This window comes from Crinia signifera, chromosome 11 (assembly GCF_055691185.1).
Source record: "Crinia signifera chromosome 11, ASM5569118v1, whole genome shotgun sequence".
In the NCBI taxonomy this organism is placed as follows: Eukaryota; Metazoa; Chordata; class Amphibia; order Anura; family Myobatrachidae; genus Crinia; species Crinia signifera.
In genome coordinates, this window is record NC_139227.1 from 63,613,989 (window position 1) to 63,758,167 (window position 144,179).

Consider the following 144,179-nt stretch of genomic DNA (forward strand, 5'->3'; position numbering starts at 1 on the left):
TTATTTTTACTATCAGTGTTCTTAGCACCTACAGTGTGCATCAGTATTGTTCTTTTTTCCTGTATGGTACTAGAAGCCTTAACTTGGTAGCACCTCTTATTATATAGTATAATATGTAATAGGCATTATTATATTTAATGGGCATTATGGTATTGGCATTATGTGTAATGGGCATTACGGTGTGTGGCATTATGCTTTATGGGCATTATGTTGTTGGAATTATGTGTAATGGGCATTACGGTGTGTGGCATTATATTTAATTGGCATTGCGGTGTTGGCATTATGTGTAATGGGCATTACGACGTTGGCATTATGTGTAATGAGCATTACGGGTGTGGCATTATATTTAATTGGCATTACGGTGTGGCATTATGTTTAATGGGCATTACGATGGCATTATGTGTAATGGCCATTACAGTGTGTGACATTATATTTAATTGGTATTACGGTGTGTGACATTATGTGTAATGGGCATTACGGTGTTGGCATTATGTGTAATGGGCATTACGGTGTTGGCATTATGTGTAATGGGCATTACGGTGTTGGCATTATGTGTAATGGGCATTACGGTGTTGGCATTATGTGTAATGGGCATTACAGTGTTGGCATTATGTGTAATGGGCATTACGGTGTTGGCATTATGTGTAATGGGCATTACGGTGTGTGACATTATGTGTAATGGGCATTACAGTGTTGGCATTATGTGTGATGGGCATTACGGTGTTGGCATTATGTGTAATGGGCATTACAGTGTTGGCATTATGTGTAATGGGCATTACAGTGTTGGCATTATGTGTAATGGGCATTACGGTGTTGGCATTATGTGTAATGGGCATTACAGTGATGGCTTTATGTGTAATGGGCATTACAGTGATGGCTTTATGTGTAATGGGCATGACGGTGTGTGACATTATGTGTAATGGGCATTACAGTGATGGCTTTATTTGTAATGGGCATTACGGTGTGCAACATTATGTGCAATGGGCATTACAGTGATGGCTTTATGTGTAATGGGCATTACGGTGTGTGGTATTATGTGGAATGGGCATTACGGTGTTGGCATTATGTGGAATGGGCATTACGGTGTTGGCATTATGTGTAATGGGCATTACGGTGTTGGCGTTATGTTTGGGCAATACAGTGATGGCTCTATGTGTAATGGGCAATACAGTGATGGCTTTATGTGTAATGGGCATTACGGTGTTGGCATTATGTGTAATGGGCATTACGGTGTTGGCTTTATGTGTAATGGGCATTACGGTGTGTGACATTATGTGTAATGGGCATTACGGTGTGTGACATTATGTGTAATGGGCATTACGGTGTGGCATTATGTGTAGTGGACAATATAGTGTATATTTTTGCAATGCGCCTTCGGCGCGCACTGTCCCCATTTCTAGTGTATGTGTGTGGGGGGGAAGGATTGTGTAATCCTTGCTGCATACTAGAGGGGAGGGGATAGGGTGGTGAAACAATGGCGATGGTGATGGGCCACTTGCTTGTGTTGCCCCCCAGGCTGAAAGTTGCCAGCCAGCCCCTGGCACGTGTGCACGCCGGAATCGTGCCAACGTCAAGCGTCATCTGCGCAATCCACTACAAGCACCACCCTCACCGCTCATTGGCCGTACAAAGTGATGTCACCGTTACCAAGACAACATAACAACAATAAGTTTAAAACACATATGGAACGGAAAAATGACATAATATCACATTAATGGATGAGAATCAAAGGATATCAACTCAAAGGTCTCTCTGTCTTGCCTATATAAGATAGGCCGCATGGGCAGAGGATTTGATAGACTGTATAGCATGTATTGCAAGATAAGGTATGTCTTATAAATAACATCTGACCAGTACGGGGGTGATTGAATGTAACCCCTGGTAACATAAATTTACAAGACGTGCATGTACATCTGACACATCCTAGCTTCTTGTGTATCGGTTTAGCACTTGCAGGGGATGCATTAGATTTAACTAGCAAATTGCTTAGATTTTTAGAACGTTTGAAACTTGGTAAAAGTTTGGTATTTTGTAAACCCAGTTCACCATCGGACTGGACCATGGACCAATTATTTTTAACAATGTTGGTAATTTTGCGTATAAGTGGTAACCCACGGTAACAGAGCAGATTAATTTTGTGTCTTATCTTTAGGTGTCAAGAGTGTGGCACGGTCTAATGCCATTACTTTGGTCCTAGTGGCCAGTAGTTCTGCCAATGGGTAACCCCTCACTAAAAAACGTTCAATCATGGCCTCCATCTGAATGTCAACATCGATGGGATCAGACACTATACGACGTACGCGTAATAGTTGGGAATAAGGCAAACTTCTATTCTAAGATGTTGTTCCTATCTGTGCTCTTTTTAAATAGATTGGTGCTGATTTTACCATTATGCAAGTTGATCGACACATCAAGAAAGCTAATAGTTTGTTGACTATAAGTAAATGTAAATTTAATAGGATCCGAAGAATTATTATGAGTAGTCAGGTACTCACACAAGTCTTGAGGGGGTCCCTTCCAAAATATTAGGAGGTCATCGATATATTGATTGTAGTACATAATTCTGCTGGAGATATCTGGTTTCGAAAAGAAAAAGCTTTCTTCAAATTCAAACATAAATATATTTGCGTATGAGGGCGCCACCGCCGCCCCCATCGCAACTCCGATGTTTTGCAAAAAAAAATCGATCATTATAAAGGAAGAAATTTCTAGTCAAAACCAGACCCATCAATTCCAGGACTAATTCGATGTTCGGACCATCATATAGCGGGTTGTTGGTCAAAAAACGTTTTAAGGCTGATAGACCTGCACTGTGGGGAATAGAAGTATATAATGCAGCTACATCAATAGAGAACATACATATATCTTCTTCAAAAATCGGTAAATCAAGTAAATTACGTAGTAGTGTATTAGTATCAAGCAAATATCTGGGGTGTCCACGAATGTAAGGCTGGAATATACTATCTAAAAAGATAGACGGGGGTTGCATCAGTGAACCACGGGCAGCCACAATGGGTCTGCCCGGGGGATCACTGAGGCTTTTTTGCACTTTAGGTATGCAATAAAACAATGGTACAATTGGAAAGGCAGGCAACAAAGCACAACATAACTCGTCAGTGATCAGCTCAGCAGACAACGCCTGCTGTAAAATATTTTGTAGCTCTCTGGTAAAGACGGGCGGAGGATCGCTAGTCAAAGCGGTATAGGTGGTCTGGTCCACAAGGGTGGGACGACCAGCGCCCCACCCTTGTCCGCACCCCTAAACACCAGAGAGCTGTTTTCAGATAATTTTTTAAGGACATCACGTTCATTTTTACTAATGTACTTCAGAATTAGTAATACGAGTAAAAGTCCTTATAGACGCATTAAAGGATCAAATGATGACCTAGGCTGTATATTTTTAAGCTGAGGAGGTAAAGGATCTTTATTTCTTACCATCGGTGTATTTGGGTTAGGTTTATTAAAATGTTCTTTGAGCCGCAATTGTCTGGCCAACCTTGCACTATCAATGTCCCATTCCACTTTATTGAAAGATGTCGACGGTATGAAGGACAGTCCTTTGGATAAGATTTTACTCTCTTTATCAGAGAGATTATAAGAAGAAAGGTTGATGACTAGTTCTTCTGGGCTTTTGGAGGTTTTTTGCCACGTCCTCTTGCGGTGGTGTTGGCCCCGCCCCTCCTGGTGAACTTGCGGGTTCGGCCAGTTGACGCCGTGTTTTCACCCCTAAAGGGGCCCTTTTAGCATTGGATGTAGATTCAGCTGCATCACTACTGGATGAATGGAAATTAGTGGATGAATGATAATCACGCTGAAATCTACCCAGTTACGTCTGAAGAATGGCTTTCTAGGTGCTCCTTCTTGATGTGGTACCGTCCACTGGTACACCGTATTAAGTTCGTAGTCCATATCAACCTTACTACGTTTGTCCTTTTTGAATTTTATAAATTTGGATGCTTGCATTGAGCTTCTCATACCAATCAGTGGTTGCGTCATTAGTCAGGTTTGCCTTGTGAGTGGTTTCAAATGTGGCGATTTTTTCTTTGCACAAATTCACTTCTTTTTTGGTATGCTCAATGATGAGGAGCATCCAATCGAAGGCACACTTGTTGGCAATAGCTAGGATGTGTCAGATGTACATGCACGTCTTGTAAATTTATGTTACCAGGGGTTACATTCAATCACCCCCGTACTGGTCAGACGTTATTTATAAGACATACCTATCTTATATAGGCAAGACAGAGAGACCTTTTAAGGATCGGATGGCGGCACACCGATCCGCCATTAAGAGTGCTCTGACCACGGGGAAGAGTGATCAACCTGTGGCCAGACACTTTCTACAAGCTAGGCATAATATTTCTACCATGAGATACCGGATGATAGATCATGTCCCCGCTTCAATACGCGGGGGGAATAGAAAACTTTCTCTGTTGAAATGTGAGGCCAGGTGGATAGCCCGGTTGGGGACTCTGACCCCCAACGGGTTAAACGAGCAATCCGGGTTGTCAGCACTATTATTGTGAATTATATGTAGTATGTTACTGGCACCAGCTGGTGCAAACGTGTCTATTGTATGTATCTTTTGTATTATTTTTTGTATTTTTTTGTACTTTTCTATTGACATGTATTTAACGGAGTTGATATCCTTTGATTCTCATCCATTAATGTGATATTATGTAATTTTTCCGTTCCATATGTGTTTTAAACTTATTGTTGTTATGTTGTCTTGGTTACGGTGACATCACTTTGTACGGCCAATGAGCGGTGAGGGTGGTGCTTGCAGTGGATTGTGCAGATGACGCTTGACGTTGGCGCGATGGCGTGCACACCTGCCCCGCTGATTGCCTTCACTGGGTATTTAAGGTGAGCTTATTCATGTATGTTTTGTACCTGATGACAATATCGGTTTTCGGGGATCAACCCCGTTTTCAAGGTGTTTTCCTGCACCTTGAAAACGGGGTTGATCCCCGAAACGTCGGTATCTTTTGCACCTGTGATGCTTTGATAAACAAGTTTTTTTCACCAAGCCTACGAGTGCCGGCATTATTGTTTTTTCCTACATACTATGTATCGGAAGGCACCGCAGCACAGCATATCCATTTAGGAACTGAGTGCCGGTCCGCCCCACACGTGTATATATATATATATATATAAATTTCAATATTCCATAAGGAAGAAATGACGGCACTCAGGAGACTTGTAAATGTAAACAAAAAGAGTTGTATTCCAGGTATAAAGGGGAACGTTTCGAGGAGTGACCCCCGTCTTCAGCCCCAACCTACAGCACTGGAAGGAACATTACAAAGACAATTTATACTTACCTGGCCACAGGACACCCCAGGACGCGCTGTCAGCGTGGGTCCGACCGACGGAAGTGAACCGCTGACAACTTCCGGTGCGTGATGCGCAGCCTTGGTTGCTAGGCAATGCCTGGCTTGCGTCTCAACAGCACGAAAGCGCAGCGTTCCACCTTCCTCTCCCGGTGGACTCCGCTACAGACGTCTTCCATAGAGCGCCTGCAGCCGGTAGTACAACAAAACAAAACAGGCAAAAAGTTAACACAAGCGGGTCCAGCTCCAGTGGGCCAACCACGTGCGGCTAAGCCCTTGCAACCATCACCCAGATATCATGATCAAATGAGTGTGTCCTACCATGGCCTCCCACTCAGCAGACTCACATCAGACACTGGGAACAGTTTGCGCAGACGCATGCCGACACAGTGTCGACCCCTGGGCATCTTGATCCGTCTTGTGTATGCGCCTGGATGACATAAAGTGTTGGAGCGACCGCCCACCTAGTGGGGGAAGTCCTGACACACTCGGCGGCTGGGCGGACCTCCACGTGGTATTGTGAGTATAAATATCAGTATGTATATCTATTCATGTTTGTTTGGCCACACGCTGTCTTGAGAAAAATGCATAGCCATTGAAACGTCGACACATAGCGTTGTGTCCATTGATGTGATGCTCAAATAAATACCTTTAATCAAGTCCTTTTGGAGTGACGCCGCCTTCTATCCATTACCTATATATATATATATATATATATATATATATATATATATATATATATATAGAAACAAAAAGTCTGTGAATCAAATAGCGCTAAGTGGGTTACTTGCAGAAACCAGTGGAAAGTCCAGTAAGACAGCGCTTAATGGGACACATACACCAAAGTCCAAATTTCGGGACTGCAGCTCCTTCCTAATGAATCCCCGGACTCAAGGGGGATGGAAGAGATCTGTTCAAAAAAGAATAAAGGAGGAGCGCTCCATAGTGTAAAACAGTACAATTTATTGAGCAATAATAGCAGGATACCGGGACATATGATAAGACTCGTACCCAGAGTAAAACGGCAGTGGACTGGTTACCACATGATATGTATCAAAATAGCCTGGCAAACTCCTACCGCCGTCCGGGGCTCTGAGGTGGACACACGATCTCCCGCTGCAGACGCAGCGTGTCGGACCCACAAGCAGGAACAGACGCAGGAGGGAGTAGCACAGGTGAGCAGCGGCAGCAACGTCACCAAGGCACGCCCTAACGCGTTTCGTCAGGAGACTTCGTCAGAGGGCGTGCCTGGTGACGCAGGGCCGCTCATATAAATGGGAGAAAGCACGCTAAGATCCAGCCCCCTGGCGACCATATGTCCAATGGATCAGGTACTAACATCAACGGTTGCCAAGGCAGCATACCGCCCCAATTGCATAGCATACAAAATGAACAGGACGGGATAAATTTAGATATTACAATATAGCGAGAACACTCTGCCTAAATATAACAGAAAAATAACAGAAAAATTCCAGAAAAAATTCAGCTACATAAGTAAGATATAACCCAGGATGCATCAAGCAAATCCATATACACGAATGATACATATCAAGAAAGAGCAATAATAATAAAACCATACATAATAAAAGACATATATAAAAATATTATAAAAATATTATAAAAATATTGCACAGTAATTCATAATAAGAAAGAGAGGTTTTTATGCAAGATATATATAGAGAAATTTTATCTCTTTTAAAAAATTAACTCATAATAATTATATAAGAACTAGTATAATATAATAAAAATTAATCAAAGGAGGAAAGCAGCAATTTATCGGTTTATGAAAGGTGTAATTTCATACCCCTCATTAAGGCCAGTAGGAGTTTGTGTATTGAGGGTCAGGATCCAAAAGGTTTCCCTCCTCAGAAGGGCACGGTCTCTATCACCGCCTCTTTTGCCCACTGGTACAATTTCAATGCCAATAACTTTCAACCCAGAAGGATCACAGTTATGTACAGACTTGAAGTGTCGGGGTACACTATGATTCTGAATGCCGTGTTTAATATTTCTTATATGTTCAAGGATGCGCACTTTTAAAGTGCGTTTAGTCTTTCCAATATACCTGGAACCACACGGACAAATCAACAAGTATATAACATACATTGAATTACAATTAATAAAATGCTTGATATTAAAACTAGTATTAGTTGGTGAAGTAAATATCTGGGATTTTGAGACAAACGGACAAATTTTACAGTGGCCGCAAGAAAAACATCCTTTCAAACTCAGGAATGATGAAATAGTAGGAGGATTAGCAGCAATAGGTTCTAATTGACTTTTTGAGACCCAAGCATTAATTGTTTTAGCTCTTTTGTAGACAACCTTTGGCTGATCTCCAATGTGGGGGCCCAAAATCGGGTCACATTTAAGGATATGCCAGTGTTTAGAAAGCATACTTGCAATTTTCCTTTCACCAGTATTATACTTAGTTATAAACAGACAATCGACATTGTTTTCAGTCGGCACATCTAGTTTTTTATCCTTATATTGTAGGATAGTCTCTCTATCAGACGTTCTGGCTCTGTTAAGAGCTGAGTCGATGATTTTTAATGGATATCCCCGTTCCTTAAATCTCTCGACATAAATGTCAGACTGAGTGTCAAATGTCTCTAAATCGGTACAATTGCGGCGTAAACGTAAAAATTGCGAAAATGGAATATTATCCTTCCATGCTTTATAATGACAGCTCTCATAGCTCAAATAACTGTTGCTATCTACATTTTTAAAATAAGTACGGGTCTGAACATGGGGAACCTCAGGGAAATTCTCAACGCTAAGTATCAAATCCAGAAATTCAATTTTTCTAGAGTTAAAATTAGAAGTAAATTTCAAATTAAAAGAGTTTATATTGATATCTTGCATAAAACAGTCAAATGAACTTTCATCGCCTCTCCAAATAACGATAATATCGTCTATGTAGCGACGAAAAAATTGAATATTAGGGCGCCAGGGACCTTTCAACAAATTGGCTTCCCACTCCCCCATATAAAGATTGGCAAGACTTGGGGCACAGATCGTGCCCATCGCCGTGCCCCACACTTGCAAAAACCATTCGCCCAGGAACTCAAAATAATTGTGAGACAGTACAAACTCCAAACAGTCACAAATGAAATTTCTTGTAGTTTCTGATATAAGAGTGTCTCTAGCCAAGACTGTATTAATGGTAGAGATAGCTCCACTGTGAGGAATAGCAGTATACAGGGATTGGACGTCGATAGTGGCCCAATTGCAATCCAAATCCCATTTTATATCTTTAACCATTTGGAGCATGTGGGTGGAGTCTCGCACATGAGATTCTAATTTCGGTACATAATTTTTTATAACAGAATCCACAAGTTCAGAGACCCTAGATGTTAAAGAACCCACCCCTGCCACAATTGGGCGGCCGGGGGGGTTTATCCAAACCTTTGTGGATTTTTGGCAGGTGATAAAAGGTTGCCAAATTAGGGGATGAATTATTCAAGTATCTATATTCATCCATAGAAATGACCTTGAGGTCCAAGCCTCTTTTAAGGAGTTTTTGCAAGTTAAGTAAAAAGGGGGAAGTGGGATCACCATCTAGACGACGATAGGACACTGTGTCACCAAGGAGTCTATGAGCCTCTGTCACATAATCCTGGCAGTCCATTATGACGATCCCACCCCCCTTATCAGCATTTTTTATAACAATGTCTGTATCAACAGACACATTTTTTAATGCCTCAAACTCTCTTCTAGACAAGTTGTTTTTAGAATGATTTTTAAGTTTCAGAGTGTCTATTTCTTTCTTAGCTAATTCAGAGAAGAGATCCAGAAAGGGGCCTTTTGATTCAATAGGATAATATGTAGACTTTAATTTAAGGCTACTTAGTGATACATTCTGTGAAATACTTTGTGAACCTTCCCAATTTTTTACAAGGGCGTCAGATTTTTTGATAAAGTGACGTTTTAAGGTCAATTTACGTATATATAGATTTAAGTCAATATACAAATCAAACTTTGAGGGACCTGTTGATGGTGCAAAAGATAACCCCTTTTTAAGGACAGCACTTTCAACGGGGGAGAGGATCTTTTTTGAGAGATTAAAGATACCATGCGTATCGGATGTTACCGCAGGGATCTCATTTTTGGTTCTCTTTCGTTTGTGTCCTGCTCCTCTCTTTCCCCTCGTCTTCTTTTTTGACTGACAGGGGTATGGTCTACTCGCTGACTGGGTCGGTGACCGTGTGTGGACGGACCTTGATCTAAAAAATTATTAGTATTCCCAGAGTTAGTCTCATCGGAGACTGAGCGAAGTCTCTCAAATCTATTGTTATGGACAAAGCCTCTATTCTCTCTGGCGGGTCTTTGATTAATATGCTGATTATTTCTGCCATTTCTAGGTCTATAAGGAGTTCTATAGGGAACTTGTTTCCAATTATATTCATTCTGATTTTGCCATCCAGGACGTGTGTCAAATTGTTGTGTTTGACTATTGCTAGGGTCACGAATTTTGGGTCTAGGTTTTGAGGTTTTATTAAGATTCCAGGTCCTTACCTGATCTGTCTCATAGTCAAGTTTATCACGATGGTACTTTTTTTGTTTGGTATCAATCACCTTATTCTCAATATTAGATATTTTTATGTCAATCTCGCTTTTCCTCTTTTTAAAGTTATCATCATCTTTGATTTTATCTAGATCTATTTTTAATTCATCTAGTTGTTTCTCAATGTCTTTCAGAGTTTTTTTCTTCTCTGACACCAGAAACCGCATGAGTTGGAAAGAGCTATCATCTAATATGCGATTCCATTCTTTCATAAAGCGGTCATCATCCTGGCCAAAAGATGGTGGTTTATAGAGCCGGAGCCCACGTGGGACACGCCCACAGGCCAGATAATTATCCAGGCTTTTTATGTCCCACCAGGTTTTGGTTTCACGGATGAGGAGTTTCTCCAATGTAGCTGTTAAATTAATATTGTCAGGAGCTGGATCAGCTCTTTCCCGTGTAACAATCTTTTCATCAAAGATACGGTTGCATTCAAGTAACCACCTGTCATTCAGGTCACTACCCCTATACATGATAAACAATGATATGGGGTGTAATAATATAACAAGTTGTTAGACCAAGCAACAAGACAATAAATTAAAGTGTCCACAAAGCAGCTAGAAACACAATTGAGTCCGAGCAAATTGGATAGAAACAAAAAGTCTGTGAATCAAATAGCGCTAAGTGGGTTACTTGCAGAAACCAGTGGAAAGTCCAGTAAGACAGCGCTTAATGGGACACATACACCAAAGTCCAAATTTCGGGACTGCAGCTCCTTCCTAATGAATCCCCGGACTCAAGGGGGATGGAAGAGATCTGTTCAAAAAAGAATAAAGGAGGAGCGCTCCATAGTGTAAAACAGTACAATTTATTGAGCAATAATAGCAGGATACCGGGACATATGATAAGACTCGTACCCAGAGTAAAACGGCAGTGGACTGGTTACCACATGATATGTATCAAAATAGCCTGGCAAACTCCTACCGCCGTCCGGGGCTCTGAGGTGGACACACGATCTCCCGCTGCAGACGCAGCGTGTCGGACCCACAAGCAGGAACAGACGCAGGAGGGAGTAGCACAGGTGAGCAGCGGCAGCAACGTCACCAAGGCACGCCCTAACGCGTTTCGTCAGGAGACTTCGTCAGAGGGCGTGCCTGGTGATGCAGGGCCGCTCATATAAATGGGAGAAAGCACGCTAAGATCCAGCCCCCTGGCGACCATATGTCCAATGGATCAGGTACTAACATCAACGGTTGCCAAGGCAGCATACCGCCCCAATTGCATAGCATACAAAATGAACAGGACGGGATAAATTTAGATATTACAATATAGCGAGAACACTCTGCCTAAATATAACAGAAAAATAACAGAAAAATTCCAGAAAAAATTCAGCTACATAAGTAAGATATATATACATAAGTAAGATATATATATAGTAAGTGTACCCCCCTATCTAGGAGGAACAACAGGCGGCACTCAGCAGACTTTGTAATGAAAAAAACGTGTGTCTTTTTATTCAATAGACGTTTCAAAGCCCCATGGCTTTTTCTTCAGGATGACAACCCCGCTTTTTTCATTACAAAGTCTGCTGAGTGCCGCCTGTTGTTCCTCCTAGATAGGGGGGTACACTTACTCTATATTGGTCTGAGGAAGGCACCTGTGGCTATATGCCTTTTTGCACATTGAAGTACACATGTGACTATATACGGTATATATCTTTATTTATAAATATCTTACCATTTTTATTTGTGTTTATTAAGTAAATGTGTGGAAATGTATTACCCTATAAAAAATGTTGGTTTTAAAGTTTCCATTGTGGATCCATTGTGGATCCTTTTGCAGAGTTTCCTTAGTTTTGTTACATAAAAAAAAGTGAGTTATACTTCTTGAAATACTCACTGAAATATCACTTGAGTGATAATAATTGTGTTTCCATACACAAGGTGGCAGCAGAATTTTGTTTTTGAAACATAAAAGCACTACTGCACTTTTTATGTAACCAAAGCACTAATACAGGGGTGGCCAACCCACGGCTCTCGAGCCGCACGCGGCTCGCCCCCTGCTACAGTGCGGCTCGCCGGCTCCTGCTGGGTTACCACCCGTCCGGGATGGCGTTCCCGGACTATACATTGTAGGGAGGGTCAGGCAGCCTCGCTGCCGTCGCCGGGGATCAAGCTCCGGCGCTGCCGGTGACCCGACATCACAGAGGACTGTGTGCGTCTGACTCTGCGGCTATTTTAAATCTTGCGCCGGCTCACGCAGCTAATCGGAGTGGCGGCTCCTGATTGGCTGCCAGTGTCGGACCGTGTGAGCTGGCGCGAGATTTCAAATAGCGTGCAGACCTACTCTCCTCTGACAGCTACAGCGGCTGGGGTGGGCTGCACTGCCGCTGATAGTTCTCTGCCTGGCTGCCTGGCCTCACTGATCCCCCTGCCTGGCCTCACTGCTCCCGTGCCTGGCCTCACTGCTCCCCATGCTTGGCCTCACTGCTCCCCGTGCCTGGCCTCACGTTCCCGTGCCTGGCCTCACTGCTCCCCCTGCCTGGCCTCACTGCTCCCCTGCCTGGCCTCACTGCTCCCCCTGCCTGGCCTCACCTCTCACTCCCCTCTTTGCAATGAGCATGTAACCCCTGGCAGACCATATAACCCCTGGCATAGTGCATGTACCCCAGAGCATGCAATCCCTGACATCGAGCATGAAATAGGAAACCCTTGGCATCAAGAATTAACCCCGTAGCAACAGGCTTTAGGTAAGCAGCACTTATATGTAATTGGCTTTACGGGTGTGGTATTATATATAATGGTCATTAAAAAGTGGGGCATAATGTGTAATGGGCATCATGGTGTTTAGTGTAATGGGCATTATGGTGTTTGGTATAACGTGTAATGGGCATTACGGTGTGTGGCATAACATATAATGGGCATTATGGCATGTGGTATACTATATAATGGGTGTGTGACATGTAATCAGCATTACGGTGAATTTGGCGCGCACTGTCCATGTTATCCCTACTTAGAAATAAATTGAGTCCTGGCATAATGAATAATGGGCATCACAGTGTGTGGTATATCATGTAATGGGCATTACGGTATGTGGCATAACATGTAATGAGCATGGCATGTGGTATACTATGTAATGGTTGTGTGACGTGTAATCGGCATTATGTTGTAAAATACCCGGCACCGTGGGAGCATATGTATCTGGCACTATTGGAGGCATATGTGTATTACACCCATCCAAGGGGTCCAAATAGACCACGCCCCTTTTGTTGGCTCTTTAGCTAGAAAACAGATATTTTTCGGCTCTTTACCTCTGACCGGTTGGCCACCCCTGCACTAATAGGTCACTTTTACAAATATGCTACTGACGGCTGCACTCAAAGAAAAACAAACTCCAAGGGGAATTTGCCAACATTTCAAAGCATATATTTGTTTATTTGTCAGGACATGATAACAATGTCCTGATGAAAAAGCAAATAGATGCTTTGAAACATTGGCATGGGGCTTAACGAACTGCTTTGGGGCTCATCTACATACCTCACAATCACTCAGTGATTGTGAAAACCGCCAAAAATAGTGGGTCCCTGGGCCCCCTCACTAAAAATCTGGGTCCTACCTGATCTTTTCTTGGTCCCAATGGAATAAAGCCTCCTTTCCCTTCCCCACAGCATGGCACATACAAAAGCCTCCTCCACTCTCCGACATGGCATATACCCTGAGCCAAAGGCTGTCCCGAGCCTTGTTTTTTTTTTGGTAAGCAAACATAAATTTGGGTATCAATTGACCATCTCACATAAAGCAAGATAGACATATAATAGAAAAGAAATAACCCCGAAACAGGGACAGTGCTCTTTTCATATTTTGGGGTCGATCCTATTACACCTGAAGGTGTACTTTATGGCGAGCTGAATTCACTGAAAAGTTCTCGCACCTCCATAGGGGTGCGAACCATTTTCAGCTAATTCGGTCCTGCGATGGGTGCGAGTTATTTTCAGCGTTAAAACGGAACTCGCACCCTTCGGGGTTAATAGGATAGACCCCCTTTATATACATAAATACATCCACTGCCTACAGTGGGTTACTAATTGCCCAGGTCTGATGGTGGGGTCATTGCCCTCCCTCCGTTACTTTGAAGCAGGAGCTGCAGCAGTTGTTCTCCCCAACCCAGCACATGCTGCTGTGCAGGGCCGGTGCTAGGGGGTTCGGCGCCCTCCTGCAAACTATAAATTTGCCCCCACCCAAGCTTTACAAAGGGACAGCGCACACCAAAAGAAAAATGTGTGATCTCTCAAGGAAGGGGAATGGCCACTCAATAGTATTCCCACTCCAAATTACGCCACACAGTAGCACAATGGGCCTTATTCTGGTTGGTGTGGCCGGATCCAAATATGCGGCCAGGACCGAGCATCCTAAACCCCACCTTTCGTACGGATCGCTCACTGCGTCCGAATGCGGTAAGCCGCTGACCGCACGGAGCACGAGTGGATTTCTCAGGTATACACCTCTTCAATCTCAATTTCAATTCGATGGTCGCAGACCACTCGGGCATTTCTCCGTGCAAAAGAGCAGGGATCTGGGCGGGCAGCTGACATCCGGCAATGTCATATGTCCGCCCCCTACACGTGCGTCACGGCCGCATTACCATACGTACGCCCAGCGTTTTCATGGGAACGCCCATGAAACGCGGGGTGTACACATATGGTAATGAGTCCAAACAGCCCTTCACGCCCCTCTCCTCCCCCTGTTCGTAGTGTAAACAATTCATGCGGAATTTGGACGTATGTCCCTTTCGCACATGCGCAGATATGCCTCTGCATATGCGCAAACACAAAACATTGGGGGACCGACCGCAAGCGGACATATCCGCACCAACCAGAGTAAGGCCCAATATTATTCACCTTACACAGCTGTAACTAGCCATTTTGGTGCCATGAGTTACAAAAACAGGGAGAGTTTGCACCGTAGGAGTGCGCAAAAATTTAGGAGCGTAGCTTTATGGGGAATGGACGTTGTCACATAAAAGTACCAATTACACTGTAATCCCCATAACACATTGTGCTTCACACCTCATTGCCCATTACACATTATACCACACACAGTAATGCACATTATACATTATATCACACATCATGATGCCCCGTACACAAAATGCAGCATACCATAATGCCCATTACACATGCCACACACCGTAATTTTCCTTACAAAATATGCCATGCACCATAATGCCCATATGATATTGACAAACATTATGCTACACATAATGCTCCAAATACTCCTGGATATACCCACATTTGAAGGGCTGCTTATTCATAACGCCCACACCAGTTGCCAAAAGTAGTTGCTCTGCTTATACGTAGTGCTCACACCAGTTGCCAACATTAGTAGCACTGTGTAACCATATGACCACACCAGTTGCCGACATTAGTAGCACTGTGTAACCATATACCCACACCAGTTGCCAACAGCAGTAGTACTGCCTATACATGTGCCCACACCAGTTGCCGACATCACTAGCTCTATCTACACACATGCTCACACCAGTTACCAACATTAGTAGCGCTGACTATACATGTGCCCACACCAGTTGCTGACATTAGTAGCGCTAACTATACACGTGCCCACACCAGTTGCCGACATTAGTAGCGCTGACTATACACGTGCCCACAGCAGTTGCCGACATTAGTAGCGCTAACTATACACGTGCCCACACCAGTTGCCGACATTAGTAGCGCTGACTATACACGTGCCCACACCAGTTGCCGACATTAATAGTACTGACTATACACGTGCCCACAGCAGTTGCCGACATTAGTAGCACTGACTATACACGTGCCCACACCAGTTGCCGACATTAGTAGCGATGTCTACACACATGCTCACACCAGTTGCCGACATTAGTAGCGCTGACTATACACGTGCCCACACCAGTTGCTGACATTAGTAGCGCTAACTATACATGTGCCCACACCAGTTGCCGACATTAGTGCGCTGACTATACACGTGCCCACAGCAGTTGCCGACATTAGTAGCGCTAACTATACACGTGCCCACACCAGTTGCCGACATTAGTAGCGCTGACTAAACACGTGCCCACAGCAGTTGCCGACATTAGTAGCACTGACTATACACGTGCCCACACCAGTTGCCGACATTAATAGCACTGACTATACACGTGCCCACAGCAGTTGCCGACATTAGTAGCACTGACTATACACGTGCCCACACCAGTTGCCGACATTAGTAGCGATGTCTACACACATGCTCACACCAGTTGCCGACATTAGTAGCGCTGACTATACACGTGCCCACACCAGTTGCTGACATTAGTAGCGCTAACTATACATGTGCCCACACCAGTTGCCGACATTAGTGCGCTGACTATACACGTGCCCACACCAGTTGCCGACATTAGTAGCGCTGACTATACACATGCCCGCACCAGTTGCCGACATTAGTAGTGCTGTCTACACACATGCTCACACCAGTTGCCGACATTAGTAGCGCTGACTATACACATGCCTACATCAGTTGCCGACATTAGTAGCGCTGTCTACACACATGCTCACACCAGTTGCTGACATTACCGTGTTTCCCCGATAATAAGCCCTACCCCAGATTTTGGACGCTGGTCCAAAATAAGCCCTCCCCCGAAATTAAGCCCTACCATTTTCCCCATGTAATTGTATGTACACCATATGTGTAGCCCCCGCTCAGCCCCCGCTGACTCCCGCTGACCCCCGCTGCCCTCCGCTCACCTCCTCTCACTCACCTACAGCACCGCAGCTCCCGTTCCCAGGGATGCATTGCGGTAGGCGCGGCGTGACGTCACGCCGCGCACATCGCGCCGCGCACATCACGCGGCAGACTGGCTGGCTGCTGCTCACCACACAGCGCCATCAACGAACATCCAGTTAAAGTTAAAACAAACAGGTGGGGGCATGTAAAATGTGAAATACCGGCACATTAAATTATGGATTGCAGTGGGGCATTTCTTAAAGGCGCAGTGGGGAATTTCTTAAAGGCGCAGTGGGGCATTTTGTAAAGGCACAGTGGGGCATGTAACATGGAGCATCTATTAAAATAAGCCCTCTCCCGAAAATAAGACCTATGGTCTTTTTTGAGGAAAAAAAAAAAATAAGACAGTGTCTTATTATCGGGGAAACACGGTAGTAGCACTGACTATACACATGCCTACATCAGTTGCCGACATTAGTAGCGCTGTCTACACACATGCTCACACCAGTTGCTGACATTAGTAGCGCTGACTATACACATGCCTACATCAGTTGCCGACATTAGTAATGCTGCCTACAAACATGCTCACACCAGTTGCCGAAATTATTAATGCTGCCTACACAAATGCTCACACCAGTTGCTGACATTAGTAATGCTGCCTGCCTATACACGTGCCCACACCAGTTGCCAACATTAGTACTCTCACACTTTAGTCTGCTGTCCTGGCAGCTCAGCCTCTCCTGTGTCTCTCTGCAGTCTTGCTCCCTCATAGCCCCGCCCCTCCGGCCGTGTAGCCCCGCCCCCTCCGACCGTGTAGCCCCGCCCCTTTTAGTACGTACTGCTGCGCTGCCGTGATGTTTAGGAGCCTGGAGGGAGCTCTGTGCCCCCGGCGCTGCTGCGTGCCCTGCAGTGTGACAGGCGCAGCAGCAGCCGACAGCCTCGGAGACAGCAGGGGATGCAGAGCAGGGACAGCGGCGCCTCTCCTGCCCGGCACCTACCTGCTTTGCATCCTCTGCTGAGCGGGTTGCGCCGGCCCTGCTGCTGTGTGCTGGGGTGTAGTGTGGTAAGGGAGGCACTTAAATGTATTTTATTTTAAGGGTTCATGGCTACGCCCCCCATGACTGGGCCACACCTCTGAGAAATACATGGGCCCGGCCAAGCTTTCTACTGCCCTGATGGTTAGGTCTAAATTCAAGTGGGCTAAGGGACCTTGTCACGTGACAGGGGAGGAGAGAGCAGGCGCAAGGTCTGAACAAGGGACCTAAATGGACCATTGCAGGCTCACTCCACTCCGCTCGCCACCTGGTTACTAAAGGCAATGAGTGGTGGTGTGGATAGTGAAGGAGCAAGCCCCCAGGCCCTGCTCCTCCCCTGGGTGTGAAAGGTCTTTTAGCCCACTAGAATTTAGCAACTACTATGCCCTGATAGGGACAGTTGGGAGGTATGCATTTACATTTGGATATGTTATTTTATGACACGCCTCTCAGATGTAGCAGTGCGGTACATGTTAGTGCTTACAGGTGCCACCTTTACAGTCTCCATGAAGTGTTTTTAAAAAGTATTTTATACCTCCCAACATTGGAGAGGCAGAAAGAGGGTGTGGCCTAGCGGCAATGGGGCATGGCCTGTACCCACTATGCTCCCATGAGGCCACACCCCATTTTTGCAGCTGTGGGGGCCTGGCCAGCGGCTCTGTGAGCTGCTAGCCATGCCCCCAGCCCCTTTGGCTACAGGAATAGACGCTCTGCCCATGCGCACAGCGTCTATTCACAGAAGACAGGAGGGACTTCCAACTGCCCCCTCCGCAGGACACTGCCGGACCCGGGCGGAACGTCCCAAAAAAATGGGACATTCCCGCAAAAAGCGGGACAGTTGGGAGGAATGGTATAGTTTCTGTATAATTTATGCAAAAGTACTTGGACAATAATGCACCAATTACCTGAAACAAATCTGAAAATTGACCCTTTATTGATTGCTTAAAATAGTTCCTTTATAAGCATACTTGCCTACTTTTGAAAACTAGTTTTAGGGAGATTATAGTTGGTGGTAGAATTTTGCACAGCGCCCCACTGAGGGGGTGTGTCATGCTCCACCCAAAGGGCGTGTCTAGTTCCATATATGGAGATATTGTAAAAAGAGATTGTGAACACCTAGAAGCGTGGGTGTGTACTGCTACATCTGAGAGGAATCTTTTAAAATTACTATACAATATACTGTACAAATGTAGATGAGCCCCAAAGCAGTTATTAAGAGCTATTATACTTGGTAAAGTGCAGGGAAATGGCGCTGATGATTCAATGTATCTATCGCTCATTCCTTTTTTCCCCAAAAATATAACAGTGTAATGTGGGCTAGGTGAAATGAGGGAGATTGCTAGACTAATGAGGGAGAGAGGGAGAATGCTGCTGTTTCAGGGAGTCTCCTGCAGAATGCAGGAGGGGAGGTCATACCTCCCAACTGTCACGATGTCCCACCCGCGGCAGGCATTGTCCCGCTGCGGGGGGTGGCAGTTGGGAGACCCCCCAATCTATTCTCGTATGAAAATGAGGTTGCGGCTAATTAGCATAAGCCTCGCCCTCATTTGCGTACGCCCCACCCCCTTTTCGGGGCGCGAGTGTCCCTATTTCATTTCATCAGAAGTTGGCAGGTATGGGGGAGGTAACTATGATGTAACAGTGTAATGTGGGCTAGGTGAAATGAGGGAGATTGCTAGACTAATGAGGGAGAGAGGGAGATTGCTAGACTAATGAGGGAGAGAGGGAGATTGCTGCTGTTTCAGGGATTCTCCTGCAGAATGCAGGAGGGTAGGTAGGGTTACCACCCGTCCGGGATTACTCCGGACAGTCCGGTAATTAAGACCGGCGTCCGGAGTCCGGACGGGTGGCTTTCCCGGACTATACATAGTCCGGGAATAACCCGCCCGCCGCCGCCGCCCCCTCGTCTCCCCGCTCCCCCGCTGCCCTGCTCCCGTCCCCTCAAGTCTCCCCCGCTGTGTATGCGGGAGAGACGTGCTGCTGCGGTGCTGCATATGCTGCTGGACCGCTAGCCAATGGCCGCTCGCGGTCCAGCAGCCACCAGTTGATTGGCTGCTGGACCGCGAACGGCCATTGGCTAGCGGTCCAGCAGCGGGAGTTAGAAATGTTAAAATCATACAGCACAGCAGCACGTCTCTCCCGCGAATACAGCGGGGAGACGTGAGGGGACGGGCAGGCAGGCACAGGCACACTGACAAGCCTGTCTGCCTCCCGCTGGCGGGGGAGGGGGTTTCTATCCCCCTTGGCAACGAGCACACTGGCACAGATCAATCCCCCTCGGCAACGAGCACACTGGCACAGATCAATCCCCCTCGGCAACGAGCACACTGGCACAGATCAATCCCCCTCGGCAACGAGCACAGAGGCACAGATCAATCCCCCTCGGCAACGAGCACACTGGCACAGATCAATCCCCCTCGGCAACGAGCACACTGGCACAGATCAATCCCCCTCGGCAACGAGCACACTGGCACAGATCAATCCCCCTCGGCAACGAGCACAAAGGCACAGATCTATCCCCCTCGGCAACGAGCACAGAGGCACAGATCAATCCCCCTCGGCAACGAGCACAGAGGCACAGATCAATCCCCCTCGGCAACGAGCACACTGGCACAGATCAATCCCCCTCGGCAACGAGCACACTGGCACAGATCTATCCCCCTCGGCAACGAGCAGAGGCACAGATCTATCCCCCTCGGCAACGAGCACAGAGGCACAGATCTATCCCCCTCGGCAACGAGCAAATTCAGTCCACCTTGGCATCGGCATGAAGCCCCTGGCATTGAGCATATAGGTAAGTGGCACTTATGTGTCAAATGTGTATGGTGTGTTATACAGTATGTCATGGGCATTGCTTAGTGTTATATAGTATGACATGGGCATTGCTTAGTGTTATATAGTATGACATGGGCATTGCGGTGTTATATAGTATGACATGGGCATTGCGGTGCTATATAGTATGTCAAGGGCATTGCGTAGTGTTATATAGTATGTAATGGGCATTGCAGTGTTATATAGTATGTAATGGGCATTGCGGTGTTATATAGTATGTCATGGGCATTGCGGTGCTATATAGTATGTCAAGGGCATTGCGTAGTGTTATATAGTATGTAATGGGCATTGCAGTGTTATATAGTATGTAATGGGCATTGCGGTGTTATATAGTATATCATGGGCATTACGGTGTGTTATATAGTATGTAATGGGCATTGCAGTGTTATATAGTATGTAATGGGCATTACGGTGTGTTATATAGTATGTAATGGGCATTACGGTGTGTTATATAGTATGTCATGGGCATCATGTGTGGGCTTATGAGTAATCGGAATTACAAAGTTCATTAAAACGTGCAATGGGCATTACGGTGTGTGGCATAAAATGTAATGGCCATTATGGCATGTGGTATACTATATAATGGGTGTGCGGTGTGTCAGCATTATGACAAAAATTTTGCTGCGCGCCTTCGGCGCGCACTGTCCATGTTTTCCATCCTGTGCAAAAATTTGGTTGAGTCCTGGCATAATGTGTAATGGCCATTGCAGTACATGGAATAATACATCGTGATTGGCATCACGATGTGTGGCATAACTTGTAATGGCCATTAATGTATGTGATATAACATGTAACTGGAATTATGGTATGCAAAATCAAGAATGAAATGGAAGCAAAGGTTTAAAAAAAATCAACATAAGGCGGGTCTGGGGGCGGGTCTGGAGGTGGGGCTGGGATGGGTCAGTGGGTGTGTCAAGGGGCGGGCCAATGTCCGGGATTCTCTCAACAAAAAGGTGGTAACCCTAAGGGTAGGTAACTATGTTTATAAGGCTTCCCTTAATAAATAATCCAAAAAGCCGATGCCTTGGTCATGTTTAAATGAGTCCCACCCAGGACAACATTGCTGCCAACAGGGAATTTTTTTTTTTTTTTTGAACCAGAACTAAACACATTTCTTTACGCTTTGGATGGCATCTGTAATTGTCACGCTTTCCCTGAGGGGTTCCCTGCATGCACGTCTTTTTAAAACGCATCAGATCAGCAAGGGAATGCTGCTCACGCGCTGCTGATTGGACTTTAACTGGTTATTCAGTTTGAGTGCGACGCGCAGGCGCACTATATAGGGCGTTCCACTGTGTACGTCATTTGGGTATTTCCGCAGCGCTACAAGGGATTGTCTATCAATGTTTGTGTGTGTGTAAGGGGGCGTGTGTACAAGGAAGGAAGACTGGAGTTCGGGAAAATAAGTAACGCAGAAAAGGAAGACCGAAATTATCAGTGATAGAAGTTTTTATTTATTGTACGAGCAGTAACGAAGCTGTGCTTGGTGTGATACAGTACCTGTCGTCGATATGGACGGTAAGAGTGACTACGGAAGTCCCGAGTGTGCAGAATCCATAGTCTGGCCTAATTGTGTTTCCTGTATTAGAAGCAGGACGGTTCTGAGTTAATTTATCAGCTTTACATTGTGTCCAGCACTAAGTTGTACGTTTACTGGTTACATTCAGTTCGATTGAGTAAGACAAGCACTTATCTCTGTAAGCAACTTTTTATATGGGACTTGTTTGTGGGTTATGGATTTATATGATTGTATCTTTTATATGTTATAGTTGCATATTTCATTATGTTTGTGTTCATAAAGGTGCCCATACCCTTCTATGATAAGACTCTTTTTCACACCATTTACACCCATTGAGACAAAATAATCGTGTGTGCTTTACCTATGGATCCGATCGGATGCACGGTCCAGTATGGATCGGATCTGGAGACCACCATGGCTGCCACAAGGATTTGTCGGATCCTGTGGCAGCACATACGGTGTACCAGATGCAATACTGGGGTATCACATGTTGTTGTTTACTGATGGGAATACATATGAATTTTGTGGTTCCTAAATGTATCAGCTGTTCGATTTATTACATTGGTTCTTCTTGAATTTATGGGTAAGGGGGTGATACTGTAACGCTCTCTTTGGATCTCTGGTGGTGGGAATAGTTTTGAACATAAGTAGAAAAGGAACCAGGCCAAATACTCACCCTGCTGTTAATATCTGTCTGCTTCTTTCTCACATGGCTTCAGATGTCCTGTCTTTTATCATGGTAAGTGCCTTGGATTTGGCCAACGTAAATGAATAGAGATGTACACCTACAAACACTTTCTCAAAAGGAGTTGGTTTCTTGATGCGTCAGGTTCCTTGTGACACTTGCCTGTTTGTCGGTAGTCAGTTGTGACGCTTGCCTGTGTGTCAGTAGTATTTAACATCATATATAGAGTGAAAATACATCTTTCTCACAGGTGCACAAACACAGTAGGTAGCAGACGAGCTTTCTAAGCTTTTGCTTCGAGCGGGCTTACTAGTTGTGGATATTTACAATGCGTACCATGTAATTTCCAGTGTGCTTACTGGACCCCTCTCATTCATATTCTGACCACTGGCATCCTGTCCATCAGTCATCTGTATGCATTCCACATAGAAAAGACGGTTTCTGCATTGTTGGTATGTACTAATAGCAAAATGCAGGAGATACCACAAAAAGCTTCTGCAAATAACAAGGCTGAAGTTGGCTTCTTATTCGTCCAACTTTTTATTCACTTATTATTCAAGCTCCAGCTTCTTATTCACTTATTATTCAAGCTCCAGCTTCTTATTCAGGACAATCACTTTTACAAGGGTTAATGAGTCTTGGACCACAAATTTGACACCAGAAATCCACACGGGTGTCACTTACATATGACGCACTTGCAATTTCTTTTGACCAACAAGGATTTGGGCAGAAATCGGGCACTAAAATGGGCATAGGTCCCAGATTTCATCATTTTGAATGAGTAGCTGGTGTCCTGCAACAGTTAAACAGCGTTGGTCAAAAAATATGACCCACTTGCAATATCTTTTGACAAACAAAGATTTGGGCAGAAATTGCGCCCTAAAGTGGGTATAAGTCCCAAATGTCAACATTTTGAATAAGTAGCTGGTGTCCTGCAAGGGTTAAACAATGGTCGTCAAAAAATATTTGGTACTTGTGTATTATCATGGCGCCCACTATGCTATTTGCGTAGAGGGCTATTCACGGTAGTGAAATTGCATCGCATGCCATATTGTATGGCATGCGATGCGATTTTCCTATCTAATGTATTCACTGCTCTATGTCAGTGATTTCATTAAAAAGATAGGATGCAATAAAAAATCGCATCGCATGCTATTATGACATGCGATGCGATGAGATATCGGTTCTGATGGAACCTAGAATAATGACATTTAATTGTAAAATGACATGTCATTTATTTTGGACCCCCCCACTATCCACGTCAGAGGTACGCGTCTGACCAACCTTTTTCATACACCCACTATCCACGTCGGTGTGGATTTGATTTTAAATAGTGTGGCGAGCCACCAAGCCCGAAGCGTGGCGAGCGGACGCGTAATACATTTAACATGATACGCGTCCCCTCGCGGTGCTCGCCGCGATTCGGCTCAGTGGCTAGCAGCGCTCGCCACACTATATACAATCAACTCCACGCCGACGTGGATAGCATGGGGCTCGCTACTCTTCGGGATCATGTCGATACGGGGGGGGGGAGGCCTTAATAAATGACATTATATGTCATTTAATGCTATTGTAATTAAATGCCATTATAAGCATCAAAATCTCATCGCATGCCATACCATAACCATACGATGTGATTTCACTACGTTTGCGTACGTAGTAAAATCGGGCGAAGTGCTAATACACAAGTACCAAATATTTCACTTGAAACCCACACAGGGGGGCCACTTACATATGACCCCAAGTGCAAATTCTTTTGACAAACATGGATTTGGGCAGAAATATGGCAATGCAATGGGCATAGGTCCCAGATATCATTTTGAATAAGTAGCTGGTATCCTGCAAGGGTTAAACAGGGGATTAGAGTATCCGCACATACCACAACCCTGTGTGTTATCGTGGGCACTATACCCCATTTAAGAAATAAAGACCCTGAGATACAGTATTATTTCATTTTGGTACACCAATGTCGACCTTAGATAACCTGTAGTTTATTAAATACATCATACCAGTGCGTCTCTTTCTTCTTCTTTATAAAGTTATCTAATTTTTTGTCCAGTGGTAGCACACCTCCCGTAAAGTTGAATTGTAGGCTGACGCCATACCCAACAAATTTCAGGGGGGGTCCTAATCTCCTCAATCTGAGGGCCTTATTCTAGTTCGCTCTTTCTGACAAAATCAAAATTAGATGGACAAAACCATGTGCACTGCAGGGGGGGTAGATGTAAAATGTGCAGAGAGAAATAGATTTGGGTGAGTTATTTTGTTTCTGTGCAGGGTAAATACTGGCTGCTTTATTTTTATACTGCAATATAGATCGCACTTTGAAGTAAAACCCCACCCAAATCTAATTCTCTCTGCACAAGTAACATCTGCCCACCTGCAGTGCACATGGTTTTGTCCATCTAAGAAGGATTTTGTCAGAAAGAGTGAACCAAAATAACCCCCTGAATGAGGATCCTGTGCGAATAACCTTCTCTCCCTTTTGTGGCCCTAAACATAACTGACTGAAGGACAAAAGGAGAGCACACGTGACAATTAGCTGCACAATTGTTCGTATACTATACAGCTGAGATGCAGAGGAGCAGTCTGCATGTTACCAGGGGCAAGTTGTCAATGGTAGAAATGAACACAAGTATAGATGGTAGGTGAGTTATGGGGCCTACAAACATGCCGATATTAAGGCATTTTTTAAGTGACTTTACTTAGTTTGGCAAAGTTGCTTAGAAAATGCCCCTGCATCAGTGTGTATGTGGGGGCTATAGCGATGAGTGTCCCCATGTTTCGCTGTCTGAGATTGATGGTTGTTGCTGATCGATTCGCTAGTGTTCTCCTAATTGAGAGAGATCCTTAAACCCAATGTATGCATTATGTTTTAGATATTTACATGCGTATAAACCACTCTGTACTGCAGGTGTGATGCTGCTGGCGTTTGGAGGCAGCTGTCGAAAGCACGCAAAAAAACGGGGCTTCATTGGCTCTAGGTTCAAGATTTTTCAGATGTGTGATGGTCATGCAGGTGATCTGATGCTGTATCCTCAGGTGCATCAGCGGAGCATGGAAACCTGCAGTTTGCATCTTTCAAATGATGATGCCTCATGCAGCTTTGAATCGAGCTGGATTTTATTTGTTAGTACAATAAATCATTCCGAGCTACTTGTTCTTTATACATGCATGCATGCTGCACATCAAACCTGTTGATTTTGCTCATATCCTAACACATACTAATGAAGAATGAAACCATGTGCGTCCATGATCATTTTGTCCTTCATTACCATTGTCCCAGGGTGTACCGGCAACCCCCACTGATGGGGATTCATTCCGACATCAGAATAAATCCCCATCACTCCAGTGTGTGCCCAGTTTAACTAAAATGCCACACACCTAATCCGTATTCACACCTAGCCAAAAATATAAATCTAAACTTAAACAGAAATAATTTTGTATAATTATACATCACAAGGATCACCACCAGTGTGTGTGTGTGGCATGCCAAGCTGTACAATGTAGTAAGGCACCTGGCTATAACCGGTCCAGTATAACAATCCTACCCCCAACCTCCAGCATTTATACCCAGCATCCCTCCCCAAGCTCCATGAGGGGAGCACAGACTCAATTCGGACTCTCACCATGCTGTGGGCCATGGTGGCTTTCTCTCCTTGCTACAAGGCTCTATGGGGGTTGGGCCCCCACCCCAAATAGACCCTGGCGGTAATGTCGGCAATTCGGTGTCGCGATTTTGACCACCAGGATCCCGACTTTATGCACATGTACTGCATGGCTGTCTGTAAATAACATTCAGTAAGTGCTCACTTGGGACTCCAAAATTAGGAAACCTTGTTATTACAGGCATTTTACTGGGGGAATACCTTTTCTTCCAGCACTTTATCTGTACACTACAATAAGTTCAAATGTGTTCACCATTCAATAGTCACACCATGGCTAGATTGCCAGGTTCCGACCAGTGGTATACAGTAAAAATAATTTGGTAATCAGAAGTCTGAGTGATTGCGTCAATGAGATCTTTGTTATATGGTGTTATGTAATCCGTGCAAACAAATATCCTCTATCATTGAACTATTGTTACTATAGATATGAGAAGGGCTATTGTGTATATCTATGCTAAATAATTTTAGTTTTATTTACTTGGCTGCATTTATAAGGCCAATATAAAACTTTTGGCTATCAAACTCCTCTTCGACTGCCAGCCCGGGAATTTGCAGCGGTGGCTGTAATGTTCTTAACACCCTGGGCATGTCCACCCCTCTTCCCAGTAGTGTACATACATAAATACCCAGAATCATAATAACATTGCAGCCACTACTGTAAGTTCTCGGGCCAACCCAGAGCAGCAGGGAGGGAGGGGGGCTGGCGTCACTGCAGTTTGCACTACTCACCTTTCCAATGAGGCTGGTCTACTCCTCAAGTGCTTCAGTCTGACCAGCTCCTTGCAAGATCCCTCTCCGAAACATAATACAAGTTGTGCGTGTAAGTGGTATAACACTGTTTTTTATAAAAACATGTTAAATGATAATTGTTCAGGAGTCGGTATGAAATCCCGACCGGGTCAAAATCCCAACATGGACAAAATCCCGACATACAGAATGTACAGGTGAAACAGTTCTACATGACTTTCGGTCGACAGGTGCGAGGTTGACATGGGTTTTTTCACTGTTTTTTGACCCGAATGTCGACATGGACACAGTTGCAAGTGAACCGCAGCCCCTCGCTTCGCTCACGATGCTTCGTGCACGGTGCCTCACTGCGCTCGGCACACTATTTTATTCTCCCACCACACCGTAGTTGATGGTAGGGCATGAAATACCGCCTGTCGGCACATGTCGGTTCAAAAAACTGTGAAAAACCCACGTTGAACTCGCACCTGTCGACCGAAAGTCATGTAGACTGTTTCACCTGTACATTCTGTATGTCGGGATTTTGTCCTTGTCGGGATTTTGACCCTGTCGGGATTTTGACTGCATCCCATTGTTCATTTAGGGCCTCACTGAGATCACATCGGTCCTGCGTGCTTTCACACGCAGAACCGATGTTGCGTGTCTTCGCAGGCGGGTATCTGCGCATGTGCAGGCGTATGGTGCATGCACACACAGCGACCTTTCGGTTCACCGGGTGCACGTACCCATGGCGGCGTGGGGGGGGGTGTAGCGGAGATGGGCGGGGGCGCCGGGCTGACCCATTACCATATGGGAACTCCCAGCGTTCCCATGAGAAGGTGTGGGGGGCGGGTAGCTGACATCAACGGATGTCAGCTGCCCGCCCATGTGCATGCAAATGTATGCAACTAAAAAGTCACTTTTATAGGCGTGCACGCTAAACCTCATTCGATTCTCGGTGACCATTGAAAGATGTGGGCGGTCATTCGCCGGGGGGGGGGGGGGGGGTGTGGACTCGCAAGGCTGCGAATGAACTAGAATAACCCCCTTAGTCCCCTGGGGTTCAAAGTGTCCAGTCTGAAAATCCATTGAGCCTCAAGACGTAGTAGTTTATTGCTTCTGTTGCCCCCTCTCAGATCTGGAGGGACATGGCCGACATATTTCAAATTTTCAAGGCTATGTTTGGCCAATGCAAAATGTTTCGCAACAGGTTGGTCATTGGCTTTATTGTTTAGTGCAGCCCTGATGGCAGTGCTGTGATTGGCGATGCGCTCTTTTAAAAGTTCTAATCGTCTTACCGATGTAGCGTAAGCCACAAGGGCAAGTGATAAGGTAAACCACGTAAGAACTGGAACAAGAAAGGGCATACTTGATGGGAAACGGTTTCCCAGAGTGGGGATGTGAGAACTTTGTGGTGGTCATGGCGCTGCATGTTGTGCAACCTGCACATCGGTAGCATCCACCTGGCTTCACTTGGGTACCAGGAGTGGTGCGTGTGGAGATATCAGTTCTTACTACCCAATCTCTAATATTCCTGCCACGGGTGTAGCAGGACATGATGGGTATTCCTCAAAGTCCGAAGATCTTTATCTTTTTGAGCCACAGGCCACAATGATTTCGAAATGCACCGATATGTGTGCCATATTGTATGACCTGACCCAGCCCATGACTTCTTTATTTTGGTCACGGGTACATTTTCTCAATAGGATCACTTGGGGGTAACCTCGAGCTTTAAACTTTAACTGAATTTTATTGAGGTTCTGCTTCAGGACCACTTCTGAATTAGTGATTCTCTTCACACGGATAGTGTTCACTCTAGGAGTGGCACCGGGCGGGGCGCTGGGGGGCGGACCGGGCACGCCGACGTCATGAAGGGGGCGTGCCCGGGCCGCCGACATCATGAAGGGGGCGTGCCCGGGCCGACGCCATAATGAAAGAGGCGTGCTTGGGCCGCCATTGTTATCAAAGGGGGCGGGCCCGGCCCCTCCGAATCCACTGTGCTGCCGGAAGTGCCAGGCATCGCCGTCAACGACGACGCTGGGCTTCCCCGTGAGGCTGTTTTAGCGGGGCGCTGCGAGACGGGCAGGGCGCATTTTGCCCTTTAAAAATCGGGCCTAAAACAGCCTAGCGGGAACACTACACGGAGCAATTGAGAAAAGGGTAACCCTCTAATTAATGCAGGGGAATGGTGGCTTTGTGCAAGCAGAAGAGTGTTCCGGTCAGTCTTTTTTGAGTAGACAGCTGTATGCAAAGAGTTGTTCTTTACAGATATGCATACATCCAAATAATTCAGACTCTGTACTCATGGAGTAAGTGAATTTGATTGGACAGTCCTTGGAATTGATACCATCAATAGCTGTAACGAAAGTCTTCTCTCGCCCCTGTCCAGAACAGGAGCACATCGTTAATATATCGTGTGTAGAAAGCAATCTTCATGCCGAGGTCAGAATTGAAGAACAGATCATGTTCAAGTGCAGCCATGTAGGCATTGGCAAGTGAAGGTGCAACCGAGCCCATGGCACACCCGGAGCATTGTAGGAAGAATTGCTTGTTTAAAAAGAAAAATGTTAATTTGTAGTGGCAAGGTCAATAAAGCTATATATAGCTTTCAGCAGTAGATATTTGGTGGCTTTAATCCCTTCTGAATGTGGGATACTGGTGTATAGACTACTGATGTCTAGAGTCACCAACCGAGTGCCAACCGGTATTGGACCAAAAGCTTGCAATTTGTTCAGGAGTGAAGTGGTGTCCTTGCAGGTATGATGAGGTCTTCTGGACCGCAGGTTGGAGAAAATAATCAAGAAAGCTGGAGACGTTGCTGTACAATGAGTTCTTGGCCGAGATGATTGGCCTACCGGGAGGCATATGGAGATTCTTGTGAATCTTCGGCAAACAATATAGTAGCGAAACTCTGGGCATGTCGATGGTCAGAGTCTTTTACCGAGGTTGAGACCCTTTTTACTGAACGGTTACTAGAGTTGGAGGGTGATTTGACCACAGAGGATATATATATATATAACCATTTATTTAAGATGAAGAAGAAAGAGAGATGAGTTTCTGGTCCAAGGCGTAACTCAATCCGAGTATTTTCGGCAGAAGAAAATTCCCCGTGGGTTTCGTGTACAGAACATGCCCACAATCGGACGCTACAATAATGAGTTCTGTCGCACATGGTGCACAATACTTAACAATTGCTCATTTGACCTGATGACCCTGGTAATCCATGAATCAGTTAGGGAAAAGAATGTGATACAGAAACAGATCAGCGAATATGAGCTTATACACCTCCAGAAACTCAACGATGACACAGGACAAGATTGGGCCAATAAACTGTCTACTCCAGCTGTTCTCAAACTGTGGGTCCCGACCTTCTCAGCATGGGGTTGCGACTCCATGTTGCTGACTTATCAGGCTGATGTGATGACCTTCTGCAGTAACTTGCTGGGGTCCTGTCATTATTTTTATTGTCTGATGGGGTCCCGGAGCAAAAAAAGTTTGAGGACCCCTGGTCTACTCATCTTGACGCTTTCAAGAAGGACCTCATTGTGTTCAAAAAGATCACATTCAACCGCGTTATTCGCAATTACACCGAACATAGCATCTATAGATGGTTGGCTGGCCCTTACAGACCACAAAAGAATGATAAGAAATTTTGCCGTAGAGGTCCTTGCAATACCACTGATGCTGAGTCCTCCACTGAATCCAACTCCACTGCAAGCGAAACAGGAAAACTATCTGCGGTCTCTAAAAAGTCCAGCACCCACCTGCTGGAGTCAGGACAAGGGCCATACGAGAAAGAGAGAACAACCCCCCAGAAGAGGTGAACAAGGTCGTAGAATTGCAAATGCAAGGATGCAAGCCGAGGATTTAACCTTCAATATCTCTAACCACACATTATCTTTGTCTGAAATCAACGTCCTGAACAAAGGTCTGGCTTTCGTACCCACGAACTCATTCAATCCATTTAATTGGAAAATAGAGATGACCCGTCTAAACGGAAACCTTCGTCTCAAAGATTTTTTTTTTTTGGGCAAGCAGTCCAATCCTGTCTTACAGCATCCTCCATCTGTTTATGACCAATTCAAGAGGAAATCCAAATTTGATCCTCCCTCCAGCAACACTGCTATCCAGAGCTTTGTTAAAGTCCTGGGATCTAAAGTGCTGTTGGCACAAGAGAAGCAACAGCAGAGGAGTTTTTCTCATTTCACCAAAGACGAATGGAAGGCAGTAAAGGACCTTAGATCCTATGATGACATCATGATCCTCCCTGCTGACAGGAGGTGTTGTCATCTGGGACATCAATGACTACAAAACTGAAGTATATTCTCAACTACTTAATAATGACACCTATACTCTGTTACCCAATGACCCTACGTTATGCTATAAAAGGGAATTGGACACCATTCTGACGGAAGCTATTGCCTCCGAGTCTCTTACAACCTCGGTAAAAGACTATCTGACCATCAACATGCCCAGAGTTTCGCTGCTATATTGTTTGCCGAAGATTCACAAGATCTCAAGATGCCTCCCGGTAGGCCAATCATCTCGGCCAAGAACTCATTGTACAGCAACGTCTCCAGCTTTCTTGATTTATTTTCTCCAACCTGCGGTCCAGAAGACCTCATCATACCTGCAAGGACACCACTTCACTCCTGAACAAATTGTAAGCTTTTGGTCCAATACCTGTTGGCACTTGGTTGGTGACTCTAGACATCAGTAGTCTATACACCAGTATCCCACATTCAGAAGGGATTACATTGAAACTGATGGACTAATGTCTTTTTTCAGCCTTAATTACTATGTTACTATGTAAGCTTGTAACTGGGACTCCCTGAGGACCAGGGGAGGTAAGAAGTAGGAGATCACCTGACATAAACTCCCCTCACATCCAGTCTGCACCCCTGTCCCCTGTAATCATGCTACCATAACATACGCCAGTGTGTTCGAACTGGTGCGGTCAGGGGGACACCAGTGATGGAGCATGGTGAGGAGGTCCCTTTCCCTGGCTGCTTGGATGTAGTCTGATGAGGAGGTACCAGTGATTGGACCTTGCAGCTGGTCACTTGTGGCCAAGTGTGTGTCTCTCTCTGTCTCTGTCTCTGTCTCTCCCTCTCCCTCTCCCTCTCCCTCCCTCCCTCCATTTTTTTTTTTTATTCCAAGTCTATGCCCAATCTTTTGCCTTTTTTTCCCCTGTCTCTGTGTCTCCTGACCGTCTCCCCCTATATTCACCATTTGCCTCTGTGTAACAGCTGCAGTGAGCTTGTCGGGCAGAGTGCAGGATAATTACGGGTGTACAGTGACTGTGAGACTGAGATGTTGCAGAAGTCATGTATTCATTCCAAAACATTAATATAGCTAAAATGGCAATAAAAAATCCTCCACAAAGATTGCACAATAGGACCCCTTTAGACTTTATCTGTCTAACCTGAAATGAGAAGAATCCAGGACCATCCACAACCAATGGCATGAGTAAGTGCACAGAGAAGGTTCCCCCTCACTGCCATTGCATTTCAGATGTATAGATGTCCGTCTTCAGGGTATAATGAGAAGCAATTCTGTGTCCATATCTATACCTAATATCCTATAATGACCCCCCCCCCCCCAGCAGTAATAAATGTGGAGTAACAATAACATATACAATATAATATTCATTACATAAAATCCAAATTAGCAACTACAATAAATAGCTAAACGAACTAGCTGAAAAATTATTGGAATAATAATAGATTCTGCACACTCCAGTCCTTGTGGTATATTCAGTGCTGATCAGGTGAGCTATGCCTATTGCTCGCCATCATAGCCCGCCCTCCGTATTCAACTGAATCCCTTAACTTTCCGTTTCCACATGGCTATTTCTAAAAAGCAAGGTGGAGACTATGTTTGCGGCCGTCAAAATGTCGAGGCTCGTGGCTATATGCTGCAATAGCTGCGAACCTCATCATCCTGTGACGGCGCGGATTCCCCCCAGAACATAGAATAGGGCGAGGGGGTTAAATGGCCAGGAGGGCTTGTTTTCGGGAATCCTCACTGAAAACAAGCCATCCTCGCCATTAAAAACCCCACTCGCCGGACACATTGTTACACCCCCTTGTGTTATGTAACCTTAGATGTCCATCAATCGCATAATTCTTTAGGGCATTAATTATATAAAGATCACCAGCCCGTTTCCTGAAACTGGAAGTTGTTTATTAGTTACAGTTGTTAGAATGCAAATATGCCACTAATCACTCCCGCCCAGGTTGAAGGCAGGTCAGGGAGACCCCCTTTCTTTGTACATCTTTCAACGGAGGATCCCCCAACACCATTTTTATAAAGACCAGGGATATCAAACAGTCTGGATATGGGTGTTTTTTTTTTTTTTTTTTTTTTTTTTCATATATTAAAATAAATTAATACAAATTATTATTAAATATATATATTCAATTCAAAGCTCCTATCCTTAAGGGTATAAATAGGAAAAACTAAAAAACTCTTAATTTCAAAATCTACATTCAGCCATCTAGGCTTTATCATTCTTAATAAAATATTGGGTGACCTTAAATAGAATGCAATTTTTAGGTACTTTCCAAAATTGCACCTTATCACATTTTTTCATATCGCATTTTTGTGCCTGAATTCAACTATTTTATGAGATGGGAATTCGTGGAAAAAAAGTGCGATATGATGCAATTTTTTTTTTTTTTTCGTTATGAAAATGTGAGATTTTGTGTAAACAAACAAAAAAAAAAAAAGTGAAATCCCCCTCCAAAAAACGGTGTGGGGTCCCCCATTCTGAGCATAACCAGCCCCGGGCTCAAAGAGCCGCCCCTGGTTTCATAATCACGGGACAAACACAGTAGGGTTCCCCTGGATTTTAAAAGAACAGGACTGGTCCTGGTTCCCGAAATACGGGGGACAAAATGATTAGGGGTCCCCCGTATTTCAAGAATCAGCAAGGTAATGCCACAGCCGGGGCAGAGTTTTTATACAAGTCCCTCCGGCCAAAGCATTCACCCCCAGACCAATCGGCATGGGCAGGGATCCGGACCCCTCCTCCAGAATTTCCTGGCCTATGCTGAAGCCGGCATGGGGGTTAAATAGTGAGGTCGCTTGTTTTCGTCGATCCCCGCCGTTTAACCCCCTTGAATATGGCCCATTGTGTCTATAAACAATTTTTTTAAAGTTCTGATGTGCTCAGAGAAACATAACTTTTGCTTGCTTGTGGTTTCCCCACTTACTGTACTGTTTGCCACATGAGCACTTTAGCAAGTATATGCTCACCGTCCTTTGTAAGCGCTGATGTCCCTTCACCAGCTGTGGCTTTATTAACAGCCATTTAGCACATTTTTGAGAAGCAAACGTAATCCTGTTTTCAGCGAGAACTATGCTAAAGGAGTTTGTCACCATTTGCTAGTTCATATACAATGTTTAGGTAGACATGCGTAAGGTTGACATGAGTTTTTCAAAGTTTTTTTTTATTTTAGTGTACAGTGTTCTTCCATACTTGGGGCCCGGTCCCCTTATTCTGTGTTTGTCCACGTAGACCCCAATTGGGAAAGATAAAGCATGAAGTGCATAATTTTCCATTAATGAAAAACTTGTCGACCTGTTAACCTAGACTTTATCGGTCAGCCACCCGGAAACCGAGAGAGACTGGGTAGAGCGATTGCTTTTTTTTTTTTTATTGATGACATGATCATGTATGTAAAAGAGGATTAAAATCTACTAGTGGAAAGAGGTTGAAGGGTGAACTATGAGGGCATGGAGTGGGAAGGTAGTAGTGTAGTGGGAGTGGCATAGAGGGGGCAGAATGCGATAATCACCTTGTCCTTGGTTACTGGAGAGAATGAGAGTGGGTTGGTTGTGTCAGGTATGGCATGGTGTTCAAATTGAGAACTAATATGCTTTTCCATTGTGGGGTATGTTACAGTATTTTCTTTCTACCTGTACAGTATTTTTAGTGAAATGGTCCCAATTCCCTTTTATTACTAGAACATAATTGTATTGAAATGTACAGCTAAAATAAGGAAGTTCTAAAAATAATTGATATTGGTGCATTTTTTTTCTTCTTCTTTGTAGATCTAATAAATTCACTCATGTCAAAAGACTGGATGATGTCAAGTAAGAAATTTATGCTATCTGATGCTTTTGTGTTGTGACCCTTCACACATGTCAGACTATATAGATATATATATAGATATATCTATCTCTATCATTTTTTCAACTTTTCATTCTAAAGATTTTTTTAAGCTCTACTTTTTACTTTTATATCTTTCACCATTCCATTCACTTCCCACCTAATTTCCCTTTATAATACCTGTCAGACTTCACTTGCTCTTAATTTTTTTTTTTTTTTTTTTTTTTTATATAATGGATATTTATTGTACTACAAAAACTAATAATAGTATGTGTGTGTGAGAAAGGAAGTGGCACTCCACAGGTAGTTAAAGAAAATACTATATTGAATACGGAACATGTACAAGTAAGGGTTGACGTTTCAGGACCCAGCAGTCCTTTTTTCAAGGATTTTTTTCTTGGAATTTTATATACGTTTTTACAAGCAGAAAATGTGTAAAGGTATTGCCCTTAAATAGAGCCAGTGTGTTGTGTGGGGGGCAGGACAGGGCTGGGGCAGGATAGATGATCCGGGGCAGGATAGATGATCCGGGTCCACTGCCTATGATGTCAGCAGAAAAGCACCCATCGTCATGGAAATGGCTGACGGTCTGCAGCCTTCCCAGAACATTTCCCTATCCACAGACAAAACATTGCAACGATGTAAATAGTATCACAAAACTAAAATAAAGTGCATATTGATTTTTAAAGAGCGGTAATAAACTCTGTTAGAGATAAAAGATAAATGCACATTGTGCTGCTGCTGTCATGCATAGTGTGGGGTATATTGTGGTGTATAATTACCACTGACAGCAGGCAATTGGTTCAATGCATGCTCAAAACTAAAGATTTAAACATGAATGCTGAATATTAATAGTATTACTGGGATGTTGTGTACTTAGCACTGACTATTTAATGGGTGTCACACCGGGGTTTGGCAGTGGATCTGTCTCGGCTTGCTGTCTCCGGACCTGATGGGTTTGAGGTGCTGGAAGTTTTGCTGGTAGAATATAGGATCTAAGCATCAACTAGCAGAATGTGAGTGTTGACTAGACTCCTTGCGGTATTCACCAGGTACACCCGCAAGGAAGTTTGGATTTTGCTGCATCTAGTCAGTAGGTTGCGGCCCCATTCTAGAAGTACTCACGGTTCAGCTAGGAGTGATGGGCGAAGAAATAGCTGAGGGAAGGACTGATCTCCGAAAGACTAGAATGCTTCACCGATAACTTAGGACTGCCGACTTATCGAATAACGGAATCCAGGGATACCAGAATTAACAACAAAAAAAATTGGCTGAACGCCTTCGTAGTAGTAGTAGTAGTAGTAGTACGTTTATTTATAAGGCGCCGCAAAGTGTCAGCAGCGCCGTACATAGCAAACAAAAAACAAATTACAAGGTAACGTACAGGGTGTGTTGAAAAATACAGTATAAATAGGGGTATAGCTGGTAGAAATAAAATCAGCATCAGTTCAGAAGTAGGTCTCAAAATTGTCGAGGAGACTGAAGATGAAGTAGAGGAAGGGAAGAACAGGACAGGAGCACAGGTGAGGTAAAGAGGTAGGGTGAGTACGTGAGGAAGGAGGACCCTACTCATAAGAGTTAACATACTAAAAGGAGGTGGGTGGACGAACGAAAAACAATAGGATAAGTAGGAACGGAGGCAGGATAGGAGGATCAAAAGAGGTTAGGAGGAGGGATAGGCTAGTCGAAAAAAGTGGGTTTTGAGGGAGCGCTTGAAGGAGGTAAGGGAATCCGAAAGCCTGATCACAAAGCACACAATGGGACAGAGGACTTTGGTAATAATTGATCTTGGGCTGTGGTAACCTCGGAACCATAATAGTTAGGGACTCGATAACACAGTAAGCATGTCAGGGTGATACTTTATTCTGACATGCTAAGCAATGACCATAAGTAGGTATAGATGACCTTATAGCACAGTGATTGTAAGACTGAGTGGCACATGATGGTTTACCATTAGGATCCCGGCGTTAAATTTGTTAAAGAATTTTTTTAAGTCAGGGTTGTCAAGTTAAATTGTTCATTGAGACCAAAAGGCTGGACAGTGTTCATATGGTTTTTCCCCTGGGTTTCTGTTCTTAAAAGGCATCCGCCGCGGTCTCCTCAAAGTATCAGTGGTGGTATATGATCAATGGCCATCTGATGGAGTGCGGACAAATAATGTTCCTGTTCCAGTAAATGGCGAGTGACCGGTTGATCAGATGTCTTATTTACCAATGCCTGTTTAATGGAGGACCTATGGAGCGCCATTCACTCTTTTGCATGTACGTCTGGTCTTCCTAACGTAGTACTTATTGCATGGCCACACTATATACATGATGTGGTTTGAGAGGCAATTAAATATATGGCATATATGACTAGTCTTGTCCAGATGAGGATGTTTAAATTGGGATCCAGTTAGCATATGTGAGCTGGTCTTACACTTGGAGCATTTGTAACAGCCTGGTGTTTTTTTTGTAAAAAGGTGTGATGGATTAGGCTTAGTTAATTTGGATACATCGGTATGTCCCTTATGTTACTTGCCCTCGTGAAACATGCCATCGGTCAACTATGGCGTAGACTTATCAATACTGGGTTTGTGGCAACTATTGGCCATCATGCACGTGATGCTCTCTGCATCCGCCATGTTATCCATTCCTACACTGTTTTTGGTTTTGTTTGCTGCAATTGAGAACTTAAAATGGCTAGGACCTCTATTATTTTTTTTTTATATATAGGTTTAGAGTGATGTCTGGAACCCAGAAGCGGTGTATATGGGTCTGTAGACTTGGAGAAAAGATTAGTATGTAATGAGCCTTCAGTAATTGTGACCTGGACATCAAGGTAGTTGATGCTGGTGTTACTGATTGTATATGTCAGTTTAATATGTGATGTACATTCATTGAGCATGTTCAGATGGCTCTTGAGTCGTTCCTCACCTCCCGTCCCAAACCATGCATAAATCCTCAATATATCTACTATACAGGAAAATATATTGACATAGCTCCTGGTACTAAAAGAGTATCTCCTGTTCCTGTTGGAATAGATAGATAGATAGAGTGTGTTGGCGTAACTGGGTGCCACATTACTACACATGGCACATCCTGATAGTTGTCTGTAGCAGATGCCATTAAAGATAAAGAAGTTATTTTCCAATGTTAGTTAAAGCAATGAGATAAATAGTTCTTGGTCAATCTCAGTGATTTTATTGGTGATTAAGAATTGGTGAATGGCTAGTATTCTGTCGCGATGTGGAATTAACTTGTAGAGACTACATACATCCATGGTGCATAGTATCATATGAGGAGGTAATGATTGACGTTCCCGAAGAGCCATAAAGAAATCTGTTGTATCTTTAACAAAGTAAAGTAAGGTTGCTTCATAACATACGGTTGAATAATATGGTCTAGGAACATAAAGATATGCTGATAGAATCTCTAGCCCAGATGATGCAGTCCTTTGTGGATTGTGGTACTGGATACGGTATGGCGGCAACATGATGGCGTTGTAACAATGCCATTTTTAATTTTTTTTTTGTAATGGTATCATTAGTGATTACAAGTTCTAAAGTGGAGTCCAGTTCATATTTATAAACAGGGTGGGGTCCAATTGTTGAGCTTCATATGTGGTCTGATCATGTAATAGATGGTTAACTCCATCAATGTATTCAGTCAGGTTATGAATGACTATTGCTGCGCCTTTGTATGCAAGGAGGATAACGATATTTGATATTTGCCCAGGTCTCAGAGCTTTTTGTTCAATACTTGGATTGAACAAAAGATATAAGATTTTTATGGCACCTACTACAGACAACTTTCAGTATGTGTCATGGGTAGCGATACGGCATCCAGTTACGCTAACATATATATGTTCCAACAGGAAATTTACTTTTCTGTACCAGGAGCTGTGTCAATATATTCTCCTGTATAAGGGATATATTGATTTATTCATGGTTTGGACAGGAGGTGAGGAATGACTTGAGCCATCTGAAGATGCTCAATGAATGTACATCACCTATTAAACTGACATATACAATCATATGTAACACCAGCATCAACTACCTTGATGTCCAGGTCACAATTACTGGAGGCTCATTACATACTAATCTTTTCTCCAAGTCTACAGATCTCAATACACTGCGTCTGGGTTCCAGTCATCACCCTAAACCTATAAAAAAAAAAGTGTCTCCCTAAGTCCCATATGTACCGAGTGGCCCGCATCTACAGTAACTATCAAGACACTGCCAAATAACTGGGCACCGTTATTCCCAAATTTGGATCACGTGGTTACAATCTCAAACGGTTACAACAACAAAAACTGTAGGTCCTAGCCATTTCATCTTCTCAACTACTGCAAACAAAACCAAAAATCGCGGAGGAACAGATAACATAGCGGATGGAATACAACACAACGAGCCCTGTAGTACAGAGAGCATCACGGGCATGATGGTTTAATAGTTGCCACAAACCCAGCGTTAACAAGTCTACGCTATAGTCAACCGATGGCATGTTTCATGAGGGCAAGTAACATAAAGGACATAGTGGTACATACCGATGTATCCAAATTAACTACCGGTAAGCCTAATCCATCATACACGTTTTTACAAAAAACAGCAGGCTGTTACAATTGCCCCAAGTGTAAGACCTGCTCACATATGCTAACTGGATCCCAATTTAAACATCCTCATCTGGACAAGATTTGCCTCTCAAACCACAACATGTATATGATAATGTGCCTATGCAATATGTACTACATTGGGAAGACCACACGGACACTCAAAAGAGCGAATGGCGCTGCATAGGTCCTCCATTAAACAGGCGTTGATAAATAAGAAGACCTCTGATTGACCGGTCACCCGCCATTTATTGGAACAGGGACATTATTTGTCTGCACTCCGTCAGATGGCCATTGACCGTATACCACCACTGATACGCTGAGGAGACCGTGGCGGACGCCTTTTTAAGAACAGAAACCCAGTGCATACACGTCTGAACACTGTCCAGCCTTTTTGTCTCAATGAACAATTTAACTTGTCAACCCGGACGTAAAAAAAATCCTTTCCAGAGTTGGTCCTAATGTCCAACTCTGCTCACTGTCTTGGCGAGTACCTAACTATTATGGTTGGGTGCTTACCAACAATCAGTGTTAAGCATTTCAGAATAGTTAACCTAGGTGGCATATCTACTGCACCTTGCCCTCTTGTCGACTGCCCATTAAATAGCCAGTGCTCGATACACAATGTATTTTTACACCTGACACCTATGAGCAGCCATATACTCTGTAGGTATCCCTTATAAATTGTGCCCATGGCAACATGCCAGTAATAATATAAATATCCTGCATTCATGTTTACGTCTTTAGTTTTGAGCATGCAGTGAACCAATTGCCTGCTGTAATTTTACACCACAATATAACCAGATCATCTGTATTGCCAGATGGGGTAATCTAATGCTGCAGGCCAACTCTATGCATGACCACGACATCACAATCTATTTCACCTACATGCAGCAGGGGCCGCTGCAGTCATCACATATGGGGATAGAGTAGGTGTACTGGAGGAGTGGCACTTTAAGAAAACTTTACTGCTGCAGGCTCCTCCCTCCTCTATCCCCACCCAGACCCCAGTCTTAGAAAAAGTGCCTGGAGGAGTAGGTTCCCCGGTGCCTCTTCTCCTCAGGGAGATTAGGTCTTTCGCATTTTAATTTTTTACTTTTTTACTTCTACAAGACAGGCTGACCCCTCAGCAGGGTCTGCCTGCTCCGTTGGACCCTGGAGGGGTGCTGGTCGCCACTGCCCGCATTGTGCCTTCCATGCACCCAGCCACTGGTGCCACCGCACCGGTGACCCGTCGCAGCTCGCGTTACGGGTCCAAGGCCAGGCCACTGCTCCAGGAGGTATGGCAGAGCAGACACCGCAGCTGCAGGTAAGCGGCGCTTAGCGCCGGAAAGTGGTCGGACAGGGTGGCGCACAGTCTCCTCCTGAGCAGGACCCTGACAGCCGCTACGACAGCGTGCGGTCAGGGGGACATAGACACAGAGCGGAGGCTGTATACAGCAATCCGCTCTCTATGCTCAAAGCTTGCCGGCGGGAGAGGGTGGGGCTTTGACGACATCACATAGCTGGCGCCCTTTTCCTGTCTCCTCTCCTACGGCACCATTACAGGTCCCACGGCACTGTTATACCACCGCCTGCTTCATCCTGTGGACAGTGACAGCGCAGCATTACCGCAGACACTGCAGTCCAGTGCTCCCTCACATCCTACAGAGAGGTCTGTACGTTCTGTGTGGGGTTTGTGCACGCTGATTAGGGGGGTTTGTAGTGTTCCCCCTAGGAATTTTTTGGGGCAGGGCGCCACTGTACGGGATGGGGGCGGACCGGGCCCGCCGACGTCGTCGTTGTAGGCGGTCCCGGGCCGTCGCGTCACCAAAGAAGGCGGGCCCGGGGCCGCTGAGTCACCAAAGGAGGCTTCCTCCGTCTGGCCCCGCCACGTCCGTGAGCTGCCGCGGAAGCCTAGCGCCGCCGAGATTGCGGTGCCTGGAGCTTCCCCGGGCACAACATTAGTCAGGCAGCAGGCTCTTTTAGCGGGGCGCTGCTGGAGGGGCAGGGCGCATTTTGCCCTTTAGAAATCGGGAAGGGCGCAGCGCTCCGCTAAAACAGCCTAGCAGGAACACTAGGTTTGTAAGGCTCCCCCTCCCTATCCTAGCCCAGACTCTGCAGTCCCTGGGGTCATTAGGGGCTTACTTCAGTGTGTTTGGGTGTGAGTGTATTTCTGTGTTACTAATATCCTCTCACTAGCATTATGGTAGGCAAATCTACTTCTAAGGCTGCCCTAAAAGTGCTCACTTGCAAGACATGCAAGGAACAGTACACCCAGCATATTAAGGGTGTTTCCCTATGTTAGACTTGCTATAAGGCAGATTAGACACAGGAAGTTGTGTCTCAACCCCAGGCTTCTCAGCTGGAGGCTTCTGGGCCAATGTTCCCTCTAATTTTACGAAGGCTGTGTGCGGCAAAAGATTTTGGCTGTTCAACTTTGGAAGGAAATTTAAATTTTTGTGCGTCACTTATATATAACTGGAAAATGACATTCAGCATTTGTGTTCACTTTACTTCAAAATTATATTAAACATTTAAAACACAGCACACAATGTAGTTAATGGGTGAAACACACATTAATTGAGTCCACAACTGCAAAAAGGGACCACTGCTGCTTTGTGCGCTCTGTTGTAATGTCTGTGCGCACGGTCGGCGAGTTGTGTGCACGCGCACAGCTTAGAGGGAACACTGTTCTGGGCCCTTACTACAGAATGTACTAGCAAAGATAGAGAGCGGTTTCAGACTTATCTCTCTCTTCTAACCAATACCGAGCCAATCTGGGCAAGAACCCTCATTCAGTCAGTGGATTCCATGTCTAACACCGTAGTGAGCCCTTCACGCCCGGTTCACAAACGGGCTAGGTCACCCATTTGCCTACTACAGGGGTCTGGTGACGACACTAATGATGAGGACGATATGCCCGCTTTAAATGAGCCAGAACCCATTCAGGAGGAGGTTTTCTCTAAAGAGGACCCTCAGGGGGTGGACGGCCTTATTCAGGTGGTCCGAACCACACTTAATTTGGCAGAGGCGGATACTCCTGCTCCTATGTCCATCTTTGGTCGCACACAAAAACACCAGTTTACATTTCCTCATTACTCAACAGAGCTGGATAAACCTTTAGTGGCTGTGTGGAAAACGCCAGGCAAGAAATTCCAGTTGTCCAGGCGCATAAAATTGTTGTACCCTTTCTCAGCAGAATCTAGAGGAAAAATAGGAACCCCCCCCTCCTGCCGATGTCATGCTTGTCAAAACGCACTACTCTCCTGGTTCCGGTCACAGTGATGTTGAAGGAGGCTCCTGACCGTCGACTAGAAACCATGGTAAAGTCAATTTACATTGCCTCAGGGGTTTTACTCAGGCTGGCCTTGGCATCGGCCTGGGTCAACAAGGCCATGGAAAAATGGGAAGACAAGCTGGCACTTGGTTTACAAAGCGGCAGACCTCGTACAGAACTGCTCCAACTGGCCCTATACATGAAGGACGCAGCCATATATATTGGTGAGGCTGCAGCAGATATAGCAGAATTAGGTGCTAAGGTTTCCGCGTCGGTGGTCTTAGCCAGACGCACTACTTGGTTAGGGTCCTGGCAGGCGGAAGCTCATTTAAAGAAGGCTGTGGAGGAATTACCCTATAATGGGGATATGCTGTTTGGCCCAGAGCTTGACCAACTTATTGCGCAAGCCACGGAAGGAAAGTCTACCTTCCTTCCCTCATCGGCCCCATCCTTTCGTGCCTGTCGAGGCGGAGCAACCTTTAGTTGACGCTCCAGATGTGGATTTACGTCCTTTTGAGGACGTAGAGGCAGAGGAGCGAGAGCTGCCACTTCCAGCGCCACCTCAACCTGTAGAACAGAGCCAAAGGTTGCAGACAAACCTTTGGCATGACGGGATTCCCGCCCATTTGGGGATCACAAGGTGGGCGCCAGGTTGTCTCTCTTCAAAACTGTCTGGAAGTATCACTGCAGAGACAATTGGGTACTTCAAATTGTGGAACAGGGATACAAGCTGGAGTTTGTTCAACCTCCCCCAAACAGATTCTTCACTACAGGCCTACCCTCTTCAGCAGAGGCACAGGTAGCTGTAAATGGATCTATCCAAAAAATCCTTCAGGCAGGGGTTATTATACCAGTCCCACAAGATCAGGAAAGACTGGTACCACGAAAAGACTGGAGTAATACCCCAAAGTTGGACGGATCAGTCCGACCTATTCAATTTGAAGCATCTAAACGATTATGTAGTGTATCACAGATTCAAAATGGAATCCATAAGGTCAGTCATAGCAAGCTTAAAACCAAGGGAGTATATACTGTCGCTGGATATAAAGGATGCCTGCCTGCACGTTCCCATCTGGGAAACCCACCAGAAGTTCCTGCGATTTGCAATTCGCCACCAGCACTTTTAGTTCAGGGCACTCCCTTTCGATCTCATCAGCACCAAGGTTATGGCTTGCATGATATCAGCCCTTCGGATTCAGGGGATAACGATAGTACCCTACCTGGACGACCTTCTCCTAAAAGCTCCTTGACCCCTAAAACTCCAGGAGGATGCCCGCACTACATGCCAATTTCTTGTACAGAACGGTTGGGTTCTCCATTTCAAGAAATCCCAGTTACAACCAACGCAGTCAATCCTCTTTCCAGGTCTGCTTTTCGATACAGTGCAGGAAAAAGTCATTCTACCTCTGACGAAGGTCACAGCTCTCCAGAAGAGAGTTCGACAGGTCCTACTACCTTGCAGAGTTTCAGTGCATTTATGCACAAAGCTCTTAGGAATGATGGTGGCCTCCTTCGAGGCCCTACCTTTCGGAAGATTTAATTCCAGGACATTTCGGGGAAATCTCCTGGCACAATGGTCAGGGTCCCATCTTCACCTTCACAAGACCATTATCCTCTCCAGGGAGGCGAGACTCTCCCTTCAATGGTGGCTCAAAACCTCCAACCTCACACAGGGCCGCAGTTTCCAGACCCAAGTGTGGACGATGGTGACCACGGATGCCAGCCTTCGGGGTTGGTGAGCGGTGACTCTTGGATACACCTTCCAGGGACTTTGGACCAGTCAAGAGGCCAGGTTACCAATTAACATACTGGAATTGCGTGCGATCAGATTGGCCTTGGCTCAAGCACATGCTCTCCTGATAGGCAAGACGGTAAGAATACAGTCGGACAACATCACCGCTGTATCATACATAAATCGGCAGGGGGAACCAGGTGCAGGACAGCCATGAGGGAAGTTCACCCAATTCTGAATTGGGTGGAATCTTATGCACTCAGTTTTCCGCCATCTTTATCCCAGGTGTGGAAAATTGGGAGGCGGGTTACCTCAGCAGGCAGGATCTTCACCCAGGAGAATAGGGTCTTCACCCGGAGGTTTTTCAACAACTGATCAGCCGATGGGGGTCACCACAAATCGATCTCATGGCGTCCAGGCTAAATCACAAGCTTCCACAGTACTGTGCCAGAGCTCAGGACCCTGCAGTGGTTGCGGTGGATGCCCTGTCCATTCCTTGGGACTACCACCTGGTCTTTTCCACCTATTCCATTATTACAAAAAGTACTCAAACGGATAAAGAGGCAGGCAACGGAGGCCATTCTGATGGCCCCGGACTGGCTTCGCCGGATTTGGTACTCCAACCTCAAGGATCTTCTAGTAGACGACCCTTGGCGACTCCCGCTGCAAGAAGATCTGTTGCTACAAGGTCCATTTGTTTACCCCGACTTGCCTTGTCTGCGTTTGACGGCATGGCGGTTGAAGCCAAACTATAAAAGAGGAGAGGTATACCCAGGGCGTTTATACCTACTATGATCAAGGCCAAAAAGGATGTTGTGGCTTCCCATTACCATCGCATCTGGAAAACGTACATCCGCTGGTGTGAAGCTAGGAAGGCTCCTAAGGCAATCTTTTCCCTTGCTCACCTTCTAGAATTTCTGCAGTCTGGCCTATTGGCGGGGTTGAAGCTGGCCTCCTCTTAAGGTCCAGATTTCAGCCCTTTCCGTGTTTTTTTCACCGACGGTTAGCCTTAATTCCAGAGGTCCAAACCTTCTTAAAAGGAGTGCTTCGTCTGCAACCACCTTTCACTGCCCCCCAACAGAACCTTGGGACTTGGCAGTGGTGTTGGCTTTCCTGAAATCTGAGGTGTTCGAGTCCCTGGACTCTATGGACCTCAAGTCACTGACTTGGAAGACCGTGATGCTGCTTGCATGGTTATCTGAACTAGAGGCGCTCTCATGTAAGTATCCCTTTCTAACTTTCTACAGGTATCACGCAGAACTACGCACTAATAGAAGTTTCCTCCCGTAGGTAGTTTCGGCATTCCACTTAAATCAACCTATTGTGGTACCGGTTCTACAGTGTGAGGATTTTTCGCTGGATGTGGTCCGGGCCTTACAGACAAGTCTGATTGCCTTTTTGTGCTGTATGATGCACTGAAAAAGGGTTGGCCAGCGTCCAAGCAGACCCTAGCTCGCTGGATCTGTTGTACAATTCGAGAGGCCTATTTGTATGCACAAAAAAGGGCCCCCTCGGGTTTGACGGCCCACTCCACGAGATCTGTGAGTACTTAATGGGCTATGGCTAGAGGTGTGTCTTTAACACAGGTGTGCAAGGCGGCCACCTTGTCTGGGTCAAACACATTTGCACATTTCTATAGGTTTGATACCCTTGCCAGCTCATCTACAGCTTTTAGCAGGGCAGTATTGCAGGAGCCCCAGGGCTCTCCCGCCCGGACTTAAAAGCTTGGATATATATCTCCATATGTGATGACTGTAGTGGCCCCTGCTGCATGTAGGTGAAATAAGGAATTTGGTACTTACCGATAATTCCCTTTCATCGAATCAGCAGGGGACACTGCATGCCCACCAAGCACTGGTTCTCCTGCCATTTTGTTAGTGTTTGAATGATATGCTCATTCTGTTTGTTGCAGTAATATGCTTGTTGCATACTGTTCCTTTTTTCTGATAGGGACTATAGTTGTTGTTGTTCTATGTCCTGTGTACAGTAGTATTTTCGCCTTGTTTATGTTTTAAGCTCTTTTCCCTACCGGCTTGGCCCGGTCTCTCTCCTCCTCTCGGACACGGTTTTTCTTAGACTGGGGTCTGGGTGGGGATAGAGGAGGGAGGAGCCTGCAGCAGTAAAGTTTTCTTAAAGTGCCACCTACTCTATCCCCATATGTGATGACTGCAGTGGCCCCTGCTGATTCTGCGAAAGGGAATTATCGGTAAGTACCAAATTCCTTATTTATCTTTGATCTCTAACAACGGAGTTTGTTACTGCTTTTTAAAAATCAATATGCACTTTATTATGTTTTTTTTTTTTTTTATATACTATTTACATCGTTGCAATGTTCTGTCTATTGATAGGGACGTGGGCCGGTGAGGCTGCAGACAGTTAGCGTCAGCCGTTTCCATGACAATGGGTGTCTTTCTGCTGACATAGGCAGCGGACCCGTAAGTGACTCCCGGAACGTCTGTCCTGCCCCAGCCTCGGCCTGCGCCCCACACAAGACTGGCTCTATTTAAGGTAATACCTTTATGCTTTTTCTGCTTGCTTAAATGTATGTATTTCGAAGATGCATAGAAGGTCTTGGAAAAAGGACCGCTGGGTCCTGAAACAGCGACCCTTCCGTGTGCATGTTACGTATTCAATATAGTGTTTTCTTTACCTACCTGTGGAGTGCCGCTTCCTTCTTTACGTCTACATCAACTTACCTGCTGAAGACACCCACCAACATTTATCATTTATAATTGCTATCTGGGAGTGCACTTCTACCTACCACTTGTTTTATTTCTATAGATCAGTGGTTCTCAAAGTCGGTCCTCAGGACCCCACACATTTTACGGTTTCCAGGACACCCGATAATTGCACTCAGTACTTACATATTTTAAAAGATCCACAGGTGGAGCTAATTCTGTGAGTTTATTCTGTGTGGGGTCCTGAGGACTGACTTTGAGAACCTGTGATATAGATAGGTGTGTGTGTAATATCTATATCTCCCACATAATAAAAGCCTAACGCTGCTCCTCCCTTTCTATGTTGCACACAACCCCATCCTCCCACCCTGCTTCCTATACACCTAAAGGCCTCCATACACTAGTGCGATTTGACTAGATTCTACCTGACTCTGGATGAGTAATCATGCCAAATCGCATGTGTTTGGCATCCGCGCCGACCCGATGTGTGGTTCTGTGAGCATCAGGTCAGATGTGCTGCACATAAGATTAATAGTATAAATAATAAATAGTGCAGCAGTTAGGGGCACATCACAGGTGCTTTTTAGCACCGATGATGTATTGCATCAGAGTTTACTTGAACTCCCCCAGGAGTCATTTTACATGCGATAAATCACATGCAATTTATCACATGTAAAAAATGGCACATCTAGTGCCATATCACATGTAGCCCTCCCAGAAAGGTGTGGGATGAGATCAAGGGTAATCGGGGCTGACTTGCCCTTAAGGCAAAGTGGACTAATGTGTGTGGGCCTTTAGTATGACATAGTCCCAACAGCTTTGCCATTTTAGGGGATTGGTGACTAGTGAATAATTATATATTTATTCAATATTTTTCTTTGCTGCTGTCATTTGCGCGCTTTCTTTTTTGGCTAGGTATACGGTCACTAGGCCGGCATTCATTGGGTCAACACCCTCGTAAGGTTGACATAGGTCTATGTTGACAGGGCCGTTAGATCAACATTGGAGTTTTCCTTTTTTCTCTTTCAACTATCCTGGTGACACAACTACACCTTGGGATGTAGGAGAGTCCATCGGAGCCAGGCACCTATGCTAAACTTTCAGAGAGGCAGGCTCTTCCCTTCCGCATCCCATAATGCCCCAGTTAGTTTTAGGTGCACACAGGAGTGGGTGTTATGCTGAGCGGGCTGTTACCGAGAGTTGGCTAGGTGTTTTTTTTTTATTAATATTTACACTTAGTTAGGTAGGCACAGTGTGAGGATTCTAGGAGAATCCTCACACTGACAGCGCAGCAGGGACTGACAGAAGCGCGTCCTGTCAGCATCCTGTGTACAAAGAAACACTGTCTGGTCTCTCTGCACAGCGCTTTTAGCTTCGGTAACTGCCTTAGTACAGGTATTTAATAAACAGAGGGATGAGCTGGTTACGTCTCCTAGACCATTGTCATCCTCTCAGCAATCCACTGGCTCCATTCCTTTATCACAGATAATGCAGGATACTGCTCAAGGCATAAGCAGATTTAATACCCTTATGGAGCAGTTTTCAAAGGAGCCTGAGACTGGCTCAAGGCAGTCCTTATACTCTCCTCCTATCTTATATGAAGATTCAGAGGAGGAGGGAGAGAGCGGTGCAGAAATGTCCTGGGATCAGAGGAATGATGTGGAAAGTTCTGTCCCTGATGTTGAAGATTTAATCTTGGCTGTATAACAGGCATTAAATTTGTTTGAGGAAAATAAAACTCCAGCACAGAGCGTTTTCAAAAGACAGCATAAGGATGCAGTTACCTTTCCCTCGGTTAAGGGTTTGCAGGATCTGCTGGGAGGGGCTTGGAAAACGCCCGATAAGAGACTCCAAATGCCAAAAAGATTTTTAAGCCTATATCCCATGCCGGAGGAGCATGTAAAATTATGGGAAAAGGTTCCCTTGGTAGATGCACCAGTAGATAGGTTGTCTAAAGCTACCGTGCTGCCGGTGCAAGGCGGTGCTGCATTCAAAGACCCTGTAGACAAAAAGCTAGAGGGTTGGCTTAAAGCAATTTTTGAAGGTGTGGGTTATACCCTTAGACCAATGATTGCTTCTGCATGGGTGTCCAAAGCTATGATTGTTTGGGCAAACTCCATGTGTGCTTCATTGCAGCCTGATTCAGAGGCCTTAGCTCTGGCTGAAAAGTTGAGAGCGGTGTCCGACTACAATTTAGAGGCTGGTAAAGAGATTATGGAGGTAATGGCAACTGTCCTCAGATTGAAAGGAATAGTTGTCATTCCGTATTTGGACGATTATTGTTCAAGGCGGAGTCTGCAGAGAAATTGCAGCAAGACCTTTCAGAGGCTATTCAGTTTTTGCTAAATCACGGCTGGATGCTGAACCTGCAGAAGTCTCACCTGTGTCCCACCCCGAGAATTCAGTTCTTGGGTGTCATACTGGACACTCACTTGTTTCGGGTGTCCCTGCCGGAATCGAAGGCCAAGAACATTTGTCAACTAGTTTGGCAAATTCTGGGACCACCAGACCCCTCTGTTTGGCATTGTCTGAAGTTGTTAGGCAAGATGGTGGCAACATTCGAAAACCCTTCAATATACCAGGTTCCATTCTCAAACATTTCAGTGGAACATATTGGCATGTTGGTCAGGGAACACCAAGACCATGAAAACGGAGAAAGTGTTCTTGACGCCGGAAACGCGGTCAGCTCTACTGTGGTGGATGGATGTGGACTCTCTCCAGTGGGGCCGATCCCTCCAGTCGTGGGAGTGGCTGGTGTTCACCACCGATGCCAGTCTCAGGGGCTGGGGTGTGGTGGCTCTGGATTTTAGATTACAGGGCCTGTGGTCCAGGGAGGAGTCAGTACTTCCATTAAATGTATTTGAATTACGAGCGGTCTGGAAGACATTGTCTCAGGCAGAGGAGAGGCTAAAAGGTTCTCCTATCCGTATTATATCGGACAATGCCACGGCGGTGGGTTATTTGAACCATCAAGGGGGCACACGCAGCAAAATGGCAATGCTGGAAGTGTTTCGGATTCTTCAATGGGCAGAAATCAATGTCTCGGCTTGTTGACGGTGTTCATTCCACGAATCAAGAATGTGGAAACGTATTTCCTGAGCAGGGAGGAGCTTCTGGAAGGGGAATGGGCATAACATCCACAGGTGTTCCAGGAGATTGTGGCTCTCTGGGGCATTCGAAGTGGATTTGATTGAGTCAAGACTCAATTGTCAAGTACCCAGGTTCTGTTCCAGGACCAGGGATTCACTGGCGTGGGCGGTGGATGCAATGACGGTACCTTGGACCGTTACCCAGGTGCTGAAGAGAGTGAGATCCCAGGGAATTTGTGTCGTCATGATAGCATCGGATTGGCCAATGAGATCTTGGTACTCCCAACATTCTGAGATTATCGACAGGTTCGTGGCATCTTCATCTATGACCAGACCTGCTCAGGGTCCATTTTTTTCATCAGGACCTAGCTCGGTTGAATTTAACGGCTTGGCTATTGAAACCTCAAACTTAAAGAAGGGGTTTTCAGATGCCGTTATAACTACTATGATTTAAGGCAAGAAACCCGGTGTCATCAGCAAATTACTATAGAGTGTGGAAAACTTACATTAAGTGGTGTGAGTGACAGAGGGCTCACACTTCTAGATTTAAGATTTCAAGATTACTTGAATGTTTACAGGATGGTTTTTCTTCGGGATTGGGTCTTCAGTCTTTGAAGGTTCAGATTTCGGCCTTATCCATCTTCTTCCAAAAGAAAGTGGCCTTGGTTCCGGAGGTGCAGACCTTTCTACAGGGGGTAATGAGATTGAAACCTCCTTATAAACAGCAAGTAGCACCAAGGGAATTGTCCCTGGTGTTGGCAGTTCTTCAAAACCTCCTTTTGAACCTTTAAGGTCGGCTGACCTGAAGTTTCTCACGTGGAAATTGACCTCAGCTAGGCGTGTTTCTGAGTTAGGAGCATTATCTTGTAAGCCTCCATTTTTGATTTTCCATGAGGATAGGGCTTTGTTAAGAACAGTTCCTAAGTTTTTGCTAAAAGTGTTTTTTTCATTCCACTTAAAACCAGGAGATTGTCCTTCCGGTGTTCAGTCCTCCGGAGGAACCCAGGAAAAGGGACAGACTTAAAAATTTGGATGTGGTTCGCGCCTTTATGTGTACAGAGTGAAGGATCTCCATAAAACGGATTCTTTATTGGTATTGTACGATGTACACAACAAAGGCTGGCCTGCTTGAAACAGACCATTGCTAGGTGGTTGAGGTCGGTAATTGCTTTTGCATACACTAAAGTTGGCAGACCAGTGCCTTCCAGGATAAACGCTCATACCACCAGGTCGGTTGCTGTCTCTTGGGCTGTGCGCGATGGAGCTACAGCTGAACAAGAATGCAGGGCTGCCACTTGGTCATCTGTTCACACTTTCACCAAATTTGGTAGGTTCCATGAGTTTGCGTCGGAGGAAGCATCATTCGGGCGAGCAGTGATGAGAACTGCAAACCTGAGCGTATCCTCTCAAAGGACCGGCTCTTGAACATCCCAATGTGTAGCTGTGTCACCAGGATAGTTGAAAGAGAAAAGGGGATTATTGTAAGAACTTACCGTTCGAATCCCTTTCTCTGATACTATCCTGGTGACACAGCGATCCCTCCCTTACGCTCAGTAAGTCATACCGTTTCATGTGTTGTCCTGTTATAATGGTTATGTTTAAATGAATTGTGCACATATATTCAGGCATTGTACTGAGTTAATGTATCCTAGTGTGCTCTGGAAGTTGAACTGAGGCATGATGGGATGCGCAAGGGAGGAGCCTGCCTCTCTGAGTTTAGCATAGGTGCCTGGCTCAGATGGACTCTCCTACATCCCAATGTGTAGCTGTGTCACCAGGATAGTATCAGAGAAAGGGATTCGAACGGTAAGTTCTTATAATAATCCCTTTTATTTTTGGTTAGCCGACGGGCAGTATTTCATGCCCTACCATCCACTAAGATGTGGAGGGAGAATGAAACAGTGTGCCGAATTTAGAAAGGCACCATTCCCAGAGCATGGCGAGATGATACTGTGTCATGTCGACCTTGCCTATGTCAACCTTTTGGGGGTGTGTACCTAATGAATGTCGACCCAATGAACCCAACCCTTTGGATATATAGTTTTAGTTTTTATTTCACTAATTTTGCTGCTTAAAATAATGTTGTATTTTTTTTTAAATGCATAGATTCAGGTATGACCCCTTCCATACCCTACCTGGAGATCATTGAACAGCCGAAGCAACGTGGTATGCGATTTCGCTATAAGTGTGAAGGACGCTCTGCTGGAAGCATTCCCGGCGAGAGAAGTACAGATACAACAAAAACTCATCCCACTATTAAGGTCATTACAAAATCCCAAATGTTATTCAATTGTAAGGAGCATGCTGGGATGTGTAGATCAACAGCTGGAGGGCCAAAGGTTTCATTTACCAGCTTTATTGCAACATCAACATGTAGCTTTCATTGAGAGTTGAGGATGTTGAACAACAATGATTAAATAATAAGGTACTTATGTATTAGCCGGGCGCCCGGCTACGCTACGCTGACAGCGAAACTTAGGCTACGTTGTCAGCGTAGCCATTGCGGGGCGCCCTGCTAATTCGTTAGTTACTTGCGGAGGGGGGGAGATCGCTTCAGCAGGTGGAGGGGGGACATCCCAGCGAGTTTAAGGGCGGCTGCCGGAGCTTCAACGGCGACCGCGCGGAGGGGGGAGATCCCGGCAGGCGGGCGGCCGGTGCAGACGCGTCATGCCAGCAAGGGATGTAATTCAGTGTAATGCCGCTGGGGGAGCATCACGTGGTTTCCCTGCTCCCCCAGCGGCACTACACTAATTGCCTACATTGCGGGGACTGTCATGGCGGACGGGGAGCAGAGTGCTGGAGGACGGGAACGCTGGCACCGGGGACATCAGTGAGGTAAGTATAATGCACTACACACACACACCACCCACCACCCACTAACACAATTTGATACGGACATATCTGTGTCCCCTCGGGGGGGGCTCGCTTGTGCTCGCCACACTTTATAAAATTAACTCCACGCCCACGTGGATAATGGGTATAGGATCCATTATGTATTCGCACAGCTCCACTTACGTAGTTTTCAGAATTTGCGTAAATTTCCGTAGTTTACGTAGCCAGCATAGTGGTGTATTGGTATTCTCAATACACCACTACGTAATGGGCGCCCTGCTAATACAGAAGTACCAATAATCATTTATAAAGTCACGTTTAGTAAATGTCCTAGTAAATTTATGGAATGGCCTTGCTTGTAAATGACTGATGCACGGTAGGTGTAGGTCTTTAAATTGCTTTATATAGCAGAAGGCCATCTTTCCTGGCTGTTGCAGTCCATAATAGCAAGAACAACTTAACATAGCAAAGATAAACCTGTCCATCAATACATTAAAAGAAGTTCATTCATATTGGAACAAGTTTGAAAGTTTTGCTAATCTCATTGTAGAAACCCATGTTACAGTCCTATTACTCTACCGGCTCAGTAAACCTATCACTGAGACTAAATAGCAATAAAGACCTCTCAACATCAGATGTTCAGTGGAGACTGCGTGACTTTGTGGTATAATGGCTGTAAAGACACCACTGATGGAGAAACCTAATAATAAATTGCACCATGTGTACACACCTATAGACTGCAAACAAGTCAATAAAAAAAAAAAAAAATCATAACTGAAGATAGTCAAGATTATCGTTCTGTGCTCTGGGAAGTTAAAGGGGAATCACACAGTCAAAATTGCACAGTCTATCTTTACTTGCAATACTGACCATGTGGGGCAGTGCATCGGTATCACACGCAGAGTTAACACTTTAGAGTTAGCAATTTTGGCTAACTTACTAGTCGATTTAACAGTATAAGGAACTTTCAGGTGGCAAAATAATGTCCTATGTAATCTTTACTTGGCTCAAAGTAAAATAAGGGGAAAAAATCCCAGTTTGGGAGACGGAAGCATCGAACAGGTTATTTTAAAGTAAAATAAAAAAGTTTGGACTTTATGACGTACATCTTTATTCAACATTACTTATTGTTTTACTGAAATCGTAAGCCAAAATTGCACAGTCTGTACACAGCTTTAGGTTGCAGTGGCAGTGCTATTTTATCATGTCAGATGAACTTATTGTGACCGCTATACACTTAACCCCTTCACGACATATGACGTATATATACGTCATATGTCGGTTGCGGGGGAATCAAGCCAGCTCACGGAGTGAGCTGGCTTGAAAGAGAGCAGGTAATGGCTGTATATTACAGCCAGGTCCCTGCTCTCACGGCCACGAGCGGCGAGTTCGCCGATCGTGGCCGTTTAACCCTTTAAGCACCGCGGGCAAAGCGCCCGCAGTGCTTAAATAGCTGATCGGAGGGGGGGCGCCCCCCTCCGGCGCCGATCGGGGCCCCCCGCAGCGAGATCGGAGGGTGCCGATCGGTTGCCATGGTAGCCAGGGGTCTAATGTAGACCCCTGTGCTGGCCGTGTATGCATACCTATTACATCCTGCCTCAGGCAGGATGTAATAGGAAGTGCATAAAATCACTACGTTCAGCCATAGAGCTCTATGGCTGAACCTAGTACAGGCGATCGCGCCCCCTAGTGGTCAAGTACACTAGGGGGCCTTGTAGTAAAAGTAAAAAAAAAAAAAAAAAAAAGTTTAAAAATAAAAAATAAATAAAAAAATATTAAAAGTTCAAATCACCCCCCTTTCCCCATTTCCCAAATAAAAATAAATAAAAAATAAAAAAAATAAACATATTTGGTATCGCCGCGTTCCTAAAAGTCCGATCTATTAAAATATAACATTAGTTATCCCGCACGGTTAAAGGCGTAAACGGAAAATAATCCCCAACGCCAAAACTACGTTTTTTGGTTGCATCGCCTACCCAAAAAAAAATAGCTAAAAGAGATCAGAAAGTCGCCCATATCCCATAATGGTATTAATTAAAAAGTACACTTCAGCCCGCAAAAAATGAGCCCCCACCCAGGTCCGTAGGTGGAAAAATAAAAAAGTTATAAGCCGCAGAACATGGCGACGCGACGCAAATTCGAAAAACCGTAACATATTCTATTTTTTTTTTTAGTCGTAAAACGTAACGAAAACTATATAAGTTTGGTATCACCGGAATCGTAACGACCCATAGAATAAAGATAACCCATCATTTTAAACGAACTATGAACTCCAAAAAAACCGGAACCAGCGCAAAATTGTGGAATTGCGTTTTTTTTTCTTTTTACCCCACATTGAATTATTTCCTGATTCCCCAGAATATTATACGGTATAGTAAATGGTACCATTAAAAAGTACAACTTGTCCCGCAAAAAAAAAGCCCTCATGTGTCTATATAGCCGGAAAATTAAAAAAGTTACGCTTATTTGAACGCAAGGAGGAAAAAAAAAAAAAAATTACCTTAAAAGGCAATGTCGTGAAGGGGTTAAAGTAATCTGCATAAAATGTGGGGATCGATTCCCACATCTTATCAAATGGACTATACAATCTATTGAATTTTTTTTATTTCCTATATCTCAACTGACCTTTTCTGGGCTGACAAACCTGTTTTCTTATTTGTCTGATATAATTGGCAAGTGCTGGTTGTATACATTTCTTTCTATATAGTCTGTAATTGTTTTCACAATGGTGGGCATACACTTGTATGATTTGGCCCTTTTTCTTCACACTATTTCAATTCATTATCGAGACATTAACATTCCGAACTGAAATATGTATCTGAAGATTATCCCCACTGCACCAAGGATACATCTTATCCTGGGGCTGTGAAGTGTGAAGTGGATCGTGTGCAGGTCATTTCAGGAGATAAAGCATGCAAAATTTATTTGCGATACATTGCCTTAGTGTATGAGGGCCTTAAGTCGACTTGTGTGTTTAATCATAACTATTGTAACCGTTATTTAACTTCTGATTTTCTTAATCTGAAGAAGGTGTACCAATAGCCGAAGCTAATAGTAAACAGGCGCTTAATAGGGTGGTTTGTCAAGCAGCTCCTCTAGGGGGTGTCAGGCCCCTGTATAATGGAAAAATGGAAAAGCAAGGTGTGGAGCCCTAAAAAATGGTTTGGATCAATATCACTGGAGGAAGGGTATCGCTGGAGGAAGGGTATTGACCCACTGGAATTGTGGGTATCCTCGACGAGATGCGCCTCTGCGATCCTTCGTATGCAGGTGGTGGTGTCCCCAAAAAATAGATGGTATCAGTGGTAGAAAAGTCCAACAGACAGTCCAGTATTGTCGTACCAGTGCATTCCTCTAAGGCTCAAAATATCCTATTTGCCAGTAACCCAAATAGAATCAGCAGCATAAAATCAGCAGGTGCTCCCTGACGTGTTTCGCTGTCTTTGAAAAAGCTGTCACTTAGACAGCGAAACATGTCAGGGAGCACCTGCTGATTTTATTTGAGTTTGATTTGTAAACTGGGTACACGGTTATATACCTGTTTAGTGGACCCATTCCACTTCTTACCATGCAATAAATAGATTGTTAATTTTATAGGTACATGTGAGTTATCCGGGCTGCCGATTTGGTCCTTAAGTTTGGTTAACTTAAGGACACCCAACCGACGCGATGCCCACGATTTAGCTCCAAATCGGGGGCATCGCGTCGGTCGTGGCCGTTATAAGGGGCCGCGACGCGATGCCCCCGATTTCCCATAGACAGTAATGTTAAAAGACACGATATCGGGGGCATCGCGTCGGTCGTGGCCGTTATAAGGGGCCGCGACGCGATGCCCACGATTTCCCATAGACAGTAATGTTAAAAGACGCGATGGACCCGATTTCCCATAGACAGCAATGTTAAAATAAAATTACAATGTGAAATTGGCCAATATGTTTTTAAAATAAATGTTTCATGGCCCCCCACCACCGTTAACGCCACCCCGCTATTGACGCCAACCCGAAGCGTGGCGAGCGCAGCGAGCCCGCGAGGGGCGGCGGTACGCGTCCTCCGACCTTTTCATGCCCTACTATCCACTAGGGCGTGGAGTGAGAATAGAATAGTGTGGCGAGCGCAGCGAGCCACCGAGCCCGAAGCGTGGCGAGCGCAGCGAGGGGACGCGGACACCTGTGAAGCCCGCAAGGGCACGCGGAGACCTGTGAAGGTGTCCGCGTCCCCTCGCGGGGCTCGCTGCGCTCGCCACGCTTCGGGCTCGGTGGCTCGCTGCGCTCGCCACACTATTCTATTCTCACTCCACGCCCTAGTGGATAGTAGGGCATGAAAAGGTCGGAGGACGCGTACCGCCGCCCCTCGCGGGCTCGCTGCGCTCGCCACGCTTCGGGTTGGCGTCAATAGCGGGGTGGCGTTAACGGTGGTGGGGGGCCATGAAACATTTATTTTAAAAACATATTGGCCAATTTCACATTGTAATTTTATTTTAACATTGCTGTCTATGGGAAATCGGGTCCATCGCGTCTTTTAACATTACTGTCTATGGGAAATCGTGTCGGAAATCGGGTCCATCGCGTCTTTTAACATTACTGTCTATGGGAAATCGTGGGCATCGCGTCGCGGCTCCTTATAACGGCCACGACCGACGCGATGCCCCCGATTTCGGGCGCGATGAAAAAATCGGCAGCCCGGATAACTCACAAGTACCGTTTTATACTACCATATTGATCCAAACCATTTTTTAGCGCTCCACACCTTGCTTTTCTGATTTTCTTAATCTTACTCATAGCTATCCTATAAATTTGATGGGAATATGGTAATACTTCTTTTTTTTTTTTTTTTTTTTTGTAACTTGTTACAATAGCTAGTGGCAACAATATGTGTGACACAAATAGGAGTGGGCAAAGTTCTTCAGAGAATAGAAGGTCTGAAGACCTGTGGCTGAAACAACTCAGTGATTGCAAATACGCACGTGATTTACTCCAAATTGTGCACACAGGGCTTAGTTTTTAAATCTAAGTGGTTCCCTGGGGACATGCTCTGCTGCAGCTGGTGTAGAGAGATTTAAGTTTTCTCCTTCATCAACTAGGTGCCACTGGAGTTACACTGGGGGATAGAAGGCGACCACAGGGAGCATCGGCACTTTAAATATAAATTAGTGTGACCAACTCCTCCCCTTCTACTTCCCCTCCCAGGCAGTCTTAGATTTTGCCCGAAAAGGAGAAGGAGATGTGACTCCTCTCCAGGGCTTTTTTGTAATTAGGGCATAAAGCAGCAAGAATTGCCATTGAGGACCGGCAGATAGTTGCTGCTACTATCTGCCTGCGACACGGGAGCCTGCCAGAGGGAGCCGGCTGCTGCCATGGTTTGCACCCGGCTCCCTGGCTGACAGAGACCACCGTCTCTGGAGATACAACGGGCACCGCTCATGAGGCACGCACCCGATCCTCCCCCAGCCCCACCGCCGACTGCGTGCCGCAGCAACTGTGAGTATTACCCTGCCTCCCTGTTAGAGGGAGGTCAGTGACACAAACAGCAGTGCAGCAGAGGGTTTATTTAAACCTGGCGCCATTATAGGAGATGGAGCTGCCGGGTGGGGGCTGGAGTTACCGCGCGGCTCCCAGCAAGCCCTGGCATACTCCGGCGTTTCCTGCATGTCACGGCGGCCATTTTCTGTACATTGGTGCCGCTGAACACGCTGCTGGAGGCTTCTTTATTGCGCTGTATATCCCTGCCTAAGACTACAGTTGGCGATTCCTGGTGACCGTCCTGCTGAAAGCTCTACCCCATGGGTCTTCAACCTGTGGCCCTCCAGATGTTGTGCAACTACATGTTCCAACATGCATTGCCACATATTTTTCCTATAAGAGCATGCCAAAACTGTCAGGGCATGCTGGGACATGTAGTTCCAGAACATCTGGAGGGCCACAGGTTGAAGACATGTGCTCTACCCGGTCTGTGAGTTACAGTGGGGTTTAGAGCGGAGTGAAGACAGTTTGGGCTGTGTTTCAAACAGGGCCATAGCGCTCCTGTATTATATACCATAATGCCGTTTAGGCTCTGTGACCGCTCCCTTTTCTTTTACTGTCTCTCCCTTCTGGTACTTCTGGCTGGCTATCCTATACCTACTCTCTGTTTAAGTGTGGTAGTGTGTGGGGATTACTTGGTTCTTGTTACAATGGCAGGGGGTAACTCCAAGAGGGTTATTTGCAAGAAGTGTAATGCAAAAGTTACACCTTCTAAAGAGGGAGTCTCACTGTGATAAATGCACTGTTAACCCCCCTTTACCGCAGTATCCTGTGCAGACCCCTGTCTGGGCATCACAACTTGCTGATGTCATGTCTCAGTTGTCTACTGAGCTCTCAGCAGCTCAAAGAGATAGACTGCCAGAAGCCAGCATGCCTCTTTGGCTTCTGCTGTACAGGGCTTAACAAAAGCTCTGGTCCCTGCCCCTGTCACCTATATCAACAAACAGGGCAGCACTTGAAGCCAGGCGGCCATGAAGGAGGTGAGCAGGATCATCCTGTGGACTCAGGCCCATGCTCAGGCTTTGTCAGCAGTCTTCATACCCGGTGTAGACAATTGGGAGGCAGACTTCCTAAGTCGGCAGGATGTCCACCAAGGAGAATGGTGTCTCAACCCAGGGGTGTTTCAGACCTTAGTGCATTGTTGGGACCGCCCGCAGGTGGATCTGATGGCATCCCGTCACAATTTCCAGCTTCCAAGGTACTTTGCGTGGACTCGAGACCCACAGGCCATGGGGTTGGACGCTCTGGTCGCTCCATGGCCGTTCCAGTTTGTCTACCTGTTTCCTCCATTCCCGTTGATACCTCGGGTATTACAACGCATACGGAGGGAGGGAGTAACGGCCCTTCTGTTAGCGCCGGATTGGCCTTGGCACTCTTGGTACACTAACCTGACGGCTCTTCTGCAGTGGCCTCTACCTCTTCAAGAAGACCTCCTCAGTCAGGGACCCTTCATCTTTCCAGATTTAGGAAGTCTTAATTTGATGGCGTGGCTGCTGAAAGGTCCATCTTAAGGCAAGCAGGTATTCCAAGAGCAGTTATACCTACCATGATGAGTGCCAGAAAGGAAGTCACTTCGAGACACTACCACAGGATTTGGAGATCTTACGTGGCTTGGTGCGAGGGGCGTGAGGTATCCACTACCCTGTTCGAGAAGGCTAGACTTCTCCGGTTTCTGCAGGCGGGTTTGAATTTTGGGTTAAGGCTGAATTCCTTGAAAGTTTAGGTTTCGGCCCGCTCCATATTTTTCCAAAAACGGTTAGCCTTCATCCCAGAAGTACCGACCTTCTTCCAAGGGGTTCTGAGGCTACAGCCTCCTATTCGTCCGCCTACGGTACCCTGGGACCTGGATTTGGTTCTCAGATACTTACAATCGTCAGTAATTGAGCCTTTAGAAGATGTGGATCTTCGTTCGCTTACTTGGCAGGTGGTTCTTCTGTTAGCTCTGGCTTCAACCAGAAGAGTCTCGGTATTGGGAGCACTTTCTTTTCGTCTCGGTTCCTTCAGTTTCATCCGGGCAGAGCTCCGTACCAGTCTATCTTTACTACCAAAGGATATTTCAGTGTTCCACGTGACCCAACCCTTTGTGGTCCCGGCCTTCTCGGAGGCTTAGCCAGAGGAAAGGTCCTTGGATGAGGTTAGGGCCCTGCGTATCTATATCTCTTGCACGGCCTCTTTTCGCAAGTTGGATGTCTTGTTTGTCACCTATGGCCCTGTACGTCATGGGTGGCCAACTACCAAACAGATGCTGGCCAGGTGGATCCGTCTGACAATACGTCAGGTGTACATTGCTGGATCTCGGACGCCTCCTTCTACCATAGGGGCGCACTCCACTAGATCCGTGGGTCCGTCATGGGCGGTTGCCCGTGGGGTTTCCCTCCAACAACTATGCCGAGCTGCTACGTGGTCAGGTCGTCAAACCTTTGTTCGTCAAACCTTTGTTCGCTTCTATAGGTTTGATACCATTTGCAGCGCCAGCTTCTCAGTTTGGCCACTCTGTCTTGAGGGGTTCTCATCGCTCACCCACCTGGGTTGAAAGCTCTGGGACGTCCCCATTGTAACTCCAGTGACACCTAGTGGATGAAGGAGAAACAGGGATTTTGTACTTACGGTAAATCCTTTTCTCCGAGTCCACAGGTGTCACTGGACGCCCGCCTCAGTGCTGTTCTCCACCATTATATGTTCATGGTTAGGTTTCTCTCAGGTAACCTTTTGGAGTTTTCCCTTGTCAGGGTTTCTACTGTATACGGTTATTTGACCTAATGTTAACTCTGTGGTGTGTGTGTGTGTGTGTGAGATGTTTTTTCGCGGTTTTTCTTTTTCTACTAAACGTATTGAATGATGTTCTGTTGTGATAAACCTCCTCTTTGGAAGTGTGTTATATCTTCCTGATCCTTCCGGGCACAATCTTTGACTGCCTGGGAGGGGAAGTAGATGGGGAGGAGTTGGTCACACTAATTTATATTTAAAGTGCCCATGCTCCCTGTGGTCGCCTTCTATTCCCCAGTGTAACTCCAGTGACACCTGTGGACTCGGAGAAAAGGATTTACGGTAAGTACAAAATCCCCGTTTCCCTCGTGTCCTCAGTGGCCGGGCAGAGGTTGTCAGCAGCAGCTGCTGTCCATGAGCCATCTGCGTGAACTGCAGCATGGCTGAGCCAGACACCCTGCTGCCACAGAGAACAGAGAGAAGCCCAGGGCTCTGTGCTGCTTGGATGCATGTAGACTGGTGGGGAGCCGCTATTTGAAGATCTGGACACGGGCCTTCTGCCGCTGGTGCTCTTACAGGAGAGCACGGGTGACCAGCGCTGTTAAACAGGAGAGTGACATGGAGCAGGACAGCACACGGCTTTGTAACATAGATTCAATGCTGGAAGGAGACCTGCCGCCGATCACCTTGCCTGCAGTCGGCTCAACAACTGTCATCCGCCATCTCGCCCTCAGTCCGATCACCCCTCTCGCAACCCGTTATCTCACCCTCTTTCACCTCAGCCCCATCTCTCCCTGACACGCTCGCAACCCTCCCTCTCTTGCTCTTCCCTCTTTGTCTGACACCCTCGCACACCTCCCTCTTTCTCTCGTTCCCTCTTTTATCCATGAAGCCCTCTTTCTCGCTCGCTTTTTTTTCCGTGCTCCTCTCTTTTATGCTGTCTCTTTCCCTGACACCCTCATTTCTTCTCACTCCACTCATTCTTGCTTCTGCCCTTGTAAGAGGCATAGTGACAGTAGTGGGGCTCAAAAGCATAATATCTGGTGGGACCCAGAAACAGTGGATTAGGACCCCAACTGTATAAAGTGAGGGGTCCCCGTGACCCACATTTTTTCACTAAGCATAATAACTGCAACATTTTTAGATTACTCCTAGACATTGGTTTAGGCACAGGAAATTAATATGCTAGCCTATAGGAGCCAGCTCTGTCACTGGTCATGGTCTTTTTTTAGTCATCGTGTGCATAACCAATAATTTTTACTAGTTGACTTCTATGTGCACAGTAAAGAAAATACTTTCTCCGTTTGCAATCCACTTTAACTCCTTTATACTATTACATTTTCAGATAAACAATTACCAAGGACCAGCCCGTGTAAGAATATCTCTGGTCACAAAGGACTCCCCCTATAAACCACATCCACATGAATTGGTTGGAAAGGATTGCAAGGATGGCTATTATGAGGCTGATCTATCGCCTGATCGCAATATTCACAGGTAAGTAAGTCCAAGTTAGTCTGGGTTATCGTCTAAAGTTGACCACACACAGAATGAATTTGGCATGGATCAGATCTGGTTAACAAAATTCTTTGGACTCCTGAACACTCCCAGTCAAATTATATTGTGCATACACACATACAAATTGTACAGAGTCAAGGTTCTAGATGGGTCATTCACTAATGCTTTGTACCAAAAAAAAAACATCACAATTCATCATAAAGACATGGGGAACATGGAGAAAGGGAGTGGGCAGGCAAAGTGTCCCCAAATTGTTCATTGTCCATGACCTTGTTCATTGTGTCACGAAACAATGTGTGTGAAATTGGATTAGTGTATTTAAACTTTTCACCCTTTGGCACAGCTGCTATATCTACTCGACACCTATTGGAGCAGTGGTTCTCAACCTCGGGCCTCAGGGTCCCCCAACAGTTCATGTTTTCTAGGTCACCACACAGAATCACAAGTGAAGTAATTAGCCCTACCTGTGGATCTTTTAAAATGTGTTGGTGAATAAGGAGTGCACCTGCAGGGTGACCTGTTGGGGGGCCCTGAGGATGAGGTTGAGAACCACTGTATTAGAGGATCACCCCTCTCTTACAATCACAAAATAATATAGGTGGAATGTGTGTGTGTGTGTGTGTGTGTGTGTATGTATATGTGTGTGTGTATGTATGTAGATAGATAGATAGATAGATAGATAGATAGATATCTATATATATATATATACATTGTAGGGGCTCTGCACACACTAAATTAACTGATAATAAATAGTGGAGATTTGGTTCATGAATTGATCAATGCATTTAAGCCTGCAGCCCCCTTCAAGGGACCCCACTGTTCTGCAGGTCCTACCACTATCGCTGAAAATGGCTACAATACACATAGCTATCACATCAATGTTTGATTCCAGGCATGCTATCTGGTCTGAAGCTCACAGCACACTTTGCTTTTATAGGTGAGCAGCTACCACCACACCTGTCACTAATCATCTATTGAAATGGTTAACATAAGCTATGGAATCTTAGTTAAAACATGGTGCATGAGAGAATGTGACCACAATAAGACTAATTTAAAAAATTAATCTAATAAACAATATATACACTTAACATCGGCACTCACCTTTTACATTGATGTGATAGCTATGTGTATTGTAGCCATTTTCAGCGATAGTGGTAGGACCTGCAGAACAGTGGGGTCCCTTGAAGGGGGCTGCAGGCTTAAATGCATTGATCAATTCATTTATTATTTATTTATTAACAGTTTCTTATATAGCGCATACATATTACGCAGCGCTTTACAGAGAATATTTGAACATTCACATCAGTCCCTGCCCCAGTGGAGCTTACAATCTATATTCCCTACCATATGTACATGCACACACAGACATTCTAGGGTTAATTTTGTTGGAAGCCAATTAACCTATCTGTATATTTTTGGATTGTGGGAGGAAACCGGAGTACCCGGAGTAAACCCACGCAAGCACGGGGAGAATATACAAACTCCGCACAGTTAGAGCCATGGTGGGGATCGAACCCATGACCTCAGCGCTGTGAGGCAGTAATGCTAACCATTACACCATCCGTGCTGCCATATATATATATAATGGAAGACCGGCACTCATGATTGCGCCGCAGCGCTAAATGAAGCTGTGCTTGGCTGGGTGCCCTCACTGGGGTAGTAGACAGGACGGTGGGGTGGTGCGGCACTCTCAGCAAAAGAAAGACTCGGTACACTTGATACAAGTGTACCGAGTCTTTCTTTTGCTGAGAGTGCCGCACCACCCCACCGTCATGTATGTATATATATATATATGTGTGTGTGTGTGTGTGTGTGTATGTGTGTATATATATATATATATATATATATATATATATATATATATATATATATATATATATATATATATATATATATATTCGGATATGGTGCGGCACTCACAGCGTTTTCAAAGATCCACAGGAACACCAATGAATGGTCAACGTTTCAAAATTTTTATTATTTTGTCATCCTGATGACAAAATAATAAAAATTTTGAAACGTTGACCATTCATTGGTGTTCCTGTGGATCTTTGAAAACTGCATTCTATATATATATGTATGTATGTATGTATGTATGTATATGTATGTATGTATGTACAGTATATATATATGTATGTATATATATGTATATATATGTGTGTGTATATATATGTATATATGTATATATATATATATATATATATATATATATATATATATATATATATATATATATATATATATATATATATATGCGCGCTATAGAGTGGTGTTAACAAAAACATAACTTCTCTTCTTGACGAGATTCTTAAATGTCTAGATAGTCTAGATTATCTACTTTTTCCATGTAGATGTTGCCATGAGGGAAATCACCTCCATGTACAGTTCTCTATATGGGGTGTCGTTCAGTCTAGATTATCTACTTTTTCCATGTAGATGTTGCCATGAGGGAAATCACCTCCATGTACAGTTCTCTATATGGGGTGTCGTTCCTCCCGCTGAATTAGGATCGTACCCTAACTCACAATGTGTCGCAGTTGATCTTTCATAAAGTGTAGATACCTTTTTGTATGAAGATAAACTGCGACACACTGTGAGTTTGGGTACGATACCAGTAAGAATACAAAGATACCTTTTTTATAAGTGGTTTCCAATTCTCACACATGCGAGTTTGGTACGACAACCTTCTTGTTCCCAGCGGGTGAAAGGACACTTCTAGACACCCCATATACTGACACTTCTAGACACCCCATGCACTGAGGTGTCAGACATAATTTATTTGGACATACTACAATATGAGGTGTTTTTTTTTTTTTCAGCTTTATGATTTCCCTCATGGCTGCATGTACATAGAGAAAGTTTGAAATTTAGATATCTAAGAATCTCCACTTCGCCATCAAGAAGGGAAGTTACGTTTTTGTTAACACCATTCTTTAGCACTTATATATTCCACCTATTTACTTTTGTTGTAATGTTTGTCAAATTGTTTAGTGCAGGTTTTGATCTTTCTGCTAGTAGAAGGAATCGGCAACCAAGGCCAACAGTCCAATCTGTCTAAAACGGCAATATCATTAAAGATATCTTAGTGTGTGGGCACCTTTTTAGATTATTTTTAACAAATCCATAAATCTCTCTGGATTATGACATTTTTCTCTATTTTACAGTTAGGTTACAAAAAGAATAGATATTTTTTTATATATATTTACAAAAAATATTGAACTTAAAATTTAGCAAAGTTCAGTTTATCAATACCGTGCACATCGCTTAAATTTTTCCACATTTTGTTATGCTACAGCGTTATTACAAAATGGAAAAAAAAATATTTTCTCATCCATAAGGGATACTGGGGATTCACTTAGTACTATGGTGTATAGATGTGGTCCAAAGGAGCCTGTGCACATAAAACTTCAAACATGGTGTGCTGGCTCCTCCCCTCTATGCCTCCTCCGCTCAGTTTAGAAAAGTGTGCCCTCCGGAGAGGAATGCACACTGGAGTTCCAAAGAATTTTCTTCATTATTTTAAACTTTTAATTATGTGGACATGCAGCATGCCTTCGATGTGGCTATACTGTGTGTACAGATGGAGCCAGCCTTGTCCTTGCCCAGTGCCCGCCAGAACGTCCCCTCTGGCGAGCGCTGGTGGACTGAAACTCTATTAAACGTGCGTCCCAGTCTCTCGGCTGCCTGGTCATCTTTGCTTCAGGGAGACGGGCTGGGTTGGGGGGGGGGGGGGGGTCGGGCGGCGGTGGAGACCGGCTCTTGCGGCGGCCGGTGGCAGGGAGCTCCGTTGCCAAGGGGGGGCGTGAATCCCCTGGCGGGAGCTGGGGGTTGCGAATTGTTTCGCCAGCCCCTGCAAAGATGAACAGCGCTGCATCTGTATATCTGTGTACAAGTGTGACTTTCTTTCATTATGGGGAGAAGGTGCACTGTATGTAACACCAGGTTTTCAAATTCAGGAAGGCTTGGCAGGTGGAAAGACCCTGGTTGATATGACAACCCTGGTTAAACACATTCAGGATACCACACGTGTCCTTTGTGATACCTTTTAAGGAGGTCGGCGTCATTAACGCCAGAACCTCCACTATAGTGGTGGTGGTCTCACCACGCAGATCCTTACGACTGCGTACATGGATGGCTGATGCTGAATCCAAAAAGAGTGTAGAGGCACTTCACTTTACAGGGGAGTGGTTGTTTGGAGGGGAATTGGATGCTTGGATTACTAAAGCCATGGCTGGAAAATCCATCTTCCTCACCTCAGCAACTCTGCCTGTCAGACTGTCCTTCCCGAACCCCCCTTGCAGTCCTTTCATGGGGGCAGGTTTCAGAGTAAGCCCAACGGCACCTCCAATGCCGGTAGGGGAAAACGGCTAAAGGTAGGGTCAAGGTTGCTGTTCTTCGGTCACGTCTGGCATCTTTCCTGCCAGGATTCCTGGGTATGGAATGTTGTCTCCCAGAAGTACAAACTGGAGTTCAGCACTTGCCTGCCTTGAATATTTTTCAACTCAGGTCTGCTGGTTTCCCAGGTTACTCGGATATGCTACTAGTGGTGTTACAAAACTAATGCTGGGTACACCAGGACGATTTTCCCTCAATCCTGATCGAATTGCGACCGATTTTATGTAGATTGTATGTACTTTTGGGCTTTTTTGTCATTTCTTTGATCCAATCTGATGCGCATACCCGCTGCTCGTTTGGTCGCGTCGTGGGTCCTACGTGCTGCAGGTAGGAACCGTCAATACCAGGCCGACCAACCATCAATCACGTGCAGGTTTTGCTGCCGTCCGTCGGTGCGACATAGCAAACAGTTCTGGCGCAGCAGTTGTACTCTCCTTCTTGGCTTGTCTCCCAGAACGAAGAGACAAAAAAACGTAGTAGGTGTGTCCAGCGCTAAAGTTGTTCCCATCCACTAATCACACCTGATGTGAAAATGGTAAGTAAAACAGTCACCATATACCAGTCCAATTTTCAAAGGTCAATCAAAGGCAATGATGTAGGCAATGATGTAGGGAGCAGCGTCCTCAATTAATCCAAAGATCATGCAAAGAAACAAGCAGAGGATAGTGCAAATAACGTTTTTAAAATAAACAGGATTTAATAAAAATTTTGCACTTACAATGAATAAACATAAACAAGCATGAAAGGGATATCCTTAAGGCAAGGCAGCATACACCGTTGGTAATACAAAGTTACTTAGTGGCACTAGGTCCGGACCAGTGACCACTCGGTACCTTGTTGGGGAAGCCGTCCTGACCAGGGGAATCCAGTTCAGTAGTCCACACTTAACGCGTTTCGGTATAAATACCTTCGTCAGAAGTGTGGAGATGCATACTACTGCGGCGTTTAAATAACAGCCGAGTGTCACTAGTGTGACGTTGAATTGCGGTGTCCGGAAGCGCTAGGCCGGAAGTAATATGGCCGTGCGTTCCAGACGCCTGAGAATGCGTTCCACTAAAATAGTGGACAGCGGGGGTTTGTAGATTAACCCAAACAGGTTACTTTAGATGCATATGTAGTAATGGGGACATCAATGGTGTGGAGGCATAAATATAACCTGCTAACAAGTGTATTTTTAAACTTGGATATATTCGGCCATACAGATACAAGAAAAACCAAGATGGCCGTGCGTGTCAATCACAGATACGAAACTGATTTGCGTTCCACTGCGAATTTATAATCATTACGAGTGCTTAAATGTTCCTAATTTATGGAACAGAGATACCACATTATACAAAATGCATCGAAGGGTAATATGTGAACAATAAAAATACATTTAAAATTTCATAAACTTCACGTCTTGACAATAAATACAGAATGAATCTAAAATTTCGTATACATAACACCATAATACTATTTCCATAAAAAATGATAAAACCAGGAATAGAAATGTGTTGCTATAAAAAATGCCTCAGTTCGAATTCAACGTTTAACCCATTGGGGACAATGGTTTGAAACGGTGAACCCAGCGCATTTCTGCTTGCGAGAGACGTTTTTCTAAGTCCCTGGCGGGAGGTTTTACCGACATAAAAAAGACCACATGCACACTCCAACAAATATATGACATTTTTGGAGTGGCATGTCGGTAAAACCTCCCGCCAATTAAAAGTCCGCACAGCAGAACACATTTATAATATTCGAAAGGGATTAGCAACTCATAATGTGTCCATGCATTTTAAAAAAATTCATAACTCCAAAGAATGCTTTTTAGTCAATTTCTGGGGGATACAACTCATAACCCCAGTTTGGCGCACAAGGGACTTAGAAAAACGTCTCTCGCAAGCAGAAATGCGCTGGGTTCACCGTTTGAAAACCATTGTCCCCAATGGGTTAAACGTTGAATTCGAACTGAGGCATTTTTTATAGCAACACATTTCTATTCCTGGTTTTATCATTTTTTATGGAAATAGTATTATGGTGTTATGTATACGAAATTTTAGATTCATTCTGTATTTATTGTCAAGACGTGAAGTTTATGAAATTTTAAATGTATTTTTATTGTTCACATATTACCCTTCGATGCATTTTGTATAATGTGGTATCTCTGTTCCATAAATTAGGAACATTTAAGCACTCGTAATGATTATAAATTCGCAGTGGAACGCAAATCAGTTTCGTATCTGTGATTGACACGCACGGCCATCTTGGTTTTTCTTGTATCTGTATGGCCGAATATATCCAAGTTTAAAAATACACTTGTTAGCAGGTTATATTTATGCCTCCACACCATTGATGTCCCCATTACTACATATGCATCTAAAGTAACCTGTTTGGGTTAATCTACAAACCCCCGCTGTCCACTATTTTAGTGGAACGCATTCTCAGGCGTCTGGAACGCACGGCCATATTACTTCCGGCCTAGCGCTTCCGGACACCGCAATTCAACGTCACACTAGTGACACTCGGCTGTTATTTAAACGCCGCAGTAGTATGCATCTCCACACTTCTGACGAAGGTATTTATACCGAAACGCGTTAAGTGTGGACTACTGAACTGGATTCCCCTGGTCAGGACGGCTTCCCCAACAAGGTACCGAGTGGTCACTGGTCCGGACCTAGTGCCACTAAGTAACTTTGTATTACCAACGGTGTATGCTGCCTTGCCTTAAGGATATCCCTTTCATGCTTGTTTATGTTTATTCATTGTAAGTGCAAAATTTTTATTAAATCCTGTTTATTTTAAAAACGTTATTTGCACTATCCTCTGCTTGTTTCTTTGCATGATCTTTGGATTAATTGAGGACGCTGCTCCCTACATCATTGCCTACATCATTGCCTTTGATTGACCTTTGAAAATTGGACTGGTATATGGTGACTGTTTTACTTACCATTTTCACATCAGGTGTGATTAGTGGATGGGAACAACTTTAGCGCTGGACACACCTACTACGTTTTTTTGTCTCTTCAATTTGTTTTATTGGGTGTAATTGGATGACACTCATTGTATGGTGTATTTAGCAGCTTTTGTTTTATTAAGCGCACAAAACCTGAAAACACCCCCTCTTTTTGTCTCCCAGAACAACAACCTGGTATGTTTGCTCTCCCATGCATGCCCACTGTTGCCACCAATGTATATAGTCTGTATTTAGAGCATTAGTTTGTTCCATCACCCGGGCACCTGACCATGTCAGTGTGTGCTAGGATGGGATCTATCTATCTGCTAGGCGAAACCAGCGATCCGACCGTCTTTTCCACCATCACGGGCGCATCGGGATCGGATCTAGATAGTTCCGCAAAAATACACACTTTTTGCTAATCGTTTCCTGGGGACTGCCCTGGAAGTCCAAGGGAAATCGTTCCATAGTAGTCTAGTGGCCGTTCTGGTGTTACCCCACATTTGTTTAGACCAGGGTCATTGTCTTGGTCCCTTCTCCCCAAAGAGGTCTGGGTTATTATTTAAATCTATTTGTCGTATCTAAGCCAGACAGCTTGGTAAGCCCATTTCTGAACCTCAGAGTTGTCCTCAAATCACTGAACCCGTATCTATGAGTGTTCAAGTTTAGAATGGAGTAATTGAGGGCTGTAATCTCCTACTTGCAAAGAGAGTACCTGGCCGCCCCATCAGGCAAACCTATGGTTTGCCCTGCTGGAGGATCATTACTAGTTCTATGCCCTGCTTTTCAGGCTGTCCACAGCACCGAGGATGTTCACAAAGGTAATGGTACAGGGGATCAACATCATCCCTTACCTGGACGATTTCCTCATAAAGGCGGGGTTCCTCTGGTTTCTGGGGCTGCGTTTGTGCTTCATCAAGGTGCAGACCTCAGTCTTGTCCATCTTTTTTCAGAAAAAGGTGGTAATGATTACGAAAGTTAAGATGTTTTTGCAAGGTGTTCTGCACATCCAACCTCCTATTTTACTGCCCACGGCTCCGTGGGACCTGTTGCTGGTATTGACCTTTTTGCAGTGCTCCTGGTTTGAGTCGTTTGACTCCGTTAAGGATAATTTTGTTACGTGGAAAGTGGTCAAGCTTGTGGCCTTGGCCTCGACTGGGTCTCTGAATTGGGGGCTTTGTCGTGTAAGTCCCCCTATTTGAAGGTTTTCAAAGACAGATCGTAGCTCAGGACTCGCAGTTTTTGGCAAAGTTAGTTTCAGCATTTTACCTTAACCAACCGATGATTGTTCCAGCTTGGTCTGGTTCCTCGGACATTCCTAAATCTTTGGATGTTGTCCATCCTTTTAAGGGTTTATCTTAAAAGGACAGTTGGGACTAGGAAGTCTGACTCCCTTTTTGTGTTGTATGGCGCTCAAAAAAGGGGTTGTCCTGCTTCAAAGCAGTCTAATGCTCGCTGGATATTATTGACTATTCAGCAAGCTTATTCTTTGGCGGCTTTGCCTGTTCTGAATTCTGTTAAGGCCCACTCAACTAGATCTGTGGGCTCCTCCTGGGCGGTTACCTGTGGGGTCTCGGCCATTCAACTTTGCCGAGCTGCTACTTGGGTCTGGAAAGAACATGTTTGTTAAGTTCTACAGGATTGATACCCTGTCCAACGGTCTCACCACGTTCCCACCCGTTCTGGATGCTTTGGGACGTCCCCATAGTACTAAGTGAATACCTAGTATCCCTTATAGAGAAAATAGGATTTTATATACCTACCGGTAAATCCTTTTCTCAGAATCCAAAAGGGATACTGGGCGCCCTCCTCAGTGGTTCACCATTCTGCAGGTGGAATTGAAACTTATCTTGCAAGTTATTACAACCGTTTGTTGTTTTCCGTTATAAATGGTGTGTTGGTTCGTTTGTCTCACCACTTGTATCTTAGTTTCGTCTCTCAAGTATGTTTTCCTCCTTCGGGTACAGTGTTACCTGGACTGAGATGTGGGAGGGGGCATAGAGGGGAGGAGCCAGCACACCCTGTTTGAAAACTAAGAAATCACATGTACATAAGTATTCACAGCCTTTGCGCAATCCTGTACTTTGGGCAGCAACTACAGCCTCAAGTCTTTTTGAATATGATGCCACAAGCTTGGCACACCTATCTTTGGGCGGTTTCCCCCATTCCTCTTTGCAGCACCTTTCACATCAAGTTCGATTTGAAGAATCCGTGCACAGCCATTTTCGGTTCTCTCCAGCGATTCAAAGATTCAAGTGTAGTCTATGGCTGGGCCACTCAAGGACTTTCACAGAGTTGTCCTGAAGCCATTCCTTTGATATCCTGGCTGTGTGCTTAGGGTTGTTATCCTGCTGAAAGTTGATCTGTCACCCCAGTCTGAGGTTAAGAGTGCTCTGGAGTAGGTTTTAATCCAGGCTGTCTCTGTACATTGCTGCATTCATCTTTCCCTCTATCCCGACTAGTCTCCCAGTTCCTGCCACTGAAAATCATCCCCACAGCATATTGCTGCCCCACCATGCTTGACTGTAGGAATGGTATTGGCCTGGTGATGATTGGTGCCTGGTTTCCTCCAAACATGACACCTGGCATTCATGCAAAAGAGTTCAAACTTTGTCTCCTCTTTGAGACCAGATAATTTTGTTTCAGTACTTATGTAGTATCTGGGCGTCCGATTTAGAAATCGCATCGCGTGCGACCAAATGGTCAAGATTTTTCCATAGGATTCAATGTTAAAATGGTCTGAGTCCATTTTAACATAGAATTCAATGGGAAAAAGAGGTAATTTTCCTTTCCCCACTATCCAAGTGGGCATGGAGTTGGATATAAACCTGTGGCGAGCGGACACAGAATACTTTTTAAGAAATATGCGGCCCCTCGCGGGGCTCGCTTCGCTCGCCACGCTTCGGGCTCGGTGGCTCGCTGCGCTCGCCATGCTATATAAAATCAACTCTATGCCCACTTGGCTAGTGGGGAAATAACAGGACCTTCTTAACATTGAATCCTATGCAGCATCGCATCGCATCTGATTGTATGCCTTAAGGTAAGGCATACAATCACAAAATCGGCAGCCCAGATACTACATAAGTACCTTTGTTTCTTATGGTTTAATGGAGAGTCCTTCAGTTAAGAGTGACTAGTGAATGACAAAAAAATACAATTTAATGTGAATATACACAAGCACAGGATAAAACTTAGATTAAAATATGCTCAGGAGCACCACATATAATAAAGCCTAAAATGAACCTGCGGTACTTGTTTCCTAGCAGGGTGCCCAGTACGCATTTAGTGTACTGGGCTATTCTCCGTAGTGAAATTGCATCCCGTAGCGTGTATAGTGCTGTGCGATGCAATGTGCATTGGAGTGCTTATACAATGAAATATTGCATGGGATCGCATGGCACCCGATGCGATATTTCATTGTACAAGCACCCATGTGATGATATGTCATGGGTGTATGAAAAGGTCTGAGGACGCGTTCCGCCACGCCTCGCGGGGCTCGCTGCGCTTGCCACGCTTCAGGGTGGCGTGGACAGTGCTGGTGTTTTAGGAACACATTCACACCTGCAAAATAATTTGGCTGACACAGTAATGACGACATGTGTTAACTAAACTAATTTACTTTAAATAATTTGATTAATGTACCATAAATAATTAAGAACATTCATTAATAATTAAAATATAACAACTTTAAAATCAGAAACAGTAAGGATTACAGAACAAGAAGAATAAAAAGAATAATAAATTAAATCATAATTAATCGTCCTTGGGGGGGAGCTTCAGGGCCTCAATTATGCTGAGGAAAGGGTCCTCCACTCCCAATGTTTTGCGCCACATGAACTCTGTAAGATATGACTGCAGTTCATGACGAGCAGTGCCTCTTTGGCGCTTATTGCGCCACTTACATGCACCCCACAGTCATTCCACATTTTGGGTATGGATCCCTGTGGCCGGGTCAATAAAATTGAACAGATGGTTTACCGTAAAATGCTGGTAACCAGCCAGTTCAAGTTGGGCAGTAGAGTATGCCCTCCAGCAGTCTGTATAGATTGTGGTGCCCGGCTCTATATTCTGCTGGTTGTGGCATCACGCCTGGGAAGCATTTGCAGGAAGCACTGTCCTGTCTCCCGGCATATCCCTCCGAAAATCCACTGCTGTGGAAGAATGCGGCCTGCATTGTTTTTCCTCCTTGACGAAAAGGGTCTCTTCCACTTCAACTATGTGACCAGGTCCACCAATCCTCCGCTGGGGCTGCGCGATTATGTCCATTGCGCACGCCTTCCACATCCAGTGGTTCTAGAGGACAACATTTTTTTATTTTATTTTTTATGTCCAGCTGCCAGCTGCAATATTCTTTAAGGATTCGGTATGAAATCCCGACGGTCAAAATCCCGACAAGGTCAAAATACCGACATATAGAATGTACAGGTGAAACGTCAACATGACTTTGGGTTGACAGGTCGCGAGGTCGACATGTGTTTTTTTTTCACTTTTTTTTTTACCCGAATGTCGACATGGACACAGTTGGAAGTGAAACGCAGCCCCTCGCTTCTCTCGCAATGCTTCGGGCACGGTGCATCGCTGCGCTCGGAACACTATTCTCCCACCACACCCTAGTGCATGGTAGGGCAAGAAATACCGCCTATCGGTACATGTTGGGTCAAAAAACAGTGAAAAAACCCATGTCGACCTGTTGACCCAAAGTCATGTTGACTGTTTCACCTGTACATTCTATATGTTGGTATTTTGACCTTGTAGGGATTTTGTCCTTGTAGGGATTTTAACTGCATCCCTTCTATAGAGGTGAGCTCCTGGGCCCACGAATAAATGAACCACAGCATGGTCACAAACGACAGGCGGCACCCTGGAAACCAGTGTGCTGCTCTCAGGCTCACCTTCAGCCAGCACACTTTCACATGGCAGCTCCACATCAACTCCTTTAAAGAAAGGTGCATCGCGTGGCCATTTGCACAATTCAGCGCCAATGGAAGCAGATCATGTGCTTGGAATAAGGCGAAAGCCTCCTCCTCCGTCTGCGGCAGTGACAATATGTCCAGCCATCTCGATAATCGCAATCAAATATTAAAGAATCTCCAAAAATCACCACCCTTCTCTGAGGTATGCTTCTTCTCACGACAGAATATCACCTCAGAGTGCTTTCTGAGAGGATCTGACGGGGTGGGAATGACAGGGAACGGGAAAAATCGCATTGCATGCTACTACTATACGTGATGCGATATCAGTACGTTTGCGTACGTAATCAATCTGGGTGCTCTGTTAGGAAACAAGTACCGAACCTGCATCGGATCATATTGATAAGTCCCCAATGGCCAACAATGATGTAGCACACTGGTTGCGGCTGGAGGTAGGAATCTGGAAAATATTCAGTCGATCCAAGATGGCAATGTCCTCAGTAAACACAGCTTCTATGTCAAGGTTACGATAGTTGATGGAACGGTTCCAAGTACCCGAATGATCAATTGTCCAGTAAGAGAAATACACTCCTTGTAGAAACCTTGGGACTGTTCCATAAAGACTGTTTACCTCTTACCTGCTCATTAATGCTTGTTGTCATTTGCTTTGATTATCTGACAGCAGTAGCGGATCAAGGCCCATTCTAGTAACAACCTCTTATGGCGACAGCCAATTAGCTTCTCAATTCACCCAGGGATACCCATTTAGCCCTGATAACCTAGCAGTCATCACAGATGAGTAGTGTGGTGGGGTATCCAACTTCACAATGCTACTCTGCCATAATTTTGGGTCAATTCTGCCTGCTTTTTATTTTTCTTCTTTTGTTTAACTTGCTTCTCAGACACAGGGCGAGATTTAATGCCGCCCGACTTCAGCGGCAGTGCAAGCTGTCCGCCGAACTTGGATGTTTTTTTAAAGGGGAATTAACTTACAAGGCGAAACCATGCCTTGTAAGTTAATTCTCCTTTAAAAAAAAGTCTGAGTCAGGGCGACAGCTCATACTGGGGCGGCATTAAACGCCCACGGTCTTAATTGTTCTGGGAGGCAAAAACAACCGAAGTTTAACCCCTTCACGACATTTGACGTATATATACGTCATGGTCGGGAAGTACTTCCCGACACATGACGTATATATACGTCATGACTTCTAACTGTCACTGCGTCTAGAGACGCAGTGACAGTTAGGTGATGTCTGCTGTCCCTGACAGCAGACATCCCCCCTCGCCGCCCAGGGGGGGCAGGGGTGCCCCCCCCCGGTCGGCGATCGCTGTGATTGGCTGTTCAAATCTGAACAGCCATTCACAGCGTTTCCTGTGTTACCGGCGGCTAAGCCGCTCGGTAACACAGGGATTCACTGGTGATCGGTGCTGTCAAGTACAGCACCGATCACCACCGATGTGCAGCCCCCCCTCGACCCCGCCGGGCACTCACCCGGCAGCAGCAGCAGCTCCCCCGGAGCGTCTGGAGCGCACGCAGCGCTGCCCTCCTCCCCCCTCCCCCCCGCAGCAGCAGCAGCAGCAGCATCAAGCTGCAGAAAAAGTTAAAAAATGTACAGTATGCACTGAAAAAATATATTTTTATATATATATATATATATATATATATATATATATATATATATATATATATATATATATATATATATATATATATATATATATATATATATATATATATATATATATATTCCATAGACAAAAAACCTTACGGTTTCACATGTCCCATTAAGGCTTCTTACACATGATCTGGCATTTCTGAAACCTGTTGTAACTCTTCCACTCAAACGCCAAAAAGCAATGAAATTACGATCATTAAGGCTGACGCCTTAATGGACGTGTTCCTTGCGCAATACAGATATGGTACGCCATCACAGCCTGTGGGTAAGTGCAGATTCAGCACTCTCACAGAGTGAGATTGCTGTCACTCACACAATGGTGGAGCTGCTAATTCACAGATTTGTGTGCTCATTGGAATACACACATGCAGTCTATGCAACTGAAGGTCTGAGCAGTAAACATAGCCCAGAGGATAGGGTAAAAGTGGTGTTGATTGGGTAGGAGGCAGTGTGGTGCGGATGGGGAGGAATAGAAATGCGTAGATGGTAGGAAGGCTAAGCAGCACTGATGGGGGACTAACAAAGCAGATGGGTGGAAAAGAGTGGCACAGAGTGGGGAAGGTAAGACAGAGTGATGCGATTGGGTGGGAAACAGAGGAGCAGTTGGAGGAAAGAGCACTGATGGGGGAGGGGGTTTGGAGCAAAGGGGATAAAGGGAAAACAGTGCAGTACAGATGGAGAGGGGAGACAGCAGTACAGATGGAAGGACACTGTCATGGATGAGGCAGGCAGAGCAGCCTGGATGGAGGGGGAGACAGAGTATCACTAATAGAGGGGAAGCCAGTGACACAGATAGAAGGAAACAGTGGCATCTGTGTGGAAAGACAGGGCAGGGCAGATGGGAAAAGACACATTGTTGCAGATGAGGGAATACACACAGCAGTAGGTATCGGGGAAGACAGAGCAGCCTGAAGGCGTATAGGAGAAGAAAGTGTAGATGCATAGTAGTTGGGAGTATTCTAGTTTTTGCAATTATGAAAGATGTTTCTGGTAACTGTATGTGAATACTAAATGAAATGGATATATGTAGTGAGTGTGAAAGATGTTGGACCCTCAGTGGGATAGTTCTAGTAATAGTGTTTATTCTAGCACTCGGTTCCTCTACCCTGTCTGGGGTGTTGCTATCTGCTGTAGTGTTTCTAGCACAGGTCTGGTTTGCAGTGCTGATATACAGATCACACTAGAAGCACTACAGCAGACAGCTACACCCCAGGCAGGGAAGCGGAACTGCATGGGTTTTCAAAGATGGCGGGTGCTAGAATGAACACTATAGTAACTCAGTGGGCTAGACAGTTTTAGATGATTGCAGGTACTTATTAGGATGAGTGCGCCACATAACTGCTCAGACCTTCAGTTGCATAGACTGCATGTGTGTATTCCAATGAGCACACAAATCTGTGAATTAGCAGCTCCACCATTGTGTGAGTGACAGCAATCTCACTCTGTGAGAGTGCTGAATCTGCACTTACCCACAGGCTGTGATGGCGTACCATATCTGTATTGCGCAAGGAACACGTCCATTAAGGCGTCAGCCTTAATGATCGTAATTTCATTGCTTTTTGGCGTTTGAGTGGAAGAGTTACAACAGGTTTCAGAAATGCCAGATCATGTGTAAGAAGCCTTAATGGGACATGTGAAACCGTAAGGTTTTTTGTCTATGGAATTTCATTGCTTTTTTTAATTTATTATTTAATTCAGAAATGTAAATAATTCACTGTAAGAATAAAGATTTTATTTTCTAAATGTTTAATGAAAATGTTCGTATCACTGTTCTGTGCAAAATGCTTAAATATTTTTTATTTACCAAGCAGAATTGTTTCTACTTATAACTTTAGTCAAAATACTTTGCTGCCTCTGCAGCGGATGCAGGGAGGGGGGGAGGCCACCAGTGTGCATGGTGCTGGGAGAGGAGGTGAGAAATCCAGCACTGGCTGATGGAGATGGGGTGCGATGCGGCAGCAGCCTTTGACTGAAGCTGGAGGAACCTCCAGTGTGCATGGTGCTGAGAGGAAGAAAGAATTCCAGTGGTGGCTTATGCAGGAAGGGGAGAGGTGGCAGCAGCTGGTTACAGTTGAAATTTTAGATTACTCCCAATTACTCCTTTTTAAATGTTTTGCCCTGAAATTTGGCATGCAGTACTGGGTGACAATTATATTCCAAATTTCTGCTCAGTAGGTTCAATCACTTTTGAGGTGTAGCCCCTCAAACACCATGCCCCATCAAGATTCAATGAACATGCCCTTCCAGCCCAGCATGCTTTCCTAAATGAGCCCCAGACTTCTCTACCTGATTTGGTTAAGGAAATTAGGAGGGGGCAGTGTTGGATTGCTCCTGTTTTCCAAAAAACAGCACCCGGCTGAACCAGCCAGAGGGGTAATACCATAGCAGGGGGACACTCTGTGTGGGGTCTCCAACATCACATTAACCAGCCCCAAAACTGGTAAGCCTAGGGCTAGATTTCCTTGGAGAGTAGGGCCCAAAAAAAGGAAATAGGTTCACCCCACCAGAGCTTTACCCTACTCCACTGGTGCCAGTGGGTGCAGAGTTCATGGTACATTTACAGGTAGCATACAGGTTAATAAAGGCCAGCCCCGGCATGCTGGCACTTGCAGATCCACAAGTGCAAGCATGTCCAGACATAAAGGTCCTGCTGGCACGAGTTTTGCCTGTAAAAACAATATTAAAATAAAGACACGACTCAGAATATTGTAAAAATGTATTATACTACACCTTCACTTGGGAAGCAGCTGTCTATAAGCTCTTATATGCTTATAGACAGCTGGTGGCATCTGATGTGATCTTCACCTAAGGGGCTGCCCCCTCCCCAAGGCTTGTGGCACCCTCTTCCTCTATCTTCACCTTGAGGGTAGCAGTTATTAAGCATGGCCACTGCCCATCCATGAGTTCCTCCGCATCTTTACCTGGGGGGGGGGGGGGGGCTTTAAGCTGTTGTGCATAGCAACCAGCCGTCCAGGACTTCCTCGCTGTCTACTTTCTTCAGGTTGTCTTCTCACCTCCTCCTCCACTGTCGGACAGCCTATCCCTGCCTTGCACAGGCTAATTTAATCCAGCCCAAGGAGGAAAGATGATGACATGATGAGCTGCTGTTAGCTTCCCATGGCCATCTTGAATTTCACTGGGTGATTTTAAACATGACACCATAAGCAAGTCAATCACAGCTTATGTTGCCATTTTTAAAATTAGCTATGCCTTCCACTCTCAGCCAATGAGTGGGCTGTCCCCTCATGAAACAGAAAACCTGGTGGGAGGTAGTGTTGGAGACCAGTGTGTGCAGGGTAAGGGGTAGCATAGGATAGCAGTGTGGGTGTGGAGGTGCAAGGTGAGGGGAAGTATAGGAAAGCAATATACGGAAGGAGGATGCAAGTTGATGGGTAGTGTAGCAGAGCAGTGTATAAGGGGAGGGGGTACAAGGTGAGGGGTAGTATAAGAGAGCAGTGAAGGGGTGTAGGGTATGGGGTAGTGTAGGATAGAATGCATAGCTCATTTTAAAAATGGCAACATGAGCTGTGATCTACTTGCTTATGGTGCCATGTTTAAAATCCCCCAGTGAAATTCAAGATGGCCTTTGAGGAGGTGTAGCAAAGTAGTGTAGGAAAGCAGTATCTGTGTGGATATTGGTTACAGGGTGAGGAGTGGTGTAGAAAAGCAAGGTGTGAGGGGAGGGAAATGCAGAGTGGGTGGTAGTGTAGAAGAGCAATTTGCACTGGTTGATGGTTAAGGGTAGTCTAGGAGTCCCAGGAGAGCAGTGGGTGCAGCTAGGGGGTTGCAGAGTGAAGGGTAGATTAGGAGAGCAGTATGTACAGGGAGGTGTGTAGGGTGAGGAGTAGTAAATGAGAGCAGTGTGTGGTGGGAGGGGGAGTAATTGTTGGGAGGAGGAGGTGCAGATTATTGTTGTAGAGCAGTGCGTGTGTGTGGGTCGGGTGCTGGGTGAGGTGTAGTGTATGGGGAGCAGTGTGTGAGGGGAGAGGATGCAGGTTGAGGGGTAGTTTAGAAGGGCAGTGCGTGCAAGCAGGGGGTTTAGGGTAAAGGGGAGGAGAGTGTACAGGGTGAAGGATAATGCACTAGAGCAGTGTGTGCGAGCAGGGTGTGCAGGGGAAGGGATAGTGTAGTTCAAATGTGTGCTGGGTGGGGGTAAAGGGTGATCTTGGACAGCAGTGGGTGCCTGGAAGGGTTGCAAAGTGAGGGGTAAAGCAGGAGAGCAGTATGTGCAGGGAGGTGGTGTAGGGTGAGTAGTAGTAAAGGAGAGCAGTGTGGGATGGGATGGGTTGCAGAGTGAGGCTGAGAGTAAGAAAGCAGTGTGTGCTGGGAGGGGTAACAAGGTGAGGAATAGTGTAGGAAAGCAATCTGCAAGAAAGGGGTGCAGCATAAGAGGTATAGTAAAAGAGTATTATTTGCAGTTAGGGATGAGGAATAGCGTTGGAGAGCAATGTATGCATTAAACATAGATTGTAAACTCCACTGGGGAAGGGACTGATGAATACGTGTGCGCTATATAAGAAATTTTATTAATAAATATGCAGGGAGAGCATTTGTGCTGGCAGGACATATGCAGGCACGACACATTAAGTGGGCGATTGGTAAGGTCTGCAGATTGACCAAAAGGCTGATTCATCATCCTAGCTTTAGAGAGAGCGGGCTATGGACAAAGGTGGAGACACAAAAAAATGGGGACAGAAAGAGAGATGGACACTGAAGGACAAACAGGGATTGAGAGAGAAAGAGAGAGGGGGGAGGCTGAAGGAGAGGTGGAAACAGGGGAAAATAGGGACTGAAACAAACTGATAAAAGAGAGGTGGAGACACTAAAGAAAAATATGGACTCAGACATAGAGCTCAGGGAGAGGTGGAGATACTGAGGGGAAAACTGCAATTCTGAGAGAGAAAGAGATGGCTGGGGGAAAGGTAGAGACACTGTAGGAAAAATTTGGCTTAGAGAGAGGGGGCTAAGACAAAGCTAGAAACACGGAGGAAAAAAATAGGGACATAGAGAGATAGAGAGGGCTTAGAAGGAGAGATGGACACTGAGGGACAAAGAGGGATTCAGGAAGAGTAAGGAGACATAGGGGGAAATATGGACGCAGACCAAGGGGTGAGGGAGAGGAAGAGACACTGAGAAAAAAAAGGGACTCAAAAAGAAGTGAAGACACTGAAAGAGGATGGCTAAGGAAGACCTGGAGACACTGAAAAATAGTGCTTTAGATAAAGAGGACTGAGGGAGTGGTGGAGACTGTGAGGGTACGAGTTCCTCAATCACTCAGACACCGAGCAGATGAAACCAGAAGAATGGTTTATTTTCCACAGCACGCACAAATAGACAATAAACAGTGGCAAAGGTAAATTGCAGAGTAGAAAGATATTCAGGTAGCAGGCCCAAACAGACAGTCCTTGTATAGTCACAGTCCCAGATCAGTTCCACAGGGCAAACTATCACTTAATCCCCACAGCAGTGATAGCATATAAGTCCACACGATACCTAGACAGAGCATAACCTCTTAGTCCAGGACAGTCCATCAATTCTCTCCCCTCTCTTCCTGCAAAACCCCAACTTACATCCCAAAGGCACCCCTCTCCCCCTCCCTCAGGAATTCTTAACCCTTCCTATGCTGGGTGCAGTTGCATGAATGTAACAGGGTCTCCTATTACCTGTCCAGGGGCTGATTAACTCACTCCCTTCATCTGGCTTTGAAGCTTGTGTATGTGAGGGATTTCACACCTTCATGTAAACAGATCTCTTCTCTGGAGAGTGACCCTGGTGTTATCCAGCCTTTAGCTTCTTGTTATTTGGGGGGGAAGTGTATGTCTCTGCCACTACCTGTTGTCTCTGTTACTAAACAGCCTATAAAGAGGTCCTTTGATCCCTGAACCAAAAACTATACACAAACTGAACAGATTCTAATCTAAGCATTTGGTCGCTTCTAGCCGGACCATTTGTCTCCACATACACAGTTACAATATTTAAGTAATACGCATTTGGGAAGACTGCCATAATTAACTTCATAGTCACAAATCCCTTATTCATGATACCATCACAGTTTACTAAGAACATTACCTGGAGGCAGTGACGTAACCACGGGCAAATGGTCTCAATGGTATAATGCTTACATGAATAAAGTCCTGGGAAATACAGACATACATAGGACTACAGGGTACAGACTGACTAAAGTGTACATTTTTCACTACAAATAATAAAATATCATAATTACAGTCTTACGGTCAGCCTGCTAACCTCACACTCCTCCCCCTACATCTTTAGTCACTGTGCCCAGTTGCTCAGGAACCAATAACAACCTGGAATAGCGGGATGCAGAGCCGAGAATCTGGGGTTTGGATGTACCACCGGAGTCCCACAGGGTGACATCATACCAAACCCATCTTGTAAAAGGCGGCTGGTTTGCCGAACCAGCAAGGGCATGATTACAGTCTAAGTCATACATTGGAACTAACAAGGGATGTAGCGATTCCTCTTCTTCGGATTCTGGGTACCCCCCCTCTGCAACATTGTAACCTACTAATACTTTTGCCTCGGGCACAATGGGGCGGGGACCACTTTCCACCTCCCCCTCTTGCCCACGGAACAGGGGCCAAACAGCAGGCCAATATAGGGGCTCTGGCCCTGGCACTTCCACCACCCCGTCATGTCCTTCCTCCCCCAGACCCAAACTAGGGGCATGGCAAATTTCAGTCCAGCATTTGGTCTCAATGTCCAGGGCTGAGGAGGGACCCTCCATCACAAACAATTCCGTTGGTGGCTGCAGGACAGGCTGTGTCAGCTCTGTCCCCTTAAAAGCCAGATGCTCACCTGCAGCTACTTCTGCGCACACCTCCTTCTCCGCGATAGCCTCCTTCCCCAGCTGAGTATGCTGGGCAGACCGAAACACGACGTCATCTGTGACTGGTGTGCTGGTGGCCTGGATGTTGTCGGATACTCCTCTAACCACGGTGATCTCCTCCTGGACGCAGTCCTCATAAATCCCCTGGCAGAAGGTTAATAATTCTGCACCTCCCACCTCAGCAAAAGGGAAGCAGTAGTGCAGCTCCTCCCGGGGTGCCTGGCGCAGAGGTCTCACTTCCTTCATTTTGGGGATAACCTTCCCCTGTATAGAACACTGAGCAGCTTCTCCCCTAGGCTGTGGGAGAAGCTGTTGCAGGCGGTGCCTTTCATCACGCCCCTTGCGACACTGATCTTGCCATGCTGGGGTATCCAGGAGCCCGCGATCAATCGCCTCTTCCTCTGCCACAATAAAGCACTCCTCCAGACACTCCAATTGTTCCCACACACTCAGCTGTGCACCGAAATAAAGGATACATGCCCGATAATCGGTAAATGCTTTTGTAGGATCTCCCTGATCGCGAAGGATCTGCTGAAGGATTTCCCCGCGAGTGCAGGATTGGATGGGTATACCTCGCAGCTGACATTCTGCTATCAGCTCCTCCATACTCATTTCTTCAAGGGCAGTTAGGGGCCCCCCTGACAACGACCCTTCTCTTGCGGTAACAATTAATTCCGTGGCAGACCCCTCGGTTGTCTGCCCAGATTGCAGTAGCCCCCTTCTAGACCCTTTCTCTGGTTCTATCTGGGGCATCAATTTATTCTGGACTTGTCCTTCAGCCTCAGAATATTGTCCTCTTTGTAGCATCTGGGTAACTGTAGCAATCACTTCCTCTGTGAATTCTACAAACTCTGGCTCCCCCAGCAGATTCCACGAGGTGGCCTGACCTTTACAGTGCAGGAATGCATCCCCCAGGTAACACAACTTGTCCTGTATGCTGGATACTCTCCACCCGCTGACCATCTGCTGAGCTTCTTCCCAGTACTCCCAGATATACTGCATTTTCCTGACAATAAATAACAGATCCGGCTTCCCAGCCTGCCGATACACTGAAGAACCTCCGTCCCTGAGCTCCTCCGCTCCAGGGGTCTTGAGGCATCGATTTTCTTTCCTTGGAAACATTTTCCCTTTCCACAGGAATGACACCTGCTCACTTGCTGAACATCACCTTATTGCATTTTCCGTTTCCTTACATATGGTCTGATCCTCTGTCCTCTGTGCTTTCTGTGCTCGATGGTTGGTGTCTGAATGATCCCACTGTCGCTGCCGCCAAATGTGAGGGTACGAGTTCCTCAATCACTCAGACACCGAGCAGATGAAACCAGAAGAATGGTTTATTTTCCACAGCACGCACAAATAGACAATAAACAGTGGCAAAGGTAAATTGCAGAGTAGAAAGATATTCAGGTAGCAGGCCCAAACAGACAGTCCTTGTATAGTCACAGTCCCAGATCAGTTCCACAGGGCAAACTATCACTTAATCCCCACAGCAGTGATAGCATATAAGTCCACACGATACCTAGACAGAGCATAACCTCTTAGTCCAGGACAGTCCATCAATTCTCTCCCCTCTCTTCCTGCAAAACCCCAACTTACATCCCAAAGGCACCCCTCTCCCCCTCCCTCAGGAATTCTTAACCCTTCCTATGCTGGGTGCAGTTGCATGAATGTAACAGGGTCTCCTATTACCTGTCCAGGGGCTGATTAACTCACTCCCTTCATCTGGCTTTGAAGCTTGTGTATGTGAGGGATTTCACACCTTCATGTAAACAGATCTCTTCTCTGGAGAGTGACCCTGGTGTTATCCAGCCTTTAGCTTCTTGTTATTTGGGGGGGAAGTGTATGTCTCTGCCACTACCTGTTGTCTCTGTTACTAAACAGCCTATAAAGAGGTCCTTTGATCCCTGAACCAAAAACTATACACAAACTGAACAGATTCTAATCTAAGCATTTGGTCGCTTCTAGCCGGACCATTTGTCTCCACATACACAGTTACAATATTTAAGTAATACGCATTTGGGAAGACTGCCATAATTAACTTCATAGTCACAAATCCCTTATTCATGATACCATCACAGTTTACTAAGAACATTACCTGGAGGCAGTGACGTAACCACGGGCAAATGGTCTCAATGGTATAATGCTTACATGAATAAAGTCCTGGGAAATACAGACATACATAGGACTACAGGGTACAGACTGACTAAAGTGTACATTTTTCACTACAAATAATAAAATATCATAATTACAGTCTTACGGTCAGCCTGCTAACCTCACAGAGACACTGATGGAAAAAGAGGGATTTAGACACAGAAAGAGGTGGGTCTGAATGAGTGGTGAAGGGACAGAGGAAAAAAATAGGGAGTGAGAGAGGGGGGTGAGGGAGAGGTTGAGATACTGAGACAAATAGGGACTCATGGATAAAGAGGGATGAGGTGTAGACACTGAGGGGAAAATAGAGATTAAGAGAGAGTGGGGGAACTGAGGGAGAGGTTAAGACAGCAAGAAATAGGGACTGAAAGAGTGGGGGCTGAGGGACAGGTGGACACACTGAAGAAAAATAAGGCGAAAGTTGGCTGAGAAACACAGTAGAAAAAAATAGCATACCTCCGAACAGTCCCGATTACCGCGGGAATGTCCCGGTTTTTGGGGACATTCCCGCATCCCTCTCGCGGCCAGCAGTGTCCTGCGGCGAAGGGGGGGGGGGGCTTTTGGGATTCCCCCTATCGGCTGCTGAGCTGCCAGGGGGCTGGGGGTATGGCTAGAGGCTCACATAGCCTCTGGGTCATGCCCCTATAGCGTCAAAACGGGGCGTGGCCTCACAGGAGAGCTGCAAGTATAGGCCACACCCCCTTTAATTAGGCCAAGTCCCCAAAATTTTAGCCGCGCCTCACTGTGTCCCTCCTTGGTCTCCCTACAAGTTGGGAGGTATGAAATAGTGATTACGAGAAAATAAGCTATGAGATTTAGAGACACTGTGAAAAATATAGGGACTAACAAAGACGGGTTGAGGAAAGGTGGAGACACAGTTCAAGAAAATAGGGACTCAGGGAAAGGTGGCTGAGACAGAGGTGATTAGACTGAGGAAAAAAAAAAGATTCAGACAGAGGGGGCTAAAGAAGAGAAGATATTAGGGGAGCTCACAGAGAGGTGAACTGGAAAATATAGGGACTAACAGAAAAAGGAGATGAGAGATCGAGAGACTAAGGGCCGCATTTATTAAACAATACTCCAATCTCCGATCCCTCCTGCATCCCCCATGTATCAACATTGGGCAGCAGTGCTTTGCATCCCTGGCTATTGTCATTCTGAGATGGCGATAGACCATTGTTGCCTATGGGCTACTGATCGCACTGCTGCCGGGGCAGTGCAATCAGCGGGGTCAGCTGGGGGTCAGCGCTAACCGCACATGCGCAGACCCCGGCTTCTGGATCAGCACATTGCAGGGACAGGTTCCTTTCAGAGCCCTGTCCCTGCACTTGTGGGATACATCCCAGCACTACTATCGCATTTTACAATGCAATCCTGGGCAGTAACATTCCACCCAGATCGCATTATAAATGCGTTACATGATAAATGGGTCCCTAAGTTAAAAGAAAAACAATTCAGGTCCAGATGTATCAAACTTCAAAAAGTGATAAAATGGAGTGTCTGAAGTTTCATTATGGGGGAGAAGGGGTATCAGCACACGTTATGTGCACTGATACCCCTTCTCCCCATCTATGAATGAAAGGGACACTATGCGCCCCTGTCCATATCAGCGCTGCTATCTAAATGATAGCAGGCCGATATGCAGGGCACCCGCTGATGCTATCTGCTTCACCAGCAGCAGTCTGGTGAAGCCCTATCTCCACAGCAGGGACAGCGGTGTCCCTGCTGCTGGCTCTGGGCTGCACTGGAGATCTTGCGTGAGTAGCGATATCCCATGCATGCCCAGTCCAGTCAGCTGGGGGGAAGGAGACACACTGATGCGCTGTCTCCTTAAGGGAACATCGCAGGAGGGGAGAGTTTGCGCTTCCCTGCTTCGGCAGACAAGATGTTAATACATCTTGTCAATGTCCTTTCCTGCTTCGCCTCATCAAATTAACTAATTTGGTATGAGGTGTGGCAGAGGGGAGGAGGGAGCACCTTGCACTGGCCTCATCACTGTCAGAAAGCAGGCCGGGGCAGCTGTCACTAATGATGGATGGAAGTAGGCTGTCTCTGTGTGGTGGGCTGCGGCTGATCAGTGGCCCACCACTATTGAGGGGACTGGCGGCCAGACGTTAGCTGTTTGTGAAGGGGGGTGCTGCAGGGATAGAGCGGCCCGGGCCCTACCCTCTTTGCCAGTACCGGGACAGTTATCCCCATAGCAACCCCCTGAAGGCGGCCCTGCACCAGAGCCCAGTTTGGAATGGGAGGGGGGACAAGGGTCAGCACCAGAGCTCAGTGTGGGGTGGGAGACAGGGGGTGGAGCCACGATTGAATGGGGGAGGGGGGGCGCAGGTGAGTAGGGGGGACAGTTGCCACAGGCCACAGGGGGGGGGGTTGCCCCACAGGTAAGAAGGGGGTGAGGGGTGGGGGGTGGTTGCCGCGGGTGAGATCTCTGTATAATATACTGTGAGTGTCTGCACTGTGAAGTAGATCTCTGAATGTATGCTCTTCCTGTCCTGTCACCCTGAAGCTGAAAGCACCCTGTCTGCTGCAGGGTGATAGGACAGGGAGTGCGTACATACAGAGATCCACTACTGCGGACACTTGCAGTATAATCTAGTATTAATAAACCAGCCATCAGCCGCTGCTGCCTCTAGAAGCCCCCAGTGTATGTAGGTACTAGGGATTGCCATCGACCATGGATGATTAGAAATCATTGATGGTTTATGGCCGATGTTGAATAGTTTTGCCATCGATGGGGGAGAACCACATGTTTTCCCACCTTCGATGTCAAGTTTAAACAAATACGGTAGTTTTGATTTGGCATGTTCCCCAAGGTGCCGGAACACGAAGCATAGCTTCGCCCCCGGCACCCGCGAAGCCTCGCCCCCACATTTTGATTGGCCCACAGACCAATCAAACAAAGAAAATGGATGACCATCGATATTTAAAAACATCGATGGTCATCCATTGAATATCTCTACACTATCGATGCCCCCCCCCCTGTGAAGTAGACCTCAGTATGTACACTCTCCCTGTCCTGATACCCTGCAGCTAAAAGCACACTGCTGCAGGGTGAGAGGACAGGGAGTGCATACATACAAAGATCCACTACTGCAGACATTCCTACTCTGAAGTAGAGCTCTATATGTACTCTCTACCTGTCCTGACACCCTGCAGGCTGCAGCTGAAAGCACACTGCCGCTCTCTGCTGCAGGGTGACAGGACAGGCAGAGGGAACATACAGAGATCAACTACTGCAGACATATAGTATTAAATAAGACAGTCAGCCAGCAGCTGCTGCTGCTGCTCCAGAAGCCCCCAGTGTATAAAGCAGCTGCATGCCAGTCATCTCGTGGCCATGCCCCCTGCCCGCCCACACACTGTGAAGTAGACCTCTGTATGTACGCTCCCACTGTCCTGTCACCCTGCAGCTGAAAGCACACTGTCTGCCGCTCTCTGCTGCAGGATGACAGGACAGGGAGTGCGTACATAGAGAGATCTGCTACTGCGGACATATTATAGTAGCACATTCTGCTGCCTCTGGAAGCCCCCAGTGAACAGTATGTACTGTAGCTGCACGCCCAGTCCTCTCATCGCCACACCCCCTGCTCGCACAGGCAGGGTGCAGAAGTAGACCTCTGTATGTACGCTCTCACTGTCCTGTCACCCTGCAGCTGAAAGCACACTGTCTGCCACTCTCTGCTGCAGGATGACAGGACAGGGAGAGCATACATACAAAGATCCATTACTGTGCACATATAGTTGCACATTCTGCTGCCTCCGGAAGCCCCCAGTGAACAGTATTGTATGGACTGTAGCTGCACGCCCAGTCCTCTCATGGCCACGCCCCCTGGTCGCCGCCCCCCACTGTGAAGTAGACCTCTGTATGTACGCTCTCCCTGCTGCCCTGTCACCCTGCAGCTGAAAGCAAACTGTCTGCCGCTCTCTGCTGCAGGATGACAGGACAGGGAGTGCGTACATAGAGAGATCTGCTAGTGCGGACATATTATAGTAGCACATTCTGCTGCCTCTGGAAGCCCCCAGTGAACAGTATGTACTGTAGCTGCACGCCCAGTCCTCTCATCGCCACGCCCCCTGCTCGCACAGGCAGGGTGCAGAAGTAGACCTCTGTATGTACGCTCTCACTGTCCTGTCACCCTGCAGCTGAAAGCACACTGTCTGCCACTCTCTGCTGCAGGATGACAGGACAGGGAGAGCATACATACAAAGATCCATTACTGTGCACATATAGTTGCACATTCTGCTGCCTCCGGAAGCCCCCAGTGAACAGTATTGTATGGACTGTAGCTGCACGCCCAGTCCTCTCATGGCCACGCCCCCTGGTCGCCGCCCCCCACTGTGAAGTAGACCTCTGTATGTACGCTCTCCCTGCTGCCCTGTCACCCTGCAGCTGAAAGCACACTGACTGCCGCAGGGTGACAGGACCAGGAGAGCGTACATAGAGAGATCTACTACTGCGGACACTCGCCGCATGCCCAGTCCTCGTGAGGCCACGCCCCCCCCCCCCCCCCATGGAGAGATTGTGCGGCGTGTGGTACTATGGATGGCGGGGTAGCCGGGCTTGTGCAGTAGCGCTAGCTGGTAGAGTGTGTCCCAGGAAACCAGGGGACCTGGCCATTCTAAAATGTACCCATTTTCAGGTAAAATACTTGCTAGACCTGACTGCAGTTCGTATTGCTTTACAGTCGGCCATCTTGGTAGACGCAAGTGAAGCCTCTCTGAGTACTCCCCCTGGTGGTGGCATTTGCGCATGCGCAACAAGTTGGAGCTCCTATCTTTATAATGGGGGACGTTTCACTAAATTATAAAAAAACTGTACCTATCTGAAAATCCTCAACCCCAAAAGGCACTCCACTGGGACAATATCTACCTAATAAAACAAACCCCAAGTCTCAATTGTTCCCCTACCCCGAGTTATGCCTTCCCAAAAAACCCCTCATAGACTAACATGGGTGACAAAGTGTCATTTCTGGAGTGTCAGAAAAAAACTGACAGTTGGAAGTTTAGATCGCTCCCAATTGGTCATTTTTTAATATTTCGCCCTGAAATTTGGCATGCAGCACCGGTTGACGATTCTACGCGTACATGCCAAATTTCAGCTCAGTACGCCCAGTCACTTTTGAGGTGCAGTCCCTCAAACACCATGCCCCCATCCGAAAAGTTCCCTATGGGAAAAATCCGTTCGTTGGATTCAGCCTTAATATAAGGGCACTACCGTGCCCTTATAATATATATATATATATATATGTGTGTGTGTATACCGCACCGATTACCACCGATCGCCAGCCCCCCCCTCCCACCTGGCAGCCCCCCTCCCTCCCACCCACCCGGCTGCCCCAGCACCCCTCCCACCCCCCCGCCAGCCGCAGCGCCAGCCCCCCTCCCAAAGCTGGTGACTAAAATGGGGTCACTTGTGGGGGGGTTCCACTGTATTGGTGCTTCGGGGGTCTTGCTAATACGACATAGCACCCACCATTCATTCCACCACCAAAAATCACTCCTTCCCTTCTGAGTCCTGCCATGCACCCAACTGGTATTTTTTGGTCACACGTGAGGCATTGCCGTACTCGGGAGAAATTGGGGCACAGATTTTGGGGTGCTTTGTCTCCTTCATTCCTTGTGAAAATAAAAAATTTTGAGCCAGAACTGCATTTTTCTGTAAAAAATTAAATTTTTTTACACAAAAATGCAGATCTGGCTCAAAATTTTTCAAAAACTTTGATACAACTGAGCTGTGAAAATGAAAAATTAATTTTTTTCATTTTCACTGCCCAGTTGTACCACAATTGGTGAAACCCCTGGGGGTTTGAAATGTACACTATACCCCTAGATGAATTCCCTGATGGGTGTAGTTTGCAAAATGGGGTCACTTGTGGGGGGGGGTACCTAACTTTTAGCATCTTATGGTGCCTAGAAACCTACATGGTGCCTAAAAAATAATCTCATAAAAAGGAGGCTCCAAAATCAAGTAGGTGCTCCTTCTATTATGAAGCCTGTGGTTTGGTCACCGTGCACACTAGGGCCACATATAGGATATTTATGAAAACCAAAGAATTGGGGGAATCAATTTTTAGTCACATTTCTCTAGTAAAATCTACTGTGTTCCTTAGAAAAATGTATTAAAATTGCAAATCTGCAAAAAAAATGAAATTTTGAAATTTCACCTACACTTTCTTTTAATTCCTGTGAAACACCTAAAGGGTTAACAAACTTCCAAAATGCTGTTTTGAATACTGTGAGGGGTGCAGTTTTTGAAATGGTATCATTTATGGGGGTGTCTCACATACAAGTCACTCAAAGTCACATCATAACTGACCTGGTCCCTAAAAAAATCAGAGTTTGAAATTTTCTTGAAAATTTGAGAATTTGCTATTCATATTTTAAGCCTCCTAGTGTCCAAAAAATGAAAATGAGGTTGAAATAATGATGGCAACATAAAGTAGACATATGGTCTATGTTAGTTATTCACTATTTTGAGTGGTAAGATTATTTGTCTCACAAGCAGAAAATTTAACATTTTGCAAATCGCAAAATTTTCCATTTTTTACGACATTTTGGTATTTTTCACAAAAAAACACAGACTGTATCGACGAAAATTTACCACTAACTTGAAGTACAATGTGTCACGAGGATAAGTAAAAGCAAAAAAAAGTTATCCCCACTTAAGTGATACATGCCAGATTTGAAAAAAAAGGGCTCTGTCAGGAAGGCAAAAACTGGCTCTGTCATGAAGGGGTTAAACTTGTGTGCATGTGCTGCCCCTTGTGTTTTTAAGTCTATTTGTGGAAGTGGGAGCCATGAGTATTACTACTATGACTATTATTAGGAATTTTATATTATTTTAAATATACTTTCTTATGAGACTGTTTTTTTGTTTCGTTTTTACAAATATTCTGTGATGACTTTTGGAGGAATCAAACTAGTAGAGACCTCTTTCAGTTGGTAGATAGTATTTCTTTGTGCGTGTTTTTTTAAATCTATAATTATAATTTTTTTTTAAATCAGTTTCCAGAACTTGGGCATTCAGTGTGTGAAAAAGAGGGAAGTGGAGGATGCCATTGCCCAGCGTCTTCGTACAAACAATAATCCTTTTAATGGTAATGCATAAGTATACACAATAATATATCCTCCTTTTTTTACTCTGTCCACTTTCTATTCCCATTTTTATTTTTCAACTTTTTTTTCTTTCCTTTCAGTCCCTGTGGAAGATCTCAAGTCCGACTATGACCTGAACACTGTTTGCCTCTGTTTTCAAGTTTACATACGTGACCAGAGCGGGACACTTCTTCCTCTGCAATTTGTGGTTTCCCAGCCCATTTATGACAACCGTAAGAGATTTGGATTCAGACCAATTGCATATAATCTTATACTAAATTCCTGTAGTTTGATGGGTGTTAATAATAACCTGTCAAAGATTTTGGAGACAACCATCTTGTTCATTTAATGATCATTTTATGTGTGCAAACAGACAACTTTAAGTTCTGTGAGTAAGCAAACAGCACAGCCAGCACACTAGATTCCACAAAAGTCATCATAGTGTTTCCTATAGAAGTTTTCCAGGAAGATTGCATTTTAAATGGTTTCATCGTGTTGTGTGTGTGTGTGTGTGTGTGTGTGTGTGTGTGTGTGTGTGTGTGAATTGTGGTGACTAATGTGTAGTTATGTCATCTGTTTATATTTAGAATTTTTCTTTCTCAACTCCCCCCACACATTTCTTATCAATACCTCCTAAAAGCCCCCATACACTAATCCGACTTGTCCTAATGAAAAGTTGGACCAGTTTGCCCTTGAGAGGCTCCCCGGGAGGCTGCTTACGATTTAGCACTTGCTGTGCCAAATTATACATGCAATAATTTGCATGTGATTTATTGCATGTATATTCCCGGGGAGCTGGTAGCCAATCAGCGTCTGGCCAGTCTTTTCAAATTCAGCAGTGTTTCCTGCGCCGCCACCCGGCAAATATCGCTACTTAGTTCCCAGCTGCCACACGTATCCACTGACTTACTGCCCAGCACTGCAGGAACCCTGTGCCACACGGACCCTTCTGCCTGAATGTCGCTTCCCAGCTGCTGCTGCTGCACATAGGTGTGTGACAGCAATGATTCACCACTGTAACACACCTACGAATCGGACCAACACATCGTGGGAGCCAAAAAGCACCCTCGATGTGCCGTTGATGGGTCCAATCTGACATATTGAACCTGCAGCAGGTTCAATCTGTAGGGTCCGACTGTATGTGTCAAACTCCTCCGATGTGGGCCGATTTCGCGCCGAATCAGTCAGTATCTGGCAAAATCATTCCAAATCGGAGAAGTGTATGGGCACCTTAGACTTCACATGGTGCCATTCAACAGACTGCCTCATATGCCCAATATATAGTAATAACATACTTGATAAGCATTCTTACAGCTTATCTGATTTTATAAATTGGATCATAGATTTTCCTTTTCACATACTACATTAGAAGTGCCTTACTTTGCTAGAAAAATTCTACCTGCTTTTTGGTCCATAAACCCACAAATGTAGTAACAAAAGATAATCGTAAAGGATTTAAAGCGTTAATTGCATAAAAAAAATTACCTCCTTCTATGAAAAATTGCAGCCATTATAGATCGAAAATGAGCCAGAAGATCTTCTGTTAAACACCTCTCGGATCTGAACTATAAGAGGTGTCTATAATCACTTATGTTTTGTTGAACACCTTACCTGTAGTTAAGTCCCATGGCAAACTGACAGATGTCCTAGTTGAAGATACCATTTTAATAAAACTTGTGTGTGTTGAGCTGCAGAGGTTTTTCCAGCTGGCTCTTGCTGGCTGGTAGGATATAATTGGCTGAATAATATGATGTCTTATTAAAGTGTCATGATAATTGAGATTGCCACAATCCAGAGGAATTCCTCATTCATTGACACTCATCGGGTGACTTGATTCAACTTCTTTTCTTCACTGGAAGTCCATTGGCTTTTTGAAAAGCTTGGATGCTTTCCTGTCAATTTCCTCTATTTAAGGGTTGCCTTTTCCTTATGGTGTATGGATTTTCTAAATTCAAAAACCTTGAACTGCACTATTAGTGTCCTTTTTTATTTTGCCCATTTTGGGGTGCTTTTTTGGTATGTGGGTGTCTTACAGAAATGGTTAGATGCACATTTAAAAGTTCTGTAAACTTACATTTGGATTAAAATTGGGAAAAGTGTGGAACAGATACTCAGATGAGCGCTGTACAGTGCCTCTAAAGTAAACCAATTATGTGTGATGCAGATACACCATAAGTGACTCCAATGCTACAATATTACCGCCTTCTGTTTTTTTTTCTTATCTACGGTTTAGATCAGTGTCTGGCTAAGGAGCTTTCCTTTGGTGCAGTGAAATTCTGTAGTTTGTGTTAACGAAAGAGAAGATACCAAAACGGGATTTTTTTTTTTTTATTTAAGTAGTTTGGCTTGTTTCAGTAGATTATAGTCCATAGAAATGTGTAGAAGTAATGGTAAGCTTGGACTGCAGCATTTTTTAGCCCTTTTAGTAAGTTTGGTATTTCTATTCGACTGCTATATGGTTAGTTCATCCTTTTTTTTTTTTTGTCTTAATATTGAGAATAAAAGATTACAGTATAATAAGGATATGGTGGGTTTTTCATAGACTGTCACAATGTCCATAAATTCCTGCTATCAACCTTATTCATGCTTGTGATAGATGTTCCACCTTCTTGCATATATTATTGACAAGTGGATACTGCAATTACACTGAAATATACATTTTTATTTTATATTTTGCCTCATAGGAGCTCCTAACACTGCTGAGTTGAAGATTTGCCGTGTTAACAAGAATTCTGGGAGCTGCTTGGGAGGAGATGAAATCTTTCTGCTGTGTGATAAAGTGCAGAAAGGTATGGGACATTGGTCCGAGGCTGCATTTTAAAAACGTCTTGCTCTAATGGTGTGTACATGCCGGCCGAGCTGATATTGGCGGCTGGCGGAGTGTCGGCATCGTCTGGCAGGGAATGAGGGGGTGGCATGGCGGGAGCTATGCTGCATTGAGCAGCATGGCCCCCGTTCCCAGATAGTAAAAATAGATTGTGCTGCTCTGTCTATTTTTTTGTTTTCAGTATTTGTTTCATAGCAGGGCGCCCAGTACGCATTTAGTGTACTGGGCTATTCTCCGTAGTGAACTCGCATTGCGTAGCGTGTATAGTGCTGTGCGATGCCCATAAGTGCACAGGAGTGCTTATACAATGAAATATCGCATGGCGCGAAATGCGATATTTCATTGTACAAGCACCCATGCGATGAGATGTCATGGGTGCTTAGTATGAGATGTGATGCAATGACATTTGATTTGTGCATCGTATTATATGTGGTGGGTGCTTACAATTGTAAGCACGTATGGCATTGTTTTGCGTCGCCCCCAGTTTCAACGCCAACCCGAATCGTGGCGAGCTCAGCGGAACGAGTCCTCCGACATTTTCATACCCCCACTATCCACGTCGGCGTGGATTTGATTTTATATAGTGTGGCAAGCGCAGCGGAATACATGTAAAGTAATCCCCGGTCCTCGCTGCGCTCGCCACACTATGTAAAATCAGCTCCATGCCGACGTGGATAGTGGGGGGGTATAAAAAGGTTGGAGGACGCGTTCCGCCGCCCCTCGCGGGGCTCGCTGCGCTCTCCAGGCTTCGGGTTGCCATTGATACTGGGGGTGACAGAGAAAAGGACAGCCAAAATGACAGGGAAGGACAGGGAGCGGGAACAGGAGCATCGCATGCTACTACTATACGTTATGCGATGCAATGCGATTTCAACAAACACTTAAACTGCGCTCCTGGTTTGCACCATGTGTGAATTTAAAGGTAAAATACTGTCCCTTTAAATTTCTGTAAATCTCATGTTGCCAGAGAGATGAAAAAAAAACCACATCATTGTGTAGATGGTTTAACACATAAAGTGAATTTTAGAATTCATCTATTCTAAAATTCCCTTTATGTGTTAAACCATCTGCACAATGATGTGGTTTTTTTTTTTCTTCTCTCTGGCAACATGCTCATTGTATTGGCTGCATGAGCTAGATTATTTCTACAGATATCAGGAAAATTAAAGAAATTTAAAGGGACTGTATTATTTTCTTTTAATTCACACACAGGATTATAATAAAGTGTGTGTGTGTGTGTGTATATGTGTATATATATATATATATATATATATATATATATATATATATATATATATATATATATATGTGTGTGTGTATATACAGGGCTATTTTTGTGCAGGCTCTAGCAGGAACTGTGGCCCTTATTCTAGTTCACTCTTTCTGACAAAATATTTCTTAGATGGACAAAACCATGAGCACTGCAGGTGAGGCAGGTGTTACTTGTGCAGAGATAATTAGATTTGGGTGGGGTTTTACACCTGCCTCACCTGCAGTGCTCATGGTTTTGTCCATCTAAGAAATATGAACTAGAATAAGGGCCACAGTTCCTGCTAGAGCCTGCACAAAAATAGCCCTGTGTATATATATCTCTATCTCTCTCTCTATCTCTATCTCTATCAATACTATGGGGATAGAGTTCCTCCGCAGGAGAGACAGGCACATTAAAACTTTCAGTGTGGGTGCACTGGCTCCTCTCCCTCCACTAGTCAGTTTTAGAAAAATGTGCGTCAGGAGAGGCAGTGCTTCTGGGTGCTCCAGACTTTTTTTTTTTTCTACAATTTTATTTTAGTTTATTATTTTGGGGCGCTGCTTTGGACCAAGCAGCTGTCCTGCTTCTTGGGACTCAGGGGAAGGGCCAGTCCCCGGCCTCTTAAGGCGCAGAGCTGTCCCTGCTGCAGGACCTCCGTCCTATGTGGGGCTTGTCACCGCCAGCATTGCACTGCAGCGAGCAAACCCCCCTGCTGCCGCACACCCCTGGCACGGTCCGAAGACGTCTGTGGTGAGTACTGGTTGGGGGTCCCACCAGGGGACACCCCAACTGCTTGTGCGGCAGTAGGGGCGGCCCTCACGTAGGGACCGCGCGACACCCCCCCCATTAAACTGGCATAGGGTGTTTGCCGCTGGACTACCAGGGCTAGCCATTGTCTGTTTTTAACTTAAAAACGCATTTTGCCAGTATAAATATGTTGAAGGCTCCAGCTCTGTGTACAGGGGGTGGGTCTTCACTCAGAGCGAGACCAGGCTTTGCTGGGCGCACACTTTCTCTGCTTCCTGCTTCTTCATGCTTCCTGAGGTCGCCATTTCAGCTCCTCTGTGGTGTGGTGGATCCTGATCCTTACGGCACGGCAGAGACAGCAAGTTAAAGGCTATTTAGCGCTGCCTAGCACTGTATTTACACTGTGTTACCTCCCCATGGCAGCCACTAATTGGTTAAGTCCCCGAGGGTAGTATACTGGATAGGAAACGGGAAAAAAAAAAAGAACACTGGCCCCTATATAAGCTCCTCCTACATAGGTATCAGTGTCTTTTTTTCCTTTCCAGGGTAGTGGACAGGCTTACCCTGAGTTGCCAGCCATCTCCACTGCCTAGAGTTGTTTGGGTAGAGGCCAAATTTGGAAAGGTACCCCGCTGTCGAGTGCAGTAAGGGCTACCTGTGTCTGCTGGGCGGAAGCATCCAGGTGCCTGGAGCAGAGATGCGGCGCTGAGAAGATGGAGCAGGGCGCTTCCGTGGAGCATGCCGGCGTCTGAGGTCAGTGTGCAGCTGAATGGCTTGGCCGGAAGACTGCTGAAGGAAGCGCCCTGCGGGCGCTCTAAGCTTCGTCTATCTCCGGCTGGAGTCTGACGTCAGGAGGCGGGACCCAGCCGGGGAGTGGGAGTGCGACGCTGACTCGTGGCGTTTGGCGTCATCAGTGACGCGGTGGGGACGCCAGAGATGTGTACGTGTCATCGGGACACGCCCAGCAAGTTTTTTTTTTCAATTTAAAGCCTGGAAAATTAGCGTTTGTGGCGGCACCAGGCAGGATTGATTCTGAGCACAGACCCAGCAGACCGGTAAGACTCCTAGGACAGCTTTGGCTGGAGGAGTATAATTATGCTGTGTGTGTGTGTATATGTGTGTATGTATGTATATGTGTATGTGTATGTGTATATATATATATATATATATATATATATATATATATATATATATATATATATATATATATATATATATATATATATATATATATATATATATATATATATACACACATACATACATACATATACACACACACACACACACACACACACACACACACACACACACATACATACATACATACATACATACATACATACATACTCTGATGGTATTGTCTATGTTGCTACTAGCTCAAGGCTGTTAAGCAAAAAAAGACAGCATAATGGAGGATGATAAAAGGCGAAAGATATCGGGGTAAGCCAGGAACTTGGAGTGTGTGTGTTATTGTTGTACTGGGCAGGTTATGACTACTGCATATGCTGTTTTAGATCTGACACCAGCAAAGGAAAAGCAGATGTCAAGGCTAAGCATAAGAAATATCATCCATCAAAATGTACTTTGTGTGACAAAGCATTACCAGACAAGTGCATAGGCTCCACTTGTGAAGCATGTAAAATAGCCCAGTGGGGGACATTACCGCAGATGACAGAGCTTATAAGCATGTTAAAAACAGCACTGGCTGACACGTTTGTAACTAAGCAGGACATGGAGAAAATGTCTGCTAAAAGAAGCAGGGCTGTTTTATCAGATGGATCGGATGATTCTGCAGAGGGCCTATGCATTAAAGATGATGTCTTGGAGGAAGGAGAGCTAGATCAGGATAAAACAGATTTGGATTTCTGAACCCTTAGAGCCATTAGAGAGGTTTTAGATCTTCCTTTGGAGGAACCCACTGAGGGGATCCAGAATAAGCGGAATTAGAAAATGCATTTAAAACTGCTTGGCAGAACCCTGAAAAGAGGTTTCAGCTCTCAAAGAGGTTTGCTAATGCATACCCCTTTGACCCTGTGGGTAGAAAGAAGTAGGAGGAGCCACCTGTTGTGGACTCGTCAGTCTCCCGCCTTTCCAAGAAGGTACTATTACCAGTCCCAGGTTTATCCACACTTAAGGACGGTGCCGATAGTAGACTTGAGGCCACGCTCAAGTCCATGTACATGGCCAGCGGGGCCTCCCAACGCCCAGTACTGGCCAGTTGTTGGATGGCCAAGGCCATTTATACTTGGTCCACACAAATCCAAGAGAGTTTGTTGGGGGACATGTCAGGTAGGTGATAATCTGCATCACATTCAGGACACAGCAAGGATGCTTTGCAAGCACAAAAAGAATTGGGCGCAATAAATGTGCGCAATTCGGCCATGGCGGTGTCTGCCCGGAGGGCCCTGTGGTTGTGTCAGTGGGTTGCGGATGTGGATTCAAAGAAAAGTGTGGAAAGCATTCCTTTCACTGGAGATAGGCTCTTTGGAAGTGAGCTGGATGATTGGATCTCCAAGGCTACGGCAGGTAAATCCACTTTCCTTCCGTCAGCACCCACAGCTGCAAAACGCTCTTCCATGGGTCCTTCCCAGCAGTCCTTTCATGGGTCAAGTTTCACCCCCAGGCCAGAGGTGCCTCCAATGCTAACAGAGGCACAAGAGACAAGTTTAGGAAGGCTAACCCCTCAGGCCATCAGGACCGTGCAACCATAGCTTACAACCAACACTTCAGCCATGTGTGGGATGCCTCGTGCCTAGATACCTGGGGGTCTTATTTCGCTAGGCTACAAGCTGGAGTTTGCAAGGCTCCTCCCTGACGATACTTCAAGTCGGATATTCCAGCCTCAGTAGAGGATCGGAAACTCCTACAGGGAGCTATTCAAAGGCTCCTCCAGTCAAAGGTGATTCTACCGGTTCCAAGGCAGGAACAAGGTCTGGAATATTATTCCAACCTTTTCCTTGTGCCGAAACCGGACGGTTCAGTAAGATTGAACCCCCTTTCTTCAGGTGTTCAAATTCAAAATGGAGACACTCCGTTAAGTAATCTCCAATCTGGATCAAGGGGAGTTCCTAGCCTCCATAGATGTGAAGGACGTCTACTTACACATCCCGATTTGGCCCCCGCATCAAACCTTCTTAAGATACGCACTGGGAGACGACCATTACCAATTTCAGGCGTTACCCTTCGGCCTGTAAACGGCTCCGCATCTTTACAAAAGTAATGGTGGAGACGATGTCCCTCAGGCTTCAGAGGGTAAATGTGATCCCTTACCTAGACTACCTGCTAATCAAGGCAGGATCGGTGGAGGCCTTGAGGAGTGTGCTCAATCTGACCATGCAGATTCTGAGAGACCACGGGTGGATTTTAAATATACCAAAGTCCTTGTTGATCCCAAGTCAGAGAATGGTGTTTCTGGGCATGATTCTGGATATACTGGAACAGAAAGTGTTTCTGCCAGTGGAGAAGGCTACAGCCATACAGCAACTGGTAAGAGAGGTTCTGACAGATCCTCTATTCACTGTGCATCTCTGCCTGAAGTTGTTAGGCAAAATGGTGGCTTCGTTTGAAGCTATCCAGTTTGCCCGTTTTCACTCCAGAACCTTCCAGCTGGATATTCTGACACAGTGGTCGAGGTCACCCCTGCTAATGCACAGGAAGATTCGCCTGTCAACACAGACCAAACTCTCTCTGCAGTGGTGGCTAATTTCGCCCAATCTCCTGGCGGGTCGGTGTTTCCAGATCCAGGATTGGCTTCTGTTAACCACGGATGCTAGTCTAAGGGGTTGGGAGCTGTGATACAGGGAGTCCGGCTCCAAGGCAGATGGTTTCCATTGGAATCCAGGTTGCACATCAACAAGCTGGAGTTACAGGCAGTTTAGTATGCTCTGTTACAAGCGGCTCCGATGTTACAGGGCAGGGCGGTGCAAGTCCAGTTGGACAATGCAACCACGTTTGCGTGTATCAACCGCTAAGGAGGGACGAAAAGCATGCCTTGCATGAGAGAAACTAACAAGATATTCTCCTGGGCAGAGCACCATGTGAAGGCCCTGTCGGCAATCTTCATCCCGGGGAGGCGGACTTGCTAAGTCGTCACGACCTTCATCCCGGGGAATGGGGGCTGCATCCACAAGTGTTCAGTGCCATCGTGGATCTGTGGGGGCTCCCTCAGATCGACCTCGTGGCTGAATCACAAGGTGGACAGGTACTGCGCAAGGACCAGGGATGGTAGCTGTGGATGCCCTGACTTGTTCATGGGATTACTGGCTGGTGTACCTGTTTCCACCGCTCCCCTTACTGGCGTGGGTGCTTAAAAAGATTCGGCATCAAAGAGCAGAAGCCATCCTAGTGGCACCAGATTGGCCTCGAAGGGCCTGGTACGGGGACATTCAGGCCATGCAAGTGGACGACCCTTGACGTCTACCTCAAAGAAAAGACCTACTCCTCCAAGGGCCGTTCGTCTTTCAGGACTTACCGCGGCTGCGTTTAACGGCCTGGAGGTTGAGCGGCAGATCTTAGGCCACAAGGGCCTACATCCTTCGGTCATTACCACCATAATTAAAGCCAGAAAGCCAGTTACAGCTTCCCACTACCATCTCATATGGAGAAAATGTGGCCTGGTGTGAGAAGTAAGGCTTACCACCAGCGATATTCCATCTGAACAATTTTCTGAGGTTTCTTCAGGCTGGCTTGGAACTGGGACTCCGATTGGATTCCTTTAAAAGCCCAGATCTCTGCTCTGTCGATCTTTCAAAAGAAGCTGGCGGCCTTGCCTGAGGTTCAAACCTTTCTACAAGGGGTCCTGAGGATTCAGCCCCCTTTTGTACCGCCTACTGCGCCTTGGGACTTGGAAGTGGTTTTATCTTTTCTGCAGTCAATTTGGTTTGATCAGTTGGAAGGGACTGATCTTAAACCTCTTACATGGAAGACTGTTCTGCTGGCCTTGGCTTCAGCCAGATGGGTGTCTAAGCTTGGAGCATTGTCATGTAAGAGTCCTTACCTGGTGTTTCATGAGGATCGGGCGGAACTCAGGACAAGGCCGCAATTCTTACCAAAGGTTGTGTCGACATTCCACCTCAACCAACCTATTGTGGTCCCTTCCAGCTCAGCACATCCAGATTTTCCTCCTTCCTTGGATGTGGTTCACACTCTCAGAGTGTATGTTAAGCGCACAGCTAGACTTCGAAAGACTGATAGTGTTTTTGTGCTTTACGATGCGCAGAAGAGGGGCGCTCCTGCTTCTACGTGGACCATAGCAGGTTGGATACGGCGCACGATCCAACAGTCATATGGAATGGCTTGTTTATCCCTTCCACCATCGTTGAAGGCTCATTCAACCAGATCCGTGGGGACTTCTTGGGTGGCTGTTCGAGGGGTCTCGGCCCTACAGCTTTGCAGGGCTGCAACTTGGTCAGGTCGTAACACTTTTGTAAAATGTTACAGATTTGACACCCTGGCCAGGGAGGATTCCCAGTTCAGACAAGCAGTACTACAGCAGAATCCGCACTTACCCACCCGTTCGGGTAGCTTTGGGACCTCCCCATAGTATTGAACCCAGTATCCCATAGGACGTTAGATAAAATAGGATTTTGGGTACCTACCGGTAAATCCTTTTCTCGTAGTCCATATGGGATACTGGGAGACCGCCTCTCTCTTCTCTGCTGTAAGACATCATTATTCTTACAATATTAGGGCTTGTTGATTTGTTGTCCATTATGACCTTCTTCAAAAGTTTTAGGTGACATCCGAAATTGTTATGATTCACCTCATATTTTCTGTTTGGTTTGGGTGTGGTTCGGCACAGTTTTTCATTAACTGGCTAGTGAGGGGAGGAACCAGTGCATCCACACTGAAAGTTTTAATGTGCCTGTCTCTCCTGCGGAGGTACTCCTATCCCCATAGTATTGAACCCAGTGTCCCATATGGACTACGAGAAAAGGATTTACCGGTAGGTACCCAAAATCCTATTTTTTTTTTTTCTGTCCAACAATGTGGCACATGATACTTTCACTGTTGTATGCAGTCTTTCCTTTGTAACATAATCACATATTGGGAGCAATCACTGCCACTCAATTTTTATTTAGCATCTATGGAATATGTTGTCCCTGCCCAGTAACTGTGTTATGTTCTGTCCCCCAGAAGATATTGAGGTAGTGTTCGTGTTTGGCAACTGGGAAGCACGGGGTTCATTTTCCCAAGCGGATGTTCACAGACAGGTGGCTATAGTCTTCAGGACGCCCCCTTACCAAGATACAGAAATCCGCCAGCCGGTGAAGGTCCAGATGCAGTTGAGGAGGCCGTCTGACAAGGAGGTCAGTGAACCTATGGAGTTCCAGTACCTACCAGATGAAGGTATGTTAATATAGATAAATTAAGATGGTGATGAGGCTGCTACTATAGACTAGGTTTTTTTTTGGTGGGGGGGAGGGGTTTGCAGTCTATGTCTAGTTATTATCTAATTGATTCTCTAGGTGATCTTCATCACATTGATGAAAAAAGGAAAAGGACTTTGGAAAGTTTTAAACACATTGTGAAAAAGAATCCATTTTCAGGTGAGCAAGATTGCATTTTGATTTTATTGTTCTATATTTTTATGCATGTTTTTAGCTTTGTTTTAATTGGTAGCAATAATTTATAAAAAAAAAATGTAAATCCTATTTCTCTGGTAAATAGGAAAATTGTATTTTCTATGTTTTAGTAGTTGCATTTAAACAGATGCCCATGGAGGTCCTCCGGGCCATTTAAGTGCACCATTGGTTCACAACATCGTAAACATAGTAGGTTACTCTGTTTTGAAAAGATCTCCAAGAATACAGTCAATGTTAGAAAAGCACTTGAATACCAGGAAGAATTTGTATAAATTAGAAGCAATAAAAATCCTTAACTAGATTATATTAATTAATAAGGATATCTTGCTCCCTGTGACTCTTCACCTAGTAACTATACATTTGCAATAAATTTGATTAGCTAATACCTCAATAATCCTCTAAATCAAAATGGTTACAGGATAACAGGGACAGTGTTCAGCCACTCAAGAACCTCATAAATATGTAATCGACACCTCTGGCCCTCCTTCCACTTATATTCCTCGTTTTTCCAAATGCCTAGCCCCTCCCTCTTTCTCTCCAATATTCATACCTTTGTTCAATTTAATTACTCGGAAGTATTGAGTATAATTTGCCAGCTTTGCCTTCAGACATAATCTCATTATGTTACTTATATTTCTGGTTCCCAAGAAGCAATCTTGCATGGTTGCCTCCTATGGCCTTCAGGTCTACGTATTGCATGCCCATGCTATCGCAGTATTTGCTTTTGTCAATGAGATATTCAGACTTACTGTCTTGTCTCGGTCATCCTGTACCTAAACTTATAAGACTAAAAAAAAAACATGGAAATTGAGCTCTTACAGATATTCAGTAAATCACAGTAAGATTTAAAGCTATAGCTATTTTAGAATAATTTGTACTGAGTCATTGTAACACAAAATGGATGCTACATCAGACAAACCAATAGTAAAACAGAAAGAGGAACCAGCGGTTGTTGCTAAAGCTCCTGTATCAGGAGAGTGTAAGACTCCCAAATAATTCAGATGCGAGAAAAAATCTAACCTACAGCGATGGGTTTTTACTGAAAATAATTTATTTCAATCTATCTAAACTATCAGACAAACACCTGCCTATTGGGGCCATTAGTAGGCCTTATAAGCACCCCTGGCAAGGGTCTTGTGCAACAAGCAATGCCTTCTGCAGTATTAAGGAAATTAACATAAATATAGGTTTATTAATGCATTGCTGGAGAAATATGTATGTCCAGATATTTCTGTTTGATCAACAAACAAAACCATAAGGGCTGTTTCACACAGTACGGTTCCTGCCGCACGGTGAAATCCCGTACGGCCAGGGAGCCGTGCCGCACTCAGCAGTTGTGAATGGACACTATTGTGTCCATTCACACGGGACGGCCACGGCCCGGCCGCACGGCTGCAGCCGGATCCCCCCACTGGAAGGGACGGCTGCCGGGCTGTGGCCATCCCTGCCATTATAAAATTCTGAGTGCGGCGCGGCTCCCTGACCGTACGGGATTTCACCGTGCGGCAGGAACCGTACTGTGTGAAACAGCCCTTACACACATTTAATATTTTTTCAGGAGGTGACGCAAGGAACCAGCGCAGGATTGCTGTGCCAGTAAGGAACATGGCAAAGACAGGTCTGTTTGTCTATTTAAGCTTATTTACTGTTAAAAAAAATGATGTACATTTTTAAGTATTTGTTTTTAAAAATATTATGTTTCCCTTTTAGAACCTGTGTCAACACCCATTCGTCCAAACACTCAGATGTCAATGCATGTGACTCCGACCATCCAGCAATATTCGATGCCCATAGTAAAAGCTGATACCGGGAATACCATGACCACTCTTCTTTCAACTGTAAATGTCAGCGACTTCAGCAACTTGGGATTTTCCCCTTTGCCACTTGCTCCTCAAACCTCCACATCAGATGAACGTCTAGATTCTATTTTGGGCTATGCATCTTTTCCAGATGATGGGAATCTTGAACTAGTAAACATGCTGCAGAATGACCTTGACAACCATTGTTCAAGTTTAAGTTCTATTGACAATAGTGATTTTGGCCAGCTTATGAGTGAATCACAGTCTTCAAATACTCTTTCACAGGTACTTCATGAGCCTGGGCCTAATCAGAATACCCTAATGGCTTATCCTGATGCTATTGCTCGGCTTATGGCTACTGGGCACAATGAGGAAGCAGGTGGAGGAGAAGGTTCAGAGAGACTTGACAGTGGCTTGATGAATGGGATGTTTGATATGCAACAAGGAGAGAGTTTAACCTCCATATTGGATCTTGACTTTGCATCTTTCATGGGCAGCATGAAATGAAATGCAATGTATGCCTTGTAAACTGTTGTAGGCAAAGCTCAAATAAAGCTGCGCTACATACATTCAGTCATGGATAGAACTCCTTAAGGCGTATGTGCTATTCAGCCATCAGACGGTATTGATGCCATTTAGGTCGTGTCAGACCTCCAACATTGCCGACTGTGTTGTCGCCATCAGACTTCAATTTATATGAATTGGATACAATTTGTGTAGCCTTGTTACAGAGTGGGACAGTGAATTACTGTTTTGTAATTGTCAGCGTAGGACGAACCCAAGTTAAAATTGTATAGCATCTTTTAAGGATCAACAATTGGGAAAGCATTGTTGCAGTGTACAAGATGTGCTGAAATACTCTGGTTTATAATCTTACCATCTGGAGTGGATGGTAATCTTTCTTTTCACTATTGCATTGTTGTCCACCTTCATTAAAATACAATGAGAAATTAAAGGACTTTCAAGCTCATCTGATGTCTACAGATAGACAGTCCATTGAGGATGGAACCAGCCTATGGGCCTGATTCAGACTCCGATTCAGGACCCGCTCGGCGGTTTCCTCTCCACGATGTGCCTGCTAAATTCTGTTGGCGCATTGCGGAAGTGCGAGCCCTGCACAGCGAAGTGCAAGCACATTATTAGCTTTCCCCCTGGCTAGTGTAGGTCGTCCATGTTATGGTTGCAGTGCAGGGATGATCAAACTATTGACTATTATCAGACAATAAAATGAATTACAGGAGCCCAGCAACTTACTGCAGAAGGTCATCACATCACATGTGTGGTCAGCAGATGGCACATGCATGGCAGCATCATGGAGGCATAAAATTATGGTAGGAGTCTAAAATAACAGACTTTTTAAACTCCTTGAATTGCTGACTGAGATTAGAAAAGTCATCAGCCTGATGGTCAGCAAAATGGAGTCGCGACACCATGCTGAGAAGGTCAGGACCCACAGTTTGAGAACCGCTAATCTAGTGCATCCTTGTGATGGTTCAGCCCTCACATTGGCTGCCTCCTCTGAATGGATGCTATTTAGTAGAAGCTGGTGGAACTGGTAGTTAAAAACTTCATAATGCATGTGAAGGGGTAACTGATTTTGGCTTCGATTTAACCTATATCTACCTAGAACATTTGACCAAATGTTTGTGGTTATAGTTATTGCTTCTTTTATTTAGCCCATCAAACAGGCTTTTGCAGAAGTTTTTTTTATCACTTTACCTAAATTACAGAAAATATACAATGCATACGTATGAAACAGATATTGCTGGTCTGACCGTGTAAGTCACGAAAACAGGATATGTAGGCATAATAGACCAGAATTTGACAACCACCTGATAAATTAAAACCATTTAAGGCCAATGCACAGTCACATTTTCAGATTTTTTTAAAAGTATAGTTGTAAGTGTTTGTAACACTTTTGGTGTTTATTCTGACAAAGACTATATTGGGTTATTATATTTCAAAATGTGTGATAATTTTTTTTTTTTTTTAAATAAGATTAGTGACCTTGTCGGCACAATAAAAAGAGACAGTTCTGTAAGTGTTATGCTGGTACATAACAGAAAATTGCTATTTTAAGCAGGTTTTTTTGTTGTTTTGTTTTTTCCTTCTTGAATGCAAAGTCCAAGAAGGTTTGCCATCTAATCTTTCAGATTTGGATATGGATTGGTTTGCTTTTTTGGGGGGATAGTAAGATATACAAAAATTAAATAAACAAAAAAACTAAACTGTGCATGCACATATGTTGTTTTGTTTTGTTTTACAAAATGGAATTTATGCATTAATTTAGCTCCAATATCGATTTGTGTCAACATTGACTGGATGAAGTTTGAGGTGATTTTTTTTTAATTCTTCCCACTTTCTGACCATCATCATATTCTAGGGATGGGTGCATATTAGACAAAGTTTACTTTGCCTGACATCACTGCCGACGGGACCCAGGAATTGGCTAGCTATGCTACCCATCGGCACAGCTACATGGCCAATGTAGCTAGTGACCCACAAGTTGATTTACCTGATCTGTCGCTCCGATGGCCTGGATCAAGTGACATATTGTTTAATGTGTACTAACTAGCAAACTGTGGTTAGTTCCTAAATTCTTGATGTAGATAAATCTATTTTTTTTTAAAAACAAAAAGTAAAAAAATTACCAGTCCTTTTATTAACAATTTGCAAATATTTGTTTTTAAATGAGCTGCACTAAAAGGTAGGCATATTTTAAGTAAATATTCTCCTGGGAATGCATGTTGTTGTTTAGACTTATGTGGCCAATAATTGATATTTAATGTTATATCTTTTTATTCATATACTATAAACCATTTATGAGATTTTAAATATTCCATGTGTGTGCTCTCACTTTTGCAAATGCTGTGTGTCCTTTCTAAAGTTTTTTTAAAGAAAAAGCTGGTTCTTATTTGCATGCCAATTCTCTTTGCATAGAAGTCTCACACTTTTTAATAATGACACATGCACTGGAGCATGCATACACATCAATCAGCAATTCTGAATTGTACACATTTCAGCTATATCTGAATTTTTCAGCTTGGTGTTACTGTCGTTCACAGGCACTAAGTTTTTGGTGCATTTAGTTAAGATTTCTGCTTAGTTGCGCATACGCTCAGATCCTTATGGTGCCATACACTTATGAGATCAGATGCGATGGGATGTTGCAATGCGATGTCCCATTGCTTTCAATACATCTTCAAATCTTTTTTTATTGTCACTTATTACATTAAAAGAAATGCATAAGTGAAATGCCATAAGAAAAAAAAAGAAGGAAATGCTCACAGATCACATACTATAATTCAGACTTGTTTGCATGTCAATTCTCTTTTGCATAGAAGTCTCACACTTTTTAATAATGACACATGCACTGGAGCATTGGGGTGTGGCCACGGCAAGGCGGGAGTGAGGGAGCGTAGGGAGAGCACCCTGGACAGAACATCCGTGGATATGCAGATACCCGGTTAATCAATTAATGAGTTCCTGGCCCGTGGGCTCCAAGGGCTGTGAGCCGTCTCCGCTACATCGTGCTGTGCTGTGCCCTGAGTCAGACGATATAGGGCACGCTTGCGGAGAGGCTGGAAGTCACTGCTGGTTCCGGAGTGGTTGGAGGAGGGTGACGCGACCTGACGTTTTGCGAGACGCGTCATCAGAGGGAGACACAGCCGCTGCGGCATCCCGGCAAACTCGTGTGAAGCCGGAGTGCATTACAGCCGGTGCTGCTATCTGGCCGGCACAGGGGGAGACGCATAGAGCGCAGTGCAGGCTGAGCCGGTTGGTCCGACCGTGGGCTGCCTGAAGGAGATACTGGAGGAGACCAGCTGTTTGCGGCGATATCTGGAGGTGAGAGGGGAAGCTGTGTTTCGGGTACCCGGGGACCCTTGTGACGTGGCCCTGGTGGGACTGATTGTCACGCTGGAGTGACTGTGGACAGTTGTGCTGGAGTATGGGGAGAGCCGGGGGTTGATGCTGTTATCCAGGTTTAACATTGGTTCCCCCCACTGCTTTGTTACAGACTCCCCAGCATAAAGTCACATATCTAATAAGTGACTCAACTGCAGAAAGCCTAAGGAAGATCTGTAAAAAAGTATCAAGAAGTGCCTGAGTCCCCCTCACCCTGCTAGAGACCGCACAGCCAAGTATATTAATAACCATGGGGAAAACCGGCAACACAGCCGCAGCGGCCCGCCTGGAAAGATATGCCCGAGCACAGACCACTAATAATAGGTAAACACCAGCCTGTACCCCCCAGACTACCCCCCAGAGCACCCCTACTAAGGGTGCAAACCCACAGGCCCCAGACATTACGCTAAATCAACTGTTGCAAGCCATAAATGGTAGTGAGCAAAGGCTCACAGAAAAGATCGACTCCATCCAGCAGGACATTGGCCTGATGAAAAATGATATCAAGGAGGTTCAAGAACGTATTAAAGAGGCCGAAACACGGGTTTCTAACGTGGAGGACAACAATAACAATCTGCTGGTAAAAGTTAATAAATTATCAGAGCAAATGCGGGATATTAAGGATAAAATCACCGACAAGGAGGGGAGGCTGCGAAGGAACAACGTGAGACTTGTTGGGCTTCCTGAAAAGGAAGAGGGCACTGAAGTTATTCCCTTTTTGGAGAAATGGATAAAAGAGAAAGTGGGTAGTGAATCATTCTCCAAATACTTTACTATCGAAAGGGCACATAGGGTGCCATTCCGGCCTCCCCCTCCTGGCGCCCCGCCGCGTACAATTGTAATTAAATTCCTTCATTTTCAAGATCGCGACAACCTACTCCGGTTAGCAAGGCAAAAGGGCCCCTTGGAGCATAATGGAGTGAGAGTCTCTCTCTTTCCTGACTTTGCAATTGAAATCCAGAGAGAGCGTGCAAAATTCATGTAAATTAAGAAAAGGCTCCGTGAGAAGGGGGTCAAATACTCCATGATCTACCTGGCAAAATTGAGAGTAGTGACTGATAATGGAAAAGTCTTTTTTCAAACAACAAACAAGGCGGCAGCCTGGATGGATAAATGGATGCCAGGCTCTATCCAAATGGCTAATAGTAATGCATAAGGAAAAAATTGCAATGATATATTAGTAGATGTCCAGGGGACTCGCCGCCTATTGGTGAGCTAGAAGAGTAAGAGCCCCCCGGGCTGGAGAGGTGGTTGGGGGAAGGGTAATAAGTATGCCAGGCTGGGGTAGGTATACAGGGAGGAGGGTTGGAGGGAGGGATGGGGTTGTGTGTGTGTTATGTGTATTTGTCTTGTTATGCCCAGTATTTGAATGTGCCTCTCTAGTTTGCTTAAGTGGAAATTACTATTGTAAATGCTATAAGAAAAGGCTCAGGGCTGTACCTATGGGATATGTAATGTATCTGGGGCGAGTGTTCAGTGGGGCAGAGAAGCTCAAGGGAGTCTGCTCTGCCTGGATACTTGGAAGTATGCGATGCAAATTTGTCTGCTTTGAGGTACCTTAAAGTATTGGGAGATATAGCCAGGTCGGGGGTTGTTGCCATCATATGCGTCCTTTTTTTGTCTGTCTTTTGGCCTTTGGAAGGTCTGGGTTATGTACTAGATATCTACGTAATATGCTGATCAACGGGGTAAAAATGAAATTAGAAGGTGAGCCTATGACAAAGCAGGGAATGGGACATAATATCTGTGTGACTAAATGGTGGTAATTCTGTCATGGAACACTAGGGGCATGAATAGTGGGGTTAAGAGATCATTAGTACTGAGACAAGTGAAACAATATAATGCTGACATAACGTGCCTAGTTGAAACCCATCTAGTGGGCAACAAAGTGTTAATTCTTAGAAAACCATGGGTAGGCTGGATATGTCATGCTCCCTTTACCACAACCTCGAGGGGTATCTCAATTCTGGTCAAAAAGTCCCTCCCGTTTGTATGCAATCATAAGAAAATAGATCCGCTAGGTCGGTATATTTTCTTGGACTGCACTGTCTGTTTAAACCATATGCTGCTAATGGCGATCTACATACCCCCACCCTTTACTTACGAGATATTGAAGAAAGCTGTGGAATTTTCGTCCTCTACTCCGGATACCCCGATAATTTGTATCGGGGACTTCAATAATATCTTGAATGTCCATATGGATAGGTGGAGTAGTTCGCCAATGGCCGGTCGCAGAAATAATAGAGGGCTCGATGAATTTGTCAAGAACTTGGGGTGGGTCGACCCATGGCGGGAGAGAAACCCAACGCAGTACAATTTTCATGTTACTCAGCCTCTTTTCAATCCTTTTCCAGAATTGATTTGGCATTGATATCGAAAGACCTAATGCCCAATATTGTGAAAGCAGATTATAAGAGCAGGGGGATCTCTGACCACTCCCCGGTTTTCATAGAGTTGTCAGACGATCGTAGTAGAGAGAATTTCTTTTGGAAATTCGATGCAAGATGGTTGGATAAACTAGAGGAGAAAACAAACTTTCAGGACCAGTGGAAAGAGTATTGGGAAATAAATAAAGGTACTGCTACTGCTGACATAGTATGGGACTGCTTTAAAGCATATATGCGGGGAGGTCTTAAAAAGAGTATAGGGGAACTAACGAGAGCAAGTAGAGCCAAAGTAACCGAGCTGGAAGCAGAGAGCGTAGCCAGGGAGAGACAATACATCGCTAATAATGATCAAGAAAGTAAAAGAAACTGGTTAGCTGCCCAAGAGAAATGGATTAATTGTGTAAAGGAAGAGAACGCTAAGATGTTGCATAGCTCACAGATTAGATACGCAACGGCCGATAAATCTGGCAAATTTCTAGCAAATATAGCTCGAGCAGATAGCTCCCCAAATACTATCGCAAAAATAACAGATAGAAATGGTGGGGTGGTTTGCGAAAGAAAGAAATTATCAACTCCTTTAGAGACTATTTTATGGAACTATATGAGTCCAGGGCAAAGTTTAATTAGGCAGAAACTGGCGAGTTCCTAAGTAATACAGGCCTGGCCAGGTTATCACAAGAGGATATGCAGGAGTTGGATGCCCCCCTTAGTATAACTGAAATTAAAGAGGTGATCAGTTCATTACCAAGTGGTAAGTCCCCAGGACTGGACGGTATGCCTGCCGAGATATATAAAAGATACTCTGAATTTATGGCCCCCTTGTTGTTGGAGTTATTTAATGCCAGCTATTGTGAAAATAAGCTCCCGCGGTCTATGTCAGAGGCCAAGATTGTGGTCCTATTAAAAGCAGAAAAGGATCCACTATTATTGGAATCTTATAGGCCAATATCCCTGATAGTCACGGAAGCCAAAATTTTGGCGAAGTACTTTCCTCAAGGACCTTGAAAAAGGCTGCTGTGACAGCCGAAACATGTTGGCAGAGAAGTGAGTTTTTATCCTTTATCTTTGTTTTTATTGTATTGGACATTCTGTGTGTGGCTATTGGCCAATTGGCCACATATCAGGTGTACCAATAATAAATCTTTTATTGAGACCGGTCCTCCTTTCTTTTATATACTATACACCCCTGGGATGGGGTTGATAAAGATCTGAGAGACCCGGCTACATTCCAAAAGAAACCGTTATATGTGTATCCCACCTACCCACATAGTCAGTACGGTAGGCATCTGCAATCTCTGGATATATTTTTGTATTGTGTGTGTGACCAAAGATACCTTTATATACGTCAAGCTCCTGTACATACAGTGAGTACGGTACGCCATCTTGGACACTGTTCCACTATCTTGGTACTCAAGCTATTTTCTATCTGCACGGGTGGACCCCTTTAAAGATACCTTTATACACCTTTACCACACCCTTACCCTGTGAGTCTGGGTACGAATCCCCCTACCAAGTGTTTTTTAAACACCCCGTCTTTTCCTCCTTTTTGAAAAAATCTAACACGTTTTTTTCATATATTTTTTGCCCTTTATCACGAGCAATATAGGGAAAATAGTACACGTAGATCAGACCGGCTTTATGCCGGGCAAGTCAACGGCGGTGAACCTGTGGAAGCTGTTTGTGCACTTGCAGGCCTCACAGGTAGAGCGCCCTCTCCCGGTGGTGATGTCACTCGACACGGTCAAGGCTTTTGACTCCGTCGAGTGGCATTACCTCTGGGAAAAGATGCGAGCAATGGGAATGGGATCAGGGTTCATAAAGTGGATAAAACTGCTTTATGCGGCCCCAAGTGCTAGAATGGCTATCAACGGGCACGTCTCACAAACTTTTCCTCTTTATAGAGGGTCTAGGCAGGGGTGCCCTGTCACCGGCTTTATTTGCCCTGGCGATCGAGCCATTAGCATGTATTCTACGGCAACACCCAGGAAAAGAGGGATTCAGGATGGGCGATATAGAGGATGTCGTAGCTCTCTACGCGGATGAACTATTAATTTTTTTGTCCAACGGGGTTAAAGCCGCCCCATTGGTAATGAGGGAGATTAGGAGATTTGGGGATCACTCTGGATTCAGTGTGAATTGGAGTAAATCTAACATCTTTTCAATCAGATCAAAGGATTCGGGAAGCCCCCTAGTGGATACCCCATTGAAATGGGTACACACCTTCAAATATTTGGGAGTGTGGGTATCACGGAAACCCGGGGAATATAAGGAATTAAATCTAGATTCTTTAGTGTCCTATTTAGCCAATACAATTAAAGTGTGGGCAAAATTGCCATTGACAGTCTCGGGAAGAGTGAATTTGATAAAAATGATAGTGCTCCCGAAATTCCTTTATATACTACAACATTCCCCTCAATATGTATCTGACGATTTTTTTAGGAAAATAAACAAAATGCTCATAGCCTTCATTTGGAATAACTCCCGCTCTAAGGTACGACTACAATATCTAACAAAAAGAAGAGACAAAGGGGGGTTAGCACTTCCCAATTTCAAACTATACTACATGGCTAGTCAGATGAGGTTACTGTCAGACTGGATTAGACCTGAGGTTCAGAATATGGGGATAGTGAAGTTAGTCTCCCAGTCCGAAAGAGGGATCTCCCCCTTGCAGAAACTAGTAAGGGGCCAAATAAGTAGTAAGGATGCTCCCATTGTGGTACAAGCTATTAAAATATGGCGGGAGGCAAATAAGTGGATGGGGTTCCGTGAGTTAGACGATGAACACCCCCTAAACGATCCGGCTGTCTTGAAAGGGATTAAATATCTCCAAGTTGCTAAAGTGTGGGAACCATTCGGGTTGATAGCCTTGAGTCAGGTATATGAGATGGTTGTACTTAAGTCATTTAGCCAGATTCAGGCGGAATTCTCGGTACCCACTAAGCACTTCTTTTGGTATCTCCAATTGAGAAATGCGCTTGCGGCTTATTTCAGGGACAGGCCTCCGATATTTGGGCCATCGCCATTTAAAAAGGTGCTTAAGTCGGACAAGAAACATAAATTAATCTCGGCTATTTATGATCAGCTAGTATCATCGGAAGGGGGTGAGATACAAGAACTACAAGATGTGCGTGAGAAATGGGAAAAGGATATAGGGTTGATAGACCCCGATGAATGGTCCAGGGCAATGGCGGCGATCCCAGGGGCTACAAACTCTATTAGAGTACAGCAGGTGCAGATGTTTATTCTTCATAGGGCATATCTAACAACAACAAGATTACTGAAGTTTGGAGCCAGATCATCTGATGAATGCCCAAAATGTCAATTGTCACCTGGCTCATTCTATCACCTGATCTGGGGCTGTCCCAAAATTCAGGCCTTTTGGGAGAAGGTAATACAAACTCTGGTAGACTTGGGTATTAACAGAGCGTGTTTAACAAATAGATGCTGCTTGCTGAATATGAATAATGATGGGACTCAAACAAAGGAGGATAAGGCCCTTATAAATAATGTGTGTGCCCTGGCCAAGGTAATGATAGCGAGGACTTGGTTGGCGGATATTGGACCAGATTTTGAAGGTTGGAAAGCACTGGTGGAATACACAATTGAACATGAGAAATGTATATACATATGTAGAAATACACTGAGTAAATTTATTAAAATTTGGAGTCGGTGGATAGACCGATAAGATAAAGTAATATTATCACGAGTAATTAGAGGAAAATAGGGGTCCTTTTTTTTTTTTTTTTTTTGCACCTTTCCCCCCTTTAAAAGTTTTTTTTTTTTTGGGGTTAGGAAAAACACTGTTTACACAAATATTAAATTAGATTCACAAAATATAAGATTTAAGAGGTTTAAAAGATGAAGGACATAACCACTAATGGAATGCACGCAGAAATCCCCAACCAGTAATCAAGTTAAGATAGTTGGCCAACAAGGGCAATTCACACATATAGATGACTATCCAAATAAAAAAAAATATATAAAAAAAACCCTGGGGGGGGGGGCAAGAGAGCCATGAGTAAAAATTCGAGGGTCCCTAGGGACTTAACATATATATAATGACCCTGGGAGGCAGCGGTAGATAACTAGATTAGGGAGAATTATGTAAACTTTGTATCCCCCATCGTGAAATCCCGAGCTAAATATAGATGAAGTATAAGTAGTAAAACTAGAGAGACGGTTGATATATTGTTGGGAGGTAAATTAGACTGGGCGTATTTGTGTTCTGGGTTTGTTGTGTTTTAAGTGTTTATCGTGATAAGAATCTGATTGTATGTGATTTAATATATTGAATACTGGGAATAGTGAATTTAGACCACCCCTGGCTGAATCTATAACCTTCCCAGAATGTGAATCCTTTTATATGTATGAATTGATGTGTGTATGTCTTTTATATGTTCAAACTTTCAATAAAGATTAATTAAAAAAATAATAATAATTCAGACTTGCAACAATAGAAGGAAAAAACTGTTACACAGCTGACTAGTATGGCAAGAGAATGACCATGGTGGCTAGAATCTAAAATTTTATTAGCCTTCATTTTACTCCTTTTGAAAAAAGATCTGCCATCCTAGGCAAGGGTTGGCCAATGACTTTTTCTGCAGCCTTAACTACTCTAAGGAACCACGGTCAGAACACTTGGAATTCCCTTACAAATACTGTGATAGCTCTTGTGTTGCACAGTGTGGTTTTCCAGTACCTGACCTTGCATACCATCTCTGATGCCACATCAGGTGCTGGTTGGGACCGGAGCAGTGGAGAGTTCTCTTAGCCAATCAGAGGGCCGGACAGTTTTTAAATGTTTTTTCAAATTCTGCTGCCGCTGCTGAGCCCCATTGCTGCCAGTGTTCCTTTACAGCGCTGTGCTCCACCACTCCAGTCCCCACTACATATGATCGCTCATGCAATTCAATAAATATTATGTGCAGCACATAGTATTTTTCGATGTGACATGCGACCGGAGGGCCCTCGCATCGTTTCGGGGGACCCATTATTCGTGCATACAATCCTTCAATGTGTTTTTTTTTTTTTTTTTTTGCACAGATGCGGTCAAAATTGAAAAATTGTATGCAATAACGCAGTAGTGTATGGGCTTACTTTTAAATTCATTATTTTTTCAACAGGTTAATCAACAGGTGTGCTGATAACCATTGCATGCTGATAATTACTTATTTGAAAAGCAACTAGGTTGAGGTGGTGTAAGCATGTCAATGCAGTCACCTCCCAATACAGACAGAGATCTGCATTTATTTCTTAGCCCAAATTGCATGCAATTGAATTGCACTGTTTTTTTTTTTATAAGTTTGTAAACTGTTCTGAAAGTGTTTAATCTGTTGATTTGAAATCGTGGGTGTAGTGCTACTGAGTTTCCTGAAGAATAGTGCACTTCATTGGAGTCTTGGCCATGTCTCACTTTTTCTGAGATTGTAGACTTTTCTTTCAACTAGTTAATTAACATACTGTAGGTAATTGTTTTACAACGCATTGAAAACTTCAGAGAACAAAGTGTTGATTTACAGCAGTGTTTTCCAACTTTATTTTATAAGGCACCTGGACAATTCAGGTTTTAAGGTTAGCTATACTTGAATGCCGGGGATTTCATTCATACCTCTGTTAAGCAGATTCATGAATCTGCTTAAGTATTGATAGCCTTAAAATTCAGACTATTTTCATTGAGGACCGGCGAGTGGGAACCACTGTTTTACAGATTAGTAAAGTACTATTGTTAAAAATCTACAAAGCGATGAAGTATACATAATCCTATGGATTAGATCCCATTTTAACATTTTGCATAAATATAACCATTGCAAATATTTAATTGATGCGGTCAGTCTCTGAATTCATACCTTTTCCTAGAGCTCCATGTTATGTTTAAGGATAAGGTTGGCCATTTAAATAAATTGAAGAAGTGACTGTACATGGTGGGGGAGGCTTCAAAATTGCCCCACACCCAAAATATTTTATGCATTCAGTTTTTATTAAAGCAAACATACAGTGTAATGTAAATAATTTCATAGGGACAGCAAGAATTATCGAGGATATCAAAACAGGATAAACATACAAGAATATTGACAGAATGAATACATAATCACAAATGTATAAGGTATCCTAATTGATTGCATAAGTAATGCACAAAAAATTAAATCACAATGTAAAAGAAGAGGAGGTACTTGTTTCCTAGCACGGCCACATCGATTTACATCGGGGTGGTCGTGTCGGAAAAATCGGGTCGATCGCATCGCATGCGATTTGGTCGCATGCGATGCGATCGACGCGACCGACCGATTTTCGACCCGATTTTTTTTTTTTAATGAAATGTAAATCGGGTCCCTGGGACCCGATTTTACATTGGATTCAATGTAAAATATTCCCAACCCCCCCAAATTTAACGGCGTACACCCCACCCCACGATAGACGCCAACCCGAAGCGTGGCGAGCGTCCTCCGACCTTTTCATTCCCCTACTATCCACGTCGGCGTGGAGTTGAGAATAGAATAGTGTGGCGAGCCCCGCGAGGGGACGCGTATACCTGTGAAGTTATACGCGTCCCCTCGCAGGGCTCGCTGCGCTCGCCACGCTTCGGGTTGGCGTCTATCGTGGGGTGACGACGGGGACATCTATAATGTGAAATGGGTCATATTGGCCCATTTCACATTTTTCACATTTTTCACATTTTCTCACGATTTCAATGTTAAAAAATATTTTAACATTGAAGCCTATGGAAAAATCGGGGGCATCGCGTCGGGACCATTGTTAATGGTCCCGACCGACGCAATGCCCCCGATATTTTACCTTTCCCGACACGATTTCAATGTTAAAATATTTTTTAACATTGAAGCCTATGGGGAAATCGGGGGCATCGCGTCGGTCGCGTCGGGACCATTGTTAATGGTCCCGACCGACGCGATGCCCCCGATATTTTGTCTTAGCCGGCCAAATGGACCTGATTTCAAAGGAAATCGGGTCCATCGTATGGATCGTGTACCTTAACTTAAAGGTACACGATCCATAAGATTGTGGCCGTGCTAGGAAACAAGTACCGAAGAGGATAAGGAATAGAGTAGGAATTAATCCTGTAAGAAGAGCGAAAAGAACAGGAAATATTCTGTCAGTGTCTTTTTAGGTTTATGGAACAGTCACAGATGAGGATGTATTAGTATACAAAGCATATTCAGAACTTTCTTTAAAGTTTAACCATTGGTACCAAGTAGTGGAGGAAGAAGGTAACTTCGATGAAGATGTAAAATCTTCCATGAGCATGTAACTATCTATTCTTAGAAAACACCGGGAGAGCGGGGGATGCATTGGGGTTCTCCAAAAACAGGGAAAAGTTGCTCTTGCAGCCTTCATTAAATGTTGAAGTAATGATTTCTTGAACTCCGAGATGGATATATATTCATGTTATTGAGCAGCCAGAATTCTGGAGTATTTGGCATGCAGAGACCAGTAATTAATATTGTTAGTCTCCGAATAGTCCAATAGTCAGTCCGTTTTGTCTTTCAATATTTCTTTATTTGATTTTTTAAAATTTGCAGACAAATATACAAATATACAAAACATTCACATATATGTGGTTGAATATAAACAGGTATTAAACCTACTGAGATATATTGACACATCATTCGACCTACATATAAATAACATACAAGACATTACAAACATTTGGTCATTGGTGAATTTATTCATCCCCCGTCCTCACCCCTCCCCAACATTTATATACAGTCCCTAACTCAGTTTCTACCTTACCCAGTTAAGCCCCCAACTCCTTAGGCCTCCCGACAATATGTACGTTACCTTTCTACATAAAAATAAACCTCATTTAGGCACCGATTATCGTTATTTAATTGATTTGTCTGTCCACTACACCGTGCGTGGTTTTTTTTTTTTTTTTTTTTTTTTTTTTTATATATAGTCAGTCCGTTTTGGGCAAAGCCACCACATCTATGCAATGGAGAATGTCAGGAATGGTGACATTGCCAACAGGTGTCAGAAATAGTTAGGAACATCTGATGTGTGTGTACCAGGCACCTGTACCACCTGGAAAGGAATTTCTAGGACCTGGATTGAAGATGAGCTGGCAAACGTATATTGGATCACCTTAGGCCACTGATCATCTGGTACAGTAATGGCCATTTCAGTTTGCCGTGCCTTAACAAAAGGGGGGACATCCATTAGATAAGGTCTCTAGACCTAGCTAGTAAATGACATACTAGATGTTTCGGTGTAGGTTTATCTAAACATAGCTGTTCAAATTTGGTCGGGGTCCATCTACGGTGAAAAAGAATGTAATGTCGAAATTGTAGGTAAGCCCAGAATGAACTAGAGGGTAAGGAATAAGTCTGTTGAAGATCTGTGAAGGAACATAAACCTGTCCTGGATATTAAATGGTATATATGAGAAACCCCAGCTAAGGGGTTACCAAAGAGGGCTGTAGGAAGTGAAAGTACAGGGCTAAATAGAGCATGGTGTTTTCATTTTTTGCCAGCACTTAATAGTAGGACCCAGTGTGGGATGTGAAAAATGGGGTCATTTTTTTTAATCCAGGGGAGGATGTATGAAGGGAAAATAGTGGAGATGCCCAGAGTCCGTCCTACTTTAGTAGGACGGACTCTGGGCATCTCTACTATTCTAGCCATATGCACTGCATAGTAATAATTTAAAAAAATTAGGAAGTTGTAGGCCGCCCCTAGTTCGGCTTTGAATTAAAGACGTATGGGAAAGTTGATCCTTACCATCACCCTGGAAAAAAAAGATTTTTTGGTCACTGGAGACAGATAAAAATCTTAACTCCAGGTTGCAAAAAAGGACCTGGCGCTTCAATGGAGTTGTATGTAGAGACAATAGGTATTTCTTGATATTTCAATTACCCTCTGCTGCAGATATCACCTGTGGGTTATGCAGTACCCACATTAGAAAAGTTTTATTGTTCCTCAGTGAGAAAAACAAAATAGCAATCTAGCAAATATGATACATTTTAATGGCTAACAAAAATAAATGTTGTTAAAATGCAAGCTTTCGAGACTACTTAGGTCTCTTCCTCAGGCATGGTATAACAAGGCGTGTGAAGAAACACATATATATATATACAGCAGAGTAGGAACAAGATGTGATAGATGGACATTCTTAAGATCAAAACAAAATAACAGAATGAGCTTGTTAATTGAGTCCTTAATTAGTTTGTAGATAAGTAGTGTGAAAGTTTTATTGTCTCTAAGTTGATGACAGACCAGAGTTAGAGCTCCGATGCCCTCACTCTCTCTGGGCCAGATTCCTCAGATGTTGTAGTGGGCCATAAATCCCTCGGATAGATTCAGTCCTGTGTTAAGGGTGTCAAACGTTGTCATTAATTTGTATTCCCAGACCCTCCTGTCCCTTTGTGATTTGAAATTTCCTTTTAGTGTAATCACTTTCATATGATCCTGATTGTGTCCTGGGCTGCAGAAATGTTTGGCCACAGGAAAGTGTGTCTTTTTTTCCTTTATAGTGTGGCGATGGGACCTCATCCTTGCCTTAAGTTTTTGTCCTGTTTCTCCAACATACAGACCCCCAATAGGACATTTGGTGCACAGAATCAGGTACACTACATTGGTAGTAGAACATGTGAATGTCCCTGGGATCTTATAGTCCTGTTGTGTGTTGGGGATCCGTACACTGTCTGTAGTGAGGATATGGGCACAGGTTTTGCAGCTCCTTACATTGCAGGGATAGGTTCCTCTTTGTGTAATGGATGGCAGTGAACTTCGGACAACGTTTGATACCCTTAACACAGGACTGAATCTATCCGAGGGATTTATGGCCCACTACAACATCTGAGGAATCTGGCCCAGAGAGAGTGAGGGCATCGCAGCTCTAACTCTGGTCTGTCATCAACTTAGAGACAATAAAACTTTCACACTACTTATCTACAAACTAATTAAGGACTCAATTTACAAGCTCATTCTGTTATTTTGTTTTGATCTTAAGAATGTCAATCTATCACATCTTGTTCCTACTCTGCTGTATATATATATATATATATATTTGTTTCTTCACACACCTTGTTCTACCATGCCTGAGGAAGAGACCTAAGTAGTCTCGAAAGCTTGCATTTTAACATTTATTTTTGTTAGCCATTAAAAGGTATCATATTTGCTAGATTGCTATTTTGTTTTTCTCACTGAGGAACAATAAAACTTTTCTTATCAACTGGCTAACACGGTACCAAACTTTTTTCTTTTGTACCCACATTAAACACCCCTCTGGGCGTTTCGGGTCTCCTACTACTCCTCATACTACAGCTGCGTCCTGCACCTAGACGCTCTTTACATATTCTCCTCCGGCGTGGACATTGACAACTGTTACTAAATATAAACAGTGTGTCCGGCTTTTCATTTTATACCAGCAGTGTTATTCGGAGTATAAATTGACCTAATTTACCTAATTACCGTTGTGATCTTTTTTCCTTACCATCACCCTGAATAAAACGTCCTATAAGGCCCTGCAATGTAGTGAAGAAAGAGACCAAAGTTGAGTCTGCAGAAGATACAAAATCTTGGAAAGAATATTAATTTTCACAGTGTTAATCCTCCCAAACCAAGAAAGTCTCAAAAGAGATAATTCCCCCAAATATTTGATATGGGAAGGATGCCATAAGAAATGTAAGGAGTCTCTAAGACCTTCCACAATGTTGGTAGTGGTGGAAATATTATGGGAGACTGATGTGGTATAATTAATTTGAAATTAAATAAAAGACTAAATCTATTAAAGTCATGCATTAAAGCGTTGAGGGTACTCACAGGTTCAGATAGTGTGGCAAGGAGATCATCAGCAAAAAATGCCAATTTATACTCACGGACCCCCACTAATACACCGTTAATCTCTCTGTTGGCTCGTATCGTCCATGCTAGACCTTCCATACATAAAACAAAAATAATCTGAGAAAGGGAGCAGCCCTAATGTGTACCGTTACATTTCATAAAAGGAGATTAGCCCCTTTAATACAGGCTCTTGCAGAAGGAGAGCGATATAGAGCAAGTATACGATTGAGGCAATGAGATCCCAATCCCATACTACGCGAAAGACCTTCCATAAACTGCCAATCCATCCTATCGAAGGCCCTCTCCATCTCCGTGGACAAGAAAATAACGACGTTTGACTCCCTTAATATGGTGGATGAGATTGATAAGTTTAGATGTATTGTCGTTAGCCTCCCTTCCCTTTTCAAAACCAACCTGGTCATCATGTATCAAGTCTGGGAGAAGGGAGCCCAATGAATTGGACAGTAATTTGTCATATAATTTTACATAGTTTTTTACTAGAGAGAAAGAAAAACCTACTGTATCTGATACTGCATTGCAAGCCTTCACACACACGCACACTTTTGTATACTGTTCCAAGTAGGTTGCACCCTGAAAGGTCTTTCATAGTTATGGTATTTGCTCAGAATATTAAGCAAATTCAATTATGTATTATATATTTTTTTATAAGAAGGTTTACGTTTTATTTTAATGTACCCAGTGTGGTTTAAAATGGTTTATAAAATGTAAAGATACTAGTATGAGTAATTAATGGTATAGAATCATGTTTGACCCATATTTGGGTAGTAACTGGATCCTAATTAACATCTAGGTCTTTGCCCATTATCTGGACAACAATACACAACCAAAACGGCACATAGGTTAAAGTAGATAAATCAATAAAGCATTTGATATAAAAAAAAAGATAAAATGAATACAGACATACACAATCAAACTGTCAATTGGCCTTATTGGACAGCTATATGGTTTACCGGTATAAAAAAAAAAATGAAAATGACTGATACTAATTGGAACCAGTCAATTCACAATACCTGGCACTCTTAGTTAGCAAAAAAAATTTTTTTACAATAAATGTGCACGTATGGAATATGATTCCACTAGCTGCTGCACGTGTCAAATGAGCTAGCCTATGCTCATAAGATCAAGTAGGAAAACGGGGGGTTTTAACACCTTGCGCTGCTATGTGGATGGTATACTCTGAGTAGTAATTATTGACCAAAATAACATTGGACAAAAATATTATTTATGTATAGTAAAAAAAGAAAAAAACATACAATTTTATAATATACAGTACAATCTAAACAACAAGACTAAAAGCACCTTAATAATTATTAGAAGCACAGATAGCTCAATAATGGGGCAAATGTGTCTCCAAGGGTTAATTAAGATCTCCAATGAAACAAAATCACTTCCACAATCTAGTGGATTATTTTTAAAAATTGCAGACCACAGCAATCATGTGTGGACAATGATCAGCCAAGACTTCCAAGTGCAGTTCACATATAATAATTATAAATCACAGGTTTCCAATATGCCGATGGTGATTGTAAATGCCAATTAGCGTGTAAGCAAAACATGCGCTAGTTGTAAGGCAGTTCATCCAAAGGCAACAATGGTAAGAAAGGTGGTAGCTCAATTGTAGCAATAAGATTTCTCACCCACAGATTATTTTAGTGGCGGGAGCTTACTTTGTTGCGGCTCGACCCGATACACTGTTAGAGTTGTAGCAGTCTCCTAAACGGAGCTTCACCGTTCCAGCAGGAGCGAGAGAGTACATAGGCACCGCTGTAGCTGTAGAAGTCGGTGACTGGCGGGCAGACACTACCTACATTGGTGCTATTTAACGGGCTCAACCTATCACAATCAATTATCTAAACAATCAATTAATTATAACAATTATATAGAAAATCGCGTGTCCAGTGTTAAAATAACAGGAAGAATTCACTAGTACAATTATAATTGCTAGTCCGGTGTAATGATCATATTTCGTTTTACCTATAAGTTCATAGTTTTACTGTATCATTTTTAATTATCAATTTATATTATTAATCATGAACGGCTGAATATATTTTATGATAGACTGCCTATATCATTGTTTATTTTAGAGTCCATTCTTTTGAAAAAAATATATACATATAATAATAATAATAATAATAATAATAATAATAATTATATAATTATAATCATAAATACATATACACATAAAAAATATAGTGTATTAGAAAGAAATGTGTGTATATATAAAAATAATAATACACTTTGTTTTGTTTATCAAGTTATACCGTCTCCTGAGTGCCGTTTATTCCCCTGTGGGGGTTTGGACATCTAAAAATAATAATAGATATATAAATAATGAGTATTTTCAAATGTAAATATTTACTCAAACCAAAAAGAATCGATACTAAACACATATAAAATAAACACTTAATTATAAACCCATCCTATCAATATTAATATACTGTGTATAACTATAAAGAATCATTTATTAAGACCCCTTAGTTTTTGCTTTTGTTTTTATTTTTTGGTTCAATTCTCTACCAGTGATCTGTAGGGAATGGGACAAGGGGGAACTGCAAGCTGGCGATGTCACAGATACTCATTCTGCGCACCACTGGCAGAACCCCTATCATCGCATACCGCACAGGTCAACTACATGGAACCAAATAGTGTGAAGATATATATCTCTAAAAAAGAAAGAAATGTACAATTAGTATATACTGGACCCCATCATCATTGTATACAAGTGAAATCCAGGGCTTCATTCAATCCTTGTGGGCTCAGACTCTCCAACTTGAAGATCCAAGCTGTCTCTGCGAGGCAGAGTTTCTTAAAGGGGTCACCCCCTCTTTTTGTATTAGTGATGTGTTAAATTTCCATAACCGAAAGTCTGCTAGGATCACCGCCATGTTTTTGAGAAAAATGGTGGGGGATGCTATGATTTTGCATCTTCTTAAATCTACTTTTAATATTTCGTGTTGTGTGGCCCACATGTTGTAATTTGCACGGGCCTTCCAAAACGTATACACAATAATTAGTATCACAATTTATAAATTGTTTAAATGAAAAAGATTTTTTGTTTGAGGATGACACCACTGTGTTTTTACTGTTCAACATGTATTTACATGTCATACAAATGTTTTTATTACATTTAAAATTCCCAAAAGGTTTTGGTGGGAGCCATGTTGGTTTGGAGGTAATGGTGACAGATGGAAGTAGAGATGGTGCTATGAGATCTTTTAAATTTCTATTTCTTCTAAATGTGATCTTAGGTTTTGTGAGTACTCCTTGAAGAATTTTATCATGGTTCAGAATTTGAAAGTTCTCAAGTATTATCTTTTTATTTTGTTGTGATTTGACATTGTATTTAGAGATAAATAATATAAACTCTCCTAGATTTTCTTTTTGGTGTGGTCTAAATTCCAGAAGACTATGGGCGAGATTTATTGTGTTGACCGTTTTTGTGAAAATGCGATTTAAACTCAAATCGCCGTGTATCGCCATTTTTTATATCGCATTTTTTTCCAGAAATCGCGTATTGAATGGCTGGCGCAAAGCCGCCTGAAAAGTGCGATACATGGCGATAGACGGCGATAAGGTGCGAATTGAGTCGATGTAATACGCCATAAAAGTGCGATTTCCGGGTTAGGTCATGTGCGTATTTGCGGCCAACCGGAATGCGATTTACAACAATACACCTGAACAGCCCATAGAACATGCTAACCTATTGGCCCACCTTAGTCCCTTACAATACGCATCACACCCCCTATATAAAGGTGCGCAGATGCCATTTTACCCTTTGAAAGGGAGTAAGGCGTTTGAGATGGAGAGGAGGAGGTTTTGTTAGGTGCAGAGGAGGCCGAGGGACAGCCAGCTTGGGCCCAAACACCCCAACCACTGGGAGAGGTAGGGGAGTGAGAGCCAGCACTGCCAGAGGCAGGACAAGGAGAGCCAGCATGCTCCCAGCAAGAGCTGCGCCAGGGAGAGGCCACATGGTGGAAGCTGAGCAGGTGGCTATGGAGGATGAGGAGGAAGCAGGCACAAGCCAGGTGTCCTCACAGGAGGAACAGAGTGTCAGGCACACAGAGGAGGAGCTGCAAGAGGGGGATTTCTCAGAGGTGGACTGGCCTGTGCAGGAGGCAGAGGAAGCTGACTTGGAGGTGCTGGGGGAAGAACCAGGACAGGAGGAGGAAGAGGGTGAGGCTGAAAATGTGGAGGAGGATGATGCAGCTCGTACAGCTAGTGGGAGGAAAGTCAGGTTCTCATATGAGGAGAATATGGCCCTGGTGCGTGCACTCCTGCCCGTGTATGACCGCCTACTTGGTCCTCACCATCATCGCACAAGTGTGGCAAGGAAGAAGGGGATGTGGGACAGTATCACCTCCACGGTAAATGCAGTTAGCACACACAAGAGGAGTGTGCGCAACGTCAAAAAGCGATACAATGACATCAAGCGCCTCCTCAAAGCCAAGCTTGCCCTGGAGAAGAAAGAGGCCTGTCGCACAGGAGGTGGCCCTAGGCAGGAGGTCCGCTTTAAGGCCTATGAGAGGCTGCTACGCCAAATCATCCCACCGGAGGTGCTTCCCGGCATCCACATTTGACACAGACAGGCCCCCCACTCCACCGCCAACTGGTAAGTGTCCACACATGTCAATGTAACATTTTGCTATGTCATGTGCGCATGCTATTATGGTGCTATGCTTTATGTGTCCAAAAGATTGCTGTGTGTGGAACTACATATCCCAGCAAAATCACATTTTGCTACCTTGCATTGCTAAATAATGGACTCTGCATTTTGCTGGGTTATGTAGTTCCACAGATCCAATTAATAATGTGTGCTGTCCTAAACACTGTAGGCCTGCAGTGTACTTGATTGTTAATCCATATCAATCCTCTGGGTAGTTGGAAAAGCACTTTACAGTCACTTTTACAGGTCTAATCTGCTGGTCTTTCCTGTTATTTGCAAGTGGATGCAAAATATTGAACACAGTCATAATACTCAATACTCAAATAACCACTTCAGTTCAAAGTCTTCAAATTCCTTATGTAATCATATCAGGGTCAAAAAGTTTGATTGAGGTAAAGTTTTTATCTGCATATTTCGAAAAGTGCCAGTTAGGTGCAAATGATAATAATGGAAAATGTCTTCTTCTTTCAAACAGCTCTGGAGTCCCAGCCTGCTGTTGACCAACATCAGCCACATCCGATTGGTCACACTGTCCAGTCTGCAGGTGAGATATCATAGTGTTACACACACACATTGCACAATTCACACATGGCTGTCCCCACCACAGTAGCCTGTGCCAATGCATAATGCATGAGCAACACCTAACCATTCCAACTAAGGTAACATGACCCACCATACACCAATCTGCATAGCATACTTACCACTCTTTTCTCATGTGTAGGTCCTTCACAACCGATGCCTGAACCAACGGATCCCATGCAAAATATGGACGACATGAGTGAAATCACCCTGGAGACAGTGACATCGTTGGAGCCTGCACAAAACCAAGCACACCCAGTCAATGAGGCCCCCTATACGCAGTCACATAGGCAGCAGCCCACAATCATTGCAGCCACCAACACCCCCACTAGTGCGGAGGAGTTGGCGCAATCAATCCATCTTTTTAAGGGGAAACAACTCGCTTTTATGGAGGTGCAGACCACCCAACTAGAAACGGTGAAGGGGTATGTGCGGAACATAGCTCTGCAAATGAGACGAATTTCTCAAAGTGTGCGGGCTAATGTAGGGACACAAATTCGTCTTGTCTCTACATTAGACACACGCTTAGCAGAAATTGGCCAAGCCATTCAGGGTCAAACTACTAATTTTAGAGGTCTAAATGCCAATATGGTTGAACAGACCCAAGCAATTAATGGGCAAACAACTGCGTTGATATCCCTACAAACGCAAATCAGCCTCAGTGCAACTAGTTTGTTAGGTCAGCACCAAACCACATCTACCCAAAGCAGTAGTGTATCCTCCACACCCATGAGTGGGTCCCCCACTACTCCCCCACGGCGTAGTGTCCGTACTAGGGGTGGTGGTGCCACTACTGGTAAGGGTGCTAATACCCGGGCTGTATTTAAACATGAATAATCTTCTTTGTATTTACATGTGTATCATGTTCATTCTTTTTTTCATTCACTCTTGCAGTGATTGTTCCTGCAAATGTTTCATATGCTATGGCATATGGCTAATTTTTTCTGCAAGTAAAAATTATTTGCATCCAGCAAACTTGTTGTCATTCTTTACAAATGATTACCCACACTGTTCTATTATGTATTGTCAACTAGTCACATTTTAGCAGACACGGGACTTTGGGTTGTGTGTGCTTATTTGTAATGGGATTGTAAGGAAATAGTCACATTTGAAGGGGATAAGCATTAGGAATTGCATACTGTATGTAGCCGCCACTTGTTTTGCAACATTTCAACCACCTCAGATCAATGATCGATGTCACCTCCATCCATTAAGCCTATGTTAATTTGTATTTGCCAACATTTGTACACACAGAAAACTACAGTACTTGACATTGTTATAGGTGTTATCATGTTGCCAGGCATAAAGTATGCTGTGGTGGGGTAGCTTGCAGGTGTTGCCCATTATTGTTGGTCTGCTTCTGGCCAATTAACATGGACAGGGAAAAATGTAATGTTACCAATGTATGTGTGTTACAGGTTCCCCATTACTATTCATGATTGTACACACACAAATTACCTGTGAAATGCTGCAGGATCATCAGTGTACGAACCACATCCCCCCTCCGTGTACTTCGCACTACAACATCAGTAGTTTGAGCTTCCTGCATGACTGCTGCAGGGGCCACATCTACATAATTTGGTTGACCCAAAGCTATGTTATGCACCATGCAGCAAGCCTGGACAACCAAAACCACTTTGGCAGGGTGGTATAGCAGTGTACCTGCTGACCTGTCCAAACACCTAAATCGGCTTTTCAGCACCCCAAAGGTGCGTTCCACTACATTGCGGGTAGCAATATGTGCAGCATTGTAGCAGTGCTGTGCAGGGCTTTGTGGGTTCCGCAGAGGTGTCATGAGCCACGAATGACCCATATCCTGAGCCACCTAACATGTAAAGGGATTTGTGTGGTCACATATCATGTGGGTAATTGGTACATAATAGTAGCAGCCTATACTACATTGTTTGGCCTGGTATAAACAATTACAACAGAATTGACTCTTGATTAGAAGGTTACACACATGGATGTTAAAGGGAAAGACATAGGTAAGCAAACAGCATGTAAACAGTGGTAAGTGACTTACCAAGTAGCCAGCCCTCTGGCATGGTGTTGTTGTGGAAACAGTCCCAGAGAGCTGAGTGCCGCAGGATATATGCATCATGGCATTTCCCGGGGTAGCCTGCAACCACACTGAGAATTCTGAGGTTGGCATCGCAGACCACCTGCACATTGAGGGAATGTCTGCCCCTGCGATTGACATAGACATGCTCCCTCACGTGCGGGGCCCGAATCCCAATGTGGGTGCAATCTATGGCTCCCAGCACATTTGGAAATGCTGAGAGACGATAGAATGCCACCTTCAGGTCCTGCCACTCGGACTCACAACTTGGGAATGTGATATATGTGCGCCACAGCTTTTTTAATGCATTTAACACTTGAGAAAAATGTTTAGAGAAAGTGGCTTGTGAGACCCCCAAGGCCCATGAGCTCACAGACTGAGTGGAGCCTGTGGCAAACAAGTGGAGGGCCACATTAATTTCTGCAGCCCAGACACTGCATAGTTGGCCCCCCCACAAGGGTCCAAATCATCTCTCACCTGCTCATATAAGTTCAACAGGTTCTGTCGGTTCAACCTAAACATGTCCACCACCTGTTGATCAGAGAGGGAGTCCAGGTACACCCTAGCATGGTACCGACGAAAAGCACGGAGTGGTAGGGGTACCTGGATCTGGTGGGCAGCAGCAGCATCCCTCCTGCGTAGCTCCTCCAAACGCCCCAGCTCACACACTAGTACCTCCAGTCCACTCTGCAAAATGTCCATCTCAAACAGCCTCACAGGTGTCCATAATCATGTGGGAGTATATGTAGGGGAGTTAGTAAGTGCTATGTGGGTCACCTGTGAGATATTTAACCGTTTCTATGCTCAAACGCTGGCGATTTTAAGCAAATCGCCACCCTGTACTTGGTCTGGTTTTTTGGGGGGCAAAAATCGCATTTTTGCTGTTGATTTCCAAATGCGGCAGACATTAAATTAGCGATTTGTATCTTTTTCAATGGGAAAACATCTGGATGCGATGTTGTAAATCGGCACTTCAGAAAGTGCGAATTAGCGGCAAAAAGTGCGATTTATGCCGCAAATCGCCACCCATTAAGTAGTCGATTTGGTAAAAAAAAAAAAAAATGGCCGTTTTTGCGATATAAATCACCAAAAACACAATAACGATCTCTAATAAATGTCACCCTATCTCTTTTAATTCTCATAATTGAGTTCATGGCTTCTGATAATCTATCTGGATAGCCCCTTCTTTTGAAGTTGTCTAACATAGTTTGAGATTGGGAGTAAAAGTCACTGTCCTTTGTGCAATTTCTACGTAGTCTTAACAGTTGATTTTTCGGTATATTATGAATGCATGGTTTGTAGTGTCCACTTTTATAGTGGAGTTAATTATTTGTTCCAACAGGATTAATATAATTTGCTGATATTAATATTCCGTTGTCAATCGAGAATGCAATATCCAGGAAGTTCACTGCGGTGTAACTAAAAGTGTGAGTAAAAGTGAGGTTGAAAGTGTTGGTATTTAAAAAATTAACAAATTCTAGTAGGATGAAAAGAATAGAATCCAAAATGAAATTTTTCCTTTCTAATGTTATTTCTGTGTCACGGTCAAGGTAATAATTAATAGCCTCCACCCCTTGATTGTGCGGGATATTCGTGTAGAGTGCCTGAACGTCTAGGGTGAGAAAAGCCCACCCCTCCATATAGGACAGCTCATGGGTTTTGTTTAAAATGTGAGTTGTGTCCTTAATATGTGAAGGGAGTGTGGTGACAAATTTCTGAAGGTGTGAATCTACAAAATGTGTTAAAATTGAGGTTGAAGAACCCACTCCCAAAGTAATTGGTCTCCCTGGGGGTGAAGTGAGGTTCTTGTGAATTTTAGGGAGAAAGTAAAAGGTGGGTGTGACAGGGTTAAAGGAAAATAAAAATTGAGATTCCTCCCTGGATATTGCATTCTCCATTTCTGCTTCAGCAAGTAAAGTTTGAAACTTGGATTGGTAGAGTGCGGTGGGGTTGGAAGACCGTACAGTATCATATTTTCCCCTTCGTCCAGCAGGGGACACTTCAGTCTGGTAGACTATTGGGGATAGAGCTGGTGTACCGAGGAGTCGGGCACTTCTAAAGTTTTACAGTGGCTGCCTTCTCCCCCCTCTATCCCCACCCAGACCTCAGTCTTAGAAAAAGTGCCCGAGGAGTCGGTCTCCTGGGCAATAGCTCCTAAAAGAGCTTAGGTTTTCTTTTAACTTTTATTTTATTTTAATCTAGTTTTACACTACAGTGACCAGGCAGACCTACAGGAGGGTCTGCCTGCACCGTGGACGCCTGGAAGGGTCTGGTCATCACCGCTTGCGGTGCACCTCCAGCAGCCCAGCCACTGGAGCTTGCTCCGGGGACCCGCCGCAGCTGCTTGCAGCTAGCGTTATGGGTCCACCTGCTCATCACCCCGCACTCCAGGTCTACTGTAAGTACAGTCGGGTTGCGCAGCAGAGCTGCTGGAGAGAGAAAAACAGAGCTGGCTACTGCCAGTCTCTGTGCTGGGACGCTTTGTGAACGCCGCTATTAAGACGCGCGGCGGAGGGGCGTGGCCTATTCTAGCTGAGTCCTTCACGCTGACACTGAAAAAAAGCGGCGCGCGGTGACATCACGCGGGTGGAGCCAGCCTTCTTCCTCTCCCTGCTGCAGCGCCATCTTAGGACACGCAGGTGCGGAAGCTCCTCCATCCATGAGTTCAGGCCTGGACTTCCAGCTCCCTGTTCGCTCCACATACCGCACCCTCCGACACTACAGGGCTCTGTGAGTTGTTGGGACACAAAAGGGGACTCACACTAGGTGAGTCGAGCAGCGCTTAAATCAATGAGAAATACCATTGGTTGAAAAAGTATAACAATTTTACTGTTTCTTTAAAAATACATGCAAAGTACAATATATAAATAAACAAATAAAAACAATGGTACTCTTTACCTAGAAGGGCGCCCGTCGCGGGCATCGCGGGTACATTTATGTATGGCCGCGACGCGACCGACGCGATGCCCGCGATTTCCCATTGAAACCAATGTTAAACTTTGAAATCGTGTCGGTCGCGTCGCGGCCATCCATAAATGTACCCGCGATGCCCGCGACGCGATGCTCCCGATTTCCCATAGGAATCAATGTTAAAAGGCGCGATGGACCCGATTTTACTGTTAAATGGCTCAATCCACCCGATTTGGCCATAGGAATCAATGTTAAATGGGCCACAGAGCCCATTAACCCTTAAATGTCCCCCCAAATTTTTAACGCCACCCCACGATCCACGCCAACCCGAAGCGTGGCGAGCGGCGGCGGTACGCATCCTCCGATCTTTTCATACCCTACTATCCACTAGGGCGTGGTGTGAGAATATAATAGTGTGGCGAGCCACCGAGCCCGAAGCGTGGCGAGCGCAGCGAGCCCCGCGAGGGGACGCGGATACCTTCACAGGTAGACGCGTCCCCTCGCGGGCTTCACAGGTGTCCGTGGCGAGGTGGACACCTGTGAAGCCCGCGAGGGGACGCGTCTACCTGTGAAGGTATCCGCGGGGCTCGCTGCGCTCGCCACGCTTCGTGCTCGGTGGCTCGCTGCGCTCCCCACACTATTATATTCTCACACCACGCCCTAGTGGATAGTAGGGCATGAAAAGGTCGGAGGACGCGTACCGCCGCCCCTCGCGGGCTCGCTGCGCTCGCCACGCTTCGGGTTGGCGTGGATCGTGGGGTGGCGTTAAACATTTGGGGGGACATTTAAGGGTTAATTTGGCCTATTTGGCCCCAAATCGGGTCCATTGAGGCATTTAACAGTAAAATCGCGGTCAATCAGACGTTTTAACATTGTTCCCTATGGGAAAATCGCGGTCATCGCGGGCATCGCGGCCATCCCGATTTACCCGCGATGCCCGCGATGCCCGCGATCACCGCGATTTTTACCCCCGACGCCCGCGATTTCAATCGCTGGCGCCGTTCTAGGTAAAGAGTACCAAAACAATATAATAATGGTATAATGGATTGGGTGGGGAAATAAAAGTAAATTGGAATGAATGCAAAAAATGAATGAAAAAATAATAATAATATGCCCCGCCTCAATGGACACGTCGGGATATACTGTGTGAACACTTATTTGGAAAGGGACAGGTAAGCCGCAAACATCGTGAGGACCCCCAGTACCATCTACATCCAAAGGATCTACAACTCACTGTTGGTAACGTGCACTTACCTGTCGCTTTCCAAATAAGTGTTCACACAGTATATCCCGACGTGTCCATTGCGGCGGGGCATATTATTATTATTTTTTCATTCATTTTTTGCATTCATTCCAATTTACTTTTATTTTATTTATTTATTTTATTATTGGGTGGGCCCAATCCATTATACCATTATTATATTGTTTTTATTTGTTTATTTATATATTGTACTTTGCATGAATTTTTAAAGAAACAGTAAAATTGTTATACTTTTTCAACCAATGGTATTTCTCATTGATTTAAGCGCTGCTCGACTCACCTAGTGTGAGTCCCCTTTTGTGTCCTTTCTCTCGAGTGGGGAGTGACTGCCCCCACATTTGAGCAGCTGCTTTCACCGGAGATCCAGCCCATTGCAAAGCGCCTGATTATTCCTAGTGAATATACTTTTTCCCCCTCTGTGAGTTGTTGCAGGGGTATTTTGGGACTGCACTTAGAACAATTGGGGTTTATTGGATGTGGCTTCTCTTCCCCTGTTCCCACCCAGGCCCTGCTACCCTGTTGGTCCTGTCTGAAGTGACTATGCAGTACCTGTTGTTAGCTGCACATGTGTGTGGGTGTACTGCTTTGATAGCATCATGGCAGGAAAGGCTGCAGCTTTAAAAGCTGCACTTAAATTGTATGTTTGCAAACAGTGCAAAGATCAATACACCCAGCACATTAAGGGTGTTTCCCTGTGTCCCAAGTGTTATGGCGATATTCAGGCCCCTGTAGATGTTCACCCAGTGGACATCCAAACACATTCTCCGACTCCCCAGACCCTGGCTGGGGACCCTTTGCAGACTGTCCTGGCGGGTTTGGCAGCGGAGCTGGCAGCGTCTCGCAGGGACAGAGAAGCACTTCAGGTGCAGGTCTCTAGTTTGGCAGCAGAGCCAGCATGGGCTCTTTCCCTCATACAGTCAGTCAATGACATAGCACAGTCTGTTACAGGGCCTTCTATCTCTTCCCAGCCATCTGCTGTGAAGAGACCCATTTCCTCAGTGCTGCTCACAGACCCTCACTTAAATGACCCTGATCTCGAAGAGGGGGAATTTGTACCTTCTTTGCAACAGGCTATGCAAGAGGATGATACTGCTGAAGAAGTTTCTCAGGGGGTTGATGGCTTGATAAGAGCGGTCAAATCCACCTTGAATATAGCAGAGGATATTGTCCCGGAGCGGGTCTCCATGTTTGGGAGAGTTGTAAGACAACCTTTGGCGTTTCCTGACTCTGAAGAGTTGGATAGGCCGTTATTGGTGGCATGGAAATCTCCAGATAGGAAGTTTCAACTGTCTAATAGGCTGAAGACCCTTTATCCCTTTGCACCGAGTCTAGGAGTATATGGGAGAACACACCTCCCCCAGATGTTTCAGTGTCCCGCCTATCTAAATTTACCACCCTTCCAGTACCAGGGGTGGTCTCCCTTAAGAAAGCTCCAGACAGGAGAATGGAGTCTACCCTTAAGTGCATTTACAGCACAGCAGGGGTACTATTAAGGCCGCCTTAGCTTCATCATGTGTGGCTAGGGCCATGGAAAAGTGGGCAGAAGAACTGTCCATACGCCTCCAGCAGAACACCCCAAGAGAGTAATTTGTTCCCTTAGCGGAATGCCTTAAGGAAGCGACATCTTATGTGGGTGAGGCAGCCACTGACATTTCTGAACTGGGGGCAAGAGCCTCTGCTTACGCTGTCTTTGCCAGGCGCACAGCGTGGTTGCGCTCGTGGCAGGCTGAAGCCGAGATCAAGAAGGCTGTGGAGGGCCTTCCCTATACAGGGGACTTGGTGTTTGGCGTGGAATTAGATAAGCTTATATCCCAAGCCATGGGGGGTAAGTCCACCTTTTTGCCTTCTTCTGCCCAGGTCCCGAAGAGACCGTTCCCAGGCCTCTCCTTTCGTTCCTTTACTTATAGGGAAAGATCCAGAGGTGCTTTCTCCTCATTCCGTGGTTGCAGAGACAGAGGTGGTAGAGCTGCCGCCTCTGCTCAACCCATTGCCAGAAAGCAGGACGCCACGCCCACTGACAAGGTGGTGGCATGACGGTCTTCCGGCTCACTTGGGGGACCCCAAAGTGGGCGCTCGCCTTCTGAGTTTCTCAGAAGAGTGGGCTCTCGAGTGCAAGGATTCATGGGTCCTACAAATCATCAGAAGGGGTTACCAACTGGAGTTTTCTCATTCTCCTCCAGAAAGGTTTATTACTACAGGACTTCCGCCAAAACAAGATTCCAGTGCAGCTCTTTGCACGGCCATTCAAAAACTCTTGGAGGCGGGGGTCATTCTGCCAGTTATGGTGGGACAGAGAGGCCAGGGGTATTACTCCAGCCTTTTTGTTGTTCCGAAACCAGGTGGAACAGTCAGGCCCATTTTGAATTTGAAGTATCTAAACGAGTACGTGGACTACAACAAATTCAAAATGGAGTCCATTCGGACAGTGATTGCAGGCTTAGAAACAAACGAGTTTCTCCTGTCTTTAGACCTAAAAGACGCCTACCGGCATGTCCCTATTTGGGAGTCCCACAAAAGGTTTCTCCGGTTTGCAGTAAGATACCAACACTTTCAATTCAGGGCCCTTCCCTTTGGCCTGTCCTCAGTGCCAAGAATCTTTACCAAAATCATGGCCTGTATGGTGTCTGCTCTCTGCCTCCAGGGGGTTGTCATAGTACCCTATTTGGACGACTTGCTTCTAAAGGCCCCATCCAGAGAAAAGTTGCAGCAGGATGCTCTCTTGACTTGCCAGTTTCTTCTGAGGATGGGGGGATTATCAACTTCCCAAAATCCCAGCTTCTCCCATCTCAAAGGCTGGTCTTCCTCGGGCTGGTCTTTGACACAAGGCTGGAAAGGATTTTCCTGCCTCTGGACAAGGTTGTGACCTTGTTGGGGGTTGTGAGACAAGTTCTGCAGCCTCCAAGGGTCTCCGCTCACCTGTGCATTCGTCTTCTAGGCCTCATGGTTGCTGCCTTCGAGGCGATTTGTTTTGGGCGTTTCCATACACGCTCTTTTCAGTGGTGTTTCCTCGGACAGTGGTTGGGCTCACACCACACCATACACAAGAAGATTGTCCTATCCAGAGGGGCTCGCCAGTCCCTTCAATGGTGGCTGTGCACACATAACCTCCTTCATGGGAGGAGCTTCAGATTGCGCACATGGACGATTTTGACGACAGACGCCAGCCTTCGGGGCTGGGGAGCAGTGACGGAAAAGGTATTTCAAGGTGTGTGGTCCCCACAGGAAACTCATCTCCCTATAAATATACTGGAGTTGAGGGCAGTTCAGCTTGATCTACTGCAAGCACACGACCTTTTAGTAGGAAAGGCTGTGCGTGTCCAATCAGACAATGCCTCGGCCATCTCCTACATCAATTGCCAGGCTGGCACCAGAAGCCGATCAGCGATGAGAGAAGTCCGGCCTATCCTGGATTGGGCGGAGGCTCATTCGGAAGATTTTTCAACCATCTTTTTTTCCGGGGGGTGGACAATTGGGAGGCCGACTTTCTAAGTCGACAGGACTTCCACCCCGGGGAATGGGCTCTCCATCCGGAGGTCTTCCAATTATTGGTCCGCAGATGGGGAAAGCCTCAAATAGATTTAATGGCATACAGGCCGAACAACCAGGTACCCCTTTATTGCTCCAGGTCCAGGGATCCAGCAGCGGTGGCAGTGGACGCCCTATCAATTTGGTGGGACTTTTCACTGGCCTACCTGTTCCCACCATTCCCTCTCATCCTGAAGGTCCTCAAACAAGTAAAAAGAGGGTTAGGTTCTGTGATCCTGGTTGTTCCAGACTGGCCGAGGAGAGCCTGGTTCTCGGATCTCCGCATTCTCCTGGCAGCTCCTCCCTTCCGACTTCCACTCCGTCCAGATCTCCTTCTACAAGGTCCGTTTGCTTACCCCAACTTGCCTCGGCTGCGTTTGACGGCCTGGCTGTTGAGGCCGACCTCCTCAAGCGCAGGGGGATCCCACCGGCAGTGATCCCCACTATGATGAGTGCTCAAAAAATTGTAACATCTAAACATCATCGCTGCATCTGGTGGGCCTATGTCAAGTGGTATGAATCAAGGAAATGTCCAAAGGCGATTTTCAGTCTTCCCCGTTTGTTGGAATTTCTGCAGGTAGGCCTTGCAGCTGGTCTCCGCTTAGGGTCCCTTAAAGTGCAAGTGTCTGCACTTTCAGTCTTCTTCCACAGAAGGCTTGCTTTGATCCCGGAGGTTCAGACGTTCCTGAAAGGAGTTTTGCGCCTTCAGTCTCATTTTGTTCCTCCTGCGGAGCCTTGAGACCTGTTATTGGTGCTCCGTTTTCTTCAATCGGATGTGTTTGAACCTCTGCAGTCAGTGGACCTGAAGTTCCTAACCTGGAAGACTTCCATGCTTTTGGCCCTGGCATCTGCACGCAGGGTCTCAGAACTAGGAGCTTTGTCCTTTCGCCCACTTTTCTCGTATTTCATGCGGATAGGGCGGAGCTAAGGACGAATAAAGATTTTCGAACTAAGGTGGTTACCAAAACTAATGTAAACCAACCGATTGTGGTGCCTGCTTTCACAGAAGGGTCCAGTTCTTTGGACGTGGTTCGAGCCCTATGGATTTATGTTTACAGGACTGAGTCCATTGGGAAATCGGACTGCTTGTTTGTGCTGTATGGAGCCGAGAAAAGCGGTTGGACAGCGTCAAAACAGTCGTTGGCGCGTTGGCTCTGTTTCACTATTCGAGAGGCATACTTTCATGCTCAGAAACATCCCCCTTTGGGGACTTCGGCTCATTCCACCAGATCAGTTAGCACCTCTTGGGCAATTTCTAGAGGTGATTCCATGTCTCATGTTTGTAGAGTGGCCACTTGGTCCGGCTCAAATACCTTTTTTGAGGTTTTATAAGTTTGACACGTTTGCCAGCTCTGCGGCTTCGTTTGGCAGGGCAGTTCTGCAGGAGTCCCTCCGCTCTCCCCCCCCGGGAGTAAATGCATTGGTATGGTCCCCAATAGTCTACCAGACTGCAGTGTCCCCTGCTGGACGAAAGGGAAAAGAGGAATTTGGTACTTACCGATAATTCTCTTTCTCCAAGTCAGCAGGAGACACTGCACGCCCGCGCAGCGTCTGGTCTCCTGCCATGTTGTTCAGAAAAGTTCAAGTTATGTGTGATGTTTTATGTTGAGGTCATGCATGTGTATAACCAATTGTTCTCCTTCTACTAACGCCTGTCTCTCTTTCTCTCCTCTCGGACACAGTTTTTCTAAGACTGAGGTCTGGGTGGGGATAGAGGGGGGAGGAGCCAGCCACTGTAAAACTTTAGAAGTGCAGACACCAGCTCTATCCCAAATAGTCTACCAGACTGCAGTGTCCCCTGCTGACTCGGAGAAAGAGAAAACAGTAAGTAGCAAATGCCTCTTTTCACCATTAAGTTGTTCATAAGCATCCAATATGTATGCTTCTCTGTCCATAAGGACTACTACACCGCCCTTTTCCGCCTGTTTTCCTACTATAGATAGATCTTTTTTAAGTTCATTTAATGCCTGTCGTTCTATTCACTGAACATATTTTTCTTTTATTTTTACCTGATTGGGAACATAATTTTTTAAATACCGGTATACTCAAAAATGAAAATGACAATAAAATTAAATCAGGCTTGTTAGTAAAAACAATTGGTTCATGGTAACGTTTTGCGCAACAACAATTAGAATGTTATTATTTTTTATTAAGTCCGTATCAGATGAATTCCCGCTTGCTCATGTGTCTGTGATATAATATGTTAGTAGCTAGTTTTCCGCTTTTCAAACCATCAAAGCAAGCTTGGTACAGTTGTTAGTCTAGAAAGCAAAAGCAATAAAACAAACTGCTTCATTATGTCCATTTAATATGTCTGGCCAGACAGTACATAGACAAAAACCTTACAGGTTAACACGGTCCGGTGTATCTCCGTTGCTATTGCTTATTAACCTGAGGTGCAACTTTCTCCGGAGTTAAGCATCAGATATTCATTGCCGTGTTCACTGTAGTAATAAAGTGATGGTCTATTCAGTGCAGGGCTGAGAGGTTTTGGGTCTCTTACGCATTTCCTCACCTGCTTTACGCTGTCAGCAGCTTACTCAGAGAGATAGGTCAAACATGTCAGTAACGCCATATTCAAAAGAGGAAGGAAAGCAAAGTCCAAGACTGAATTAACGTCTCATCCTACACTTTAACGAAGGCAGAGACATCTTTATTAAACAAAGGCTTACATTTCGTACCCACTACTCAATTTGACAACTTTGATTGGAAGGTCGACCTGTGGAAGCATCAACGGAATATAAAACTCAGAGTTTTTTCAACCTGAATTAAGTGTGACAAAGACTTCTAATGTGCATCCTTTCAGACCTGTTTCGACGTTTGATCCTCAAACGCATTATCCCTCCATCAAATCTTATGTGAAATGTAGGTGTCAAGGACATTTAATCTTGTGCATTATGAAACAGTCCATCACCTCATGCACTTGGCCACAGCTACCTGAACAGTACAGACATAATAACTTGATGTTAAAAATTTATAGTTTTTTTTTAATTTGCTGAAGTGGAGGTAACATTGTTACAACATTTCATTAAAAGTTGTAACTTTAAAATCCATTTTGGAAAATTTAGCACCTAGTGGAGTTATATGGAAAAGTAAGTTTTAATGATTTAGAAGTTTATCTTTACAAAAGTTTCATGTAGTTGGCAGGATTTGAACCTGCGCGGGGAATCCCCAATGGATTTCGAGTCTATCGCCTTAACCACTCGGCCACAACTACCTGACTAGTGGTTTCCCGGAAACATTGAGCACAGAAATATTGTTTCAGATTTCTAGTTGGCAGAAATAACCAATAGACTTTTTCTCATTTTGTTGCTATATTAATACTTGAACTTTGCAAAAAATAATAGCTAGTATAGACTCATGTAAGTGTCAAGGACATTTACTCTTAAGCTTAGTGAAACATAAATCAGAGTCTTAGAGCAACATTTTAAATGCACTGTTTATGTAAAATGCATTGCATGTTTCCTTGATATTTCATCAAATAGTAATTATTTAAGATGGATACAATTTTTCATTGGTGTCATTCTTTTTTTTATTTGGATTTTTTACAAATGACACTCTCCAATCCCATTATCAGTTCATTAGCATACATATTTCTGCAGATTTAAGTCCAGTTGGAAAGTATCTGCATGCATGTGTTGCCATAGAAAAATATTTACATATAGTCTTATGCATGTTCTTATAAATACAGGAAGGGCTTCATATTCTAAAAGTACCTGGTTTAAAAAGAAATCCATTGTGAAAAATGATGTTGATTATCTAAGATTTGTTCAATTCTTCAATAAAACATTCTTTGGATTTCTTCACCTTGATCGTATATTATGTTTGCAACAAGCTTTAAATCTTCACATATCTGGCAGGATTTGATTTTGAATGGGTATAACCTAATGGAGAATGAGTTCATTACCTCAACCACGTGGCCAAAGTTACCTGAACAATGTCGACATAATAAACTACTGTTATAAAATAACAATTTTTATTTCTTTAAGTGGAGGTAACGTGTTACAATATTTCCTTAAAAGCTGTAACATTAAATGCAATTTTGGAAACACAGCACCTACTGTAGTCGAGTTTTATGTAAAATGAAGTTATAATGATTTATAAGCTAGTCTTTCCATGTGATTGAAAAGCAACACGTAGTTGGCAGGATTTGAACCTACGCGGGGAGACCCCAATGGATTTCAAGTCCATCGCCTTAACCACTCGGCCACAACTACCTTTCTTGTGGCAAAATTCAAAAATTTGAGCTCAATAATAAGTATTTATATTTCTAGTTGAAATAAATTACCAATGCAATTTTACAGTTTTTTTTTTACTATATTAGCAGATACACTTTGGCAAATATAATAGCTGATATAGATTAATGTAAAATATAGGCGTCAAGGACATTTAATCTTGTGCATTATGAAACAGTCCATCACCTCATGCACTTGGCCACAGCTACCTGAACAGTACAGACATAATAACTTGGTGTTAAAAATTAATAGTTTTTTTTTAATTTGCTGAAGTGGAGGTAACATTGTTACAACATTTCATTAAGTTGTAACTTTAAAATCCATTTTGGAAAATTTAGCACCTAGTGGAGTTATATGGAAAAGTAAGTTATAATGATTTAGAAGTTTATCTTTACATTTGATTGAAAAGTTTCACATAGTTGGCAGGATTTGAAGCTGCGCGGGGAATCCCCAATGGACTTCAAGTCCATCGCCTTAACCACTCGGCCACAACTACCTGACTAGCGGTTTACCGAAAACATTGAGCGCAGAAATATTGTTTCAGATTTCTAGTTGGCAGAAATAACCAATAGACTTTTTCTCATTTTGTTGCTATATTAATACTTAAACTTTGCAAAAAATAATAGCTAGTATAGACTCATGTAAGTGTCAAGGACATTTACTCTTAAGCTTAGTGAAACATAAATCAGAGTCTTAGAGCAACATTTTAAATGCACTGTTTATGTAAAATGCATTGCATGTTTCCTTGATATTTCATCAAATAGTAATTATTTAAGATGGATACAATTTTTCATTGCTGTCATTCTTTTTTTTATTTGGATTTTTTACAAATGACACTCTCCAATCCCATTATCAGTTCATTAGCATACATATTTCTGCAGATCTAAGTCCAGTTGGAAAGTATCTGCATGCATGTGTTGCCATAGAAAAATATTTACATATAGTCTTATGCATGTTCTTATAAATACAGGAAAGTATTCATATTCTAAAAGTACCTGGTTTAGAAAGAAATCCATTGTGAAAAATGATGTTGATTATCTAAGATTTGTTCAATTCTTCAGTAAAACATTCTTTGGTTTTCTTCACCTTGATCGTATATTATGTTTGCAACAAGCTTTAAAAGCTTCACATATCTGGCAGGATTTGATTTTGAATGGGTATACCCTAATGGAGAATGAGTTCATTACCTCAACCACGTGGCCAAAGTTACCTGAACAATGTCGACATAATAAACTACTGTTATAAAATAACAATTTTTATTTCTTTAAGTGGAGGTAACGTGTTACAATATTTCCTTAAAAGCTGTAACATTAAATGCAATTTTGGAAACACAGCACCTACTGTAGTCGAGTTTTATGTAAAATGAAGTTATAATGATTTATAAGCTAGTCTTTCCATGTGATTGAAAAGCAACACGTAGTTGGCAGGATTTGAACCTACGCGGGGAGACCCCAATGGATTTCAAGTCCATCGCCTTAACCACTCGGCCACAACTACCTTTCTTGTGGCAAAATTCAAAAATTTGAGCTCAATAATAAG

The 144,179-nt window shown here is 44.6% G+C and overlaps 1 protein-coding gene and 4 non-coding genes across 7 annotated transcripts; 1 reads left to right on the forward strand and 4 right to left on the reverse strand.

Moving 5' to 3' along the window:
* The first annotated feature begins 21,727 nt into the window (after positions 1–21,727).
* Positions 21,728–107,268, forward strand: RELA (RELA proto-oncogene, NF-kB subunit). Of its 3 annotated transcripts, XM_083164289.1 has the most exons (12): positions 21,729–21,955; positions 22,676–22,695; positions 35,094–35,135; positions 52,606–52,760; positions 62,902–63,050; positions 92,997–93,088; positions 93,188–93,319; positions 95,771–95,875; positions 104,051–104,263; positions 104,383–104,463; positions 106,058–106,117; positions 106,210–107,268. In XM_083164289.1, exons 3-12 carry the CDS (start codon positions 35,111–35,113, stop codon positions 106,803–106,805), a joined length of 1,608 nt encoding a protein of 535 aa, XP_083020415.1. In that variant the 5' UTR covers positions 21,729–21,955; positions 22,676–22,695; positions 35,094–35,110; the 3' UTR covers positions 106,806–107,268. The 3 variants fall into 3 exon arrangements, with proteins under 3 accessions (XP_083020414.1, XP_083020415.1, XP_083020413.1); XM_083164288.1 differs by lacking the exon at positions 22,676–22,695 and having other exon boundaries at positions 21,728–21,955; positions 104,054–104,263; XM_083164287.1 differs by lacking the exon at positions 22,676–22,695.
* Positions 107,269–141,540: 34,272 nt separating this feature from the next.
* Positions 141,541–141,622, reverse strand: TRNAS-CGA (transfer RNA serine (anticodon CGA)). Its single transcript has one exon. It is a non-coding gene; the product is annotated as a tRNA-Ser (tRNA).
* A 918-nt stretch (positions 141,623–142,540) lies between these two features.
* TRNAS-UGA (transfer RNA serine (anticodon UGA)) lies at positions 142,541–142,622 on the reverse strand. The gene has a single exon. It is a non-coding gene; the product is annotated as a tRNA-Ser (tRNA).
* A 432-nt stretch (positions 142,623–143,054) lies between these two features.
* TRNAS-UGA (transfer RNA serine (anticodon UGA)) lies at positions 143,055–143,136 on the reverse strand. The gene has a single exon. It is a non-coding gene; the product is annotated as a tRNA-Ser (tRNA).
* Positions 143,137–144,055: 919 nt separating this feature from the next.
* On the reverse strand, positions 144,056–144,137 carry TRNAS-UGA (transfer RNA serine (anticodon UGA)). The gene has a single exon. It is a non-coding gene; the product is annotated as a tRNA-Ser (tRNA).
* Between the last annotated feature and the right edge of the window lie 42 nt (positions 144,138–144,179).

Bases quoted from the DNA above. Each gene is read 5' to 3' on its own strand.
- RELA (XM_083164287.1), top strand. The intron at 35,136-52,605 runs GTAAGAAATTTA...TTAAATGCATAG, and splicing joins AAAAGACTGGATGATGTCAA to ATTCAGGTATGACCCCTTCC. The intron at 93,089-93,187 runs GTAATGCATAAG...CTTTCCTTTCAG, and splicing joins AAACAATAATCCTTTTAATG to TCCCTGTGGAAGATCTCAAG.